Here is a 116,653-nt window from a genome sequence, read left to right on the forward strand (position 1 = left end):
CAGTAATATTTTAGCAATTATTAAAAAATTAAAATTATGAAATATAAATCAAGGTTTACAAAGATTCTGCTTTTAAACCTTATATAATAACTTTGTTCCTATCCAGGTTTGATGTTCAACCTAAGTTACCACGGTGATTTAGCCTGGAAATAAGTTAGCCAGCGTCGTAGCACAGCACACATTGAATAAACCCTGGAAGTTAGAGAAAGAACAGAAAATCCAGTTTCAGAGAACAGGCCCTTGAGTTGAAAAGGAGTACGTAAATAGGTTTATCCGGTGTTAAAATCAAATAAAAGCATGATTATTTTTCAGACACTATTTTTCTGGAATTGTTATACATCTCGTATCGCGACGTGAACCTTATATATATCATCCCAACACTATTAAATTACTACAGACACAAAACGACAACAAAAGCAATAAAAAAAAACAGCAAAAAAATTACAAAACAGAAAAATACACAAAATAAATCCACAGAAACAGTACGAGAACACAGACACAAAGACAATAACCAAAATACAGAAAATGAGCACAGAAGTACACATAAACGTATTGTTCTATCCTGTAGACATCCCTGATAGCACACGTACATCTCGCCGACGTCGGCACAATGAATGAAGTTGGAGAGCATTTGCTCGTTGAGCAGATGTCGCAGAGACATCAGCGTTTGGCCGATGTATTAAAGATGCTCAGCGCAGACTCTCTACAGCTTATGTTTACCTTTATTCAGCTCGGATCATTAAATTAGTATAAATATCTCCATATCTATAGTCGTGTTTTACTTAAATCTGATAGGAATACGGTAATATCACAACAACAATATACAACCACTAAATAGCTTATGTGTGGATAAAATAAACAGAGACACAGTTCATGATCATATATTATGTTTTTTCAGCAGCATTGCCAAAAGAGCCCCAGCACAAAAACAGCTTAATGGAAGAGACATTTTACAGTTCTACTATTTTATATGTCACATCACTGATTTTGGGGGAAAACACACACAATGAGTGCTATCTGGCATGTTCCTAGTGGTCACCATTGTTGTTTGTGGCCCTGGGAATCACAACATGTTTCTGGCCCCAGTTGTCCATCCCTAGTGTCCTATCTATATGTGTCTGTGTATGTACACGAGCGCGTTCGTGTGGCTCCTCCCACTCACTCTCTCTCTGAGTCTGTGACAGTGTCCGTGTCCGTTTCTGTCTGTTCTGCTGTCTCCACCACTGACAGTTGTTCAGCTCTCACACACTTCACTTCATCTCTCTCTTGGACAACTTTCTGAGTCTCCATTGACTCTGTTCCGTCCTCATGGACTCCGTTCAGGTGCGTGACTTCCGACTTTGTGCTAACGTGTTAGCCTGTGGCTAGCAGGCTGTTGCTAAGGGCAGGGCTAGTTAGCAGCAGCAAGGTGACAAACAGGTACAAAAAGTTGTTCTTCTGCTCAGTTTTTTCTACTTTTTACTCGTTGACAGAAAGCAGCCACGGGTTTTTCTCTGGACCTGGGTTTGCTCAAAGAACCGCTGGGATTCATTCGACTCCTAGAGTGGGTAAGTGAGGCAAACGTTTCCAAATACAGTTCATAAGATCCATGTACCTGTGTAACATACTGTGCACGGTTTATGTTAACTAATTATTTGTGATTTATTTGGACTCCATGCAACTGCAAGTTACATGGTGTCCGTTTCTAATCTATTTGTAGAGATTAGAAACGTTTTTTAAGAAAACTTTTAAAATTAGCCTGAAGAAAAATATATTTAAAACAAATAGTAATTTTGAGTTTCACATCTTTTGCATGTGAATCCAAACCACTTTCAGTTTAAAAACATTGCATTGTTTTAAAAAAAAAATAAAAAATTACATTATTGCTGTAAAGCTAAAGTTTCAAACATTGTTACTAATTCCTTTCAGGCAGTGGTTGCCGTATCAATATACTTACATTCTATTCATACGCACCCTAAAAATTGTTGCAATATTGGTCATAACCTAACCCGCTACGTAATTGTACTTCAGTAACCGTACCAATAGCACCACGTCTGTACGCAACCATGCGAATAGACATTTTCTGCCTTTCAGAACTGTGATTTTTTTTTTTTTTTTTTAAGTTGTTTATAGGCAGTGGCTATCCGTACGTATCGCCCCTCATTGGCCAGTTTAGGTCACGTGAGCACCCCTCATTGGCCAGTACTTCTGTTTGCTAATAATACGTAGATTCCTAAACACGTTACGGACTAACTAATCCTAATATAGCACCGGGCGTACAGATGACCACTCCATTGTTGATATCAACTTCTAGCCTTCAAACACATTAGGGCTGCAATAAACAATTTTAAATAGTAGTTGATACATTTTTAAGTGATTAATCCTACGAGAGGAATCATACATTTTGCGTATTCCACAAAAAGATAAAAATAATAGAACAAGCAAACCAAATAAACTCAAAGGGTTTTTAAAATATGCATTATGTCAATAAAGGCCCAATAGTGCATTTAGATTGAAATTGAGGTAAAACAGAACTTTCCCTCCCAAAGTTCAATAATAAACCATAACATTTTATATTTTAGTGTTTAACTTAAAAAGTAAGACAAATTACATTTTTACATTAAATACAATTTAATTAAAGATGAAGCACAATAAGAGACCATTACTGTATTTTGTAAGTAATATTGCTATTTGTTTTGGTTATTCCTATTTATGCAATTTTCTTCAGTTTTACTGTTACGACCCCTTCTAGGATGTGATGTCAAGGCTTGAGGGGCCGCAACATAAATAGGACACCAAACAGAAATCAAAGGTTATCAAAAGTATTTAACAAAATTCTAAAAGTATCAACAGAACAAACTAAAAGGGACTGGAGATCCTGGCCAAACTGAACAAAAGTAGGGAGGACACTGGGCCAACCCTATACAGGGCCGTCGTCCCAGCATCCACCCTCTAAACTACAGAAACATACAAAACACTAAACTACAGGAACACAAAAACAGGACTACCAGAAATCTCCAGTCCAAACTAAAACAACAAACTTACAAAGATGTCCAGTGAGGAGCAGCAGAACTCTCCCCACATGTCTGCTGCTGGTCAGTTGTTGTGCCTACCGCTCTAAGGTCCTCTCAGCCCTTTATCCAGCTCCTCCTCCCTCTCCTACCTGATTACTGATGTGAGCCAGGTGTGTTAGGAGAGAAGAGGAAGGGCAGGCTGAGAGGCCAGGAGGCACCAGCCGTAACATTACATTTTTATTGATTTTGATTGAACATAGGCAACAGAAGGCCCAGGGACCACATGTGGATCTAATTCTGTGCGGCCCCTGAAGTTAATGCACAAAATAAATCCAAAAACACACAAAATGACAGAAAGATGCACAACCACAAAAGTACACAAAATTATTCAAAAATATACAATATGGCGACAAAAAAGGACGGAATGACAGAAAAATCCACAAAAAAACACGAAAATCACTCAAAACTCCTAAAAACATTAAAAGTGACTCATTTGGCAACAAAAACACACAAATGTACACCATTAACACACACAACTACAATCGAAAAGACTCCAAAAAATACATGTTACAGGAAAATACTTAAATTAACAACAAAAATACACAAAACAAGAACAAGAAAAATTCAAAACGAGTACAAAAAAAAAAACAGACCTGCTCCGTTTGGTCATTATTCTAAATGACACGAATGTAAAAGTTGCCCATCTCTGATATAAGGCGTGAACTTTTAAATGTTTCAAATTACAAGATGGTAAATGGGATTTTATGTCTTTACACATGGTCACTTTAGTTTAATATGCAATTAAACTGAAAAACGCATGGTTTTAGACCCATATTTACAATTATATGTGACTTTAATAAGAATAATTGCGTATATATATATATATATATATATATATATATATATATATATATATGCAGGTGTGACATATTACAATATCATTAATGATTAATTTCACCTTTACCAGTACAAAATGGTATGAAATACAATTTATTTATTTTTTTTAACTTCTTTTAACAAATAAATGGTAACTAACTGTTATTCAATCAAAAACAAGTGGTATGATTATCAAACTGTTAAATTTCATTTAGCAAAAAAGTTAAACTTTTGCTTCTACAACAGATTGGGGTTAAGTTCTTAAATTCTAAAATAAAAGTCACCACATACATCTATAGAAGTGGGCACACAGACATTTTCTGTTTCAAACTGAAATTCCGTTTGTGGTTAAAACCATTTCTGCTTCACGTTGCACTTTAAGTTTCGTTTTCCATTTCATCATCTTTCCTTTTTTTTTTAGACACATTTACTGCTGTTAAACTCTCTGAATCTGTACCAAACATGCTAATTAGGGTTAATAGTCATTTACTGTTATTGATTCTGTATTTAATTGCTTCACATGGTTTAAAATAATCAGGATGGTTGAGCTGAAGCGATGTTAGCCACACTGCTAACCATTGGCCTCCAGTTTCACAGGAATAATCCAATAGAAATGTGTGATATGATCCCAAAACATGATTTATTAAACCTTTAATTAATTTAGAATCACGAAATCTTGCACAGCTGTGTGATTGGAGATGCTTCTGCTGTGACGTGTCACCAGGTAAACTTATCACCAGTTCAGCTAATACACCACTTTTCACAATTTAATGCAATCGTACTAATCTGAACCGCTTGTTCATTAAATCACAGTGAGAATGAAGTAAAAACACTTCAATGCGTCCATCTATAGGACTCCACATCCCACAATGCAATGCTCCAAACCTTTTCTGAAATTGTCCAATCAACAAACTTTTGAGCTGCAGTTTTAACCATTTTCATCAAACGATCTTTGATTTTTTTTTTGTTTTTATTTTCATCAATGAGGCCTACACTGTCTTTATCTAATTAAAAAAAAAAAACTGTATTTTCTCGTTTTACTTCTTTTTTTTTTTAGTGGCTTTCTGTGTCGTGTAAATTTGTTAGTCATAGAAAATATATAATAAACCTGCAAAAGATGGGATTTCTTGAATACTTTTATTTTTTATTAACTGTTTAAAGAGTGAATGGTTAGACCAGGGATCTGCAACCTTTACTCTCAAAGGAGCCATTTTGCCTCATCTCACCTGGATTAAAGTCCTCCTGGAGCCGGAAAAAAACCTTACCAATGAAGACAATACAGTGAATGAAATTCTATACAGTTAAAATGACATAGAATAATGTTTGATTTCATGATTTGATTTATATTGATCATGTAAATGGCAACTTAAAAACAGATTAAAATAAAATGAAATAAATTAACATCAAGAAATAACAACTAAACAGTATCTTGCATCTTCAAATTCTTACACATCTCAGTTTACATGAACACAATGTTATATAAAGAAGATTATTTTTAGTTAATTTATTTAAAGGGCCACAAAGAGTAACTTGAAGTTTGATAACACATGATCATGTGATCAACACATGCTAATTTCTTGCCACACATAAAACATGCATATTTAACCTGCACATTGGTGGTTAAATGAATCTGTTCTCACACAATTAAAATCTGTATTTTCTTCCAGAATAGTGTTTTTGTTGGTTTAGTTATTTACCAGGGATTTAAAACTTAAGGTTAGCCACAGGTGCAGGAAAGTTGATGGTCTGTAGATGTTGCAGGAAGTGAAGTAGGAAGGTGCTGAGTCATTGCACAATGTGATTTATTTTTAGGTTAACAAATTGTTATATCTTGATTTTTTTTGTGTCTGTAGCCTCTGTAGGAAAATAACCACTCTTTATTTCAATAGGTTTTTTTTAAAGCTATAGGGAGCCATTGCAAAAGAGTCAAAGAGCCACATGAGGCTCCAGAGCCGCAGGTTGCAGACTCCTGGGTTAGACTCATAAGATGTGTTTCCATTACTGATTTTAGCAAAATAAAAGCAATATTTCTAAATGTCGACAAAGTATAATTGTGCTTTGAACGTGTTTCCATTGAAGGTTGTTTTTGGGAGGAGCCTCGCAACTCCCGTGAAATCTCATCCCGCAAGACTTTGCCGCAGAAAGACGGACGCTCAGAACTTCCTTAGAACACTTCGTATTCCTCCACGTCTAATGTGGCAGTAATCATTTTAAAGTCTAATGCTAAGAAATGTCTCCTTCTGTTTATTGCGTCATGTTTTCTCAGAGATAAGTGGTCATGTGACCAGGTACGTCACGTTCTGTGACGTGTATTTGCGGAAAAAGTGTTTCCATTGTGCTTTTGCGACACATTTCAATATCAAAACGTCTGAAATTGCTCCTAATGAAAGCGTCAAAACTTTTTTTTGCGATATTTGAGTGTTTTCCATGACCAGTTTTAATTGCGCTATTTAGATTTTGCACATTTCAAAGTGTAATAGAAACGCAGCTATAGTTTGTTAAAAGAATTGTTTACTGCAGCCTGTGTCGAGCAATGCCACCAGCTTAGTATTAAATGACTGGTTTAAATGAGCTGGACCTGACCTCACGACAAGCATTCAGGAGGTTACTAAAAAAAGACAAACAGCTGTGGAATGATTGTTAGCATGAAGGCATGGGGGCGGGGGTTCCTTATTCTTCTTCTACTCCACTGCATTATCCTATCGCTTAAAAATTACAAATCTCACGCTACGTGTTAAGTTTCCAGTGGTTATCATGTTATCCTGTAACTGAAAATTAATTCAGAGCTTCATATTTTTTAAATCGGTTGGTTCAGATTATTATGACATTATGCATTCAAATGTGAAAAGACAGGTTTAGCTGATGGTGTGTTAGCTGAACTGGTGATCATGTTACCTGGTGACAGACGCATCACGACAGAAGAATCTCCAATCACACGACCGTAGGGGATTTTCTGCAAAATCTGATGGTGATTCTCCATTTCGAGGTAATTAAATGTTTCATAAATAATGTTTTAGGACCAAATCATACATTTTTATGGGATTTTTCCAATAAAACGGATGGCGGAGAGTTAGCAATGTAGCTGACGGATGTATCCGAGCCCCGACACGTAGTCTTTACTTTAGTGATGCACCAAAATATTGGTCGCAAAAATGGCCCAAAAGTGCATTTTAGGTTTGGAGCTGAAACACTCTTCTCACCAGAACAAGCTGAATATTAGTTTATAGAATTGCAATGTTTTGATTTTAATGGTTAGTACACATTCAGAGCCATAAGTGCAATGGGGATAATAATTAGCATAATTATTTATTTCAGGGTTTCAGTTTTGGAGACGGATTGTTGAGTACGCTCCACGATCTCCTCTGAAACAAGTTACATTACAGATTAGAATTTACTTACATTTGTTGTTCCTTATGAGAGAAAAGGCTCAAAGTGGGTCGAGGGCTGGGCAATATATCGTGATTCAAGATATATCGAGTTTTTTTTTTTTTGGCGATATAGAAAATGACAATATCGCCTTTATCGAGATATATCTATAATTTTTTTTACTTGTTTTTATTCATACAATCAGTGCAAATCACATCATACAAGTATTTGATGTAATTCATAGAGTACAGTCAAACAGTGTCCTTTATATTTTTTATATATTTTTATAGCTTAATTTGTATTTAAATACTCCTTTTAGGAGTCGCTGCTTTCGTTACTTCTCAGAACAGCTTGAAAATCACAGTTAGATGGATTTTCTAATCCAGATCTTCCCCTAAACCAGCCACACTACAGAACTCACTCACACGTGCTGTCCCTTATGTAGGAGATTTATATCTATATATGTTTGTTTTTGTTTGTATGGTTTTTATTAACCCTGAGTCTGAAATAAAGCTATCTATCTATATCGTACATTGGCATTTTGGAAAAAATATTGAGATATGAGTTTTGGTCCATATTGCCCAGCTCTAAGTGGGTTACATGTTTATTGTGCAGCTACATGTAAATAAAAGTTTATCATTGCTGGATGTGACCAAGAATACTCTTTCTGGTGAGACTGTCTTGAGAAAAATATATCATTTTATATTGTGTATCACCATTTTAAGAAAAAAATACCAAGATGTGAAATTTGGTCCACATCGCCCAACCCTAACTATTAATATCTTAGTGTTGAGGGTCTTACATTTGGAGATTTCTGAGCTCAGACTAGGGCTGGGCAATTTTGCCTTAAAACAAAATCCGGTTTTTCTTTTTCTTTTTTTTTTTTTTTTTTTTAATTCAAGTTTTGATTCAATTTAAAAAAAAAATTTCAATGCACTTAAAAATGACTGCAGACATTTGATATATTGTCAGTGCAACTTTATTGCTGTGATTGTCCTCAAGAGTTAAAATGCATAGAATAATTCCAAAATAAAAAGTCAATGATTCTCTGTCATTCAACAATTTCAAGCTTTAACTCAGGTTTAAGCAAAAGTACAACAGCAACTTGACAGTAGTTTAAATATTCTGATTAAGAAATCAGATAATTACATATTCTATAACATTACAATTAAAAAAAAAAGCTCTTCCTTTAGCATCTCAGTATAGTGCGAATACAAAATAATCATGCTTGTGGCACACATATAGTCTACTCAAAGGGTAAACAAATGTAAACAAAGAGGGGGCGGGCTCACATCGTGCTACGGTAACCCACAAGGACGGAACGCGAAAAAGTCCAAACTCGGAATTTGCAAAATAAAAATCGTTTTTATCTACAAATTGGATCAATCGATTAAATTAATTTTTTTTTTGCCCAGCCCTAGCTCAGACTCTTCAGATGTCATTAGGAGCTCCAACTGAACTCTATAAACAGGAATAACAGGCTGGTTTTGTAGAGGAACAACAGACTGTTGAGGTTATCTTGTCTACCTGCTCTCTACAGGCTAAGCTAACCTGGGGCGTTTGTTCATAACCTCTCAGTTGACGGCAGCTGTAGTCTCGTGGCTTTCCTAACTCTGTCCTGAGACGGCCATAAAAGGTTTTAAATAGGTTAAGACTTCACCTGCAGAAGCAAAAGTATAATAATTAACATTTACAGCTCATGGCTTTCAAGTGTCACTGTAGCAAACTGGCCCTGCACAAAATCAAGTAATCAACATTTAATTCATAGACTTTCGTGTATTGGACTTTCTGTTCATAAAAAGGAGTGGATATTTGATTTTCATTTTAACATTTAAAAATATACATTAAAATTTAAGGCATTTTTCTTTATCAGGGATTAAGAAAACTTAAAAAAAACACTTTAAAATGTTCTGTTTCTAAAATTAAAAAATGAAATGTTCGGAGACGCATACTGCGTTGTTTTTTCATATTGTGGGATGGAAAGTTGCTGTTTTCAAAATAAAAGCATGTTTGGGACAATGCTAAATATATATAAAGTTAGGAGTCAATTCATGTTAATTTAACTCTTTTATTGTTATGTTTCAGATATATTACAAAATCAAGATAGTTACGCTGAAATCACAAAAGATTACGTCAAAAGAGCTACATTAGCCCCATTGCTAACCATCAGCCACTCGTTTAACAGGAATAATCCTATAGAAACATGTAATATGGTTCCAAAATATTGTTTATGAAACATTTTATTACCTCCAACCAGAGAACCCAGAAACCCTCACGTTTTGTGTGAAATCCCCCACAGCCGTGTGATTGTAGATGCTACTGCTGTGACGTGACACCAAATAAACTAAACACCAGTTCAGCTAATGCACCTTCAGCTGATCCTGTCTTTGTACCAGAGCCTTTTCACATTTGAACACAGTCATAACAATCCGAACAAATTCAAAATAAAAACACAGCTCAGATGAAGCTCTGCATTCATTTTCAGTCTCAGGATAACATGATCACTACTCCAACTGTAACATGTCGAAACGCAACATTTTCAACAGGATTATGGGCAGAATTGGACATTTTCACACTTTGTAGAGAATTATTCACCTGTTTTCCAGTGGAAAAATAGTGTGTAAATGCGGGATATTGTTCCGAAACATGCATGCAAGAAAAAAAAAGAAATTATTTGCTAACACTGTCTGTTGTCACTGCAGTCATGTTGGTTGATTTTTGATATTTGATCTAATGTTGCCAAATATTTACTCAAGTCATTATTACACTTTAAGTTTCCTAGTGTCACATAATAAGAATAACAGCATGGCTGTGTTGTAAATGTCACACGACTATCCACTACAAACTCAATGAGTATATACTGTCAAATGTATACTATAAGTATGAGTTAAACACATTTCATTCACACATTTCAGTGACCCTCCATTGTGCTACTGACTAAACTTTCTGTTAACTTCAAAACAAGAGCCCTATTTACAAAAGAGTAAAAAAAACTAATGGAAGACGAGAAGATAAGCTTTTAAAACCGTGTACCCTTCGTACTTTGGTTATTCCGTTTTAAAACCAAATCAAAATAACAAATAAGTCTGGTTTTTGTATTTCTGTTTTGGTTTTAAGTCAGTAAAACAAAATAATCACACTGTTTATTTGATATTTTGATTTGGTTTTAAAATGGAATAACCAAAAAAAAAAAAAAGTACACGGATTATTTTATTTTGGAAAGGGGTTGTTTAATTTTTGGGTTGAAGCTGGTCCCAGGACCATTTTACATTCTGCTCGCAATGCATCATGGGATAGTTGAGTAATACTTTAAAAAATGTCCCCATATAGTATACATGCAGGTATTTCTCACGTAATTAATCTCAATACTCATTTAGACGTCACACTTAGGATGAGTAGTACGTTGGTATGGGTAGTAGTACGTTGGTATGAGTAGTAGTACGTTGGTATGAGTAGTAGTACGTTGGTATGGGCAGTAGTAGTACGTTGGTATGGGTAGTAGTAGTACATTGGTATGGGTAGTGGTACGTTGGTATGGGTGGTAGTACGAGTAGTATAGGTGGTAGTACGAGTCGTATAGGTGGTAGTACGAGTCGTATAGGTGGTAGTACGAGTCGTATAGGTGGTAGTACGAGTAGTATAGGTGGTAGTACGAGTAGTATAGGTGGTAGTACGAGTAGTATAGGTGGTAGTACGAGTCGTATGAGTAGTACATTAGGATGACATTTACTACACAAACCATGTCTTTTTGCTCTCATCCAGAAGTGGTTCATAGTGATATTTCTGTCTTCACTAATGAAAGACAAAAAAAGAATCTATTAAATGATCATTTAAGGTTCTCACACTTTGAGCTTTAGTGATTGTTTTACTAAATCTCTTTTTTTTTTGCTGTTGCTGTGACCTGCTGTATGTCCACTGACCTGCCAGTAATAATGCAACAGGAAGTCAGCGTTTCCACTCACTGACGTTAGAAGTGTGTGTGTGTGCGTGTGCGTGTGTGTGTGTGCGTGTGCGGTGGGGGTCAGGGTGGAGTCTCTGGATCCTGGTCAGGGAATTCTTGCCCTGCTTGGAGAGTTTATTTAGAGTAGGATGGGATTGGCTTGCAGGGGTTCAAACAGGGATAAGATGAAAGCTGAGAATTATTCTAGAGTTTCAGAGACACTCAAAGATTATCAGCCCCATTCTAGAAAATCATCACAGAACCTAAAGTGTGTTCTAAAGTGTTCTCGAAACGTGTGTTTGTGTGGTTCATCCTCAAGGTCCTGTACTATGAAGCTGGATTTCCAAGTGACAGAATATTTAGACATTGACGCAATCCTTTCATTTACAGATGACATCCTATAGGACAGGGGTTCTCAACCTTGGGGTCAGGACCCCATTTGTGGTCAGGAGACACTGGAAGGAGGTTCCCCTGAAGCCTTTAAGAAACTAAGAATGTTTTTTGAACAATTTGAGCCCATTTTTGCTCTTTTTTTTCCCGTTTTAGACCTGGCTACCGGACTGAAAACGCCACTCACTTTGTTCTTCTTCTTGTTCTTCTTCTTGTTGTGTACATGAGTTAAAATCACTACTCCTCTGTTGTTTTTGAATGGATCGGGCTGAAATTTGGTAGCTATAATCTATGGATTTAGAGCCCAGGAAAAAAAAAAGAAAAGAAAATCGATTTCTCATTTATTTGCGTGTCAAATATTACGACGGTTGGCGATACCGAATCATTGGCACATACCAATATATAAATGGGGCCCGTTACCCCGTACGTGTCACGGGACGCCAGGGGGCCCCCTTTAATAATGATTACTCCTCCGTTAATGCTTGTTGAATAGGGCTGTAATTTCACATTTTTATTCTAGGAGCAGATGTCAAGAGTTTCTTGGAGATCTTTTTTTACTCGGTGGAACCGAGTCATTTGACTGAATTATCGTGAACGTGGTACGTGCTATTTGGCGTGGAGACGTTTTGCGGGCCCGGCCGTAGTTCAACCAGACCAAACTTGTCATGTTTTAACCTATTTTCATCAATTTTTCTTGCCATATTTTTGCTCCCTTTAACGCGTTTTTGCTACATTACTCCCATTTCTGCAACTTCATTGCCTTTTCTGCACATTTTTTCCACTTTTAAACCCTTTCCACCAATTTTCCACCTGTCATATATGTTGACCCATTATTCTCACTTTTAACCTCTTTTCACCATATTTCATACTTATTTTTTTTCAATTTATCCACATTAACGATTTGCCATACCCATTATTTGTCAGTTTAAATCATAGACTGGAAAAAGAATGATAACGGATGGGATGTTGCTCAAATTGTAAAGTTAAAATATTTTTTTTCAAACTCTGCTGTGATCATTAGTTATCACCCTACATTGTGTTTAAGTGCACATTTTTCTGTGAAGTTTGTTTTAAATAAGTTATTTGAGGTTGAAATACGGGATTTGACGTCATATATGATGATGATTGACAGCCGCAGGTTTTGCGTAGCTCTCTTTGTGAATAGCAGTTACGTTGTAAAGGAAAGCCGAGACGCCATTAAACTTTTCCGGTCAGTTTTTGTCTCTTTTGAGCTACCAGTTCCAGTACTAACTTCTATGATCTGGTCATCTGAACAAGACGTTGGTAGAATTTCCAGTGGAAAAGATACTTAATTCTTGACGAAGCTGGGCTGCGTAAGTCATCAGGGCAGTACGCTAAATGGGCGGGGCGTGTTACCAGGGCTCCTCCTACCGGACCCTACTGCACAAACTCTGGCTACAAATGACATCAAATTTGAAAGATGGCAGCACCCCGAAGCGCCGTATTTTGGCTTCAAGAACGCTGAGTGAGAACAGCTACAGTGCACGCCCACTGGTTTAAACTAATTTTTCCTACTTTTTTTGCCACTTTAATATTGACCATATTGACCCTTTTCACCACTTCTTCTGTCCATTTTTTTGGCCACTCTAATTTTAAACTTTCTGTGGTTTTTAAAATCCCATTTCACCACCTTTTCCACCATTTTTGGTCACTTTTAACCCATTTTATATCTGATTAAATCAAGGATTTACATCTTTAAGATGACTATATACTTTGACCCAAATAATAGTAAACTTCCTGGATAACAATTGATATATTAATTAATTACACGGTTCTTGCCAGCGTAGTTAAGCGTAGAGGCCCCTATGCTGCTTTTCTGTTTTTTCCTTTTTTAATTCGTTCCGTCATAATACCTAATTTAATTTTGAAAAAATGTAAATCATCTTTGATCTTGACGTAAGGAGCACCTCAGAGAATAGAGAACAATGTAATTAACGCCCTTTTTTTTTCTTTAGCTTTACTTCACAAAATTTGGCCTCGAAATGCAGGAAATAGTTTTTCAGAGGGTTATGAATTACAAAATCCTGGTGAGAAGCCTGCATTCATGTATGAAATACAACACTAATCAATACCATCCTGTCTAATTCTTCTGTCCTCACAGATCTTCACCATTTTTGCCTTTGCCACGGCGGGAGGGTACTCAGGGACCACCCAGTTTCGAGTAAAATGTAATGATTCGACGGAACTACAGAACGTCTCTACTAAGTTTTACTACCCATTCAGGTAATGAATATCACTGGTTTTCATCACTCGCTCATTATTAATTCATTGAGTGCCATTCCCGTCTATAGACGTGAATTGTGTCTTTCGGCTGGGGTTGCGAGGAGACAGTGTGACGAAGCTCTCCGGTGAATATCTAACTTGTACAATAATGTAGTAAACACTGGTGACATGTAGGTGGCAGCAGCGCACCTTTGAATAAGAGATCACCTGTGATGGGCAGAGCTCAGAGGGAGAGAAAAGGAGTTTACAAGACAGAAAATGGCGCTTCGAGAGTTGATGCTGAAGTTCCCAGCAGCTCACAGCAGCGCACACTCGACCAGAGTATGTGTGGAACTTAAGTGGGCTATTGAGAGTGTGGTGATGGTGAGAGAAAACGATCAAAAAAACAGGGCAAGCGCTGACACTCAGCATGTCCGGGTGAAGGAGGAAGTTGCGTGTGTGGAGAATGACGAGGAGAGAGACTTGGAGGAATGCCAAAATACAAACCATTCAACTCTGACCCAGATTACAAAATAATAATAATGTTGCCATCAAAAGCCTGGTCTCAGTGTTGTTTTTGTAGTTTTATTGAAGGAAACCAATGTTGAGGTGTCACTAAAGCAAAAAAAAATGCTTCAAAGTCACTAATAGGATTTTTCAGAAAAAGTCGTTTTTCTCAGCGTTTTGTCACAAACTGGCAATTTGTGTGAAACTTGCCTCTATTCAACTGCTGATTACGGAAGACCGTAACAAAAAAAATTCTGATGAAAGTAGAAAGTATAATCTTTCAGAATATGGTTTCAGATGTCAGATTGTCATAGGACAAAATATTCTGTGGGTCTTTAGAAATGAGTCAAAATGCTCTGAAACGGCTGGCACTGAGTGGGTAGAAATTGTGAAAATGGCTGGCACTGAATGAGTTAACAGCTGGTCATTAATAACAGTTCTATCAGGTCAATATAATTCTCTTTCATTGTAGTGGAAGAGTTTATTTGATATTACCAGTTTACTTTCTTAAGTTTCTAGTTTGTTTCATTATAGTCAGGTGACGAAGACCAGTTCAGATGTGATATATATTTAGTGCTGACTGATGTTTCATTGATCTATAGCAGATGTGGTCAATGCGTGGCCCCCGAAGTAAATAAACAAAAAGATTCCAAAAACACGCAAAACAGAAAAAAAACAAACACAAAAATGACAGAAACGTAAATAAAACAAACAAAAAGACTCCAAAACACAAAACGACAACAAAAATACACAAAAAAATACAGACTAAGGGCTTATGTTACAAAGCCAGATTAGCTCTTATTGCGCTAACTTCCAGGATTTAATCAGTGTGTGCTGGACTTCGAGCTGGCTAACGTCTTACGGAGCTAAATCACCATGGTAGCTTAGGCTGAACGACTAGCCTGGTCGGGAGCAGGTTTTTCTCTGGCTCGGATCTGAGCGAGTCCTAAAGTCCCGCCTCCTGACAAATCAGTTCTCTTAGAAAATGAGCTGTCCAATAAAAGGTGATGTGTGAACATGTCACTGGGTGGATTTGATCTGACAGGAGAGAGAATATTTATCCTTTCATTTACCGATGACATCATTTAGGAAAGATATAGATTTATGTCTGATAGACTGATCTATAGTCAGCTGATGAAGCCTGTGTCTCCGTATGCACAGACGGGTGAAGTCATTAAATATTTTATTCATTCATACGCTATAGTGAAGCTGACATCAACAGGAACATACTACCGACTGTGAAACACTGTGTTCTCATCCCAGTGTGTGTGATAAATAGATCTACTTAAATAGAAACACGTGTGTGCTGTAATAAAGTTTAACTGCAGAGCGCTGTCTGTTTATCATCCAATGGATTAATATGTGTTATTTTGGTCTGAATTATGGATTTTAATCATCATTTTAAATTTAAGCAACACCTAACCTGGTCGGTACCAAGTTATGAAGTGGATCAGATCTGAGAGCGTATAAAAGCTCCGCCTCTTGGCGCGCTGCACGAACACTGTTGCTTTTCGCTGTCATCATGGATTTAAATAATGATATTGTCTAAGATCATAAGCCGTTCCTCCTGTGACGACGCTCACTCTGCCAGGTTCTCCATTGATTGGTCAGACACTGGAAGCTCCACCCATTTTATGTGAACGCGCACGTACTCAGGCTGAAATCACTTGGCTCAAATTAGCGTGTTATCGACCATCGTAAGACAGCTTCTCTCTGACAGGGAATGTTTGGTTAGTTGAAGCCAGCTAACGGAGATTAATCCAGGATATAATTAACTAGATTCATAGTAAAGGGCTCAACATGACTCCAAAAACACGCAGATCAGAAAAAAATACACAAAGCAAAACACGCAAGACGGCTTCAAATTTACACAGACATAAAAAACATAAATAAAACAACAAAAATACACAAAATGGCAAAAAAAACACACAAAGCAAACACAAAAAATTAGATCTAATTTTTTTTATATAAAAAAACAACAAAACAATATATTAATTCTAAATGCTGACATGAATGTTGTTAATAATACATCACATTTCTGTGGCCCCAATCATATCTAGTATTATTATAGCCTACACTGTATTATTCTATCTTCACCTATTTAATCTACATAAACCTGCTGTCAGATGATGAGCTCAGTCAGACTTGTTGGAAGCTAAATCCATTATTAGCTACAATAAATTGTTCTAAAATTTTCATATAAAAAGTCTGACATGTCGTAATTATTTTCCTGGTGTTGAAAACATGTATTTCACCCTATAAAAATAATGTAAATAAGAGGAAATGTACAAAGCTGATTATAAATCTGCTGATAGGTAGACCCCAGCTACACTTTTTGAGGTAAACTTTAATTGGGTTTTTACCGCCACCTACAGGAAGGAACCAAAAAGGGAAATATTAATCATCTATTTAATAAATTTAAAAAAAAATGTTTGTTATTAGCTCATGGACTGAATGCTTCTACATATTTATTATAAATATAAATATTTTCTTTTGGTTATTAAATAAATCGTGCCAGCCCATTTCTTTGATTATTTTAATTTAAATCCACATGTTGGAATTTACAGTAAAAACACCAAATCAAATGTACGGTTTTCAACATAAAGTTAAGTTTGTGCTTTCACCAAACCAGGACACATTTATTAATTCAGTTTTTGTCATGGTTCAGCATATTTGTTCTTCTACTAAAAGCATTGCTTGTTAAAATAAAAAATACCCAACTAATAAATCAGTTAGAATGAATATCCTAAAGTTTCTCATGAAGTACCATAAATTACTCACTTAACTCGTGAAACAATAAGAAATAACACTGTAACTATTATAATTACTTCAATCTTTGGCTGATGAGATCATTTTGTGTTTAGTTTTTTGCATTTGATTTGTTTTGTTCCTTTTTTAAGATTTAAACAAAAATAAGAAACGTTATCCCTCTAATGTAACCAAGCTAAGTTGCCCATCATTCATAAGGTTAGCATTAGCAGTCATATTAAGCATTATTTGTCTTGTTTGATTTGTTGTGCAAAATAAAAAGTATCTTAGATTAGATCATTGTTTTGCAACCTTGAGATTGTAACTTTCACTTTTTCAAATGTAAATCTAGGTAAAATAAATGCACTATGAAATTAAATAATATTAAAAAATTTTAATATATTTTTGTATTTTTTAATTTATTATTCCTTTTCAAATCAAAACACCACACACAATCTGAAACAACGGTTTTGTATACATTCACTTTCTCAGTTATTAACCTAGTAAAAAACTATTTAAAAATTTGAAAGTTAATTAAATAATTATTACAATTAAAATAAAGATTATTCTTTTTCACACACAATCTCAAGCAACTGTATTCTATACTTTAAATTCCTCAAATATAAATCTAGTTAAAAAAAAGTACAAAAATTAAATAATTGAATAGTTAATTCAATAATAAATAAAATGAAAAAATATTTTTGTAATTTTTTTAATGTATTCCTTTTTAAATTAAAACACTGCAAATAATCTGAAACAACTGTATTCTACAGTATACTTAAAATTCCTCAAATATAAACCTATGATAGTTTAAAAAAATACAGTATAAAAATTTAATAATTTAATTGTTCATCAAATTAAAATAAAATTGTAAGTATATTTTTCTAATTAAAAAAAAAAAAAAAAAAATTAAAGCGCCACAAACAATCTGAAACAACTGTTTCCTGTACTTCCTCAAAAATTCAATTCAATTCAACTTTATTTATATAGCGCAAATTACAACAAAGTCATCTCAAAGCGCTGAACAAAATACAGTCCATAGTAAGAAAAATAAATAAAGTAAAAATAAAAAAAACAGTATAAAAATATCTGAGCTGGCACATCTTGTCACTATAGTGCTACTCGTATAACACTATCAAATATGATCAAAAAAACTAAACATAAAATAAAAGTCTCTGGGGTCGCCAGAAATGTGTCATCAAAATAGGGGTCACGACCCAAAAAAGGTTGTGAATCACTGGTTTAGATTCACAGATTAAATCTTTTTCTCGTTGAATAATTCATAGAAAGATCGTATCTTTGTATAAATCAAAATCAATGTGATGATTGTTTCCCTTTGCATTCGTTGGGAGCAGAGTGACAGGTGAGGATGTTTTCTCTGACTACAGCCTACAGTCTTTAAAAAGCCTGTATTAGTGGTCGTGACCTTTGTGACACCCTCTTCCCCCCAGGCTGCCTACTGTCCCCTTCCAAGTTCCGGAATGTAACGGCAGTGTCAGTGAGACTTACCTACAGGGAGATTTCTCCTCCTCTGCTGAGTTCTATGTGTGCGTGGGCGTGTTTGGATTTCTGTTCTGCACCGCCACGCTGATCCTCTACCTGGGGTACCAGACCGTGTACCGTCAGACCAGCCGCGGTCCTCTCATAGTGAGTGTTTCTCTCTCTCTCTTTCTCTCTCTGTGGTGTGTTGAAGGGAAACGTAAGCGTGTGTTTTCTGCTTCCAGGACCTGGCCCTGACTGCAGTCTTTGCCTTCCTGTGGCTGGTTTCCTCCTCAGCCTGGGGCAAAGCTGTCACTGATATCACCTGGGAAACTAGTCCAACTCATCTGGCTCAATTGTGCAAAGCCAACCCGTGTGAACCAGGACAGGGTCCGTCTCTGGGCCGTCTCAACGCGTCTGTGGTAAGTCAATTAACAATGTACAGTCTAAACACTCATAGTCATAAAGTAGGGATGGGCAATAATATCGGCTCTCCATTATATCTAGAGTTCCTGCGGATCCTTCTTAAAAGGCATTAAATTAATTTACCTAAAAAAAAGGCCTCAATTGTCATTGAAATGTCTTAAATCAATGTTTCAATTTTAACACATAGTGTGATTTGATGATTGTAATTAGTCTCACGTTTCAAAATAAATGGTAAAGTGTTTTTAATAAACTAGTACAGCGCCCGTCAGAAATGTGCATTCATATAGTGGGAGGAGCTTAAGTAGGTTGTGAAGGTTGGATGTACAAAGAGGTGTACAGACTCTGTACTCTGAAGTGTTATAAAGGGGTATATTTGCAAAGTGAGTGTGGTTTCAAACAACAATTTTAAATAACCATGAAACGTATAAAATAACTTTTAGCAGTACAAAAACCTTTTTAATATGGGCCTTTTTTTTTTTTAAACCTGCAAACAAACTGCGACACAGTAATAATAAGTTACCAGAACCGGAAGTACCGCGCGGTCGAAACCGGGAGCCGTAATCTCAAAATAAAATGAAAATGCACGTTTTGAAACGTAACCAAAAAAGTCCAAAGTAATGGATGCATGATCATAGGCCCATGCGCACGCTGTTCAAAAAGTTTCAGGTCGATCAGACACACACAGACGATCTTTGTCGAGGTGGGAGAAAAAATTGATTCTTAGATGCATCGAGATTCGGAGGTGGATGATTCTGAATCGATTCTTTAATTTCCACTGATCGATAAGCTAAATTTTAGAGTCTGTTTAAAAGTCTGAAAAAAAGGCGGAACAAAAAGGCTGCGGAACTGTGGCGTGAAGCGTGTTTCCAGAGGGACACTTTAAAGAGAGCACCACAAGGAAGCATGAATGTGTGGGAGTTAAGACCAGCCCTGTGCAGCTTAAAATCTGATGTTTCTTTAATGTCCATGGTGGAAATGAACTAGACAAGAGCCATGTTGTATGTAAGCTCTGTTACACTAACATTAAGTACTTTGGGAACACAACAAACATGAGAAGCCCCATAGCACGCTTTTACCTGGAGGAAGTCGGCTGCTGCTGTGGCTAAAAGTTCCTCTGCTAACCAGAGAACAATCAAACAAGTCACAACAAAGCTTCCAACCTCTTCGGAAAAGGTAAAGTGGATTAACAAGTTGACTGAAACATTTATTGCTAAGGATTTACGTCCTTACTCGGTCGTGGAAAACCAGGGCTTTGGTTCGCTGCTGCATACTTGGAGCCTAGATATACCATCTCTTCTCTACGGTACGTTACTGATACGACCATCCTGAAGCTTTACAACCAACCAAAACAGAAGTCATAGCATCACTGCAGAAAGCAGGTAGAATAGCAGTGACATGTGACGAGTGGACATCTTATAACCACGCATTTTATCTCTAATGACTGGAAGCTAATGTCATACGTCATTTTTTTTTTTTTTTAATTGAAGTTTTGTTACAAGGAAGGCTGCTACTACCTTTGTTTCAAAAACTTGTACATTTTCAGTTCACATACTTCTTTCATTAGTGTAATAAAGAATAATGAATGGTAATGTATCTCTTTTTTTCTAACCACAAATAATATATATTTTTATACAGTGTGTGGACACAGTGAATACAACAGATATTTTGTGAATAAAACATGCATCAAAATACATTAATAATCGATTTAAAATCGAATCGAAGCCCCTTGAATCGTAATTGAATCGAATCGTGAGGTGCCTAAAGATTCCCACCCCTAGTTCTTTGCGCAATGTTGCAGTAAATTATATCTATCTATAAATACAATCACGACATCAGAACCAACTACAAAACATTAACGTGGTTGCAGAGGGACTTGCTTGTGGCAACTTTCAACAAGATGGGAAAATGTAAATTTCACATAAATTGCCTTTCCAACGAAGATTTTTCCGTATGGTTTTTATTTTTTTCTATTTTTGTTTCATAGATTTTTGGCTATTTTTGTAGTCATCTTGTGTGTTTTTGGAGTTATTTTGATTATTTTAGTCTGATTCTTTTGGTGTATTTTTCTGTCATTTTGTGTGTTTAATTTGGGGACCACCAGTTGCACGTCTGCACTAGACACTAGAAAAAATGTACCCTAACTCGATGTAATAAGCCTTTTTACCCTCTCGCTCTGGTTCAGTACTTCCGCATTAGGTCAAAGGTCAGAGGGATAAACTCGCCATGTCTGACGGTGTAGGAAGTGAGTCTGACAGAGATTTAGATTATTTTACCTGAATGAACGTTGATTCCTTTTTGCGTAAACGTGGTATCGGTCTCCGAGGCAGAAAGACCAAGTTAACTGCTAAAGCTAATGCTGCACATGAGCTGAAAATAGTTTTTTCCTGACTTTTCAAACTGTTTCAGCTGATGGCGTTGCTCCAGTTCACTCATCGACCTGTCCATCTTCTGCACTTCCTTCTAATTTGTAACTTGAATTAAAATAATGGGTCAATACAAATAATCATGGACCTGGTGAGTGACTGTGGACCTCGTTAATTTACCTTTTCAAAGTGAGAACTCATCCTGTCCTTTACAGTCGTTAAAACAACTACACAAGTCAGAAAAAGAAAACAACAATAAAGTAAATACAGAAAATAGAGGCGTAGAAGCAGAGGAAGTCTGTAGCTGTGATAATGTTTCTCACATCGGTTTTACTAAAGTGCTCAGATACGTGCATCAATCCTGGGTAGAGTCCTAATCTGCCCTCTGCAGACCCAGGTAGTCTGTGTTTTCATTCACCAAGGGTGGAAGCGTGGGGACCACCCTCGCTTCCATACTGCTGCTGAGCTGCTTCCATCGTTTTTTAAAAGTGCACGGATCGGCGAAATCGGCATCAGCGGAAACCCCTGGACACCTCCTCGAGTCTGAATATGTGTAATATTAATAACATAAACACTGTTAAAACAATAACGATCTCTGGAATAACATTAAAAACGCTGTTAGGTTGAAAATATCAACAGAGTAGAGGAGCTTGTTTATGTTCATATCCCTCTCGACCTATAACAATGTGCATTTAACTTGACAACCCTTATTAGTATTAAATAATGTTCTGTCTGTTAGTATAGATACAGTAGTTTGTCTCTATTAAAAAATAATCAGCCGTTAAAAGATATATTAATAAATATTAAGTAGAAATAACTCAAAACTGAAATAACTCATAGTTGTGAGTTTTCATTGGTTGTCATGTTTTATTTTGGACTCGGGAGCCAAGAGGAAGTCAGTGAGGAAGTTTCTGCAAAGAGGAGGAAGTTTTCAAACTAGAGGAAGTACATTTGTTAAACTGAAGAGTAAAAATGAGAACCAGTGAAAGGCTTTGAATAAAACCATGGCCGTATTTTATTTTAAAATAGTATGTTGGCTGTTCATTAAAAACTTTGGCTTAATTTAAGTCTACAGAGTTATTTTTTATCTTATCTAATCATTACGGTTTGGAATTATGTCATCAGGATCATTTAAATTAAGTTGATCAATAAACCTGATCAGATTCAGGAAAGCATTGATCCCTGAGGGGAAATATGCTGACATTAATGCTGCTTTCATTCATTTTTATATGACATAAATAATTAAAAAGGAGCAGTCAGAATAATTCAAATCACTACAACTTAGATGTACCTTTAAATTATAGTTTACACATGGTTTTAGATTATACTTTTTATCATACATTTCTGTTTAGTTAGTATGGAAGAGGATTAGGGACACTTTTTGTGTGTTTTGTGTGTGTTTTTTTTTTAAAATCAATCTTTTTTGTCTTCCTTTTTTTCAAATTTGTTTGGTCTAGATTTTAAATTTTTTTATTCTAAAGCTGCCCAGAAAATACCTGTGGTTTGTGTGGGAGGAGCTTGCAGGCATCCCAAAATAGTAACAGATGAAATTGAAAAAATAATTAATAATAAAACGGGTGGAAAAAAAAGAATCAAGACGAGAAAAAAAAACCAGACACTAAAATAAAATAGTGTTCGACAATTGTGAAATTTTTTTTTTCTTTCTTCTATCAATGGATCAGGTTTTTTTTTTTAAATTTATGTTGGTATTTTTATAGTGACCCTAATCCTCTTCTGGAAATTATAGTTTGTTTTTTATTATTATTTATTTTGTTTCCTCACAGGAGTTGGAAACCAATATTTTCTGAAAAAAATGCTAAAATATTTCTTTAAAAAAAAAAAAAAGCGAAATTTAAAAAAAATGTAAATGGAAAAACACAAAATAAAATAAAATGGCTTCTATAGGACCCTACTTGTACTTTCCCATGAGCTCAATCCTCCACGTTTAACATTAAATACATCCTACACCAGTTTCTAAACAATGTTTTGTTTCTTTTTGTAGATTTTCGGCTTTTTGAACTTGATCCTGTGGGCTGGAAACTGCTGGTTCATCTACAAGGAAACTGAGTTTCACAAGGAGCCCAATCCACCCGTGGAAGAAGGCGGGGCCCCCGGGCCCTAAGTGTGGATCCCTGTCGAAAACACCCAACAACAGCCTCGCTTCTTAACCAAAGGAAGAGCAAAAGAAAAGGAAAGAAAAGCAATGTTAGAAGTTTTAAGTTCAACAGTCAACGTTTTTCTGAACAGCAGGATTTTATTATTATTATTCTAAAGTGTTCATAATTACTGTTTAATCCAAAATCTGATTGGCTTTATTTGTGCCTTTAATAGCAGCGAAACACACTGACGTGTGTTAAATGTGTCCACCAGGCGATGAATGTCGAGCTAAAAAAGGCTAAAACTCAAACTTTAATTTACTTACTGATTAAATCAAACACGCTAACTCTGATGTTCTCCTATGCACACGCACACGCACCATCAGCTTATTGCATCACTTTTAAAATGTTGAGCACTAAAAGATAACGAAAGCCAAGCACACTCGATTCTGTTGTACTTTTATTTTACGATAAATAAGTTTACAGACTTTGGTTTAAGTTCAGATTCCTGCTGAGAACGCTGTGATTAACTGCAGTGCTGATTTTCCCCACTTTTATTCACGTTTCTGACCTCGGAGTGAACATATATGATGCTTTTCATTCTGACCTTTACATTTAGGCCATTAAGTTTAAAACCACAACAAAAAAAGGAATAACATGCAGTAAGAATTCGGGATGTTATTTTAACTGTTCAGAACTGTCCCAGGAGGAAAAAAGTATATATTAAACCCTCTTTATATATAGTTCTAGTTTTTCAGCTGTTATTATATTTTAAATCTTCCCTCAACGGATGCAGAAATAAATGTGCCAACTACTGAAATGTCTTTGTTAACCGACTCTAAAGGGCAGCTACATTACAGGTGATCTTTGGTTGCTGCTCAGTCTTTTATTTTGAAGTCAACATAAAAAAAACACCCAAATATCCCACTTCTAATATAATAATACACTTCAACCACAAGAAATTTTAGATTTTGACCAGGAAATGGCAAAATAATGACAGAAATACAGGAAATTAAACCTATTTTATGCACCTTAAACCAAATCTAGAGATGTTTCCATCTTTTTATGTCACATTAATGAGTCTGAAGCAGTGAATTCTACCAACACTAGGCCAATAAACCAAGTTCTTCGTGTACAGTTTACACAGTTCAGTGAGTTTTTATTTTATCTGCTCGTGGGAACGATTCATTCTGCAGCTTCTCTTTGATTCATTGTAACACACAGTATCTTCACTTATATACAGTGCTTAAGAGATTTATGAGACCACCACCGTGCTTTTGTTTTGTAAGCTTTTGGATGTTTAATTATTTAACAGAATTAAAGAATTTCAAATGTTTGCCCACCTCTTTTTTTTATATACTGTATGACTTTGTATATATATATCCAAAGCTGGTTCTAGTTGAGATCAGGGGTTCTCAACCTTGGAGTCACGACCCCATTTGGAGACGTGAGACACGCCTAATTGTTCTTACTTTTTTCTACCACATTTAATCCAATATTGACACTTTGAACCCTTTTTACCACTTTTTCTGTCCATTTTATTTCTGATTAAAACAATGATATACTGTAAGTCTTTAAGATGACTCTATACTATGGCCCAAATAATAATAAACATTCCTGGATAACAGTGGATATTATTCAGATGAATGAATAAATGTGGTTATCACAGATTCATAGAATAATGGACCATCATTTTACTGACTTTATGGATGGACCCCAAAAATCTCTCCCCTTTATTCCCCCTCATAGATGACTAACTTTTCCCAAGTGCTTCCCTGTATGCCTTTGTATCTACAACACATTTTGAGAAGCTTTTATCTGGTTTCGGACATTTATTCATCGCAGTGTTTACCTCCAAGCGCCTCCAATATGGCCGCACATCCAAGTTACTGCCCAGAACGTGAGGTAGGTGAAAACCTTCTATTGGATTATCCTTTAGTTTTGTTTTCTCTCCTGTGGGCACTGACTGCTGCGGTTTCAACAAAGAGCGACCTGTCTGTCAGTGCTGTCATTACCCCAACCCAACCTTTATTTTGGGGGTTGAAAAGGTTGAGAACCACTCTTTATTGTGTTAGATGTGACCTCAGTCATAGATATCTATAATAAAGTATAGATATCTAATGACCACAGACAGTAGTTTATTGAACAAGTACAGATACAAACAAAAAGTCACCGTTCACATTAATACAGATTATAGACAAAGTTGAAAGACAAAAAAAAAAAAAAAACAACCAAGGGCCTAAACAATTTACTGACAATAAAACAAATGAAATAAGGCTAAAGGTATTTCTGCCATTAAGAAGAGATAAAGAATTGGCAAAAAGTTTAAGCTCGTTCCTCCAGTGGCTTAGATTTAAAGAAACAACATTTATGGATATCGTATTTACCTAACAAAACAATATTATTCACATCAAAATTAATCATCTTATAATTAACAAACAAGCCAAATTTCACATTGGATACAGTGAACGTATTAAATTGAATCCCTTTAAATAGAAAACAATTATGAACATCGCTCCAAGAACTCTGCACTATGTCACACAAAAAGAAAAGATCATCCTCAGTCCCGACTTTACAAAATACACAGTAACAAACATCCAAATGAAATATGTACTTTTGTAGATTAAACATTAATTATCTTAAGCTGAATTTATTTCACTTTGGGCAAAACTGAACAAACTACGTATTTGCATCTCATCGTCTCCCTTTCGTCCATTTTTAAATATTTGAGGATCTTTTTGGCAGAGTGTGACTACAGTAGTGAACTCTTCTTCCTGAACGCGCACACAGGAAGTTCCTCCAGTGTCGGGAGCGAGCGAAGTGACGTCATTGTCTTGCCGCGCAGTGATGATGGCGGTGTGTGAACGCGCAGCAAAAGTAATGGCTGCTCTGGATCGGCGGGTGCCTAGCCTCGATGACTTCGTGGGCCAAAGCTGGACTAGCTGGGCCGACTGGGCCACTGTGGCTCCAGCAGACGGTAAGGGGGACCCCCCGTGGCCACACGCCCAGCGCCGGGCTCTTTCATCACAAACACCGGGCTTTAATTCGGTGGAAACGGAGGACGGAGCTAACCGTGTTACCCAAACAAAGACCCTACCGGGTCCTAGCGCTGGGTGGGTAACAGGTTGCCTTCTCCGCTGCTCTCTCGGTACACACTGTCTTTAACATATAAACTGGGACTTTATTCCAACACCGGTTTGTTAACGTGTTTTTGGGGTCAGAGGCTCCGCCGGCGGCTGCCAGCGACGACCCGAGTTCTCCTTCCCCCGGTGTGAGGGGAGGCAGCCGGGCGGCGATGGTACCGTAGCGGAAGCAGGTTAGAGAGGCTGATTGGATGAGTTACTTCTTACCGTAAAGAGCTAAAGAGCTAAGCTATCAGGCTAACTGAGCTGTAGACCGGCTCTTTAAAGACCAAGCACCGGTGCAGCGGGAGGCGGGGATAGAGCAGCGGTGAGCGGCGTGATGCTGCTCCTGGTCCGGCCTGTGGACTCACACCTCCATAGCTGCCATACATCCTCAATTTAGCCTCTTTTTATTCTCCACACATCCTCCATACAGCTGTCATACATCCTCAGTTTATCCTCCATACATCATCTCTCTCTCACCCTTGATCCTAGACCTGATCACTTTCACACAAAGCTTACAGCTGACCTGTCACTCTGTTGGTTGTGTCTTTACTTTATGACATGCTGATGCATCTGATGTTCCAGGGTCAGATGTGGACGACTACAGTAAGAATGGAAAGAAGGCTGCAGAGGCCATGTCGCTCAGTAAAGAAGGTGAGTGTGTGCACGTGGAGCACAACCACAGCTGCTCACCATCAACACTGACCAATGACGGTCCGTGCTGTGGGTCCATGTTTGTGGGTTGGGTTTCCATGAATCTGACGATACAATTTGCATGTCACAATTCTATATATATCGATACTAAGCACTACGATATGCATCGCCATATCAATAATTACAAGTTTAACCTTTACATGAGGTATGAAATACCAGAGTTCTCACCAGGAATTTTTCACAGCGTAGAGGGATCGCAAGGTGTGGGAACAAATTCAGATTTTTTTTGTCTTTGTTTTAATAATAAATCAATACTCAAACACTGTATAAACAATCATTAATTTCATATTTTTCTACTGTTTTATTTAGTTGAACTGTCAAATTACATCTTTCAAAAAAGTTTAACTTTAGTTTCTGCAACAGAATCTGATTCTGTTAAGTTCTTAAATTCTTTAAAAAGTAACCACATATGAAAATAAAGTGCAATCAACTTCCAGCTAAAATACATTGAGTCGTGAGGTAGTTTAACAAAGGCTGATGGTGCGTTCACTGACATCTAGTGACCTAGAGTTTATGTGTTGGCAGCATTGAATGTTTTGTTTTTTCATTAACAAACAAAAATTAATTTGGACATTTTTCAGATCGATACGATAATCACGTGGTGAAATATCGGCATATATCACTGAATCGAGTTTTTTTCTTACACCTTTATTATTAACCAGTGGGTTACGTACAGTTAACCTTAAACATAAGAACATTCTAAAACTACAATAGATTTTAGAAGCAGACCCCCCCCATACACACACACACACACACACACGCACACACCCACACACACACACACACACACACACACACACACACACACACACACACACACACTCTTCTTACTGCATGCTGATGCGTGACTATCTCCTGCTCTCTCCTTCCTCTTCCACTGCAGACATGTCCATCTTCGGCCTCTACCCCGGCCATGATGACTTCTACCTGGTCGTCTGTAGCCACTGTGGTCAGGTGGTGAAGCCTCAGGCGTTTGAGAAGCACTGTGAGCGCCGCCATGGGCCCCTGGCCAAGCTGTACGCACGGCTACGCTCCTCGGCGTCGGCCCCTCAGCCCCAGCAGAGATCGGCCCCTCAGCCTCAATCCCAGCAGAGATCGGCCCCTCAGCTCCAGCAGAAATCAGCCCCCCAGCCCCAACTCCAGCAGAGATCGGCCCCCCAGCCCCAACTCCAGCAGAGATCGGCCCCCCAGCCCCAACTCCAGCAGAGATCGGCCCCCCAGCCCCAACTCCAGCAGAGATCGGCCCCCCAGACTCAACCCCAGCAGAGATCAACCCCCCAGCCTCAACCCCAGCCCCAGCAGAGATCGGCCCCCCAGCCCCAGCAGAGATCGGCCTCTCATCCCCATCCCCAGCAAAGATCGGCCACCCAGCCCCAGCAAAGATCGGCCCCCCAGCCCCAACTCCAGCAGAGATCGGCCCCTCAGCCCCAGCAGAGATCAGCCCCACAACCACATCCCCAGCCAAGATTGGCCCCCCAGCCTCAAACCCAGCCCCAGCAGAGATCCCACCACGGCCACTCTCCCTCTCACGGGACCACCACGTCGTCCTCCTCCATGTGGGAGACGTGTCGAGGTCAGGGGGCCACACAGACCAGAACCACTCCATCCTCCCCCTCCACCCCTCCCCAGCACAGACACTCTAAGAACTCCAAGGATGGGATACGGTACATGAAACGTGTTTACTTTACGTTCCTCTGTGACACTTTGTCTGAAGCTGTTTTCTTTGTTCTAGACCCTCCAACCAGGAGAAGTCATCCAATAGCAGCCTCTCAGAGATGGGGGTGTTTAAACCGCCGCCTCCCCTGGAGCCTCCAATAAGTTCCCCACCTCCATCACTCAGAGACCCCCCGTGGCCTCACGGAGGAACGCCGCCGGGACGAAACTCACCCGCAGACAGCAGGAACCTGCCTCAGAGAAAGGAATCCACATCACCCTCCGCCATGTCAGCCCACCGGGTCCCCAGGCCCTACAACAAGATGGCATCCAGTGAGTACAGGGGGAGATGGTTTGGGTCGTCTATGGGAGAGTTTTGCTTTTTCCAGGAGAACCAAATTATAAACTGACCAACACAACATCAAGTATTTGTTAGAAAATCATTTCAAATCATATAATCGTTGTCTCCAAACATCCACAGAAGACGATCAGTGTTTGTATGACGATGCGGACCCATTAATGCTGTTAGTATCCCTTTTAGAAGCAGCTTAACAACGTAATTGGACATTGGTAACTGGCGGCTCGGGAGCCACAGTCTAATTTTGTGTGGCCCCCAAATTAAATGCACAAAATGTCTCCAGACATGCACAAAATGACAGAAAGAAAATACACAAGAGACAACAAATATGCACAAATTACTCCAAAAACACAAAGAATGATATACAAATGATATGAAAATACACAAAGCTCCAGCAAAAAAACACAAAATGACCACAAAAATAAAAAAAAACACTAACAAAAATAGAGAAAATTACCACAAAAATACAAAAAATGACACAAATAAAGAAATAAAAAAACAGAAATGCACCAAACAACAGCAAATATAGCCGCAAGCAGTGATAAACAGCCCTCGCCTTCATTGCACCTCCTTCGCCGCACCGCCTTCCCCAAATTGCACCGCCTTCCCCAAATTGCACCGCCTTCAGCAATCTGCGCCACTTCTGCCGTGCCACTTCTGCCGTGCCACTTTTGCCGTGCCACTTTTGCCGTGCCACTTTTGCCGTGTTTTACTGTTGAGATACAATCTTGATTTTTGCATACATCCAAGAACATTGCTGAAGTTGTGATGGAAGTCATTAAGAATATAGCTATCATATTTTGGTCAAGAAGAAGATGACATTTGCCTTTAGACTCGCTCCGATAACACGACCTTGGCTACAGCTGGCTACAGCTACAGCTGAACAGCCTGAAAAATTGGGCCCAAGACAAAAAGAAAAATGGTTAAGAAACTGCATGGAGGCCCTCCAGAACCTGATCCGGGTTTGGAAGAGGTCATGGAGATGATACGCAAGGGTCTACAAAACCTCAAAGACAGTCTATCTGCCGAGATAAAGTCGTTGGAAAAGACGCTGGAAAAATCACTGGAAAACCTTCAAAGTGAAGCAAAGGTACTGAAACAAGAGAATGAGAGGAATGCTGAAGAGATAAAACTGTTGAACACGAGGGTTGAAGAGCTGGAACAAAAGGAAAAAGAGAAAGATGTCATCATCACAGGCCTAAAGATAATACCCAGGAGTTACGCGAGTGACAAAGAAGCAAAATCGGTTGAACAACAGGTCATTGACTACTTGGAGTCGAAGGACATTGTCCTGAACCCTGACAACATCAACTCCTGCCATCTCCTGCCAAAGAGAAATGATAACAGAGCTGTAAAAATCACCTTCACGAATGTGAAATTTAAAGGAGAACTACTGAAGCAAGGCAAAAAACTGAAGGAAACGAAGGTATTTATTAATGAAAACTTGACAAAACGAAACGCATGCATTGCGTGGAAGACACGCCAAATAAAAAAAGGAGGAAAGATTCTAAAGACGTGGACAAGAAACTGCAGGATTTATATCACACCACTGAAGAAGAAAACGGAAAACCAATATTCATCAAAACGATGGAAGACTTGGGAAAGTACGAATGATCCACCTAAACAACATTACTGATGGTAATTTCGGACATGGACCCAAATCTATATTAACACTGGAAACAAGACTCAGACTGTGATTATTTTACTGACACTGAATTCAATGTGGAAACCAAGAGTAAAAAAGGTCTGTCACTTATTCATTTCAATTGCTAGGTGGTGGGGTGATTAAGGATTACATTACTACCGTGCTTATGAACTAAGACATAGTAATGTGTTTATACAAGAAAAGGTTAAATCTAACAGTAGAAAATACAACACTGCCAATAGAACTAACAGCTGGAATAACCTTGATGTAGAGACAAAACAAGCTGCAAACTTGTGTGTCCAAAAGAGACATTCCCGAGTGGTGACGTCATGGATGGAAAGGGAAAAACCTTTTGAACAACTTCGAAAGAAAATGAACTTTTCTTGAACTGGAGGAATGCAAACAACGTCTGGCAGGAAACAAGGCAGACACAAACAACGATAGAGAGGAGGAGGAATAATAAAAATAAAAGACAACACTGACTACAGATGAGAATAAATCCTACACAAAAAAGGACTGTTCAGAACAACCTAAGAATGTTTGACCAGAGAGACAAGCTTTGATGTAAATTTTTGGTGTACAAAACAGGGGACGGGACCTAGATAAGCAAACTGCTTCTCTCGCCTCCTTTTTCGGCATGTACAAAAAAAAAAAAATGTAAATAAAAGTGAATGTAACCATGTCGGAAATAAACTGAATAAATAAAAATAAAATAACACTATCATCCAATCATTATTTTTTCAGTTGCGTTACAATTCGGCCCAAACCCACTACACTGAAGCCCTTTACAAACAACATATATGTACAAACATGCACCCAAGTCCGCAAGTCTTCATTTAGTACAAATATTCATAATATGTATAATTTTCTGTAGTTTTGCTTCATCCTCTGCATCTAACACAATATCATTGGTGTACAATAATATGCAGAGAATATAATCATCCATAGTTAAACCCAAATTGGCATTATGAATTTCTTGAGCGATGATCTCCAGCAACTTAGAGCCCTGTCAGTGAAACGCCCTAGGAGGAGTGTGTTAAAATAGGACATTTGTCCCATATTAAATTCTCTTCATTCTGTAGGGGACGCTAACGCGCCAATGTCTGTTTCTCCACATTGAGCTGGTTTAGGGCCGAGAGTTTAACAACTGAGTCACATTTGACACAAATCGGAGTTTGCATGTACAAAAAATGAGTATTTTGTAATTAATGGCCAAAATTCACGGCTCCGCCCTGCAAACACAGTAAAAGTTATCAAAAATCCATGGATAATTTTAGGTGTCCCACTTCTCTAGATGATCTCCAGCGATTTTGAACCCCGTCACCCTAGGAGAAATGCGTTAAAATACAACGTGAAAGAAAATAGCAATTTTGCAATTTTCAGATGAAGATTCTGGACATCCTGTATGTTTTTTGGCGTGGCCGTAATAATATTTTGTACTTGTCTTGTCATGTCTACTTCTGTGTAAATTTTCATGATTTTACGATGACTACATTTTTTTTGCAATTGAAATAGCTAGAAATTAGAGAAGCTCGTGGCGTTCGCATAGGCTCCGCCCCTTCCCTCGTAGTGTGGCCACTACGAGAGCAAGAGGCCCTTCGCCATCTCGTGGCGCTTGGGCCTAATAATCCACAAAATGCCTCTTATAATACACTAAGTTGAAGCTCATGAAAAATAACATAAAATCATTCAGCAAAATTGATAAAAACTCAGATTTACCACATAAAAACAGGCAAACCCTTTGTTGATTCCTGTGTTAATGCTCTGATTGGTCATGATTTTAAATGCTGACATGAATGTTGATCATGTGACCTCACTTTTTTGTGGCGCGTTTCTGAACTACAGGAACAGACAAAGCTCCTGTAAATCAACATTCAATATAAATATAAGTCATTCTTAATGTGCAGAGTGATGGTTGTGTTGACGTTGGAGTAGATTTCAGACACGTTGCATTGTGTGAAACTGTTCCTTCACTTAATATGATTGTGTGCGTGTGCGTGTGCGTGTGTGTTTGTGTTTTCTCAGAGCGTGAATGTGACCTGGACAAACACTGCGGCGTGCTCGACCCTGACAGGAAGAAAGTTTGCACTCGTCTCCTGACCTGTAATGTAAGTCGCACACATGATGTTTTCTTTCTGCAGCTCGTGATCTTTCTCAAGTTTTCTTTCTCTCTCTCTTTGTCTCACTGGTTTTCTATGTCTGGATTCTATGACTTTATTAAAGCCACTTGAATTACTCTTAATCAACTTGATTACAATTATTTGGTGACAAATATAAATTGAGGTTTTGACAGTTATTTTACAACTAGGGATGTAACAATTCACTCAACTCCTGATACGATTCGATTCACGACACTGGGCTCACAATATGATTCTCTCACGATTTATTTTACAAAATGGGACTGTAGACAAATGATGAAAAATATTCCTTTATTTTATTTGGGAAAAAAACTAGAAAATACTATACTATTTTCCTTTTATTTTTCATTGTCAAAATAATCCCTTGATAAACTATTCAAAACAATGCACTTTAACTAAAAATAAATCTTGAATGAAATAACTAAAGGAATAATACAAATGAAGAAGAAGCCTATTAATTTAAATTCTGGTTCTATAGTAAACAATGCAAAACTGCATAATAGTTCTTTTTCTTTTTAAAAGTGCAACTGAAAATGTATTTTGTGCCTTAACAATTGGAATTAAAAAAAAAAAGACTCATTGCACTGTATTTCCGTCAGATATTTGTTTGGACCAGCAGAGGGCGCTGGTAACCCAGTAGTCGGTTGGCATGCAGCTATTCTTGCAGTGAAGAAGAGATGCTATGAGGTAGCAGACAGAGCTAATAGAAAAACGTGACTTTTACAGATATTCGCGTAATATTACAGATATTCTTTCGGTGCTAAAGGGGTAAGGAATCATTTATGAACATGTTTAAGAGTAGAAGGCGGCCAGAAAGAAAGTAGTAGAAGATTCCGCCCGCCACCTACGCTTCTGGACAAGAGAAGGATAAATATATAGCACCCTCTGCTGTTTAAAAAAAGTACTGCGATTCAATTTTCAGAGCATCGATGTGAACCATGATACCTATGAATCGATTTTTAACTGCCTTATGATTAATCGTTACATCCCTATTTACAACACATAATATGGTAGATTGACTGTAAGCTGAATCATTTCATAGGTTACCTTTGCCAATGCGTTTGTGTTTTAGCCTGCGTTATTATTTAGTTATTTATTTATTTGTCTGTGAACAGTCCAATTGATAATCGGATTTTGTTGAAATTTTCAGGAAACATCAACAATGGTATAAAGAACAAGTGATCGGATTTTGGGAATGATCAGGGTCATTATATTGACTGGATCAGTTTGAAAAAAATTGATAAATCCCTATGTTCAGCTCTTTAAGTTGGTTCAACACCACCTCCTGCTGGTGACTTTTCATATTACATGCTCTCGTCATAAGTTTTGTTTCGATGCACTTCCACTTTTAAAGTGTGAATGATCAATTATCTTATTACTGCGATCAGGATCATTGATCCAGATTACTTGGCAAAGGTTTGTGTTCTGATCATTTCTGTTAAAGGGATCCTCGACTTTGTCCAAAAATCTTTGAAATGTACTTAGTAGATCTATGTTTAACAAAAAAAATGGGACGACTTTGCAGTTTTAGAGCCTGTGTTCCTCTATCTTGAAATCACGTGATTGATGATGTCACAGGGCCCAACTGCCTGTAAAAATTAGGGATGTCCCGATCAGGTTTTTTGTCCCTGAGTCCGAGTCCTTTGATTTTGAGAATTAGCTGATACCGAGTCCTGATTTGATACTTCTATAATAAATTAAAAAGATAAAGAGCAAAAAACAGATCCAGGATGTCCCTTATTTATTTTATTCACCTTATTTTAACATTCAAACCTAAAAAGAACACTTCTGTGACGTAGCTTGATCAATCAAGCAATACATTAAAAAAAAAACTTACTTTAGACTTTAGTGCAAGATTAAATAATATTAAATACAAATGTGTAATATAAAAATGAATAGTGCCTCATCTTAAAATACCCAACAGGCATGTTAACAAATAAGAAAATTAAAGTGTCACAGTGCTGTAAAGTAAGGCCAGTAATGTGCTTTTAGGAACTGCTCTCTTAATGTTTACTCTCCTCATTTAGTTTCACAGATTGAAATGTATGTGTTTCTTGTTGAAAAGTATGACAACTTCATTTTGTTAAGAAAAAAGGTCCGCACAACTGCGTGGTTAGCTCACAATTTTAATTTTAATTTTACACCAAAAACGTGACGTTTCGGTCTGACCGCCCTTCATCAGACAAGGTGATGAAGTGTACACACACACTAGCATCAGGCTAGTTAGCAAAGAGGCTAACGATATGTTTGGTCTCTTCCAAACAGAACAAATGTTGTAGTGATTTACCTGATGTTGAACTCCTTTATTCACCAACGTCTGAGAACTTGTCTAACTTTCCACCTCCGCTCTGCATCCAACTTGTTCTGATGACCAAACAACAGACATGGCTCCTCCTCTTTTTGACACAACTTCTTCTGTCATCATGCTCTACTAGTTCTGGAGCTTCAGAGCTTTCTTATCCATTTACACTGTAACCATGGTAACCAGAGCGCTACTGTTTACCATCACAGTGCAACATTCGGTCTGACGCGGCGCAGTGTAGCGTTCCGAGCGTTGTGTAATCAATATACCGGTACGGCTGTATATTAAATATGTATATCATAACGGTATTTAGTATAAACTGGTATACCGCCCGCCTCTATAATGATATTAAAAATACATATATATCCGAGTCCTGATCGGGAAATAACGTCCAATTCCGATCGAGTCTGAAACTACGTGATCGGGCCCGATTGGGATCATTTAGCAGCTTTTTAGATCATTTAGCAGATTTTTCAGTCAAAATAACAACTTGTGCTGCTTTTGTTTGATCTAAAACAACCAGGAAAAGTTAAAGATGTCGATGTAAACTCCTTTTGTTTACTGAAAATTTTGATCCCTATTTTACCGCGGTATACAGTATTACCGTGACTAATTAAAAAATATGGCGTAAGGCTCAGGGTGCGTTCACACACAGACTGTCTGTCTGTGGAGTTGAGTGACAGGAGAGAGAGAAGACTGATCGCTTCTTTTCCTTCTTCTCTAGCCGTTTACAGCACTTATCATATCACCGCTTTTACGGTTTAAATGATCAACTTACTAAGGAACTAAAGGATGAGTTCACTCAGAATGTAGGCTTATTCAAGGAGTTAACAGCTTTAATTTTCTACCGGTAAGTTGAGGAAGCCTCCGCTGCAGCCATCTCACTATAGCGGGAAGGAAGGGATTTGTTGCTTGAAAAGTTCACATTTTTTAAACTTTGAGCAAGGTCGCGCTTGACCTAGTCGCTCAAATTATGCAAGTCACGTCGCTTGAAGGGAGATAACTTGAGGTCACGTCATTGCTTCAGCTCGCCTTCGCGCTCTCACTTAACGACAACCCATTCAACACATAAGTGCTCTTTGACATAGAATTATGTTTAGGCATTAAATAAATCATATTTAATCCTCCTCTTCTGTATAAATGCATTGCAAGTATTGAAAGTGATACCGTTGCTATTTTTATGACCCTGTGGTATACAGTATTACTGTATTACCGTCCATGCCTATTAGAGAGTAATCACAGACTGTTGAAGAACTACCACCCAAAAGGACTTCTGTTCTCAGGGTTTGTGTGTCTTCAACAGTCTGTGATTTGCTCTCTAACTCCAGCCACCAGTGTCAGCGCACTGTTTAAGGGAGAGTAAAGGTCCCTTAGGAGAGCTCTTCTTCTCTGCTTCATTGTCTACTACCAAACCTCAGAGTTGGAACTGTTGTCCGTTGCGGTCACAGATTTTTTTCATTCTTTTTCTGTAAACAAAAGAGGTTTACATCGACATCTTTCACTTTTTCTGATTTTTTTAGAGCAACAAAAAGCAGCACAAGTTGTCATTTTGACTGAAGAAGCTGCTAAATGATCTAAAAATCAGGCTGAATGTTTCACTCCAATAGAAAACAATGGTATGTTTACAGGCAGTGGGGCCGTGTGACATCATCAATCATACGATTTCAAGATGGAGGAACACAGGCTCTAAAACAAGTTAAAAACAAATATGGTGCATAATGTGTTTTCGTGAAATCGTTTAGAACACTATTTCCAAATCTAGTTCAATTTTTAAAAGTTAATAAAACAAAAATGGTGAATAATAATGTATTTTGCTAGACATAGATCTACATTTCTGAGATTTTAGACCAAACTTGTTGAGGATCCCTTTAATGAATTAAGTGTTCACATTTCTTTAATGCGTCTACTGATTTGTTTTCCTTTGGTCTTGGAATCACAAAGATGGGAATAAAATAAATATTTGTTTGTGAAACCACTGTATCTCTTGTTAACTGTGTTCTTCTTCTTCTGTGGTGTTTAGATCCACTCCATCCACCAGCGTAGGAAGGTCGTCGGCCGCAGTAGGAACTTCGATCAGCTCGTTGCAGAACTTAAAACCAGGGTTCGGGAGAAGGGGATCCAAGCCCTGGATGGAGGGCCTCCTGTTGGACGTTCCCCCAGCCCTGAGGCCCCCCGGGAGCAGGCTGGGGCCCCCCACTGTAGGAAACCACTGGCCAGCCTTCCTGCTTTCAGGTGTGATTCACTTCTCTTCTAAATACTGAATCTGCAGCAATTCCACAAGCTGTGACATTTTGACAGATTTTAGAGGAGAGTTCAGCCTTTCCTTTGTTTTTAATGTTTGTTTTTTTTCCTCAGTCGGTCCACGGCTCCTTCAGAGAGCGTCTCAGACGAGGAGAATCAGAGTAAAGAGGAAGCCAGTCCACGAGCTCCTTCACCCATCACCCACGGGAGAATCTCTAGTGATGAAAGCGACGCAGAGGGACCAGAGGAGCCTGCAGACTACTCCGTCTCCTCCTCACATCCCAGACCAGCAGCGGTGAGAAATTCCTCATCGGCTTTTTCTCTTTCCAACACAGTTAGAAAACTATTTGCTTGTTTTTCTCACGCCTGCAACATTCGTAGAGTCTCAGATTTTCCCTTTCAGAGTTTCTTCATTTACATTTAGTTTCTGTTTCATCAGATTTCATTACTGACTATTAAATGTCTCTTAATCGTGCCCGACATGTTTAATCCAGGTAGTAGAGGTATCTATTGGTAGTATTTTAGTTTTTCTCAGCTGTAGAAGTTTGCTGATAGCATGCGCTGAAATAAGGCACTATTTTCCCTTTCAAAATGTCCCTAATTCCATTTCAGGGTTTATCCATTTCCTGACATATCTGTGTCGCTTTACACTTTTTGCTTTCCTGAAATCATACCAAACATGATTAAAAAAAAAAGGGTTAATAGTCAACGACTTTTATTATTTTAGATGCTTCAGATTATTTATGTACATAACCCACATTGCTGTTTAACAGGAAAATCCAATATAAATGTGGGATTTGGTCCCAAAACATTATTTGTTCAACCTTTAATTTCCTCCACTGTCACATTTTGCACAAACTCCTCCTCATCTTTTAACTGGAGATACTTCTGCTCTGACGTGTCACCAGGTAAACTGATCACCAGTTCAGCTAATACACCATCTGATGAAGCTCTGCATTCATTTTCAGTCACAGGATAATATGATCACTAGAAGAACCGGAACACATAGCACTACAATTTAAATGGTTTTACAGGTGGAATTAGACATATACTTTGTAAACATTCAAACACTTGTTTTCTGGTGGGGAAAAAACAAGTAAATGCATGTGATGGTGTATTCCGTGTCTTATTGCAATTCCTGCTTGATAATTATATTTAAAATTAAACAGTATCGCTTTTATCGTTTCAGGAAGTGAATTGTGTAATTCCCTTTACATGAATTCTTTTCATTATCATTATCAAGTTATTCTGTCTTTCTTTGGAAAGTTCGTAAGATAAAGAGGATTTCAGTAGCTTTTTTGTGCAAATGAAGTCATGCATACGGTCTGAGACGAGGAGGAGGTCGACAACGAATGATGCACGTGTAGATGCTAAGAATAAAAAGTTTAGAAACGCAGGGAAGGAGAATGTTTGTGTGGAAGATAGAAAAATAAACACGGATGGAAGCAGACAGATTGTTGGGCATCAACACACACACACACACACACACACACACACACACACACACAGAGCAGTAATTGAAGGCTTGTTTCTTTCCCGTAGGTGTGTTCCTTCGGCAGCCATGCGCTGAGTCATGGTATCTACACGTTTGACAGAAGACTTCACCACCTGAGGTCAGCCCTCAGCAGCATGTTGGAGCAGCACATCAGCGCCCACCTGTGGAAGTAAGAAGCACCTGCACACCTTTGTTTTTATTCTTGTAATGATCCGTGATCATATCAGTGCAGTAATAATAAAACACACACACACAGGTGTGGGAATGCATTGGGAATAATGTCACGCTGTGACACCGTATTGATCTTTCTAAGCAGATGTATTGATCTCTAAAATGTCTCAATTTCTGTTTTTTTTTTTTTTTTTTTGGGATAAAATCACAATTTTCTTAAAGTGCCTCCTTGACCTGTTTCATAGTTTAAATTGTTTTTTTTTTCTTTTAAATCAAATGTTCTTTTTAGATCCAGGGACTCTTTACAGGTGAAAAACATCAACTAAACACAATTTACTGCCATTTTTAGCCCTGAACGCTAAAGGGATGATCTGTTCAACTTCAATATTTAAGGTCTTTAAAGTGACTTTGAGTGATGCTGTGTCGCAACATCCAATCAAGTTTCTCCCCACATCACTACCCTGGTTGTCACGACATTGATAGATAGATACATATCTTTTTATTGTCATTGTACTAGTCATACAACGAAATTGTAGCAGCTTGGGAAAAAAATTGTATAACAATAAATATTTTAATAAATTAAAAGCACAAAAATATCAACTTAAGAAGAGATTAAAGGCATATATATCACTGAAGTTGCGTTTGGCGTGAACTAAGGCTGAACGATTAACCTTAATCTCATCGATATTAAGGTTTTCACTACTGCGATAACGTAACCGCTGATGTTGGAGTTTTTTTTCTGTCTTCATCATTTGAGTGATATGTATGTTCACCAATCAGAAATGCTGAGAACCGCCTTCCTGGGCTGCTGGCCAATCAGAGGTGGTTACAGGACACAGGCCTGTATGTGCTACAGCGGGTCTCTGAGTGCGCTAACAACTACACTAGGGTCTATAAAATCCATGTTAATGGAATCACGGAGTCGACCAATGAAAACGTAATCTACCGTTTGAAAGCGGAAATGGACAGAATGAGGTTTAAATGTCGTCACCAAGTTTTAGTCAGCATTAATCAGCTTCACCTGCTCAGAGCGTTTAAACATCTAATCAGAGCTACAGAACCATCGGTACCAGAGATTGTAGAGCCTGAAACATCATAGATTATTGATAACGTCTGATACTTTAAATTATTCTAGCTCCTAGTGGTGAAATAACACATTTATTTTAGTTTAAACATTATGGTCTGGAATTATGTCATCAGGATCATTTAAATGAGGTTAATTTAAATTAAGTTGCTCAAAACCTAATCAATAAACTTGATCAGATTCAGTAAACCATTGATCCCTGAGGGGGAAGATGGGTGATATTAATGCTGTTCTTATACATCTTTATATAACATGAATAATTAAAAAGGAACAGTCAGAATAATCCATGTCACTACAACTTATATATACATTTTATTGTACCTTACTCAGGTGTTTTGTTTAGTGTTATTCATCTCAGAAAGGCATTTGGCATGAAATTAAAGAGTTTGTGTCCCACCTGTCATACCTCTATTCCCCACCAGGGGGCACGCCACACGCTTTGAGAAGCACTGTTCGAAGGTGTCTTAAAGGTTGATTATCAATTTTAGTTCATCTCTTCAGCAGATTAAAAGGACGTGTAATGTTAGTGCTACATAATTTGATGACCATGATTTGTTAAACGTGACGAGCAGGATGAACTTGAGGAACTCTATCACAGGAGTTTCTAAGAATTCTTTGTTTTTCTTTCTTTCTTTAGGAAAATACCTCAAGCTGCAGACCTCCATCATCCTCCTCCTTCAACAAAGAACATCTTCTCCTCGTCTCACGCCTCCATTGCCTCAGCACCTTCCTCCTCCTCCTCTTCGCTACATTCCAGGATCCGTACAGGAAGTCACATCAGCTCGTCTGTAAAAACATCATCCGTCTCCTCCTGTGGTCGTTCTTTAGACAGAAATGCATCATCAGAGAATGCTAACGCTAACGCTGCTCACTCAGCGTCTCCCACTAAGTTCACCTCGGTGCGTCCGGCCAGCGCGGGGGGGCAATCTAAGAATCCCGTTGGTCGTCCCACCAAACAGATGCTGAGGCTGAGGGAGGAGGCGGTCACGGCTGCAACTCAGCGTAAACGTAAAGCCCCTGCCCAGGAGGGGGAGCACTCCGGCCCAGACAGGAACTGCATCCCCCCTCCCCCTGCTCCCCCCCTCCCTCACGCACAGACCAATGGCACCCTCTCCCCCAGCGGTAAACCCCGACACCCGCCCCCCTCCCTGGAGTCACACTCTCTGCCTAACAAGTCGCTCTGGACTTACAAACGAACACACCCCCCACTGGGACGCTCCTCCCCCCCTGAGTCGGCTGTTACCAACTCTCACAGCAGGGCGGGGGGCGGGGACTCAGGACTACACGGACCCAGCAGTGGGAGGGGCTTAGAACACCAGGGACTGCTAAAGAAACGTAAGGCTGGTGCTATGGAAGAACACTTGTCTTCATCCAAACTTTCGTCACACCGTACAGCCTCGACCTCCTCCTTGTCCTCGTCCTCTGGCTCGGGCTCAGGAAGCTCCTCCTCCCCACGCTCAAACTTTTACACCTGGAAGGACGGGAAAGGGGGGGGTCTAGCTGGAGGGGTGGAGAAGAGACTAGGCACGCCAAAGGTAGGTGTTTGTACGGAACGATCAAACGTTTAATCATTTAATCAGATAAAGACACAGTGTGAGCCTCACAGATCAATAGATCAGTGATCATTGTCTCGAAAAACTAAAGAAAAAATGTTAAAGGTTGTAAAATTGGTGTTCGAAACCTTAAACAAACTAAGAATATTCTCTGAACAAATTGAGCCCATTTTTCCATATTTTTACACTTTTTCTACAACTACACCAAACTTGTCATATTTTAACCTATTTTCATCACTTTTTATTGCCATATTTTTGCTCCTTTTAATGTATTTTTGCCATATGTTGACCCATTATTGTCACTTTTAACCTCTTTTTACCATATTTCATGCTTACATTTTGCCGATTTAACCATATTTACCATATGACTTACAGTGAAAACATCAGAAATGGGTTGGGAAGTGACAAGTTATCACTGTAAGAATGAATTAAAAACACTTCTATGGGATTCCACATCCCACAATGCAATGCACCAAACTTTTTCAACAATGTCAATGAGTGTTTACAGTGGAGATTAAAACAAACATTTGAACAGCAATTTCAACCTTTTACAATTTTTTTTTTCTTCTCTCAAGCAAATGATCTTTGATTTATGGATTTCAAACCAATATTGATGAGACACCCTAGCTGCTTTTAAGTGGAATTATTTAGTTTTTCTTCAAAAATCACTGACATCTTTCTAAAAACAAGTGTTTATTAAAGTAATTATTTTAAAATGTGATATTGATATAATTGGACTGACTCTCCTGAGGATTAGTGAACAGAAACATATGTTTTTCTAACATCTCTGACATATTTTTCCTAATGAATTAATTCCTCTTGAGTTGGTCATGTGTCCCGTAGATGTAACTTAACTTCTTTTGTGTGTGTGTGTGTGTGTGTGTGTGTGTGTGTGTGTGTGTGTGTGTGTGTGTGTGTGTGTGTGTGTGTGTGTGTGTGTGTGTGTGTGTGTGTGTGTGTGTGTGTGTGTGTGTGTGTGTGTGTGTGTGTGTGTGTGTGTGTGTGTGTGTGTGTGTGTGTGTGTGTGTGTGTGTGTGTGTGTGTGTGAGAGACTTAAAATGGAGTGAAAACAAATGACAATTTTAAAAATAATTTAAACATTAAAAACAGTTTTGGATAAAAGTTGATAAAATTGACTTGAGATCAGTGTGTGTCTTCAGACATCAAGGTGTTTTTCCTCTGAATGCGTTCTACATAAACATTAACCAACTTAGTTTGATGTGATAGTAAAATATTGAGAATATAGTGATAAAGATTTAGGGTCGAAAACCCAATATTTCATGTATTTTGGTCAATGACGTGACACTTAAATTATCTGTACTACTGCATTTTTTTGAGTTAAAAGAGATTTAAATGCATAAAAAATCACCCTAAAAACAAAAACTGAAGGTCTTTAGTCATATTTTAGCCATTTTCAGTTTTTATTCCTAACGCATGGATTTTTATATTTATATATATATAATTATATATAATTTTTTTCATTTTTTTTGTTTTAGCTTTTTTATTTAAGATTTTTTTATTTTAGATATCTTAATTAAGATTTTTTTAATTTTAATCTTTTTATATTTTTTAATTCAAATTTTTTTTTTAAATTAAAAAATATTTATTAATTATTAAAATATTTAATTATTATTTTTTAATTTTCCATTTTTCAATTATTATTTATTGCATTTTTGAAATTGTTTTTTCATTTAGACCATGTAAAGTTCTATATATATAAAAATGTTTAATTGATATACTTTTTAAATTTCTTGAATTAAAATGTTCTTATTTTACATGTTTAAATTAATATATTTTTTTAAATTTTAGTAAAATTTTTTTAATATTTTTGTTTTACATTTTTAAATAAATATTTTTTATTAAAAATTCCTGAATTAAAATGTTTTGAATTTTTGATTACATTTTTTTTAATTTTAATTTTAAAATTAATTAAAAATATAATACATTAAGAAAGAAATACATGACTCAATCATAAAATCTCAAAATGACTCGAGCACTTTTGTTATGAAAAATGTAAAAAATATAAGTGAAAACGTGTTGTGATGAACACAGTTTCCTCCTGTTCTGTTTCTGACATTTTTATCATTAAAATAATAATTTTCTGACTTTGTTTCCACAGCCAAAACTTCACCACTGAGTGTCTGAGTCTGCCTTACAAACATCAGGATCTGCTGTGTGTGGGGTGTGTGTGTGTGTGTGTGTGTGTGTGTGTGGGGGTGTGTGTGTGTGTGTGTGTGTGTGTGTGTGTGTGTGTGTGTGTGTGTGTGTGTGTGTGTGTGTGTGTGTGTGTGTGTGTGTGTGTGTGTGTGTGTGTGTGTGTGTGTGTGTGGAGGGACTTCTGACAATTAAGGAAATACCTCAAAACCATCTGATTATGCTGCTAAATAAAAAAAAAAAGTCATTTTCAAATAGTCGACGTGGTCTGAGTTTCATTTCAACATTTTCTTGCTTTTAAAACTTTATTACAGGAAAAAATAAAGTGATTTTTCAATTATTCGTAGTCGTTGTTTGTGTGTTGGAATTATTTTGTGTATTTTTGCTCTTTCTTATTTTGGGGAATGTTTTAATGCGTTTAGCTTGAGGTGTGGAAGCTGAAACATGTTGAAGTGTTGGAATAACTGGAAAAAGCAGGAGTCAGAAAATGTTGGAAAAAGTGAATATTTGAAAATGTTCAAAAAGGTCAGAATATTGTCAGAAAGTTGATTTGGTGAAAAAAGCTGATAGAAATGGAAACAAGTGAAAGAAAAGCCACGATATCTTCACTATTATTAGTATTATTGTAATTATTACTATTGTTATTCCTATTATTACTTTGTTTGTCCTGCTTTATCTCCTCCCACAGTAACTATTTATTACTATTAATAATGCTGTTGCTCCTCCCACAGTAATTATAAATATTATCATTGTTATTGTTAATATTTATTATTAATGATTCATCCACCTGTAACTCTTCCCACAATAATTATTAATAGTATCGTTATTACTAATATTATTAATGCTCCATCCTGCTGTAGCTCCTCCCACAGTAATTATTATAAATATTGTCATTGTTAGTGTTAATATTAATAATGATCTGTCTACCTGTAACTCTTCCCACAGTAATTATATCATTAATAAGAATAATGCTCCGTCCTGCTGTAGCTCCTCCCTCATAGTAATTATTAATAGTATAATTATTACTATTTTTATTAATGCTCCATCCTGCTGTAGCTCCTCCCCCACAGTAATTATTATTGGTATTATTAATGCTCCGCCCACAGTAAATTATTTCCCGGTAAAAGCTTCTCTAGTCACGCCTTCAGAGCCAATCAGAGCGGCTCTCCGTGCGCGTGAGTGTAAAGCAGGAAGTACAGGTGAAGCACAGGTGAGGGAGTTTGTCGGTAGTTGTTATTGTTTGGGATTCGACCTCAGACCGTTTACAGACCGACTACAGACCGAGATCAGAGCTCCTTTTCTGGGCAGCGGAGGCTCTGATCGTCGGTATCCGGACACCGGAGCTCTGCCTGCGGCCTCAGAGCGACTCCTAGCGGGGGAGGAGGAACCTTCAGCTGGACTATACAACCATGACACTGGTGGCGGTGTGAAAGGTGCGGGATGCGGTCCGACGTAGAGTACAGCCCCGTGGGTCCTGGTCCTCGGGACCATCGTGTGTACGTGTGGTTGAGGAGAGCTGCGGTGCTGGGGGCTCATGTTACCGGTCTGGGTCTCACCGTCTTCTTCTCTGTGCTGTCCAGACCCGGGACCAGTGAGTAGATACCGCGATACTGGAATAACATCTTTTTATTTAGAACTCATCCAACCACATTTAATTTTAAAATATATCTGTGGAAAACACATATATATCATCTTTTTTTAAAACATAAATCTAAATATTTTCCTGTGCAACATGCATTACACATTATGCCTGCCAATAGAAAAGTTTCTTTCAAAATAAAAGAAGTCCAACATAAGAGACATTAAGTATTTATTTTTTAAGCAGCTGTCCTCGACCCACTTTTGGGTCCCGACCCACCATTTGAGAATAGCTGATCTACATCATATGTATGAAACTCAAAACATGAATCATTGTGTAAATAACCAAATAGATAATAAATAAATAGATAAATCTTAGCCCCTTTAATTACACTAATCCTTTGAAACTTCACAATATGTATATATTTCATCACATCAGTCATTTTAATCTGAAATTGTATTTTCATTGTGAATGGGGTTTTTGCTTTAATTTTGTGTAATGTTCTCCTTTTGTGTCTATATGTATAATTAATTAATTAAACACACTTAAACTGGGGTTAAAATGCAGTAAGGCATGAAAATGAGAAAAATTTGAAAAATACCCAAAATCAGAGGTAAGGCTATAGTAAGGCATAATAATGGAAAGCCTATCATAAGCGAGGTGATTCCAGTCTGGCTACGTGCGCGCTCTTATGACAGAAGAGGAGATTACAGCGTCAGACCAATTAGTTTTTTTTTAACCAAAATGATGAAGAAATTCACTGATTGTGATTATTTACTGTAGGAGGAGCTCTTTAACTCACTGGTGTGTGTGTGTGTGTTTCAGGTCTGTTTTCATGGCATCCCGTCTGCATGTCTGCTGCTGTAAGTCACAGGAAACCATGTTTTATTTTATTTACTGTTGGTTTGATTTTGTTAATCTCAATCAATATCTGATCAATAAGTCATTTGTTCACTGTTTTGTGTTTGTTAAATTGTGGCTTTTTGGAGTGATTGTGTGTATTTTTTTGTGTGTGTGTGTATTGTTTCTCGTTTTGTCTGTTTTTTGTTTTGTACATTGCTTTTAATCATTTGTTTATTGTTTTATCATTTTGTTTGTTGTTTTGTGTGTTCAGTATTTTTTAATGTTTTTTCCCAGTTTTGTGTAATTTATTGTAATTTTGATTATTTTATTTGTCTTTTTGTGTGTTTACTTTGGAAGCTGCACAAAAACACACACACACACACACAGTTGTTTGCTGCGTCTTGTGTTTAGCAGCTACGTAAATGTGCTTTTCCTGCTTCTGATGATGTCATAGAAGCAGATGTTTACTGTTCGTTCCATGTGATGGTGTGTGTGACTGATCTCTGAGTCGGACTGTGGGCGTGGCCTCTGTCCAAACTGAGCCTTTATTCCACTGTGAATAATTGATGGCGTCTTTTGTTACAGACACGCACGCACACATGCACACACATCTATAAAATTTACAGCAAACATCATCCACTCAGTCACACGTAACTCACTAATATTTATAGAGGGTTTTCACCAACGTCACGTTCTGGGCAGTGACCTGGATGTGCGGCCATGTTGGAGGCACTCGGAGGTAAACACTGCGATGGATAAACCACAAAAAAGATCCTGCAAATATATATATATATATATATATATATATATATATATATATATATTCTGCATGTCTTTGAAACTCCAAATGTTTTCACGGTCTAACTGATGGTACAGCCAAAAACACGGCAATAATTCACCATTTTCTCTCTAAATTCAGGATTTGCTCGTGTGCGTGCAGTTTGTATCTCCAATATGGCGACTCCCAGGATGATGACACGCTGTGAAAACCCTCTATGATTAGCTCTTATCTGTAAACGTCAGAAAGTTTTGAGTTGAGATTTTTTTTTTTTCTATAATTGTCGGCCTCACAAATAATAAATCAGAGATCATTTAATGTAAAAAAGTTGTAGAATGATGTCCACTGTAAACATTGTTTCATTGACGTTGTTGGAAAAGTTTGGTGCATTTGGTGTCGTGAGACCAGATGTCTTCAAGAGACTAAGAATATTTTCTTCACAATTTGAGCCCATTTTTACCGTTTTTCTGTAACTACACCAAACTCACCATATTTTAACATATTTTCATCACTTTTTCTTGCCATATTTTTGTTCCTTTTAATGTATTTTTACTACATTATTCCCATTTCTGACACTTCTACATCACATTTTAATGTCTTTTCTACACATTTGTTTCACTTTCCAGACATGTTCGTCACTTAGAAACAATTTCCACCACTTTTACACCTAATGTCACATATGTTGACCCATTATCGTCACTTTTAACCTCTTTCATCATATTTCATGCTAGGGGACTCCATATCCCACAATGCAATGCACCAAACTTCATCTTCCTCTTGTGTTAGCATTCTGTTAGCACTTCTAATGCTAAATCAGCTGTGAAATACATCATTTAATTTATTTCCTATCTATTGATTACTTTGTGTGGCTTCCTAATCAATGATTATATAGGTTTTAATATTTTTGGTGTGGGCGTCTGAGCCTTTTTTTCCTGTCAGTAAATCCTATAGATTCATATATTTTTAAACTGTAAAATGATCCTGAATATTTACTGACAGTAAAGTTGATATGAAACGTATTTGAATAATTATTAACTACGTATGTGTAAGACATCGAACATTTTTCATCAAATTTTCATGGGAATTACAATTACAAAGTAAATTATCTAAACTCAATTACAATTTAATTACGACTCAGCAACAGATTGTTTACTATTACACCATAATTGTAATTAATTATCAATTACGTGATTCCTGATTTAATTGAGCCCAAACTTTTCACATCTTTTTTTCTTTAATAAATGATTTTTTTATTTATTATCTGATAAAGGAAGTTGTAAGTGTATAAAATGCTGAGTCATGTGTGTTTGTCATGCAGTACTGCCTGTGCCTGACAGAGGGCGTCCTCCTGGTGTCCCCTGATGCTCCTCTGGTCTGTTTTAAGTCCCGTACTATGAAGCTGCTTCTCCACTGGTTCTTCCAGGCTCTGGTTCTCATCGCTGGTTCCACTGGGCTGTGCTTCATGGTGGCCAGTAAGAATGTGTCGGAGCACCCCCACCTGACCTCGTGGCACAGCGTGATGGGCGTGGCCACGCTGGCGGTCAACGTGCTGCAGGCGCTGTGCGGGGTTGGCGTGGCCTTCTCCACGCCGCTACGTCTGTCGGCGTCGCTGCCCAAACTCAAGCTGTACCACGCCACGTGTGGCCTGGTGCTGCACCTGCTGGCCACCGTCACCGTGACGACGGCCATGTTCTCAGACTGGTTCCAAGCTATAGTCAGGGGCCCCGTGTGGTGGCTCCTCCTCTTCCTGCCCCTGTTCCCCGGCCTGGTGGTGATGAATCAGATCACCAGCGCCTTCCTGTCCAGGAAGAGGACTAGCCTCTAGGGCAGATATAGGCAACTGGTGGCTCGGGGGCTACATGTGGTCCTCAGTAGGGATGTAACGATTCACTCAACTCCCAATACGATTCGATTCACAATACTGGGTTCACGATACGATTCTCTCACGACTTATTTTATAAAATGGGAATGCAGACAAATGATGACTGAAAAATATTCCTTTCCTTTATTTTAGAAAATACTGTACTTATTTCCTTTTATTTTTCATTGTCAAAAGAATCCCTTGATAAACTATTCAAAACAATACAATTTAACTAAAAATAAATCTTGAATGATATACATAAAGGAATAATACAAATGAGGAAGAAGCCTATTAATTTAAATTCTGGTTCTATAGTAAACAAAGCAAAACTACATAATAGTTCTTTTTAAAAGTGCAACTGTAAATGTATTTTGTGTCTTAACAATTTGGACTTAAAAAAAAAACCTGTCATTTCACTATATTTACATCAGATATTTGTTTGGACCAGCAGAGGGCGCTGGTAACCCAGTGGTCGGTTGGCATGCAGTTATTCTAGCAGTGAAGAAGAGATGCTATGCTAGCAGACAGAGCTAATAGAAAAACGTGACTTTTACAGATATTCACGTAATATTACAGATATTATTTCGGTGCTAAAGGGGTAATGAATCAATTATGAACATGTTTAAGAGTAGAAGGCGGCCAGAAAGAAAGTATTAGCAGATTCCGCCCGCCGTCTACACTTCTGGACAAGAGAAGGATAAATATATAGCGCCCTCTGCTGTTTAAAAAAAGTACTGCGATTAAATTTTCAGAGCATTGATATGAACCGTGATACCTATGAATTTATTTTTAACTGCCTTATGATTAATCGTTACATCCCTAGCCCTCAGTTTAATTTTGTGTGGCCCTCAAAGCAAATCCCACCAAAACTATAATTCATGAAGCTGGAAGGAATATGACACGCAACATAATACACAAAATCCCCCCCCCCCCCCCCGTATTTATGCTCTGATTGTTGACATGAATGTTGATAAGGTGGGTAATGAGATTACTTACAACAAATGTGATATAAATGTGGAGAAAAAAATGTGCAATTTCATATAATTTGTGTATTTGGAGGCACTGACATATCTATAACTGAATTAGTTAATGATTTACACGATGAGTGCAGAATCCTCAGGTGTCAGGAAAACCTGTCATTGGTCAGAACAAAAACGCCGTCAAATGAAATTACCTCAGGCTTCAAAATAAAAGTCATCAGACTCAAACACATATTTTGTGAAAAAATCAAAAATAAACATGACGTCATCAATATGTGCTTCTTCGGATATAAGAGTAAAGTTAAAAGCTGTTATCTTCTATTTAGATTTAAAGGTTAATAATATATCAACGTTTCATTTAACTATTTATTACTCAAACAATACGTTGATATATCTTAACCTTTAAAAAATAAAGGATAAGAACGGCTTTTTAACGTACTTCATGTGTACTTCCTGCTCCTTCAAAATAAAATGTCATGTTGTGTTTTGAGTCTGATGACTTTTATTTTGAGCCTGAGGCTGTCATTTGATGGATGTTTTGCTGAGTCATGAGTCAGTTAATGACTCAGGTCTCAGAGAGGAATCAGGAAAACCTCTGATGATGTCCTAAAATGTTTACCGTACAAGGGCCGAATCGGGAACTTCAAAAGGCCGGTTTTGGCCCCCGGGCCTTGAGTTTCATCTTTGTTTCCTGTTCAGAGATTCCGGATCCATCTCAGACGGAGTTACTGCATCGTTCAGTATCAGTGCGTCTCTCTCTACCAGACCAGATTAATCGCTGCGTCTCTGATCAATCGTTAATCCAAAGTTTATCCTCAGGAAAGACTGGATTTGATCCCAGGTTTAAGACGTCCTACAGTGTGGCAGCAGCAAAGCATGCTGGGAATTCTTCTTCAAACACACGAGCACTGTTTTTTTTAATTTATTTTCATCTCATTTCCTTGAATATTTATTGTGTTCATTGACTTTTTCGGAGTCTGTCGCTTACGTGAGTTTCTAAAAGGGAAAATGATGAAAACTGTGCAACGTCGTACACGTGGGTGTTACAAACTGTTCACTAACGCTGCGTTCAAACGCACTCGGAACTCAGATAAATCCGACGGAACGAATCAGAAAAGTACAGTAACTCTGGCAGGATCCAATCAGCTGAGTCGTCAGAATAACGTCGGTGCACAACGTTAAATGTAAACAAACACTTTCTCCGCAACTTTTACTTTTATGTGGCCTTTGTGTTATTAAAAGTGTAGAATGGTTGAATGTAGGATTCCACTCGCTCAAGTCCTACCTACAGTATAGGAGCTAATATATACATAATATATATTTACCTAGCAGGCGTTTATGTACCTCATTAAATATGAAAACAATACTCATCGAGCATAATGAATGAAACACATTTACCTCAGAGGTGGAAATGGCTGAAGCGGATCTTTCCGGGTTCCGAATGCAACCGAACGCAGCATAAACATGGACTGACTGAGTGAGATAAAGTGTAAGTACACCATGGGTTAAGATATGAAGTAATATAGTTTATTGATCCTCATCCCAAACTTCACATTTTAGTTAAAGTATTAAAATTAATCATTTTTAGTTGTAAAATGTCAGTTACTGCCCTCTATGGGTTGAACACTGCTATTACAATAGAATCTTTCCATTGGCTGAGATTAGATCAGTCACTGTTGGCCCCGCCCCTTCTATAAAACATGGTAGGAGGGACTGGTTGCTTCAGTGAGCATTGATTGACAACTCCACGTGGAACTGTGCAGCGCTGTGAGGGCGGGGCTGCTGTGACTGGGCGTGTCTTAACTGGGCGTGTACTTACACTTTAAAGGTTACTTTAAAAATCAAAGGATGTTCTGTGTGTGAACGAAACAATGCAATGAAGACTTGGTTTTTACTATTATGTAAAGACAATAAAAAAAGAGTGTTTGAGTGTATTTTGCAACAGTGAAATGATTTAATGAAGGGGTGTTTATATATAAATATAGACCACTTTGATCTGAAGTGACCCACAGATTATTGGTAGAAAAAAAGAATTATCAACATTAATATTGCCCAAGTTCGCATTTCTACACATAAATGATATTTAAATAATAAAGTACATGGGACAATAATATTATATATAATATAAACTAAGAGTATATTTTTTTTTAACAATTTGAGCCCATTTTTTGCTTATTTTTACCGTTTTTCTACAACTACACCAAACTCATCATATTTTAACCTATTTTCATCACTTTTTTTTGCCACATTTTTGCTCCTTTTAATGTATTGTTTGCTACATAACTCCCATTTCTGACACTTCTTCATCACATTTCAATGCCTTTTCTACAAATATATTTCCATTTCCACCACTTTTCCACCTAATGTCACATATATTGACCCATTATTGTCACCATTAACCTCTTTTCACCATATTTCATTCTTATTTTTGCCAATTTAACCACATTTACGTTTTGTCATGCCCATTATTTGCCAGTTTAAACTAATTGTTCCAAATATTGACACATTGAACCCTTTTTTTAACCACTCTTTCTGTTCATTTTTGTCCACTCTAATTTGTAACTTTTAACCAATTTCTGTGGTTTTTAAAATCCCATTTTATAACCTTTTCCACCATCTTTGTCATGTGGAGACAGGACCATCTATAGGGGGAATAAAGGGGAGAGATTTTTGGGGTCCATCCATAAAGTCAGTAAAATGATGGTCCATTGTTCTATGAATCTGTGATAACCACATTTATTTATTCATCTGAATAATATCCACTGTTATCCAGGAACGTTTATTATTATTATAGTCATCTTAAAGATGGAAATCCTGGTTTTAATCAAAAATAGAATGGGTTCAAAGTTGCAATTTAGAGTGGCCCGAAAACAGAAGACATGGCTCAACATGTGACATTAGGTGTAAAAATGGTAGAAAGTGTTTATAAGTGATGAAAAAACATTGAAATGTGATGTAGAAGTGTCAGAAATGGGAGAAATGTAGCAAAAATACATAAAAAAAACAAAACAAAAATATGGCAAGAAACAATGTGTTAAAATATATAAATTTGGTGTATTTTCAGAAAAAGGGTAAAAATAAGCATAAATGGGCTCAAATTGTTAAAAAAATATATTCTTAATTTCTTAAAGGCATCTGGCGACGCCCTCCCAATGTCTCACGGCCCTAAGGTTGAGAACCCCTGCTCTGTAAGGCCGGTATTAGCCTCCAGGCCTCGAGTTTGACACATGACTTGATGTATTAGTGGAGTTAAGCTTTTCTTCTCGTACGACGGATTAATTCAGACGTTTTATTTCCATGTGTGTCACCTGATCAGATTAATCTAAACTTCTTAGTTGATCGATCAAAGATCAATAACCAAGAGTCAAACATTGATGTTGATCATAGTTCATGAGGAGGGGGCGTGTCTATCCTCACATATGAAAGTAACAGAGTTATTGAGCAGCTCGTACATATTAACCTCCACTAGCTCAGCAGGCCCCGCCTCCTCTGTCCCCCCCGACAACGCCACCAGCACACGCTGCCTCTGCTCCTCAGGCAGCACCACAGGCCCCGCCCCTTCACATCCGTTCCTCGCCGCCTCAGCAGACACCACCTGATTGGACAGAAGAGATCAGCAGCAGTGATGTCACTAAAGGGGAGGAGTCAGCATCAATCTGTTTTACATTTGAAAATTCATAACAAATCAACCACGTGTGCTAAAGATTTACAACTTCCACCAAAGTGTCGCATCAATACTGAAGAAACTTTGATACATTTAAAGTTATAAAGTTCATCACTCTGTATTATCAAAAACTAAAACTATTAAACTTATATCCTCTTTATTTCAAATTATATTTCAAATTCCTGCTTAATACATGTTAAATGTTCATAAAAAAAGAAGACACATTTTGGAGTCATTTTAAATGAAGTTTGAAAAATAAAAATATGAGAATTTTCAGAATTTAATCTAAAAAAAAAAAAAAACAACCCTGAATTTTTTTACAGCATTTTGAATTTTTTTCATTTCAACAATCGGAGTCAAAACAAGTTTATCACTTACTGTATAAAGCCAATAAATCATTGTTAAATATAAATGACCAACATCTCCATGCTGTCTGGATGCAATATGTGTGTATTTACATTTTTTGTGTTTGTTTAAAATATGCCTTTAAATGCTAATGGCTGCTGTCCTGTTTTGCCTGGCCCCGACCATCGCTGCGCAGTAGCTATGATTAATTAAAGGGTATGTGTACTATTGTCAAGTATACAACATAAATTCTGTTTAATGTGTTACTAATAACAAGGTCACAAACAGAAGAAATCACATCAGATCGTATCTTTTTCTCAATTCTAATATCTACATTTATGATGTTCGCTAACTACTTGCTAGCAGATTTGGTTCTTTTTGTGCTTGTGTGGATTTGATGGCAGTGTTGTGTTCATTTATTTGAACATTAAAGACCGTGTAAAGCATTTTCTTTTAAACACATCAAATAGGTCATAAATGTTTTCCTTAAAACATGTAAAAAGCCATTAAACCATTTATAATGTAATTATGGAGCAAGGATTCACAAACTGTGTTTCTGATGTCTGTGTTCAGGATTTAATGGGCGGGTCAGAAATCATAGCCACGTTACGTAACGTAGCCATCATTAGCATAAACCCGACCCTGCTGCTGAAGCACACCAAACTTCTGCGTCCTCCAGCAGACGCAATTCGGCCCCTAGCTGAAGACAAACCTCATATTGAGACTCAGGGAATAAAACGCGTCCGCTGGTGCTACATTTTCAATGAAATGAGCACTTTTTTTTTGTTCCTCCTCTAGTGGGCACAGTTCTGACTCTACCCAGGAGAGATGCACATATTTAGTCCTTTCTGCTGACACATCATTTGGTCCAATCTGAGCACTTTTGGAAAACCAATGGGAGAAGCAGTATCAACACTGGAGCCCCTTTCACACTGCTCTCTCCCATAGACACAGTACACGGAGGCGGTGCCCTTCCCGCACGTGGGCGTGGTACCAGCGCCTCTAAATGACACGCCCCCAGCGTTTCAGAGCAAAGAGAAGTGCTTGTTTTTTTATGATTTTGAGACGTATTTTTATATACTTAACGTTTTTTTCATCTTTCACATGTGTCTCAGTGTCAGTGACACGTTTCTGTGGTGTGAAAAACTCATAACACATTTATTTCTGCTTTACACAGACTTTAAAGTTTTAAACAAAAGTAAGAATGCTTTAGTAACTGCACAAAATGGAACAATGATCAATTTTCTCATAAAAACTGAATGTAAATGTATTTCCTGTGTGTGTGTGTGTGTGTGTGTGTGTGTGTGTGTGTGTGTGTGTGTGTGTGTGGTGGTACCGTGTATGAGATGGAGGCCTGCTCCCCCTCCTTGTTCTCCTGCTGCTGCTGCTGCTGGTTCTCTAAGTGACAGGTCACTAGATGTTCCTGTAGATCCATCTGAGAGGAACAGACCAAGGAACAGAGAAGGCAGCTGAACACCTCTCCTCCCTGACTCACGTGCTGACTGCTGATGTGCTCCTGCAGCTCCTCGTCTCCCCCCAGCACCGCTGGACAGAAGGGACAGTGACCCACCGACACCTTAGAGCCTGAGGGACAAACGAGGAGAGATGATTAATGATCTCTAAGTAGAATTATTCACTCAAATTATTGATTTCCAAACATTTTGATGTTTTTGTCATACATATCTATGACCCAGAATGATTGGATCTGATAAAAATACTTTCTGTTTTTGGCTGCGTGCTATTCTCCCAGTTATGCATTGTGGGCGGAGCAGCCCTGAAATGTGGGTGTTCACATTCAAATCTGGCATTACGTGCATTCTCCGGTGTGTGTAAGTCCTTTTCCTCTTACGTTCTTCTAACCCTGGAATAAGTGCAGCGCCCCCATAAGGTGAAACATTATATTACACTAAAAATATGTTACATTAGTTACATTTGAAGCCACACAGACTCGTGCGTCACACAGCAGCAGCTGTGATCACTCAGCTGCTGCTGTGTGATGAATTAAAACTCTGACAGACACAGACTTCTGTCCACGTTGGTCACAGTGATTCAACTATTTTCATACTATGTCCAACGTAAAGTCACAGTTTGATCCACTACAGAGTGAAACAAGCTGTCAGAGGACCAGGGAATACGCGTAGGAGAGAAACGCGTAACTGCAGGCGCGCAAAATTGCGCTTAAATCGAGACAGGAGAATAGAGCCATAAGTGTTTTAATTACGTAAGTTGAAGCATTTTTCTTATTTTGCACTACAGAAACTAGATAATCACTGCATTTGAATGTGGGGACTGAAATATCAATATTAGTTATCAGCAAAACAAGTTGTAAAATAGCAACATATTGAATATCAGTCATATATAGTTATATATACACACAGATGTACATACGGTAGATACCTTGGTGCTCAGCATACTGTGTATATATATATATATAGACGTATATACAGTAGATACCTTGGTGCTCAGCATACTGTGTGTATATATATATATATATATATATATATATATATATATATATATATAGACGTATATACGGTAGATACCTTGGTGCTCAGCATACTGTGTATATATATATATATATATATATATAGACGTATATACGGTAGATACCTTGGTGCTCAGCAGCCTGTGTATATATATATATATATATATATAGACGTATATACAGTAGATACCTTGGTGCTCAGCAGCCTGGTGTTGTACTAAACTAGCAGCACTGGGGAAGAACTTGAAGCAGACGTCACACTGGACCAGAGTCTTCAGCTGTCGGGTGTGGCTGGCAAACACGTCTGGGTGGTTTGTCCGGTTATGGTACCACAGGCCAGACAGTTGCTATGACAACGATGACATCAATAAAAGGTAGAGAGGGGCAGACGTGAGTCAGATGTAAATGTAACCATGCTGCACAGCTGGACAGAGACAAAACCCAAAGTGAGAAAAACAATATTTGAATAAATACCAATCAGAGCATTAACAGAAGACAAAAAAGTTTGTGTGTGTTTGTTGTCATTGTGTATATTATTTCTCATTTTGTTTGTTTTGCATGTTTTTGGAGTCATTTTTGTGTATTTTTTGTTGTTGCCAATTTGTATATTTTTTCTGTTAGATTTGTGTATTTATATATTCCTCTTGTGTGTTTTTGGAGTGAAAACCTCTCGGTTCATAATTGACCAATCTTTATGAAATTTGACTCAGTTATGTCCGGTTGGTTTATTAATTATTCCACTGAGTTTCCTCTGGATCCGATCTGGATTGCACATTTATTCATGATTTTCCCCATAAATGCGGGTCCATACATTTTGACCTACAGTATGCTTATTAATGGCATATAAATGTCTTCCAAAGTGTGTTACTTCTCCTTTTGTGTTATTGTTGTTGTATTGTGTGTTTCAGGAGTCATTTTGTGTATTTTGTAGCAGTTTTGTAAAAACAAAAAATAGTTTTCTGCAGTTTTGTATAATTTTCTGTTGTTTTTGTGTATTTTTTTTGCACTTTTGTATATTTTTCTGCTATTTTTCTGTAAGTTTTGCAGTTTTTTTTTCTGTTATCTTTGTGTATTTTTTGTATATTTTTCAGTATTTTTGTTGCAGTTTAGTTTTGTATCTTATTTTGTTATTTTTATGTTTTTTGCAGTTTTGTATATTTTTCTGCTATTTTTGTTGCAGTTCTGTAAATGTTTTTTATTTTTGCATTTTTGTATATTTTTCTGTAGCCATCTTGTGTGTTTCTGGAGTAATTTTGAATATTGCAGTTTTTTGTCTTTTGTACACGTACTTTGGGGGGCCACACAAAATGAGTTAAATTAGCATTATGTGACATACAGTAAGTGTATTTTTTCTCCTTCCTGTTTCCTGAGAGCTAATGTCTTGTTGCTTTAGCTTTATCACAGCTAGATGTGAAGAATAGTTTGTTTTTGTCCCTAAGTAGAGCTGGAGGATTACTCAGTACAACATGCAGCGCTGCTTTAAAAGTTTCAGTAACATGAGACAAACAGCTCTGATTAAAAAAGACTGTCTGTAACAAACCTGGTAGGACTTGTTGCAAAGCTCACAGCGGAAAGGTTTGGTTCCAGTGTGTGTCATCTTGTGTTTCTCCAGCAGGGCAGCGCTGGTGAACACTTTGCTGCAGGTGGGACATTTGTGGAAGTCCTTGGAGTGAAACTCCTCGATGTGTTTTTGATGCTCCTCCAGCGTCAGGAAGCTCAGACTGCACTTCTGACAGTCGCTGGGGTCGGACATTTCTGACAAAAAGAAACACACACAACAGCATGAGAAACACTAGACACACACATACACAACATGAGAAACACTAGACACACACATACACAGCATGAGAAACACTAGATATACACAACACAACATGAGAAACACTAGACACACATATACACAGCATGAGAAACACTAGATATACACAACACAACATGAGAAACACTAGACACACATATACACAGCATGAGAAACACTAGACACACACATACACAACATGAGAAACACTAGACACACACATACACAACATGAGAAACACTAGACACACACATACACAGCATGAGAAACACTAGATATACACAACACAACATGAGAAACACTAGATATACACAACACAACATGAGAAACACTAGACACACACGCAACAGCATGAGAAACACTAAACACACACATACACAGCATGAGAAACACTAGATATACACAACACAACATGAGAAACACTAGATATACACAACACAACATGAGAAACACTAGACACACACATACACAGCATGAGAAACACTAGACACACACATACACAGCATGAGAAACGCTAGACACACACATACACAGCATGAGAGTTAATCAAACATAAAGCTCTTTTGTCATTAGGTCATTCCATGTCAGTTTAACAAATACCCAAACACTTCGGTCTCAAAAAACTACAATAACCTCATGTAAAGGATTTTAAATACCCGTGAGTTGTGAAATAACCCAAAGTTGGGATCTCAAATAAAAATGAATAAGACTTATAAAGAAAAATTGTTTTATAGCCCAACAAAAAGTAACATTTATACTATAAATTAAAACAGATGAGATGTTTTCTTACATTCCCACATGCAGTTATGGACAAATGAAAATAACAAAAAGTGTATTTTCATATTTCCATAGCGTGCGAGTCTAGAACCAATGCATATCTGTGATTAATCATTAGTGATGTAAACAGTCTATGTTCATAGCTCTAAGCTGATCACATTACAGGGAGCTGAGACATATATATAAGTAGTTTACTGAAGACCCAAACATGTTCCAGACCCAAACATGTTCCAGACCCAAACACACACTGACTTTGTCACTATTTAGAGGAGCTGACATGTCCACCAGATAGGATGTATAGCAGATCTATTTCTATATTCTGAGAGAGTGGGTGGAGCTTATTACTCTACCATATTTACCTTTATATGTGATGGAGTTCTTGACATATTGGAAGATGAAAATGGAAAAAAAATAAAGACACACCCCCCTACTTAATTGTCCAGATCTCAAAAAGTATTAATCAGATCAAGCTAAATAATTACATTGTAACTATTGAATAGTCACAGAACAATTGGTAAAATTTTCAGAATCTTTTGAGACTGAAGTGCCTTGGACATTTATTGAACCGACCCAGTAACAAACTCAGCCTTCCTAATAGATGAAGATCAGGTTCTTACTGTGGAACGTGTGCAGGTGGATGGTGAGCCCACTGGCCTGGCTGTATCCTTTCCCACACTCCCGACACACGTACGGTCGGTCCCCGGTGTGTTTACGCACATGACGAGTCAGCTCGATGGACTGGGCAAACACCGCCTTACAATACTGACATGAATACATTTTCCCTGTTAAACAAACAAACAAACAAACAAAAGGTCAGTCAGGGCTTATAGGGAGAAACATTCCTCCGTACAGTAACCACATCATTCCCATCTTTTTAACAAAAAACATAGGTTGAAGTCGCATCATAAAAACTGGCATGTAAGAAAAAAACTAAGGGTTTTGTCTACTTAGATTTTCGTTGTCGTTTTGAGTTTTTGTTGCAATTTTTTTTATTTTTCTCTTATTCCTACACAGTTCTGTGTGTTTTTTAAGTAATTTTGTGAGTTGTAGTTGTAACTTTTCCAGTATTTTAGTCATGATCTTTTGTGTCTTTAGATTAATTTTGTGTTTTAGTAGTTGTTCTTTAGTGTTTTTGTTGTCATTTTTATTTTCCTCTCATTTTGTCATGGTCTTGTGTGTTTTTGAAATTTTTGTTGTTATTTTTCTTGTATTTTAGTCATAATCTTTTGTGTTTTCGATAAATGTGTTTTTAGTTGTCGTTTTGTGTTTTTCTTTTATTTCTACACGGTTTTGTGTGTTTTTTGTAAATTTCAGTTGTTATTTTTTTTAGTATTTTAGTCATGATCTTTTGCGTTTTTGTCATTTTTTATTTTTCTCTCATTTTGTCATGGTTTTGAGTAATTTTTAAGGAATTTTGTGAATTTTAGTTATTTTTTTAGTATTTTAGTCATGATCTTTTGTATTTTTCGATTCATTTTGTGTTTTTAGATTCATTTTGTGTTTTTTTAGATTACTTTTGTGTGTTATTAGATTAATTTTGTGTGTTTTAGTTGACGTTTTGTGTTTTTGTTGTCATTTTGTGTATGTATATTATTTTATTATTCTCGTCTATTTCTGTAGTGATATTGTGTGATTTTTGCTGTTTTTTGTGTATCTTTCTGTCACCTTTCATGTTTGGAGTCATTTTGTGCGTTTACTTGTTCACATGGCACCCAGACCGCCAATTGCCAATGTCTGCTTTAAAGTTTAATTTTTAATATGTATGGTTAGTGTAAAGTGCAGCTGGTAGTCATGGTAACGGTGCTCTGAAAGCATGCTGCAAGTCCTTTTCTTTACCCTCAGAGTGCTTCTTCTTGGTGTGGTAGGCTAAAGCAGCGGCCACGGTGAAGCTCATGTCACAGTGTTTGCAGTGGAATGGTTTCTCTCCGGTGTGCAGACGCATGTGGTTCTTCAGAGACGAGTTGGCTCCAAACTTGGCGCCGCATTTATCGCAGATGAACGGCTTTTCCTCGTAGTGCTCCGTGCGTTTGTGGTAAATCATTCCTGAAGAACGTAAAACACATTCCATCAGACGAAAGGATTAAAAAGCACGTGTTTCAGGACTTAACGGGGCTCACCTGAGGGGTGGGCGAAAGAGCGCCCACACAAGTCACAGTCCGCCCTCTTTTTGGCCCGTGTCCCCCGGCGCAGTAGAGCTTTGCGATTGGCCGTGGAGCTGTCAGAGGGCGGGGCCTCTTTAGCCTTGGGGCAGCGCTTGGCGTGGGCCAGTAGGCGACACTTGTAGTTAAACGTCTTCTTACAGAGGCGACAGACGTAGGGAGAGGAGAGGGAGGAGGGAGGAGAGGAAGACGACTCCTCTTCCTCAGCGCTATCTTTACTCTTCTCTTCCTCTCCATCCTCTTTTGGCGATTCTTCTATTTTTATGTTTGTTTCTGTCTCTGAGTTCACTTCAAGATGGAGAAATAAACATCTTATCATCTCATTTTCTACAAAAAACTCACAAACTGATTTAAAAGAGACCCTCGACTGTTTTTACTGTTTTAGATCATTTAGCAGCTTTTTCAGTCAAAATAACAACTCAACTTGTGCTGCTTTTGGTTGCTCTAAATCTGACCTAAAAATCAGGCTGAATGAGTAGAAAACAATGGGATGTTTACAGGCAGTGGGGCCGTGTGACATCATCAATCACGTGATTTCAAGATGGAGGAACACAGGCTCTAAAACTGTAAAGTAATCCGATTTTTAAAAGGCAATTAAATGAATATGGTGCATAATAATGTGTTTAGTTAGACATAGATCTACTAATAAGGACATTTAAAAGATTTTAGGCCAAACTTGTAAAAACAGTGGAGGATCTTTTTAACAGAGAGGCCCTGAACCACGAGGAGCAGCTAATGTTTACCTGCAGGTTGGTCTCCTGCTGGCTGAGGTCCGTCCTTCTCCCCCTCAGAGGGTGAGGTGGACGGGGCTTTCTGCTCCACCGTGCGGAGCAGCTTTAGTAGTGAGTCCTCACTCATCTGTCCCTCCTCCGTCAGACTGAAGAGTTTCTCCAACACGGAGCGAGGCTCTGACTCCTCACAGCACTGACAGACGATCTGAGAGAGACAAACGAGGGTCTATTCACGTAGGAAGTATAAGGATAATCCATGTTTTTGTGCAGAAAAGGAATTGTATCAACAGTGGATGCTTCAAGCCTCTCCCTGTCTGATCCATGGTGATCAGAGGACAGTTCACAGCTCTCACAGCTCCTACAGCTGTTAATAATGACATCAACGTATCCAACGTGCATTAAATCCGCTTTGGTCATTAATAAATGTGACCTGGCCACTCGCACTGCAGTCACATGGCAAAAGATTGCATACGTATTGGATTTATGACCTGGGTTGCATTAGAAAAAAAATCGTATTTGAGTCATTCAGACTGCAATAAGAAGATCAGATACAGGTCGCATAGGGGCAAAAACAATTGTATTTGCAGTGTGAACGTAGCCATCCTTGCAGGGATCTACACTAACTTTTTCAGTGGTGGCACTGGTACTACTAACTTTCTCAGTTGGTCGCACCAGCACAGAATTTGGTCGCACCTTTTTTTTTTTCCAAGCCATGCATCCTGATGAATAGTTGACTTAACTGGCTGTACTTAAATTAAGTTAACAGTAGCATAACAAACTTATCATTTGCATTGCTTTACCCCTTGGAATTCAATTCATATGGTTCAGATCTTATAGTGGGGTCTCCTAACCCTCTCCCCTGTCTGGGAAAACCACAGCTGAACATCTGGCCTGGCATCATAGTCCATCAGTTCTGGCACCTCCATGCTGATTCTGATGAGGTCATCCTCTTTGGTGTGAAAACGTGTACACTCTCCGCCCCACATGCACTCCGTCACTATACCCGGTGAGCTCAGCTCGCTCTCCCACCCCTCCACCCCCCCATCGCCTGCCAGCCCGCCCCACGAGCGCTCATCCCCTTTCTTCTTTTTGCATCTTGAAAATCTACTTAGAACCTTCTTAAAACCCAAGAGTGAAAAATTTAAATTCTTGTAATTTGTCAACTGGTCTCAAGATTTTGATCAGGAGTATATATATATATATATATATATATATATATATATATATATATATATATATATTACTGTGATAGCCCTGCCACAATTGAAAATTTTCACATTTATGTCATGTTGTAGATTTCAAAATGAATTGGTTTCATAGGTATCCAAAGGAATTTTATTGCAGATGACAAAAGAAAAATAGGGTTCCCAATAGGTCTTTGTGAATCCTGAAAGACCCTCAATCAATCCCTACAAGAGTTAAGAAATGTATGGGAATCCATTAGTATTTTATTGAATGAAAAGTGATTTCCATTAGACTGTAAAAATCCTAAATTAATCAAATATATGTTATGTGGAATCATTAGCATTCTATTTCCAGTGAGTCAGACACTTTACAAAATTGCAAGGAAATGAAAATTACACACACTGTAAATGTTTTCTTAATTGCCAGAAAGATGTCATGATTCTAGATTCTGTTCTTTTTGATTTGTACTTACTTGTAATGTAAACATCTTAATGGGGCGGATGTGGCTCAGGCGACAAGGCAGTTTGATTCGATTGACAATCTGATATATAGTATGCAATATACCTACACTATATCCTGTGAATCTATAAACATGTTCTGCAACTGGGACTGCCCCGGGAATTTTTTGATGCATTCGTGATTGATGTCACCTCTATAGCCGATTGCCCCTTTCTGATAAAATAACTTTAATAATTTGCAATAAAATACACAAAGTCAAAAGACATTGACTTGTGATCCTTTATTATCAACAGGAAAATTCACAACACACATCAACGCCTGACATTTCCAGATCTCGTTAGATCTCTGAAGCTCACCAGGTCTGGGCCTGGTTAGTAGATGGATGGAGACCACTGAGAATTCCAGCTTCCACAGTGGGGGACAGTCGGTCCAGTGGTATCTGTCATTGTGTCCTTGGGCAAGGCACTTCCCCCACATTGCCGAGTATGAATGTAGTGTGTGAGTGAGTGGTCGGAGGGGCCGATGGCGTACTATGGCAGCCTCGCTTCTGTCAGTCTGCCCAGAGCACCTGTGGCTACAATAGTAGATTACCACCACTAAGTGTGGAGTTAAAGGACAACGCTTTAATTCTGTAAAGTGCTTTGAGTGTCTATGATAAAGCACTATATAAAATCCAATGCATTATTATTACTATTATCATCATCATCCAGGGTCACAACGTCAGTGGTGACCACATCATCTTGGGCTGCAAGACCTGGGGCCATCCTGATATTTTCCTTCATCAAGACACACAAAGACATGAATGAGAGCACAGCTTTAAACACTGGATGTGTTCTGATGCTAAACATCTTCAATCACACTGACTTTGTCTTTGGGAGGAAAGCTGTAAGGCCTCTTGCTGTACATGTGGTCAGGCTTACTGTCCTGTGGATAGTGATTTGCTGTGATGTCTTTTGATGAGTGTTGTCTCTGAATGTGCACTTTCAGGTTCTTTTTTTGCAGTACCAAGTTGCAAAAACATCTGGTTTTTCTGCGCTTTGACAGCAATATTTTGGGGGCTGTCACTGCTGCTGCTGGAGCTATTGGACAAGTTTCAGAAACTACCGTCTCTGCAGGCAACGTTGGTGGACCCATGGTCTCCGATGGGAACGTTGGTGGACCCATGGTCTCTGATGGCAACGTTGGTGGACCCATGGTCTCTGCAGGCAACGTTGGTGGACCCATGGTCTCTGCAGGCAACGTTGGTGGACCCATGGTCTCCGATGGAAACGTTGGTGGACCCATGGTCTCTGATGGCAACATTGGTGGACCCATGGTCTCTGATGGCAACGTTGGTGGACCCATGGTCTCTGATGGCAACGTTGGTGGACCCATGGTCTCTGATGGCAACGTTGGTGGACCCATGGTCTCTGATGGCAACGTTGGTGGACCCATGGTCTCTGATGGCAACGTTGGTGGACCCATGGTCTCTGATGGCAACGTTGGTGGACCCATGGTCTCTGATGGCAACGTTGGTGGACCCATGGTCTCTGATGGCAACGTTGGTGGAACAGTCACTGCCATTGCTTGGTGTAGACATAAGCACTTCTTAAAATGATTGAAGAACATCTCCTTTCTAATAATAATTCTGGGGCAAAAGCCACAATGATAATGACTGCTGGCCACACAACCCAGGTGGCATTTGTAGACGTTATATCCTTAAAGAATGACAGGAAAAATCTATTCAGAAAACACGAAAGATGTATTTCAAAAACAGTTTTGCACATACATGCATTGATAAACAACATTTTCAGAGGAATAACTATGTCAGAACATATCCGATTTTATTGATATCAATGCCATTATCAATTCTACTTCTTGGTCCAATTCCTTATCAATTTTCTGTGTGGAAGAAAAGTAGGTCTACACATTGCTCAACAACATAAAAGTCTGTGTAAAGCAATAATGAATGTGTGTTCAGAGTTTGTCATGGAAACATGTGTTATTAATTAATTTGAATGATTAAAAACATTGCCAAATATATGAAATTAGGTCTCAAAATCACTGTTTTCTCTGCTCTGAGAGCAGGAGGCATGTCTATGGTGATGAGCTTCGGGGCATATGAGACTTCTAATTATGACGCTGCATATTAATCGCTAATTATCATGCAGAACGACAATTAGAGATGGGAAATCAAGACAATATGGAACCAATATATGTATTGGAGCTTATCAATACCCAGGCATGTCATGCACTTGCCTAACTCGGAGTCATGAATTGATAAAGAATCAGATCAATAAGGGGAATCGATAATGGCATTGGTGTCATTAAAATCTTATTAATTCCAATCTCTAGTGATTATTTAGATGGACATACCTCCATATTTAACACACACGCTCTTGTGGCCTTGTAAATGAGGCACCAGGTTGTGGTATGGCCCAACCTTCTGGCAAAATGGGCACTGGTAAGTGTCCAGTCCCAGTCCCTTAAGCTCCGGGTTTGTGCCTTCGCGAAAGGTTGTGATGTTGGTCTGTAGGACAATAAAATATCATTAAAACTCATTCTTTCTAGCTTTAGAAGTTGTAAATAGAAATAAATGATGACATAGGTATCATTTCCTAGACTCAACCCAAACATAATTTCAAACAAAGGCCGTGTCCTGCTTACTTACTGTATATAGACCTTTCTCACAACTTCCGTATTTTGTAACGGAAATACCTGTTAACGGTGAAGCTAGACCACAATGGGTTCTGGCTATTTGGCGGGATGAAGGACCAACGTTTACGATTAAAAAGGGGAGTACTTTATGTCTGCAGCAGACACTTCACACCAGAAGACTACGTCTTGGGGATCACTGTTCGCCACTTGAAACCAGAGTGTGTCCCTGGCCTTTTTTCTGGAATGATAACACCTCTAAAGGAAAAAGGGAGTCTGTGTATGAGCAAACACGGCAGCCGTTAACGTCGGTAGGAGTCAAGGTAAAAGACATTGCAAAGAAAGCTTTGAAACTGGACCATTATTACACAGGTAAGAAATTCCACCTCCTTTAAAGTTAAAGGTCTCATATCATGCTATTTTTCACCATCATCTCCATTTGTTCTAAGAATCCCAAAAACATAGAATTTTAGGTTTATTTTCCCAAACTCACCTGTTTTCCAGAGTTTTAACATCTGAAAAGTAATTTTCTGATCAACTCTACACAAACAGGCTGAATTACGTCCTACTTACGCATATTCATGAGTGGGCGTGTCTATAGACGAGACACTGACTTTCTCCTCTTCGTATGGTGACGTAGGGCCAGAGGACGACCCACCCTCCTCCCACCCACTCTGTAGCTGAGCTCATACTGCTTTATAAACACAGAGCGTGGGGGCGGGGCATTCACCGGTACATACATAGACTGCAGAAAATACATACATAGCACTGCGCGAAGGACACTGAAATGCTCACCTTCGTGGGCGTGTCTGTTTACCTGTCAATCACGGCAGAGAGCTTCCTGGAGGCGCGGCTTCTCCAGCTCAGTGCCGCGTCAAATTTGTCATCAAAGTTGGAACGAGTCATTAAATTGCAGCGAGGTGTTTGTGCTCACCCTGTAGTAAGAAAGGAGTAAATCACCCTATGACTAATGATTGATGGAATCAATGAAAAAAACACTTTGGGCATGTGTATGAAGCCATAATAGACCTTTATCATGTTTAAAGCACAGAAAAGTCCATTTAGCTAAACATGGGACCTTTAACGTGATGTGTTAATGGTAAAGTGGTGTGTTTTCTTCAATCACTGTACCAGTTTGTCAATATTTTTCCACAGCTAAATTAAAGGCGTAAACAGCATTAATTGCCTCATATCACTGTGCCTAATTCCCTAGCTATGTTGTTTTGTAGCGGACACACTAATGATTTGTCATTCTAGTTCACAGTTCAGTAACAGTTAGACTGATTGCTCTCTAACGTTACTTACCTTGATACTTATGGACAAACTTTTCGTGGAAAATTTTTTATCCTTTATCCGGTTTCTTTTTCTTGGTGACAGAGTTTTCTTCCACAACTCTTGCCGCGTCGACAAAGCTAATTTTGGCAAATCCGTGAAGGAAAGTTTTGTAGAATCTGATTCATTTCTGATCCCGGCTTTCTGCTGTGTTGACATTTTACCGGAAATCACAGCCCTCAGTGAGCATTGATTGACAGGCAATGAGGAAGTCCACTGTGTTCCGTGTGCGGTGATGTTTGTGACTCTGTGCTTCTATAAAGATCAGATTCTGGTCTAATCAGAGGGTTCAACGTGCTGTGTGTGTATTTACAGACACATCATGCTATGAGCGTATTCCTGCCTGTCTTGCATGTGCGCGGACGTGTATGTCCGTCTAATCGCTATGTGTGTGAGAGCAGGGTTGTTTGTCCCTCAGTGATGTCTGTAAGGCTGTGTGTGAGCTTCACATTGTGTTTGTGTGTGTGTGTGTGGTAGTAGTGACAAACTTCAGCTTATAAACACAATCATCACATCATTGTGTGTATTACTGTCTGTCTCTGCGCACAGAGTGGGCGTGTCTTACTGCTACAGAAGGAACGCCCATAATCAAGACATTTTTTTGAATTTCTCTCCTAGTGACAGCTCAGCAGAAAGCAGGAGTTTAGTTACTCTTTAAGCATCCTCAGGTTTCCTCCCATCATACCTGCCGGCTCTGGTCATCTAGGTCGTTCTCTGCTGCCTCCTTCAGAAGCTCCACCACACTGGGCAGCTCCGTCAGACTCTCCACCAGCTGAGAATACCGAGTCAGCAGATTGGAAGGGGCTTCACTGGACTCACAGACGTCTTTATCCGTCTTCATCTCTGCACTCTTTGAAGGTTTGGATCCTTCAGGTTCTGTGTATACATTACACACACGCACACGCACACGCACACGCACACGCACACGCACACGCACACGCACACGCACACGCACACGCACACGCACACACACACACACACACACACACACACACACACACACGGGCATTATAGTGCAGTGGTTCTCAAATGGGGTGATGGCACTACACAAAGAGAAAAAAACACCAGCAACTCACAAAACGACAACAAAGATGCACGAAATGAGAGAAAAACACATCACTACAAAATACAGACAAAAAAAAGACAGAAACGTACAAAACGACGCACACACACACACACAGAGAGTAATTTAAATAATACCAACAACACACAGACACAACAACTAAAACAAACATATATATATATATATATATATATATATATATATATATATATATATATATATATATATATATATATATATATATATATATATATTGAATAGTAAAACAAACAAAATACACAAAATGACACCAAAAAGAGAGTCCATCCATCCATCCATCCATCCATCTTCTCCCGCTTAGCCGTTTCCGGGTCGCGGGGGCAGCATCCTCAGTAGAGAGGCCCAGACTTCCCTCTCCCCGGCCACTTCCTCCAGCTCGTCCGGGGGGACCCCGAGACGTTCCCAGGCCAGCCGAGAGACATAGTCTCTCCAGCGTGTCCTGGGTCTTCCCCGGGGCCTCCTTCCGGAGGGACGTGCCCTGAACGCCGCACTAGGGAGGCGTTCAGGGGGCATCCTAATTAGGTGCCCGAGCCACCTCATCTGGCTCCTCTCGATGCAGAGGAGCAGCGACTCTACTTTGAGCCCCTCCCGAATGACTGAGCTTCTCACCCTATCTCTAAGGGAGAGCCCAGCCACCCTACGGAGGAAACTCATTTCGGCCGCTTGTACCCGTGATCTTGTTCTTTCGGTCATGACCCAAAGTTCATGACCATAGGTCAAAAAGAGAGTAACAGAGAAAAATACTATTACCAGCAACACGACAACAAAATGAGAGAAAAATACACAAGATCACTACAAAGTACACAAAATAACAGATAAACATACAAAACGACATAAGAAACAACCAAACGATACCAAAAACACACACTGACAGAATAATAATTCAAATAATACCAACAACACACAAAAACGATAACAAAATAAGAAAAAAATATACTGAATAATGAAAAGAACAGACAAACAACAACAAGATACACAAAATTACCCCAAAAAACTACAAAATGACACAAAAACACACAAAATGTTGATAGAAATGATCTTGATTAGAACATGATTAGATGAACAGAAAATACAAAGGTCAGTGTTGGTTCCACATCAGGAGGGAGATGACCATAAATGATAAAAACTACATAAATAAATCTATTTGGGAGCCATTAAATACTTTAAATACCATTTCTTTTCACTTATTTCCAAAATGAGATTGTTTAAAATGTGTGCTATCACTCATTCATTCCATCATTATGATCTATAATTGTTTTTCTTTACAGTATTCTGAGTAAAATGAGCTAAAACTGTTATCGTGGATGATTTTGGACTCAACTGGACACTGACCTGAGGTCTCAGAAAGCTGCTCCACACGTGATCTTTTACAGGATGGCTCCTCCTCCTCCTCCTCGTCCTGCTCTTTCTGGATCTCACCACTTGTCTCCGTCTCCTCCCTGTCTGTTGATGTTGTTTCCTTAGTGGGCGGAGCTTCTGACGTCTGAGGGCTGTCACTCTGGGCTCTGTTGATGAGGCTGTGGTTGGGGGTAGGTGTGGAGAGCACCTGGACTGTGGGGGGCTGCTGCTGCGTCACCAGGCTGCTGAGGACCTTCTTAAAGCCCACGGCCACGTCAAACATCTGCAGGCTGTCGGCAGCAGACACGATGCGGCTCACGTTGTGTTTACCCAGAGGAAGTTTACCCGTGTACACCATGTCCAGCAGGGAGCTGAACTCCTGGGGGGAGGCCACCGCCGTGTCGATAGAGATGGTGTCAGAGCCTTCCAGGAGAGACCTGATGGACCACAGTCAGAGTTACATTAGGTTTCTGTTACACCAGAGCTGTTAAACACATTTACATTCAGGGACAATTTAATCTCACATGGGATTAGCCAAGAAAGAAACAACAAATATCAGTCCCTGCAGGATCTAAACTTTAAAATGCCTCAATTTTATGACAATTTTTGTTGGCATTTAGAGCAATGACAACTAAAAAAAACAAAACAAAAAAATGCACGACGACAAAAACATGCAAAATGACAACAAAACTAAACAAATCACTACAAAAACACAACAATAACTCTAAAATGAGAAATATCAGTCCCTACAGGATCTAAACTTAAAGTTTTCTGAACTTAGTGACAAATTTGACAACAAAAATGAGCAAAACGACTGAAAAACACACAAACAAAATGCAAAAACACACACAATGACAACAAAATCACAAGAACATCACTTCAAAAATAACTAAAAAAGAGACAAAACTACACAAATCACTATAAAAACACACAAAAACAACTCTAAAATGACAAATATCAGTCCCTGCAGGATCTAAACTTCAAAATTTCTTAATTTTGTGACAATGATTTGTGGCATTTAGAGCAATGACAAAAACAAACAAAACAAAAAAATACACGACTGTAAAACATGCAAAATCACAACAAAACGACACAAATCAATACAAACATGCAAAATCACAACAAAACTACACAAATCAATACAAACACACAAAATCACAACAAAATTACACAAATCAATACAAACACACAAAATCACAACAAAAATAAACTATGTGACTGAAAAACACAAAAACAAAATGAAAAAAACCAAACAAAAAAAAAACACCAAAATAACTCTTAAATAAAAAATGTCATCATTTATATACAAAAGAGCCACAAGAAACAAAAACACACAAAATATCAACAAAACTAAACAAATCACTACAAAAGTAACTCTAAAATGACAACTATAAGTCTCTGCAGAATCTAAACTTAAAAATGTCTTCATTTTGTGAGTCATTTGGAGCAATTTTGTCAGAATTTGCTCAATTTTACATAAATGTAGTTTTCTGTGACTGCAGTCGAGTGATAAAAGCACGAGAAAACTGTGAGGTCTGCAAATGATCTCAAGTTTTATTGAATTAATTCATTTGGAACGACTGAGGTATCTACAACTGAATTATTTGGTCATTTACAACAAGGATTTTCAACCTTGGGGTCAGGAGCACATTTGGGGTCGCGAGGCACTTGGACAGTTGGTCGCCAGATGGCTTCAAGAAACTAAGAACATATTTATTTAACAATTCAAGCCCATTTTTGCTTATTTTTATTATTTTTCTGCAACTACACCAAACAAACCATATTTTAACATATTTTCATCACTTTTTCTTGCCATATTTTTGCTCCTTTAAATGGATTTTTTCTACATTACTCCCATTTCTGACACTTCTATATCACATTTCAATGTCTTTTCTGCACAATTTTTCCACCACTTTTCCACCTAATGTCACATATGTTATTGTCACTTTTAAACTCTTTTCACCATATTTCATGCCTATTTTTGCCAATTTAAACACATTCATGATTTGTCATGTCCATTATTTACCAATTTAAACTAATTGTTCCAATATTGACACTTTGAACCCTTTTTACCACTTTTCCCATCCATGTTTGGCCACTCTAATTTGCAACTTTTAACCAATTTCTATGGTTTTTAAAATCCCATTACACCACCTTTTCCACACACACGGTGGTCTAAAAAAAAACCTAAAGTCCTGGTTGTGATGTGCACAGTTAGTGGTTCTCATAAAGCTGGAGTCACCTGAAGAGCATGCTGGAGGCAGCCAACACGAGCTTGTGGGCCTGGTGTCGACTGTCACCAACCAGGATGGTGCAGTCACAGAAATGTCCCTCTTTCCTCAGGGTCCACAGCTGCTGCATCAGCTGACTGCTGTAGTTAGGAAGCTCCATCATGGTAATTCAGCTGTAAATTATAAGATGTAGAATGGTCCTCTGCTTCCTATGGAGAGAGAGAAGGGGGGGGGGGGGTAATAGTAATGTTACAGAAAGGCGTTAAGAATAAAATATATTAATTCACCCAATGCAGACAAGAGCAACTGACAGCCCTCGATGCACAAAATGACTAAAAACACTCTCGTAAAAGAAAAACAAGCAAAATGACAGCAAGACAAAACAATACGACTTAAAAGACACAAACAAAATGCAAAAACACAAAAAAGGACAGCGAAATACACAAAATCACTCCAAAAAACACACACAAATAATTCTAAAATCACAAAATGTCAAAAATTATACACCAAAACAGCCATAAGAAACTAAATTAAAAAATATATATATATATATATATATATATATATACGATTCCAAAAACAAGCAAAATAACAACAAAAACAAACATTTCGACTCAAAAACACATCAATGAAATGCAAAAACACAGAGGACAGAAAAGATAAATAAAATGACAACAAAACTACACAAAATCACTCCTAAAACACACAAAAATAAATCACAAAATGTCAATGATTACAGACAAAAACAGCCGTATGACACAAAATGACAACAAAAATAGACAAAAGAAGAAAAAAAAACCAAGTAACTTCAAAAACACACAAAATTACAACACAAATCTTGAGAAAAATGACTCTTAAATCACAAAATGTCAATAATCATACAAATACAATTACAAACAGCCATAAGACAAAAAATAAACAATACGACTCAAAAACACACAAATAAAATGCAAAAACAAAAAAAGGACAGAAAAATACACAAAAATAACAACAAAACTACACAAAATTACTCTTAAAAAAAAAAAAATCACAAAATGTCATTAATTTTACACAAAAACAACCATAAGACAAAAAATTACAAGTCTTGTTTCCCAAGACACATAAAAATCAATAGAAAATCAGATTAAACTCTTTGATGTGTCCTGTATTAATGCTCTGGTTGGTCAATATCAGAAATGCTGACAAATATTGATCATGTGACCCTCAGCTCAGATACTTTGTCATCAAATTTGCGCATCTCTCACCTAATGCATATTCACATTTTTTTACGTGACATTGTTTGTGTGAATCTAATGTTTCATTGGATGAAGGAAGCACGCGCACTCAGAGGATAATCTAAAATCCTATGGACGTTCTTAGCCGTAGGCTAAAGCTAGCTTACGTCCCTAAATCCTCCACAAAATCCCAGTTATATTTAACACAGAGACTAATACATGTGCCTGACTTTATTGGAAGGGAAACAACCCTGGTAGCTTCTGGTTTGAGTGAAATAAAACGCACCACAGGTCTTTTTGGAGCAGAATGCAGAAGGTGTTTGGAGACACTGTTAGCTAACATGCTAATGTGGAAAAATGGATTAGCAACGAAAGAAACACGGAGCCGAACCAGGCCGTGTAGAGTCGGGTTGGACCCAGAGCTCAGTGTGATTTACCTTCTTCAGTCATTCAAATGGTCCGGTTCTTTATTTAAAACGACTCCGTGAACAACTTCGCTGCGCAATAAAGCTTGGAAAATTTGAAAATGGCGACGACAGACATATCCGGCTTAAAAAAATAAGACGTTTCCGGTAAAGGAGACTGCATTTTTCTTTTCTTTAATCTAACAAATGAGAACCGCATTTTGTTTTATACATTTATTATAATCATTAGTAATCATTTATTTAATTTTCCTATTAATAAAAAACAACCACACTAACAAAGTATACAAAGACAAACACAATACACCACACTTTGACAATCAAGAACTAAACAGAAAACTGAATAAAAAACCAAATAATCAGAGGTCACTCAAAAAAAAATAAAAATAAAATAAAATAAAAAATTCTGCTGTTAAGATTGGACCAACTTAATTAAAAAAACAAAACAAAAATAATAATTAACTAATTACAAAAAAGGTTGAAAAACATGGCTCCATTTTTAAATATTTACATAGTTGTTGTACATAAAAAATATTTACTTTTATTTAATTTTCTTAACCAAACTTAACCTGACCAAACTCAAACAATGTAAAACCATAATCCTGACAAAATACAGAAAAAAACAAAGCTCAATTGTCTCACAATGAATATCACAAAAATATATATTAAACTTTTAATATACAACTTTTAATATGTAAAAAAAGACAACCACATTACCACTTCACTAAACCCAGAGAAACCAAGCTTTCCTACAAATTTCTTACTTTATACATTTAGTTTATGATCAAATTTCTTGGATACGTCAATAATCCAAAAATACACAAAACTAAGAAAATACAGAAATTACAGCGCAACAAAAATACACTAAATGATAGAAAAAAATATATACAACATAAACATATACAACACAACATAACAATTACGACAAAAAACACACTAAATGAGAGATAAACACACAAAACGACAAAGTGATTGTCTAAACTGAGGCCCGAACTTTCTATCTATCTAATCTCTAACACAGGAAAAAATAGTTTGTGTATATTTTATATCAATTTGTGTATTTTGGCTATCAATGTGTGTAGTCATTTTGTATATTTTGCTGTCACTTTGCATATTTTTGTTTTGTGTATTTTTGCAGCTATTTTTTTTCTTAGTGTTGTTTGGAGTCATTCTGTGTTTTTTTCTGTCATTTTGTGTGTTTTTGGAGTCAGTTTGTGCATTTATTCTGGGAGGCCATTTCCTCATTTCTGTTCTTTATTTTGGGAATTTCTTGAAAAGAAAAATGTAAATAATGAACAAATACTGTTCAAAATAACACATACAATACATCCATATATATATTTTTAACTTCCTGTAAAAACATCTACATGTATTTCTTTAAACATGTATTTTTAAATTGTTTTTAATATCCAAAACTTCATCTTTTTCTAGTCGTGTAACCAAACGCATCGACTAGTGCAGAAAAAGCTCCTTTTAGTTATTTCAAAAAAACATTGTAGTCAGTCAAACTGATGAGCTTTGGAGCAGAACAGATTAGAACAACATGATGATGTGGTGCTTTGAAAATAACTTTATTGTTCATAGGAAATAACAGTGAAAAAGAAGACATCTTACTGCTTGCTTCTTGTAACTTGAAGTGCCGCATTAGGCAGAGCGTACAGAGTAGCTGTAGAAGTAACAGGAGCAGTTATAGCTGTAATATTTAAACAGTTCTACAAGTGCATTTGTCCGACAAAATCCTGAAAATTAAAAAAAATAAGAGCTTGGAAAGAAACAAACTGGAGTTTAATTTAAAAAACAAAAAAACACGCTCCAACGAGACAGAAAACTGAAGACGAGTGTCAGAGAGTAGATGATATCAGGCTCCTCTGGACATAAAGCACAGTCAGTGTCCTTCAGTATGAATAAAGCACTCGTTTAAATCCTTTACACACAGCTACATCACAGTTTTCCTCAGTGACCCAGAAGTCCAGTGCCTGCAGAGTGACAAAAAGACCACACAAGTACAAAAACATGTTAGAAACATTCTGTAAAAGCTCTGCTTCTCTCTTATTATCAGACACACTGTACGTGCAACGTTACACTTTTTATCAGTAGATCTAATTTTGTGCAACAGGCAAAGTAAAACTTCCAGCAAGTTCATTTTGTCTTCTTTTTGAAGAGGCAATGTATGAGCACATATTTGTAGAAAAAAAATGTAAACAGCAAAATTACAAACATGATTACAAAATAAAAAAAATACATATAGAGAAAAATACACAGAATGACGACAAAAATACACAAAAAGACACAAAATGACAACAAAAAGACACAAAATGACAACAAAAATACACAAAATGACAACAAAAAGACACAGAATGACAACAAAAAGACACAAAATTACTCCAAAACACACAACAATTACAAAAACACAGAAAAAAATGAAACCACAACAAAAATACACAAAAAAATGACTCATAACTCACAAAAACCCTTTGTTGGTGTCCTGTATCAAAGCTCATAATACTAAATATTATAAATGTTGACATGAATATTGGATCATGTGACCCTCAGATCAGATACAATCAATGTTATTTCATGGCCTCTGTTGTGATCTCACGTTTTTATGTTTGGAAGAATGTCTAAAAACGATCACTGATGATGATTATTTGGACATTGTTGAAGAAATTAACATTTATGATCACGTTTTGTTGACTTTTATTTAGTTTTGTCAGTGACTAACATGTATTTCTTTTTCTTTAATGGAAAGATATCAATAAATCCATCCTGGTCTTTGTCCAAGACATTTAGTCTCATCACATTCTCATCAAACTGCGCAGCCAACGACTCATAAAGAAAAGTCATAAAATCACACTTGCCTTTAAATCCCTCCTCAGGCATCCCCACTGTGGAAACAGGAGATCAAAATATGAGTATTAACACTGTTTCTATTGATGTGAATAATAAAAAGTGTGAGATGCTACATTACCCTGATATACATCATCCATGGCAGCGTAATCTGCAATTGGCTCGTCAGCCTGAGGCACACAAGAGGGGAAAAGACACTTTATTTTTTATTCATGTACAGAATCCGATTACAATTACACACTATTAGTTCTTAAAAATGAAGCCAAACCATTCATTTATCCCTTTTTAATCATTTAATCATGTCAGAGAAATGCAACGTGTAACAGTCTTTTAGGGATGCACCGAATATATTCGGCTGAATATTGCAAAAAAGCAACAATCGGCCTTCGGTTTAGTGAGTTAAAAGCAAGGCTGAATAGTAGCGTTTAACGCAATCAAACAACAAGCTGTGATTTTAATCGACACAAAAATCCTTTTAAGCTTTTCTATTGCAAAAAACAGATAAACATAGCTCTAAATCAAAGTAAAATGTCATTTTCAACAATAAAAAAACCGTAAATAAATTTCTTTGGCTGTAATAATCTCCAATAATTGTGTCTGTTTTAACACTAATATCTGTTAGTGGGCGTGTCCAAACACAAAATAATCCACTAACAAACAGCTTCCTTTAAACATTAAGCAAACATAACTTGATATTATTTATAAGTAATCAATGATATTGATTTCTTAGCATTTATTCAATATTATTGACGCAATAAAGTTAAATTTGTATGTTACAATTAAGATATATTAAAAACAGTTATTAGTAAACTCAAAATATGTCACTAGTAGTACAAGTAGAGTGTTTTTAGTCTAATAGTACTAGTAGAACAAATGTAAATTAAGTAGGAGGACTTATTTTCCCCGCCCCCTTATTAGCATATGACGCTAACTAGTGACACTTACTTCACTAGTAAAGTTTACACGTGCACTAATAAGTGAGCACTAGTAGAGATGAATAATGGCTGATATCACATTTATGATCAAACGACTTTCCATAGGTTTCCTTTTTATTTCCATTCAGTGGATTATATTTCTTGTAAAATAGATATTAAGATGCTAGCATTGAGCATATATAGCACGTGTCAAACTCATGGCCCGGGGACCAAATCCGGCCCTTTAGATCATCCAATTTGGCCCACAGGAAAAAGTGAAAATGTCAGAGAAAACATAAATCATTGCATAGATTATCAATTATTTAAGTTATAGCTATCTTTGTCACTCCTAATACACACATTTAATAAATAAGACACAATATTTGCAGGGGCGTTTGTGCCTACATCACACAACTTCAGTCTTATTTTATTAGAAATTGTGGAAATAACTAAATTTTTCTGGATTTTAAGCATTTTCCCACAAAACTCTTAAATTACAAAAAATTGGAGACAAAATCAAAAAAATTTAAAGTGTTGATCTTGTAGGAACTGAAATCCTTCACTTATTGATTGGATATAGTTGTCTGTATGTATCAGTTATATGTGGAAGTGAAAACTAGGGCACATTAGTGTTAAAATTGCACTTTATTTCTAACTAATGTGTGGCCTACTTGAGCTCAAACTGTCATGTATTTGACAGCCCTGATCTATGTAGGGTGGTTGACTCTGGTACCTTTAGACAGATGATGCTCTCTGGAATGACCCCCAGGCTTCCCAGCGTGGCCGCGTCGTCGCTCAGAATCTTTCCATCAATGGAAAGGTTCTGATCAAACGGAGCCACGGAGAAGGCGTGCATGATCTACGACAGAGAGGATCACTCAGAGACGACGGATTCATGGACAGCTTCTATTCAGAGAGAACTCTTCCTCACCTGTATCTTCAGCTCCTTCAGTGTCTGATTGGCTGAAACGATGAGGGCTTTCTCCCCCCGTAGTTTACGGTGTCGAGTGCTCCTCCTGATGCCGTCTAGTTTACTCATGTACGTCTCAGGCTCAGCAGCAGCTGATTCTTCACCGTCGTTGCTCAGCTTCAGACGCTTAGTGCCGTCCTCGGACTGAAAGAGGAAGAAATATTATAATCACAACATGGTTTAATGATCTATGACAGAGGGGAGCAATCTTTACCACAGCAATGTGATTTTATGATCTGAGGGCCAGATTATTAATTACTACTCTGAGCATTAATACAGGGAAGAATAATAGTTGGTGTTGTCATTTCATGTGTTTTTGGTGTAATTTATTGTTTTGTTTAGTTTTTTTATGGTCGTTTTGTGTATTTTTCTTAGTTTTTGTTGTTGTTTGTGTGTTATTAGTCAATTTGTGTATTTTTGTTGTCATTTTGTGATTTTGGAGACATTTCTTGTGTATTTTTCTTCTCTGTGTTTTTGTTGTTATTTTTTTAATTTTATAATTTTTTACCTAATTCTGTGTTTCTGTTTTTTGTTTTGTTGCCATTTTGTGTGTTTTTGGAGTCATTTTGTGTATTTTCGGAGTCATTTAATAATGTTGGAGAATTTATTTCGGTGTTTTTGTTGTAGTTTTTTATTATTGTAACTTTTATCTAATTGTGTGTGTTACGGCAAATTTACGGTTGTCCTCGTTTGAAACTATGATTTGTGTTCTGTGTTGAATGACGAGGTCCAAACAAAAGTGTGATGATTTGATAAAAAAAGGATTAAAATGAAACTGAATGAAAAGGAGTACAAAAAGTGTGTCCTTCCTGAGGAGTGAGGAAGGCAGGCGTCACTGTTATCCAGCCTTGGAGGAAAGCTAGACGTGTGTTGTTACTGTCGTTTGTGTGTGAAAGTGTGCGAGTCTGTTATCTTACTCATCTACAGAGATGAAGAAGTAAAACACATAGAAGAATCACATCTTATTATAAGCAGGAACACAAATTATTAATATGATATATTATTAATGAATATGATATATTCAATTTGCCATATCGTGTTTCTGTTTTTTTTTTTGTTTTCTTGCTGTTTTGTGTGTTTTTGGAGTCATTTTGTGTATTTATGTTGTCTAGTCTATATCTCTGTAATTTTGTATGTTTTTTGAAGTAATTTGGTGCATTTACTTTAGGGGCCGTTCAGAATTGCCTATGAGCCGCCAGTTGCCTATTTCTGATCTATGACATCACGTGTTACCTGACAGAAATAAGGATCCTTCAGTCCTTCCACCTTCGGAGGCTCTTCTCTCTCCTCCTCTGCCTCTGAGCTGCTGGCCGTCAGCTCTGGAGCTGCTTCTTTAACCACCTACACATGTCAACATGTATTATGAAGCGTCTTCACACACACACACACACAGAGGTTGATATTCTCTGAAGCGTCAGTGTTGGGCTCCTACCCTCTTGTCCTCGATGACCTTACGGATGTAAATAGTGGCTTGTGTGTACTCTCTGAGGTCCTTCTGCTGCTGAAACAGGTAGCTCTCCCTGCACTCCCAACACAAATCTGAACACACAAAGACACACCAAGACACACACACACACGCGTGTATTAAGTGTGTGGCCACATTCACACAACTCACTAACTTGTTTGAATGTGACCGTAAGTAGCAGAACTTAAACGGATCCTCCACTGTTTTTACAAATGTTGCCTAAAATCTTTGAAATGTACTATAATCTCCAAAATATAAATACACTACAGAAAAATACAATAAAAGACAAGAAAAGCAGAAAATACTTCTGAAACACACGAAAGTACTACAAAAACGAACAAAAAGACAACAGTAAGACACAAAATGACTCTATATAATACAAAATGATTACAAGAATACACGAAAAACTTCAAATAACAAAACAACAACAGAAATATACAAAATGACTCAGAAAAAGAATGTCATTGGTAAATGAAAGGATTGCATTTAATTAATAATCTTCTTTCCTAACCTTAGCTGTCAGAGCTGCACCAACCAGGGTCATCTAACAATGGGCAGGTCGTTTTCTAAGATAACTGATTGGTCAGGAGGCGGGGCTTTAGGACTCGCTAAGATTCTAGCCAGAGCAAAACCTGCTGCCGAGCACGTTAGCTGTTCAGCATTAGTTGCCATAGTGATTAAGCTCCAGCGAGCTTCGTAGTCCAGCACACACTGATTAGTTAGCGTCATAAGAAGTAATCTAGATCCGTAGTATTGGCCCCAAAAGATACACACTTTACCGGAAAATACACAAAAGGACAACAGAAATGCACAAAACCAACTCATAACAAGCAAAACAAACACAAAAAAAAACACAGAATGACAGAAAAACACACAAAACGACTCTAAAACTCTTTGTTCCTTCCTGTATTAATGTTCAGATTGGTCTGTATTGTAAATGATGACATGAATGTACATAATTTAGCCTTTTGATCAAACAATCACACTTCTTAAAAATTCAAACAAGCCCACCTCTACTTTATAGTCCTTATATTGACAGTGTTATTAATTAGTCCCTTATTTTAATATATAGCCGTGTTCTGCTTCTTTGTCTTAAATCACATTATGGGTATTTTAGGAATTTGTGTTCATGTACAGTTTATATCCTCTCTGTATCAATGTTATTATTTCATATATTAGACTTAACCTTGGTTATCAGATGTGTAAATACTAAATCATTACCGTGTGTGACTCTGAGCTCTAACTGTGTAGATTGGTTGAACTCTTACCAGGTGTGGTGGTGTATTGGGGCGTGTCCTGCTTCAGGCAGTGGATGGAGATGGGCTGGTCCACTATAAACAGTCTACTGACCACCTCCCATTCACTGGGCCACAGCAGCGCTATACTGTGGAGCACAAACACACACAGTGTTCAACACACTTTTACATTCTATAACTAAATACCACAAATCTAAAAAGTCTGACAGAGAAAAGTCAGCACTGGTCAGGACTCACTGTTGAGCGTCTCCACTAATGAGGGACTCGTAGGTGAACATGAATCCTCCATGAGGACACAGCAGCAGAGTGTTGCCCACGTTGGACACTGGAGAAGACTTTGTGGGCCTCCTTAAAAACACACATACTCAAAGTAGTTCATCAGTGAAGATGCAACGATTAGTCGACACTGTCGACAAAAATCGATAACAGAATTACTCACTGACGAATGTATTTGTCAACAATTGTCGGTTATGTCATCACCGTCTTTTTCAAGCTGTGAACGGAGCTGAACATGGTTTTTCATGAGGAGTGGCTCATCTCACCTTCCATATATCTTTGCTCAGAGCTGTATGTACATTACGCCCTCAATGTAGCCAAGAATGGCCCTAAAAACCTTGTTCCACACACGGGCCAAAAATGCCTCCAAGTCTTTTGTCAACAACGTATTCTCTGGAGTGGAGCGCTGTTACCGGGAGCTCCAAGGTATATTTAGGCGGGGCTACCGGACTCAAAACGCCCACACTTTGTTCTTCTTCTTGTTGTTGTGTACACTAGTTAAAAATCACTACTCCTCTGTTATTCATGAACAGATGAAGCTGAATTTTGGTAGATATAACCTATGGATGTGTCAATCATTGACACATACCAACATATGAATGGGGACCATTACTCCGTATGTGCCACAGGGGCTCCCGGGGGCCCCATTTTTGAAACGACTCCTCCTCCGTTACTGCTCGTAGAATCGGGCTGTAATCTGACATGGATATTCTATGAGCGGATGTCTAGAGCCTCTATGAGACCTTTTTTTACTCGGTGGAACCGAGTCATTTGACTGAATTCTAGGGAATGTGGTACGTGCTATTCGGCGCGGAGATGTTCCACGGGCCCGGCCGTAGTTCATCAGAACTTGTTTTCATGTGTAAATGATATTACTGAAGCACATTCTAGTGTTGATGTATTCAATTTAATTTGTGTTAGTAAAGAACCTGTTTACACTTTAAGTTGGGAATAGCTGAATTTATTGTTTTTATTTATCGTAAGTTTTATCATTACCTTGATAATTACCAGAAAATATTGGGATACATTTTTAGTCTACTGTGTGTCTCCCATCCCTAGTCTGGGAGCATTTCACCCATGACACAATAAAAAAAGCTTACCTGCCCTAAGCCACATTTAAAAAACTGTAGCAACATTGAACAAATAATTGTTTGATTTATCATCCGATTGGTCAAATAATCGTTTCAATAATCGATGACTGGTAGACTATTAAAACAGTCGTTAGTTGCAGCCCTATAATTATCATTTGTAATAATGACGAGATGACTTACCGAATGAACTTTCTCCACTCCTCCACAAAAAACAGAGGGACCACGTAAAGTACATCGATGCCCTGTGAGAACCATCCACAAAGGAAGGATGATGTCATTAATTCAGCTTGTACGCATTCAATTTCAGTAGCTTTTTGTTTTTTTAATCAAAAGAACTCTGAAGACTTGGTTATTTATTAAAATTACACTGCAGACACACAGGATTTTTGTCTCTCACTTATGGAGGAGGATGAGGGCCACTGAAAAACAGGATAATTTTTTTTTTAAATCATTTTTGTTTTTAGTCTTCTTTATTCATATTTTTTTTTGTTACTGCTTTACGACGCCTGCAAGCTCCTCCCACACTGGCTACAGGTAGATGCAGTCGTTACAGCCCGAAATGTAACAAGACCTGAATTATTGTACTTTTTAAAACATTTTTTTTATAAAACCCGAAATGTAATAACTGATCAAAAATGTAACAAAAGTGCTGAGCCCAAAACACAAAAACCTTTGCATTATTACGTATATTAAAGCCTTTTGGAGAACCTTGACATTTCTGCTAAGTTTTTTTTTCTTACTTTAATATACTGTATATATTTACATATATACATACATATACAGTAGGGATGTAACGATTGACTCAACTCCCGATACTGGGTTCACGATACGATTCTCTCACGATTTATTTTACAAAATGGGACTGTACATAAATGACTGAAAAATATTCCTTTATTTTTTTTGGGAAAAAAAAACTATAAAATACTGTACTATTTTCATTTTATTTTTCATTGTCAAAAGAATCCCTTGATAAACTATTCAAAACAATGCAATTTAACTAAAAATAAATCTTGAATGAAATAAATAAAGGAATAATACAAATGAAGAAGAAGCCTATTAATTTAAATTCTGGTTCTATAGTAAACAATGCAAAACTGCATAATAGTTCTTTTTCTTTTTAAAAGTGCAACTGAAAATGTATTTTGTGCCTTAACAATTGGACTTAAAAAAAAAAAAACACTCATTGCACTGTATTTGCGTCAGATATTTGTTTGGACCAGCAGAGGGCGCTGGTAACCCAGTGGTCGGTTGACATGCAGATATCTTGCAGTGAAGAAGAGATGCTATGCTAGCAGACAGAGCTAATAGAAAAATGTGACTTTTACAGATATTCACGTAATATTACAGATATTCTTTCAGTGCTAAAGGGGTAAGGAAATATTTATAAACATGTTTAAGAGTAGAAGGCGGCCAGAAAGAAAGTAGTAGCAGATTCCACCCGCCGCCTCCACTTCTGGATAGCGCCCTCTGCTGGTTAAAAAAGTACTGCGATTCAATTTTCACAGCATCGATGTGAACCGTGATACCTATGAATCAATTTTTAACTGCCTTACGATTAATCGTTACATCCCTAATATACAGTATATAACAAAGTTTTTAAATATAAAAATGGCTAAAAGTTTTGGGCTCAGCCTCTTGTTACATTATTGACCAGTTATTACATTTCTTGATTCATTATTTTTTTCTTAATAACAATCCGGGTCATATCGGGCTCTAACAAGCCAAGCTCCAAGCGCAGCTGGAAGAAGAAACTTCTATAATTTATAAACATGATAAACCCAAGTTCATCAGCACAATAAATCTGTTATTTTCAGCTTCTTCTGCCCCGCCTTCCTCTATCCGTAGCCAGTATGGGAGGTGCTTGCAGGTGTTTTTTTTACAAAATGTACCGGTACTACAATTTTGACTATAAAGTTAGATTAATATCTGATTTTTTTTCACTGCCTCATGGCTCAGATTTTGTATTATTTTTAGTGGCCCTAACTGAATTTTAATCCAGCAAATTTAAAAAATAATTTTAAGTTCAACACTAATTTATGATATTTATTTTTTGTTCTTGATTTTTTTTAAAAAGTACCGTTCAGTAAAAGTTAGCAAAATTTAACAAATGGCACAACCTGCACCATTTTTGGAGCAAAAACAAATGATTTTCCCAGACCATCTTCATGTCGGAATGACAAATAAATAAACTAAAGCGGTTTGTGTATTTACCTGAGGCCACTTAGTGAGCGTAGGACGGTTCTTTTCATTGAAAAGGTTGAGCAGCTGGTTCTTCTGGTCGAGGGCCATCATCTTACTGACTGCTTCATTGTCTTTCACTTCCTGCTCTAGAGCCTGGAAACATCAAAATAAGAGATTTACCATCACTACAAACCATCACCTGTACCTGGGCTGCGTTTTTTTTTAACTGATTTTGTGTTAAACTCAAAGAGCGACCAACAAACAATGGCTAAACAACTTTAAATATGGATCAAAAAGCCTCAACTATCTCTAAAACTCCTTGCTCCACAACTCTTTAATAGTAAAACAGAAAAAGTCTTCAGTCCCAGTTCTGATATCAGGAGAGAAAAGAAACCTTAAAGCTGCCGACGATGATCCCCAACAGTTTTTAAACACTACCTGTATTTAATTCAAATGTTGTTCTTCTTCATTAAAACTCTGTAGAAAGTTGTGGCAAAATAATGGTGGAAAAACAGAATACGCTGAAATTTAATGTCTTGCAGATGGACGTCATCACACTGAACACGATAAACAACGCAGGCGAAGAAATGCAAGAAATCAATAATATGTTAAGGTTTAATTTATTCAGACAACTTTTTTCAGGAAATGTACTTTGATCCCCTGACAGAAGATCAAAGGTCAGGAGATCAAAGTAGATCAAAGGTAGGTTTCCTGAAAAAAGTTGACAGAATAAATTAGCATATTTATGTTAACCTCTTATATTTAAAAAAAGAACAACATGAACTTGATGGAATTATTTCAAGAAATCAGTGTACGAACGAAGTAAAAACACATATACAGTACCTTTAAACCTCGCAGTCTAACCTCGTATTGTACATTTAGCGTGATAACATCATGTGAGGCATCAAGTTGTGGTGAAAAGAGGAAAAGTAACTCTACTTCCTGCGTGTCTTCACAGATTTAGCCCATCCTCTGAGAATCTGCCTTGGAACTTTTACGCTTCGGCGCCATCTTTGAATTATTCTACAGGATCCTCAATCCCACAGTGCAATGCAGGAAACTTTTATAAAGTTACATGAGAATTTGTCAACAAATCGAGTGAAAAACTAACTTGCGAGCAGCAATTTCAACCTTCTACCTTTGTTTGTGTGTAAATTCTCCTGTTTTTACATAAGAATTGCCTTTGATTTATTGATCTGTGAGGCACACACTCATAATAAAGTCTTTATCTGTGCTAAAAAAGAAAATCAGAGCAGATCAATCAAAGTATGGTATGATGAGACCCTCACCAGGCACTGCTGACAGGCCTCGTGGGTGGGGGTGAACTCTGGGGCTTTAGGGAAGTATTCCCTCAGCTTAGTCCAGACTTCAGCAGACACCAACTTTCTCTCTGTCTCCAGAATACTCAGAGCACCTGTAAGCAGCACAAAGCATCATTAGTTCATCACACACACACACTGTGTCACTGATTTATCATCTTTTCATCTTCATAATGAGTCATGTGATCATGTGACGCACCGTGACTGCAGACGATGTCCTCGTTGAACGTCTTCATTTCATCTTCGGTGCTCTCTCTCTCTGAAAGTTCAGTCCCCAACTCTGCAAATAAATAATTCACCAAGTGAGTTAAGTATTAGTCCTGCAGCATTTAACCCAGGGTTTCCACTGGATACGTCTACGCTGCGCCACGGCACCGATCCAGTTTTGCCCCGCTGTCCGCCGTCTGGTAATCCCCACCGGTTGCGTTTTGAGTGGGACGCGGTGCACTCCGGTTGGACGACTGTGACGTCACGAGACAGAGCAGTTCTCATGATATTTGTATAATCGCGCGAGAACGCAGTTAAAAGTTGGCGTTCTAAACGCAACAATAAACAGATAAACAGGTCAGTGTTCCTAACGAAGGAGAACAAGAAGGTTGGACCCTGGATTTGTCATAGACACATTTTTTACCAACAGAGAAGAGATAAAACTGCACCACTAAAACATGAACTAAATCAAAGTTGCTGCAGTTTACAGTGAGTTACAGTATGAGAGGAATCAATATAGTGAATGTGAATTTATTTTTACACATTATGACGTTTTGGTGATGTAGTTACTTGAAATATAATCTGAAGTGTTTTATTTTGAAAAGTAACCCGATATTTTATTGCGGAGTACACACTTAACTTCCTGTTTAGCTTCATTTGCTCTGTGCTGATTGATGCTTCGTGCTCCAGTGTCCGCCAGAAATAGAAGTCCTGCGTATATCTGGTGGAGGGCACCGGACTACCACAGCTGGGAAGGAGCAGACACGCATCGCAGCGGACCAGGTGGAAATGAACACATAGATTAAAGTGGAAACTTATCAGCTCCGGTGGCGCAGTGAAGACGTAACGCAGCGGAGCCGCATTCCAGTGGAAATTGGGGTTAAGGGTGTCCCGATATCAGCAAAACACGAGTATTGCATAATATCGGCCTGCACCTACATAATCTAATTTTATTATATTTATTGATGTATTTTTTAGGGTTTTCAAAAATAAATGTATGTATTATTAATGATCATATTATATTTCCTTTGCTGTTTATCCAACGTTTATTTGTTTGCTTTAGTTGCATATTTTTATTACCTTTATATGACGTGTAGCAATAACAGAGCTGTTCTGTACCCTTACTGTGAATTACTTTGAAAAATAAAACAATACTTCTTTAAAAAGGAGCCCCGCCCATAATCAAGGTATTTTCTGAAACTGAAAAGTCCCAGAGAGCTACAGCGCGTCCAATGCGTCGCACCTTTGCTGTTGTCCGTGTGCGGTCCCTTTCCGTTGGTCTGACTGCTGCTGAGTTTGGTCTCATGGTCGTCCTCCTCCAGCTGATCCAAGGCCAGCTGCCTCCAGCTCCTCAGAGATGCTTTACCCACCCAGTAACCTTCACCACTGACACACACACACACACACACACACACGTCACTTTACACCAATCACCCTAAACATTCTAACATCGTCTCCTGTGAGGTCACCTTAGTGTGCGTTTAACCAAACTGGAGATTTCCTTGTAGTCTTCGTTCAGTTGATTCTTTAGCCTCAGCACCCTACAACGTTGGCTCACACACTCTCTGCACAAAGACAAGTCTGAACACACACACACACAAACACACAAGTGAGACTCCTGCAGTAAACCTTATGACGACTGCTTCCAGGTGGTGTCAGACTAACCATCCAGCCTGGGTCCTCCTCCGTAGCGTTCATAGAGGAGATCAGCAGCTTTCAGGGAAACCCTCTTGGAGTCCCCCACCTTGTCTGGGTGGAGTTTACCGTGAGCACAGAGGAAGGAGGAGGAGTCAATTTCTTTGGTGGCGGTGGAGTCGTCCAGCCATTTCTTCAACCAGTTCGTAGGGATGAACTCGTATCGCTCGCCTGTGGGGACGAGGAGAACATGTCACATTCAAAAAGCACTAATGAAAAGCAGATATTAAATATTTATGGAATATTAAAGGATTCAATGACTTTACTGGCAACTAAACTTCCTGAAATCGTACAAAAACATGCTAAACAAGAGTTAAAGCTAGGGTAGGCGATTTTCTCCAGATACACTTTTGAACTTTTTAGTTGAAATTGTCGTTATGTCCAGACATAAATTAAGATCTTATGTGCTCTGAAAAATAAAAGAAGAAAATCCATCATCTGGAGCAGCTGTAAATCTGTAATACTGTAACTTCAACCAATGAAAAAAAACCAACCTTTTTTTTAACCAATCACGTCTCCCTGTCTCCTTGCTCGTTCTAGATCCCTCGCATGCACTGAAAGCACGTCACCGCTGAGTTAAAACAGCGTTTTTAGTCACGTTTTTTAACATATATAATGATAAAGTTTGTTTACTTACTGCTGAATGAGACATGAGACAACAAAGTTTCTACACAATACAAGTGATGAGCTATGCTCCTCTTCTGCAGCAGCTGTGTGCATGCATGTGAGTGAGATGGACCACAGTGGGGAGGGGGAGGGGGGTCAAAGGTGGAGCCGTCTGGGAAGCTACATTCAAAATCATGCTAGCTTTAGAAAATCGCCTACCCTGCCTTTAATAAAGTCAACTATTGTTATTAGGGTTTTGTTTACACTGAAATCACACAAGATTAGAGCTTTACATGTCCTAAGTGAAGCATTTAACGTGAATAATCGCATAGAAATGTGTGATCTGTTCCCAAAACATTTTAATTATCACTAACCAGAGAATCACCCTCACACTTTGCAAAAAATCACACAACTGTGTAATTGGAGATCAATAGAACTTTAATTATATAGCACCTTTCTTACAAATGAAATTGTAGTCCAAAGTGCCTCAAAGAATTTTGTTGAAGTGATTGACAATAATTTAATGAAATAATTAAAAAGATGCCAAATAAGAAAAGAGCCAGAGATAAAAACAAAGCAGAGAAGGGAAGAATTTTTTAAATATAAACAATAAAATTAGCATAAAAACGGTAAAAGACATTAATATATATATATATATATATATATATATATATATATATATATATATATATATATATATATATATATATATATATATATATATATATTTTTTTTTTTTTAACATATCAGATAATTCAAAGAATAGAATTATAAATAGGCTTTTAGCTTGCGTTAAAAAATCCTAATATTTTCAGCTGCTCTCAGATGCCCCGACAGGCTGTTCCACCTTTTTGAAGCAGAAAAACGCAAGCAAAAGTCTCCAAAAGATGTTTCTGCTGTGACGTGTCACTAGGTAAACTGATCACCAGATCAGCTATTACACCATCAGCTAAATCTGTGTTTGTACCAGAGCTTTTTCACATTTGAATGCAGACAGTCATAATTATCAAAACCAACACATTAAAAACACACTTCAGATGAAGCTCTGCATTCATTTTCAGTCACAGGATAACATGATCACTATTCTCACCGTAACACGTAGGGTAATATTTTGAACGAGGTAAGTGGAATTGGACAGATTTGTCCATTTTTTCAACTTTCTAGAGATTCAATCACCCGTTTTCCAGTGAAAAATAATGTGGAAATGAGTGATAGTGTTTCTGGAAATCAGAGGCCGTAAATTCTGTATATGACCAAGTTATTGGCAACACTTGGCGAGATCAATCACCCAAGCAAAGAATTCTCAAAAAAAAAGCTCATGCATCAACATTGGATCCATTTACTGTGTTTAAACTGTGTTAAAGTGATCAAATGTTATTCCATTCAAAGCCTGCATGGCATGTTTAGAAATGCAACCACATAAAAAAGCAGAAAGGAAGCGAACATTGAACCTAAAATCAAATCAAACTGTTTGATATCGATAAATATTGATATTGTGTAAAAGGATGAATATTTTCCTGCAGAGACTGAGACTAGTTACATGTACAGATGATTAGTTTTCACACGTGTAAACATATGTTGACAGTTGACCTCTGGCCAGCACCAATGTTTCCACCCACCATCTTTTGCCGGTAAAAGCTCGTAGAGTTCCTTCACCTCCTCATGCTTGGCCTTGCCTTTATCCACACTCAGTTTTCTCATGTCGACCATCTCACTGCACCACTCCTCAAATTTGTGGTTGTCTTGGTCGACCAGCCTCTGAAGAAAGGCTGTGAGAGAGAAGAGGAAAAACAACAATAGCACGTCAAATTAAAGGCACAGAGTCTGTCATTTCTCGTGTGGAGGCAGGGGTGGACTGGCCATCTGGCATATCGAGTAACAGGTGGCATAAAATGGTCATGAAGTGGCAAAAACAAGGCTAGAAAAGAGTGAAAATTGACTAAAATGGGCCAAAAGCAGTCAAGAGTGGCAAAAAAAAGAAGAAATGGGTGGTACAGTATGTAATGGCAAAAGGTAGCTTAAATGAGCAAATTGTGGCAAACAATAGTGAAAGAAGTAGGGATGTCCTGATACAACTTTTTCACTTCCGATACGATGCTGATATTGCAGCCTTGAGTACTGACCGATACCGATATCAATATCAGCACAAACCATACATACTTTTATTACTTTTTTGTGGAATGTTAGAAAAGGATTGATCAAGTGATGTAACAGAGAACAATAGTCAACAATTCAAGTTCACTTCAGTTATTTTTACTGTCAGTATAAGGTGGGAACAACTGAGAGCGGGGACAAAAACAACAAAAACTCATCGGAGCGCTTATATCAGAGATATAGATTCAGTCCGATAAAATCCGATATTCGTTTTCTGGCTGATATCGGACCGATATCTGATATCAACAAGGGCAAAAAAGTGGAACAAAAAGAGGCAAAATGTAGGGAAAAAAGGAAACATTGTATTTAATGGGCAAAAGGTAGCTTATTAGGATGAAAAGTGTCAGAAAATGGTTAAAGAAAGGACAAAAAATGAATAAAAGCGTCAAAAAGAACTTGCAAAAATGGACCAAAAATAGGAAATAAGGATATTTATAGGCAAAAGGAGCTAAAATGTGAAAAAAGTGTCAATATGTTTTTGAAAAGGGGCCAAAATGGGACAAAGTAGGAAAATAGCCAAATAAATAGGTAAAAATGGCTTTAAAAGTTTCCCCCTTTTCAGGTTTTCTGGAAGAATAAAAACTAAAATGAAGTGCATCACTGACCTAATAACAGTTTTGTCATGGTTTTAGTAAATACTTAGAATATTTTGTCCCAGTCCAGCCCTGGCTGGAGGTTGTAATGCATTAGAGACCACTGACCTGGTACCTCAACGTTGGTCCCTGATGGATCAGAACTGGGTTCCTCCTGGACTTTATACACCAGCATGTAGGCATTTCTGGAGCAGTGGTAACCTTTGCTGCACTTTGGCTTCCGTGCCTGTGATTTCACCGTCTCGGCTGAGAAAAGAGGACAGAAAGAGGAGAAATCAGCTGACAGGATGATGACAAACTAACCTGAAATATTATCTGTAACTCACCAATGTCCTCCTCAATGCCCAGCTGCAGCTTCTTCCCCTCCATCTTTTCTATTTCCTCGTCATTGAACTTGTACCAGTCGCCCGTACGAGCGTCCTTCACGTGGGCGATGTAATGTCCAGAGTAGGCGCTGATGCCCCGGTGAATCAGCACCGCACTGAGCTCATACACAGACGTCTGATCTGAGGACACAAACAGTCAGGAACAAACCATGTCAGCTGATAGATTTAAGGCACAGGTTCTCAAACTTTTTGAAGTGTTCCCCACTTTGAACAAAGGTAAACTTTCAAGCCCCCCTGCACCCATCACCCCCAAATAATCCCGACAAATGACACATTTTTAAATTGATTGAACTAATAGAGAACAAGTAACTGTATTTCATAATAAATCAAAAATGTAATTAAACTAATCACCTGCAATAAAAACAAATATAAAAGTGTAGTCGTCAAAAATACAGGAAGTAACCAAACATTATTTGCGATCTGTGACAAAAAGTTTAAGAAAACAGAAAAGGAAAATAAGTATATACTGACGTAAATCATTATTTTGCACTTTAGTTCCACGTTACATTTTGTTCCCCTTCGCATATATAATGCCGTTAATAATTTAATGTTCTTTTAATTTTTAATATTTTTGTTAATCGTTAATATCTTTGTTGTCAATTAAAAAAGGCATAGAATTAAAAAGTTTGTCACGCCCCACCTGTCTTATCTCCAGGGGGGGGCGCCACACACTTTGAGAAGTGCTGGTTTTGAGAGTGACTGCCCTATGGCTTAAAAAACTAACCAGTTGAATTTTGCTATTGGCTGAGAATAAGATTCTGTGATGTCATTGGACCATCTTGCATCACAAACGAGCACCGTTAGCCCCGCCCCTTTTATAAAAAACTACCACCTGTGTACTCTACAAGTTAGTTAGCATAGCATAAATTATTCTTTGGAGATTTTAAAGTATAGAGTGGGCGTGTCTTAACTGCTCCAGGAGCCCCGCCCATAATCAAGGCATTTTTTTAATTCCCTCTCATGGCAGGTCAGACACTATGAAAGATGACATCAGAGTTTCATGCAGCTTTTACCCTGTTGTTGTCCCTCCAGGAAAAGCCCCATGTCCAGCTGCTCTGGGAAACTGATGAAGGTGTTCAGCTTCTTCTTGTGTCCCGTTTGTCTGAAGGAGAACCACAGCTGCTTTTACAACCAATGACAAGAATATAGAATAGGGATTGTTTTTCCAAAGTGAGCCGGTCTGTTTTACTCTCATTCAGCGTTAATTCAAAGTGTGTGCGGACCTGTCAAAGACAAAGCGCATCAGCTGCAGGTTGAGCGTCGGAGGAAGGCTGTGCAGTCGGATGCGTCGGGTGGCGTTCTGTTTGCTCTGGCAGCTCTCACAGAAGTAACGGTTCTCACCGTCCAGCTTCTCCTCCTGCAACGAGATCATCACCACACCAACACACACAAAATCACTCTTGAAAAAAATGTATACTAAATCACAAAATGAAAAAAAATTATATACAGTATATATATCCAGACAAACTGATATGGAAGTTTGATGCTGTATTAATTGTGATAAAGTAAAGCTGTCGATTTGCTATCATGTGACTGTACTCTGAAGTAAAAAAATATTAAATAATATTGTATATAAGAAATTCACAACAGTGGAATCCCCGATGCCTACTTATGGCCATGAAACTCTTTCTTCTCTTTGTACAAAAATAATTTCTTCAGTTTTTTTCCCCAAACATTTCTGTAGGTTACAACTCTTGCTTTTATCCAAAATATGAATTAATGTTTCCTTCTGTACAAAATAAAAGACTGAATGACCAGACGTGGAGTTACCTCTAGGAACTCTGTGACGCACTCCGTGAGGTTCTTGTGGCCCTGGATGTTGAGCTCCAGCTCATAAAAGCGTGACGGTAGCGCAGAGGACCGCCCACATTGGTTACACCTGAAGAGCAATAAAAACAGAGCATTGAAGACACACAAACCCTGAGAAAAGAAGTCCTTTATGGTGGGAGTCCTTCAACAGTGTATGATTGAATCGCTGACTTAAGCCACCAGAGCGCATCAGCAACGCACTGTCTCAGGGAGAGTTAAGGTTGGAACTGTCGCCCCCTGTGGTCACAGATTATTTTCAGCTCACAACTGTTTTTATCCTCTTTCTGTAAACATAAACGATTTACATCGACATCTTTAACTTTTCCGGGTTTTTTTTTAGAGCAACCAAAAGCAGCACAAGTTGTTATTTTGACTGAAAAAGCTGCTAAATGATGTCAAAAGCCACTAAATAATGTAAAAATCAGGTTGAATGTTTCACTCTAATAGAAAATAATGGGATGTTTACAGGCAGTGAGGCCGTGTGACATCATCAATCACGTGATTTCAAAATGGAGGAACACAGGCTCTAAAACTGGAATGTAGTCCTATTTTTAAAAGGAAATTAAAAAAATATGGAGCAGAATAATGTGTTTTGTTAGACATAAATCTACTAATAAGGACATTTAAAAGATTTAAGGCCATTGCAACCTGGACTTAAAATGTGTCTAAAGCAGTGGTTCCCAACCTTTATTGGGTCGTTGACAGTTGGCTTTTGATGTTTGTTTACAATACAGTTGCTTAAGATTGTGTGTGGTGTTTCAATTTGAGAAAGAAAAATTACTAGACACATACGGTCATGACTCCAAGATTGAAAAATACTGGTGTAAAGTGTCCATTCTTTAAAATAGGTGGATAATCACTGATGGTCGTCACTCACATGGTGGCGTAGGAGAACTGTCCACAGAACTGCTGCTGGATGACGTTCTGCAGGTTGGGGCTCTTTTGCTTGGTCAGCGTGTCCTCCAGCAGAGACAGGAAGAGCTTTGAAAACTCCTGAGCATCCTGAAAAACATGAAAATATGTGACTAAACAACATTAAATCATGTTGAATTTGTGCATATGTTTCAGGTTGTTTCTGTGTTGAACTGCAGCAGAGTAACGTTGAGAAGTCAATCAGTATTTGTGAGCAGAGGTTTAAAGTGGGACGTTACCTGCTGCTGTCCCGTGTCCAGGCCCAGTGCTTTGACAAGCGACGAGGGGTCGATGTACTTTCTATTGCTGTTCTGCAGAAGTGCAAACAGGTACTGTAGATGCTCACAGATGGACTGAGGAACGTACTCTGGAAAATAGGCAAAAGATCAGTGAAATAATTAAACACATTTTACCCTCAAAAGCATTTCATTTTTTTTTTTTTTTTTTGCAGTATTAGCAAAAACAAACTCAGTAATAATGTCTAAAGGGTATTGATATCATTTTGATTGTTTCATTAGTTGTTTGGCTTTATTCAGCACATGGCAAGTTATTTCAAATATGAAAAATCCAAAACGTGGCTTCATTGCCACAAATTAATAAAAAAGAAAAAAAAACTCAAATGCAATAAGAATAAAAACAACAACAGTTTAACACTAGTACATGACAATGCACTAGGCCTAGGCAATATATCGAAAGTATGTATGTATCAAAATTTGTTTTTCGGTGATGTTGAAAATTACAAAATATTGCTTATAACGAATCGATATATTTATATTTTATAGCTTATTTTGTATTGTTTGTGGAACTTGTCGATATAAATTAGACAGATAAAACAATGCAAGGGGAGCATCTACAGAAAGTTTCATCATGAAAATGACGTCAACGATCGGAATGGCAAATTAACACATTACAGCTAATTACAATAATTGCATGAAATGCAAAATATCGGTCAATCCGATCGGTGTAAAGCCTAGTTCTAACCCAGACCTTCATCTAAACAAGCCACACTACAGAACTCACTCACACATGCTGTCCCTTAGAGGAGAAAAAGCCAAGTGTCACATATTGTGCACATTGTATATCGTCATTTTGAGATATAAATGTTAGTGCATATTGTCCAGTTCTAAACAAAAAATTAAGGCAGATGTGAAAACACGTTTTGATCTAAGAAATGAAAACTAAATATCATTGATTTTAACACATTCTCTCTTTTGTTGTCAGACTTTGCATTTAGTAAACTTATAAAGTGAAGCGCTTGAGAATTTTTTTCTACGTACTTAAACTTTGCACAGTGCTGCACATAATCGATTACAGATAAAGCCACCAACGCTAACTGAATTCCCATAAGCAAGCATGTTTGCCAAGTACCAGATTCCGAGTTGTGCTCCTCAGCTCTAGAGTTGTGGCACTGGTAGAGGCTCCGACGCAGCTCCAGGTTGTGGAACCACACCTGCAGGAATGTGTTGACGTAACACGTCGCACCGAGGTTCGTCAGGCCAACAAATGTGTTCTAGAATAAAAAACATGACAATTTATCCACTAAGTGAGCCTTTAGATGGTGTAAAAATCTCCAACAACCACCCACAGCAATAAAATAACGACGTACTTTGTCACGACGTTCTGAATTTGGGTCATCTATGTTGTGGAACGTGTTTTCATCGATCTCTCCGAGCCAAGCCTGTTCTCCAATACCAACCAAACAGTTAGGATTTCCTTTGCAGTTTCTCCTGTGAAACATTAAAAAAACAAGAGCATTCAGAGAGAGAAAACCTCAGCCATGAACCAAATCCAATCTTTACCAGATATTAGTAGTTAACCGGATCATTGATCATGGTACCATGATCATTCACACACTCAAATCTTGGAAATGTCCTTATTAGTAGTAAGGCTGGACTTAACTAAAATCAATCAATCAATTTGAATCGATTCTCCTTTGTATAAAACCCTTGAATCGAACCTTTTAATACGTCTTGCTGCCTGTAGATTAGTAGCGTACCGTCTCGCGCTGCTAAGAGGGAGGGGGTGGGGAGGGCATGCACCGCAGCTCTACCCAAAAAGGTTTTGTAAGGATGTGATTCAAGCTATTATCACAGTTTTACAGGCTTTAATGAACATTGTAGTAACCTGTAGACAATAGCCGATGCTAAATATACACAATCAAACACACAAAGAACCTATGTGTGCCCGGGACCAGTGTTCCATCCAAAACAGTGTTCTCAGCTGCTGGAGATATTGTTACAGCAAAAAGGAACTGCCTCAATTTGCAACATCAGCTACTTTTCTGGCAGAAGAATCTACAAATCGACATTTAAGTGAAAAAACACACATGGACAGTTTGAGTTTCAAGCCCCAAGGTTTCCAAGTTTTTCATAAATATATTTCAAAAATATGATTTATCATTATATTGCCATATGCTATTCCAGAGCCTTTTTTAAATATTTTTTGCACAATGTCTGTTTTTTTCTGTAAATGCAGTGACCAAAATAAGACACAAGGGGGAGTTTAGGATGAAAATGCTTCAAAAACAAAACAGAATTTTATTTAAACATTTTGTTGAGGGCTTAAAGGGATAGTTCGCCTATTTAAGACATGACGTTGTATGCAATCCTCACCATCACTATAGTGCATACACATTGTTTCACTCAGTGGTCACCTCCCTGGTCCGAGTTCTGGCCGTTTGAAGTTGGTCAAGAAAGTAGTCCCGGTTAGTTTCCGGGGCCACAAAACTGTGCGTTTTTAATAGAAAAAAAGGTATGCGTTTGAAAGCTTGATTCATTTACATCACAAAACCGCCCACAAAAACCAGCCAGAGGGTTGCCATCGGCGGAGTCAGACATGTTGTCCGCGAGTCGCGCTATCAACAGCTGATGGGATTAGGCGCACCGATGATGTTGACGGCAGCGCGGATTGATGGAAACGGAAGAGAAATATAGTGCCGATTAAAACTGGAGGTATGAATTTTTTTTGTGGGCGGTTTTGTGATGTAAATGAATCAAGCTTTCAAACGCATATCTTTTTTTCTATTAAAAACGCACAGTTTTGTGGCCCCGGAAACTAACCGGGACTACTTTCTTGACCAACTTCAAACGGCCAGAACTCGGACCAGGGAGGTGACCACTGAGTGAAACAATGTGTATGCACTATAGTGCTGGTGAGGATTGCATACAACGTCATGTCTTAAATAGGCGAACTATCCCTTTAAAGGCTTTTTTCTGCATCTTGATGTTTTCTTGAAGTTTACTGTTCACAGGAATTTAAAAGTATTTCTTACATTTACCAAAGACCTGACTTATTGCACTTTAAGACAATTTAGAATCGTTTTAATTTCTGGATGTTTGCTTTTATTTCCAATTATTTATTTATTTTTATGGTTGTGTCTCTTATTATACAGTTAGATTTGTTGTGCAGCCACTGGACCATTAGCAATGAATGGTCATGTTAAATAAAACATACATGATTAATGTAACTGCATGAGGTTCAATTATTAATGTAAATATTCATATTTTTACTAATGCACCAAGATAAAGCTGTAGTTTCTACTATTAGCATCATTAGTTCTAATGAGAATGTCTTCCATATCCAAGTGAAATTGCTACTGTGAGACATCCTTAACTGAATCAAAAGTGAATCGTAAATCGAATTGAGAATCGAATGCCTTTGTGAATCGAATGCATTTGGGAAATTCGAATTGATACCCAGCCCTAATTAGTAGATCTATGTCAAACAAGACATTATTTTGCACAAAATTTTATTGCCTTTTAAAAATGGGAATATTTACAGTTTTAGAGCCTGTGTTCCTCCATCTTGAAATCATGCGATTGATGATGTCACACGGCCCCACTGCCTGTAAACATCCCATTGTTTTTTTTTTTTTTTTTTAGAGTGAAGCATTCTGTCTGCTTTTTAGATAATTTAGCAGCTTTTTCAGTCAAAATGACAACTTGTGCAGCTTTTGGTTGCTCTAAAAAAAAAAAAAAACAACAGGAAAAGTTAATGATGCCAATGTAAACCTCTTTTGTTTACCGACAGTTCCAACTCTGTGGTTTGTTAGTAGACAATGAAGCAGAGAAGAAGAGCTCAGAGGGGTATTCCATAAAGCGGGTTATGTTCAAACTCTGAGTATGTTCAGGCTCAAATGAGGGAAACTGAGTATCCCATTCCTAAACGCGAGGTATGTTCTTCTCTGAGTCTGTAACCAAGGCAACATTGTCCGTGAACTAAACCTGGTCGCTGGCAGGTTTTATCGAAGGAACCCTGGGTTTCTACCTGGCTCCGCCCACCTGAACACCATTTCTTAAGGAACACTTTTTTTTTTTTACTTTAACTTAACACTTTTCTCTGAAACACATTAGTAACATCACACACGTGTTCACAACATTACTAATGTTGTGTTGCGTTACATTTTTGTTTTTTAAACAGCAGTTTTCTTTACAACATTGTGGATGTAGAGCATTAAGTGAAAGACGCTGAGAGGTTGATCTGCATTAAAACATCTACTGACGTCAAAGTAAATTTCCCTGAATACAAACCTGTGGCAAATGTAAAGGAGGAGATGACAATTTAAATGAATCCACTTTGAATGACCTTTATGGAAAACACCCTGGTGGCTGAAGTTAGAGAGTAATCATGGACCAAACTTGTAAAAATAGTGGAGGATCCCTTTAAGATAGTGGTTCCCCAATGTTTTTGGCTCAAGTACCCCGTTCTCCTATTTCTAAATCCATGTACCACAAAAATACACACACACACACAAAAAACACACACACAAATTAACAGAGAAATACACAAAATACACACAAAAAGAAAAAAATGCAACACAAGACAACAAAAATATGTAAAAGAACAACAAAAAATACACAAAGAAAACCTACAAAAACTTACAAACAGAGAAATATGCAAAAGAACAACAATACTACACAAAGGGACACAAAAATAGGAAAAAAATGCACAATGGGATGGTAGATATACATAAATGAACAAAAACAAAAAAGGACAACAGAAGACACAAAAGAAAAAAAAATACACAACAGGACAACAAAAGTCCATGAACGACTCCTAAATCAAGTATTTTAATAGAAAATAAGCTATGGGGAAATACATTATATATATATTGTGATTTTATATATCAAAAAAATAGAAAACGCGATACATCTTGAATCTCGATATATCACTCAGCCCTAGCAGCTACTTTATTCCGTATTTCTCTGTTGTGCAGCAAAAATAATAGTGTTTTTACTCTTACCTGCAGGTTCCTCTCTTGCAGGCCTGCAGATTGATCCGATATGCCAACTCGATGTGTTCCAGCCTGATTTCTTCTGGTCTCACCGTTTGCACCCATAGCCAGGCCGCTTTCTCCAGCTGTATGCGGGGAGCCATGGTCCTGCGATGGGACGAAAACCGGTCAGACATGGCCTATATACATATATAAAGGACAAGGCGGAAGAAAAACGGTTGAATTCAAGGTGTGTTTGAGAGCTAACACGGATTAGCAATAATTGCTGATACAACGTAGCCGGTTTGTGTTACACAAAAGCATGAATAGCTGTATAATAAGTGGCCACAGACCATATTAATATCTATTTTTACATAATCAGCACACAATAAGACAGCAGTGTCGCCCTGAGAACAGGAATCGTGATACTAGTCTCGGCTAATTGGCTAAAAGGTGGCTAGCAAGTGTTAGCCAGTCATTGCCCTGTGCTTGTCCTTTAACGCGACTTGCCCTCACAGAACGAGTTGATTGGTTAAATGTATTCGCACCTCTCATTCGTGCAGCTGCTTCACCAAGGTATGGATGAATTTTCACATTTTATTCGCGCTTTATTTCAGATTTAGCGCCCTTGTGTCAGTGAAAATCAGCTCCGCTCAAAATCAACACAACGTCAGAGAAGGACGCGTGTGATGTCATCAGGCTGAGACTCGGGACGCGGAAGCGTCAAGCCCCGCCCATCGATCAATTTTCATTCACTTGATATTATTATTTTATTGCTGTTTTAAGTACTTATTTATTTAGTTCATATTGAATTTTATGGAAGCTAGTTTCTGCCACTAAAAATATTTTTAAAAATCACTACAGTAAGTCATGATTATGAGTTAAGTCATAATTATAAAAACATTTTTAATATAAATTAGCAACGACGGATTTTGTTGCAGTAGTGACGTATTTATGAACTTCCACTATGTTCTACACTATGTACCATATGTTGTGTTCTAAGATCTGAATAAACAGCCAAAATACGTGTTGTGATTCTGATTCTGAATGAATTATTATTCAAAGTGTAATTAAGAACGATAACAGTCAGTGTTGATAGACTGCTGCAAATGCATTTGTATCTCGTAATTATGAATTTCTTTCTCACAATCATGACTTTTTATCTTTTATTATGACTTTCTATCTCGTAATTATGACTTTCTATCTCATATTTATGAATTTATTTCTCGTAATTATGACTTTACTAAGTCATAATTACATACATACATATGCACATACACATGACATGTACAAGATATTCATATTTTACTATTTAATAATTACTATACACATTTCATCAATTAAATACAAAATATAGTGGCAATATTCCAATTCATATACCTTTTATTATGTAAAAGGTATGTGTAAATAATATACTATACTATATACTAGTATATTATAATATACTACTATTATATATCATAGTGATTTTTATGTGTATATATATATATATATATATAAAATATTTTCTCATTGTGATAAAATACACTGCTGTTTGTGTTCATTTTTTAAATAAAAATTAAATCAAATCACATGATGTTAAGTCAAATCAATTATGTTGACTGAGTAAGTATTAATATATTAATATATTATTGCTGTCCTGGGTAAAATTGTTGCTCTTTTTTACGCGCCTGGTGCCGCTGCTTAACTGACATGTGCGTGACGTCATGTGAGCGGTAAATGAACGTATGTACGTGGCTCCGCCCCCTGCTGTAACCCTGCAGCCTGAGAACCTGTGAGAAAGAAAGAGCAGCAGGGCTCCACACCGTTTACCGGTAAGAAACAATTACATTTATGACTTCACTTTGTTGTTGTTTTTATTTCTAAAACTGTCTTTTTTTAATATATTGCAAAATAAATCTGTAAGTTTCCACATGTAGAAAAGTATGCTCTAAGAAATTTAGATTCTGGATGTCAGATTAAATCCTCCTTTTTGTTGTTTACTGTTTTCTTCTGTTGTTTTCAATTTATCCTAAATAAATAAATAAATTAAGTGAGGAGTTTTTTTCTTTTGAAGAAAATGTCAACTATCTTGCAAATAACTTTTTGTTTCATTTGTTTGTTTTTAAGCAAAAATATTCAGCATTACATAAACTTGTATAGTTTTTACTATTACATTTATATGGTTTTACGTAAACTAATATGCATGGTTTCATTTTTAGACCTGACTGATGTTAAATTGGGGAAATACAGATCAACCTAATTCTTGTCCAGTCAGGGAATCATCTGATAATCTGTTCCCACGGATACTGGGATGCAGTGAGATTACCTCACTGCTGCTATTTAGCTCCTTAATCCTGAGCTTTCTGAGGACCTTTGTTACTGATAGGTACAAAAAAGCTTTTCCTCAGTTAGAACTCACTGCAGTCATGGACATGTAAGTCTTTTTATATAACCACAGCACATGGAATATACAGGCTCATGTCTTAGAAGAACATCATGTGTCAAACTCAAAGCACGGAGGCCAAGAGTAAGTAAAAGTGACAGTGAAAGCATGAATCATCGTGTAAATTAAACTCAACAATAATTGCCGGGGGTTTCACAGTTTTCCATTAATTTTTAAGGTTAAATAGTTAAAAAAACTCAAAATTCTCAAAAATTCCTTAAATTTTCCTCAAATGTGACATAAAATTTTCCTTAATGAAATAGAAATTGTTCACAAAATCTGGGAAATTTAAAGTGTAGATCTTGTTGGGACTGATATTTATCACTTATTGCTTTGACATTGTCAGTTTCTTACATATTTTGTATTTTATGTTTACGTAGAAGTGTAAACTAGAGAACAATAATGTTGAAATTAATCGTTTTCATGCATAAAATCTGTGAACCACTTGAGATCAAAGTGTATTTAGTGCCTGAACTAAAATGAGTTTGACACACCTGCCTTAGAGCATCATGTGTCAAATTCAAGGACCGGGGTCCAAATCCGGCCTTTTAGAGCATCCAATTCGGCCCGCAGCAGAAAGCAATCAAGTCAGTGAAACTGTGAGTTATTGTGTAAATGACCAACTTATTTAGTTTTAGTTACAGTGTCTCCAAAATAATACACAAATTCAGTGAAAATCCACAATATTAGCAGGGCTCACATTTTCCCCATCCTTATATCACATGATGGAAGTCATTTTTAATCACAAATTGTCAAAAGAACTCTACATTTTTCTAAAAGCCTACAATTTTCTTTAAATTACTCAGCAAAGTTCCCTCAAATTACAAAAATATGGGTCACAAAATCAAAAAACATGAAAGTGAAGTAAATGTGCAGCCCACTTAAGATAAACTGCTCTGTATTTGGTTCCTTAACTAAAATAAGTCTATATGTCTTAGAGCATCATAATTTAATCATTTTTCAGGCCAATTTCAAACAAGCTCAAAGTAAATTCCGTAATTTTTTCAGAAATACAAAATATTCTGGTGTAACTCTGATGATATATTAAACAATAAAGTCTGAAGCAAAAAAGGCCCTAAATACATGAGAACAAATTGCTCCAATTTTGAATCACTTATATGTAACTAAACCAAATCCAGCCCTTTAAAGGATTAAATTTGGCCCGCACGATTAAGTTGAAGTTACAAAAAACATGAATCATTGTGTAGAAATACCAAATAATTTAGTTGTAGATATCTCAGCCCTTCCAAATACGTATAATCTAATGAAAGTCCACAATATTTGCCCAGGATGCATAGATTTCTCACACTTTTATCACATGATGGCAGTCATTTCTAATCGCAAATTGTTGAAAATAAATCTTTATCTTTTCCAAAATCCTGCGATCTCATATTGAAATTATTCCACACATTTTTCCCAAATTAAATAAAAAATTGTCACAAACGCAAGGAAACTTCCATGACTTTACATATATTTATGGGTCAAAATAATATTGAAATTACTTGTTTTCCCGCCTAAAGGTTGAGGCCCACTTGAGATCAAAGTGGTCCGTGTTTGGCTCTTGAACTTGAATATGTTTGACGCCATGGATCAACAAGGGACAGTGAAGGGTTAAGGGATTTGATGGAGTTTGCATGTTCTCCATATGCTTGCCTCTCACCTGATGCAGGCCGATAGGAATCAAATATGTACGTGCATGGTGTTTGTTTTTAACTGTACATAAAAAGACACATGGAATAAACACGTGTCCTGTGTTCTTCTTCAGCAGAGCCAACATGGGGCGTAAGGACATCATCTGCAGCTGGAAGAAAAACACCAACAACATCAAGGAGGTGTTTGACTTCAAGGGCAAGATGGGATCGTAAGTATAGCACATAGTACATGTGTCAAACTCAAGGCCCGGGGGCCACAACTGGCCCATTAGAGCATCCAATTTGGCCCACAGGAGAAAGTAAATATGAATTTGCCACTAGTTCAGTTGTACGTTTCTCCAAAAACTAAAATTCAGTGGAACTCACATTTTCCCCATGCTTATATCACACGATGGCAGTTCATTTTAATTTGAAATTGTTGAAAAATCTCTCAATCTTTGGAGTTGGAAGGAAAAAGAAATTCAAACATAATACACATAATAACTCCTGGTCAGTGTGTTTGTGGGTGTATGTGTGTGTGTGTGTGTGTGTGTGTGTGTGTGTGTGTGTGTGTGTGTGTGTGTGTGTGTGTGTGTGTGTGTGTGTGTGTGTGTGTGTCTGTTTGTGTACACGATCGTACACTGATGACATCACTGTTGATGACATCATCAGTGTTCTAAAACAATGTGCACCAGGAGTTCCACAGTGTGGATGGGAAAATGAATGGGATATATAGCTGTATAATTTCTTTTGGTTGCCAGAACATCACCAAAATATCATGTGTTTCTATCGCTGACAAAATTTGTCTGGATCTGTCAAAGTCGACATTTTTATAGAGGTCACGACCGGACATCAATCCACCAAATTTGAATGAAACCAAAACTTATTGAAACTGTAAAGGAATTTTTGAAAGTTGTCAATGGGCTTTCCAATGTTAATTTCCAAAAATCGCTGAGTCAGCAATCTGTTTGGTCAGATGTTGCATCATAGCCTTACATCATCCTGCAAAATGTTGAACGAATCGATGAAGATCTGACGGAGACATGAGTTTAAGAAATTTTGCCCCTCGCTAAAGATCGGGAGTTTTGCAATTTTTTACTTCTTTTTTGTGACCTTGGTCTTTAACTTACCTTCACCAAAATGTTATTGTCTCATCTGTGGCCAAAAACCAAATAACAGGAACAAATTGAAGTGGATTGGTCAAAAATTGAGGACACTATTGTGTACACAAACAGACACACAAACATGACGACCAATATACTTTCGAAAGTAATAAACGTTGATGGAAATATTCCCACCTTGGCGTACAGTATGTAACTATAGTATCGTCCTACTAGAGCCAGGACGGCATCTATAATTGGATTACTTCTTTAATGACACATTTGGCATCTATTCATTAACTTGCCCTTAATTCCAAAGTCGCTGCTCAAGCGTGGTCTTTATTTTCCTGGCAACACATTTTATGTAGTTACGTATACATCTCCGAGGAGATCAAAGGTCACTTCAAAGTAAACTTCAAAGTAAATTTCCTGAAAAAAAAGTTGTCTTAATAAATGAAACATATTATAACAGGGATCTGTTGTAGTGCTTTACTGTAGTATCTGCTATATGTATAAATATATTTCACTCTTTTATTCTCCACCTATAAATAGAGTAATAGAAGATCCATCCATATGAATGGTTTTGTTCAAACTAAAACTGCTTTATTTGCCCCCAAAGTTAGGTTAATATTATACGTTTTTATTTTTAACACATATTCATAAAGTCATTGTCAGTTAATTTATCACAATTTATTTCCAGATAGTTTCTTTAGCCTAATAATAGATAAGTTAGAATTTTAAAAATGTGGGATCAAAGGCATGTGAATGATTTGTGCGCTTGTGTGTGCGTGTGCATGTGTGTGTGTATGTGTGCGTGAGTGTGTGCGTTGACGTCAGAGCAGCTGAGCAGGAACATCCTAGCACCACTTACTTATAAGATTTGGGATTAGGAGTGTGTTTAGGAGTGTGTGTTAGTGCATGAGGCTGTGTGTAGTAATTAGGGCTGGGACTTTAACGCGTTAATTGTGATTAAGTACATAAAGATAATGCACCAAAAAAGAATAATGCAGTTTATGGCTTTTTTTTTCAGTTCAGATATTTGACTTTTTATTTGTTGTCATGGAGATTCTAAAGACTATTACAATTTGATTAAACACAAACGTGTGGAACCATGTTACAGTTCTACTGTATGTCTTACACATACATATAGTTAATCAATATTAGAATATGTTTCATATCAAGTTTACTGCTCAGTTTTCTTGAGGATAATTTTTATCATTAAAGCTATTAAACAAATAAATAAATCAAGGGGTATAGTGATGGAAAAAATGCTCAGACGCCCACACCAAAAATATTAATACCAATATTATCATTGATTAGGAAGTGTAGCAATGTAACCAAGAGAAACTAATTAGATGACAGATAATATGTTTTAGTGTATTTTACAGCTGATTTAAGACATAAAACTGACCTGTTATCAATAGAGATGCTAACAGAAAGCTAGACAAAGGTTACCCTATATATAGGGTTATTTATTATTATTATTATTTTTTTTTCACTTGTCTGCACATGCTGTCATAGGTCAACACTACAAGAACTGTAATCATTTTGGGACAGCAATACATGTTTTGTTGTATTTAAATAAATTAGCCCTAAGGCTAATTTATTTAAGGAAGGGTAAGAAACATTTTATTATAGGGAGGATATAAAAAGGGAGAGCAGTGTTACACCTAGGTGAGGGGGTGGGGGGGAGGACCTGGAACAGAAGCAGCACCGGGAGCAGCCCGCCCAGGGACAACAATCACATCCATAGCCGCCTAGGGCACCAAGGGAACGCCGCAAGTCGCCCCCCCAGAACGCGTGAAATCACCTTTTCTGGATGCTGCCCACGCGATGAGACTTAGTTATTGCCACGGTCAGCCCCCCCCCCCCAAAAGAGCCCACCTCGACAGCCACACCTGCATGCGGCGCGCACAGCCCCGAGGCCGCAGAACCTGGCCTCGCAGGGCGCCGCCCAAGCAGGGGCCACCCAGCGCGCAGCCTGCACCACCCGCCCCGGAAGACCCCCAACAGGACCGGCCCGGCCAGCCGGCCAGGCCCGCCGGACCCCAAGAGCACCCCCACGGGACAGGGAACCCCCAAGGGCGAGCCCCCGGGCCAATCCCCCGTGGGGGGCGCTCCCTTACTCCAGCCCACGAACCGGCCCAGCAGGACCGCACAGCCCCAGCCGGCGGAAGGACAGCAGCCCAGGCCCCGCCCCCCACCGGACTGCACAAGCCACAGGGCAATGCCCCCCACCGGTGAGCGAGCGACCGGCGGGCCGCCACCGCGGGCCACCCCCCATCCCCCACGTGCCAACACGAGACACCCAGCCCGCCCAAGGCAGCGCGTCCCCACACTGAGGGTTATTTATTAAAGGCTCAGTAATTGTGATTAATTGTAACTGAACTTTAGTAATTGACTCAAACTCTGACTAATGACCTAAATCCGTCCCTGCTCACACTGAATACAGCTCTCTGGTTCTCCGTTAAACTGTTCCTCTGTCCTGCTTTTCTTCTTCAGTGGTTCCTTTTCTGAAGTCTACATGGTGAGGGAGAAGAAAACCGGGAACCTTTACGCCATGAAATGTCTGAAGAAGAAACATCTGGCTCACAGTAACCTGGAGAATGAAATCAACGTTCTGAGGAGGTCAAATCACTACAATCACTGAGTGTGTGACGGCACAGACAGTAAATCTTTAACATCATTACATTTCTCACTGTTTTCAGGATAAACCATGAGAACGTGGTGGGCCTGGAGGATTTCTACGAGAGTCGGACACATTATTACCTGGTCATGCAGTTGTAAGTCAAATAAAACCTTCATGATTCACTACTTTATCAATCTGTAAATTGTGCCCTAAGATCACACATGGGATTCTAAAAAATATACAATTATACAGAAGAATACACACAATGACAACATAAATACACAGAATTACTCGAAAAACAAACAAAAACACTTACAAGAATAAGTGAAAAATGAGCAAAAAGACACAAAAAATTACTCAACAAAAAAACTCAAGACAACAATATGAATTCAAAGAATGACAGAACTATGTTAAAAGAAAAATATAAAAAATGACATGAAAATAGAAAAGATGACAAGAAAAATATAAACAACAACAAGAATAATATAAAAAATGGCAACTACAATAAAGAAAATGACAATTAAAACATTTTAAATGACAAGAAAATTTTAGAAAATTACATGTAAAATATAAAAAATACAGGAAAAATACTAAAAATGACATCAAAAATATCGAAAATGACATAAAAATACTTAAAATGACAAGAAAAATTGTAAAAAAAAAAATTACATGAAAAATGCTAAAAATGAATATAATACACAAAATGACTCAAAGTACAAAAATAATTATATATAATGATATCAGATTGGTCAATATTCTAAATTAAGCTTAAAAACTAGCTTGATTTTAATTTTGCTCTGTATGTTCTTTAGTTAATGTTGACTAAAGTGTGTGTTTTTCTTGGTGTGTGTGTGTGTGTGTGTGTGTGTGTGTGCAGGGTGTCAGGTGGAGAGCTGTTTGACCGTATTCTAGACAAAGGCGTTTACAGTGAGAAAGACGCCAGTAAAGTGATTAAACAGGTGCTCCAGGCGGTCGCATACCTGCACGAGAACAGCATCGTTCACAGAGACCTGAAGGTAACACACACACACACAGTCTGAACTATATATTTTATATATTATATTATTGTTTAACCCTGGCTGTGTTTCCTGTTGTGTGTGATCAGCCAGAGAACCTTCTGTACTACAGTATGGACGAGAACGCTAAGATCATGGTCAGTGACTTTGGTTTGTCTAAAACTGTGGAACACGGAGTGATGTCCACGGCCTGTGGAACGCCAGGATATGTTGGTGAGCCTCAACCATCACACTTTCAACACAATTGTTAGGGATTTTGTTGGAATTTTTGTAAGAAATTGTAAGATATTAGAAAAATATGATAAAATGTTGGGTTATTTCCACAATTTGAGATTAAAAATCATGCATTACTGCAATAAAAGTACAGAAAAATTGTGGCGTTTCATTACATTTGTAAATTTGAATAGACTGAGATATTTAAAATTGAATTATTTGATCATTTATGGATTTATCTGTCATTTTAACTTTCTCCTCGGGTCCTGAGTTTGACACGTGGCCTAAAGCAAAAGTAATTAAAAGTTGGAGCCATCTACTGTATGTGCCTTTTTTGCATTTAAATTTGATCTTTTAATATATCGTCAAAGTATTTTGTATTTATGGAAAAATGATTTACATGGACCTTGTTTAAAATCGGCCTGAAAAAGAATTAAATTATTGTCTCCTGCAGCGTTAAATACAAATAATAAAAAGAGAGTGAATTAAATAATTCATTAGAGGTTTATTTTACTTAATCTGTTGTGTGTTTTTCTGCAGCTCCTGAAGTTTTGGCTCAGAAACCCTACAGCAAAGCAGTGGACTGCTGGTCCATTGGAGTCATCACATACATTCTGTGAGTAATTCTTTCTTCATAACCACCTTATCCAGCAAAAACAAATCCCCCCAAAATTGTAACTCAACATTATACACGAAAAAACTCCAAAAACACACAAAACAACTCAAAAATGCACAAAATGTCAAAAGAAGTTCACAAAATGGCTCTAGAGACTCACAAAACACCAAAATTATTATACAAAGTGACGGAATATTACAGAAATATACATAATACAAAAAATGACTTCCAAAATGCAAAAATAAAGAATTCTGAAAATGACAAGAAGAAGAAACCAAATTTCAAAAAACAAAAATTCCCAAAAGGACAGAAAAATGCACAAAACAACAAACTTTTCAAAAGTGACAGAAAAACACACAAAACGATGAGAAGAACTCACAAAATAAGAACAAAAAACCACACATAATGATTTAAAAACACATTAAATGGCAACAAAAATTCCCCAAATGACAGAAAAATATACAAAACAGCAAAAAAATTATAAAATGACAGAAAAGTACACAAAATGATAACAAAAATTCAGAAAAAGACATAATAATACATAAAATGATGACAAGAAGACACAAAATAATAATAAAAAAAAAATTACACATACTGAATCAAAAACACATAAAATGACAAAAAAAAAAATTCCGAAAAGCACAGAATAATAAATAACGGGGGTATAGGTACTATGAATCTAGATGAGCTCTTATTGCGTTAACTTCCGGGATTTAATCAGTGTGTGCTGAACTACAAAGCTAGCTAGAGCTTCATCACTATGGCAACTAAAGCTAACAGCTAACCTGGTCACGACCGGGTTTTTCTCTGGCTTAGATGTTAGCGAGTCCTAAAGCCCCGCCTCCTGACCAATCAGATCTCTTAGAAAACGACTCTTCACTGTCATCATGGATTTATATTTATTATATTTATTTAAGATCATAAACTGTTCCTCCATTCATTGTAAAGACGCTCAGTCTGACAGTTCTCTCTATTGATTGGTCAGACGCTGCAAGCTCCACCCCTTTAATGTGCACGCACACGTAGTGAGGCTGTAATTAGCATGTTTTGATTGACATTCGTGGTACAGCTCCTGTCTGACAGGGAATGTTTGGTTAGTTGAAGCAGCTAACGGAGATTAATCTAATCTAGATTACTAACATAGGCCCAAAATGATAACAAGAACACACAAAATAATAGCAAAAACCACACAAATGACAAAATTCCCCAAATGAGAGAACAGAATAATACACAAAATTGTGACAAAAACATACAAAATAATAACAAAAACACATAATGACTAAAAACAAGAAGAAGATGATAAACAAAGCCAAACCCTCTGTTCTGTCTTGTGTTAATGCTCAGATTGGTCATTATTCTTAATGCTGACATGAATGTTGATAATGTGACCCTCAGATCAGAGAGTGTAGAGTGTGATTAAAACGTTGTGTTTGTTTCTTCAGACTCAGTGGATATCCTCCGTTCTTTGAGGAGAACGAGAGTCATCTGTTCTCAAAGATCATGAGGGCCGACTACGCCTTTCATTCTCCGTTCTGGGACGACATCTCTGAGTCAGGTAGAAAAAAAACATCTGGACTCTGTCTGTCACCTCTGCACGCCCTTCAAAATAAAGCTCCACACATGGACACACTCTAATATAGTCACTGTGTGTTTCCACAGCCAAAGATTTTATCAGGAACATGATGGAGAAGAACCCAAGCAAACGTTTCACCACAGAACAAGCCCTGAGACACCCCTGGTTAGTCTGATTCTAGACTGTAGGAACACATCTACTATTTAACTCTATAGTTTATTTATCTATTTAACTCTAGACTGTAGGAACAGCTCTACTATTTAACTCTATAGTTTATTTATCTATTTAACTCTAGACTGTAGGAAGAGCTCTACTATTCAACTCTATAGTTTATTTATCTATTTAACTGTAACTGTAGGAACAGCTCTACTATTTAACTCTATAGTTTATTTATCTATTTAACTCTAGACTGTAGGGACAGCTCTACTATTTAACTCTATAGTTTATTTATCTATTTAACTCTAGACTGTAGGAAGAGCTCTACTATTCAACTCTATAGTTTATTTATCTATTTAACTGTAACTGTAGGAACAGCTCTACTATTTAACTCTATAGTTTATTTATCTATTTAACTCTAGACTGTAGGAACAGATCTACTATTTAACTCTATAGTTTATTTATCTATTTAACTCTAGACTGTAGGAAGAGCTCTACTATTCAACTCTATAGTTTATTTATCTATTTAACTGTAGACTGTAGGAACACATCTACTATTCAACTCTATAGTTTATTTATCTATTTAACTGTAACTGTAGGAACAGCTCTACTATTTAACTCTATAGTTTATTTATCTATTTAACTCTAGACTGTAGGAACAGATCTACTATTTAACTCTATAGTTTATTTATCTATTTAACTCTAGACTGTAGGAACAGCTCTACTATTCAACTCTATAGTTTATTTATCTATTTAACTGTGACTGTAGGAACAGATCTACTATTTAACTCTATAGTTTATTTATCTATTTAACTCTAGACTGTAGGAAGAGCTCTACTATTTAACTCTATAGTTTATTTATCTATTTAACTCTAGACTGTAGGAACAGATCTACTATTTAACTCTATAGTTTATTTATCTATTTAACTCTCGACTGTTTCTCTGAATCACTGCAGGATCGATGGAAGCACAGCCAGTGACGTGGACATTTACCAGTCAGTGTGTGAGCAGATGGAGAAAAGCTTCGCCAAAGCCAAATGGAAAGTAAGTACATAAGGCCTAATTTTGTGCAGCCCCCCCAAAATAAACACAAAAATGACTCCAGAAAAATTCAAAATGACAGTAAAATAAAAAAAAAAAACAGCAAAAATACGCAAAAGACAACCAAAATGCACAAAATAACTCCAAAAACACACAAAACGACTAAAACAAATGCACAAAATTAACTAGAAAAGTTTATAAAACAAAAAAGTGGACAAAAATTACACCAAAATACAATCTGACAACAAAATACACAAAAGTCTGCAAAAATAAGGACAACCAAAAACACAAGAAATGACAGAAAGAAAAAAAATTCACAAAAATAACTGAAAAAAATATAGAAAACCACAAAAGTGGATAAAGATTACTCAAAAAAAAAAACGACAACAAAAATGACAGAAAAATACAAAAAAATGACTATAAAAATACGTGAAATGACTCAGAAAACACAATCTAACAATAAAAATACTCCAGAAAGACACAAGATAACTATCAAAATACACAAAAATAACTGGAAAATACATCAAATGACTCCAAAAATACACAAAATGACAGAACACACAAAAAAACACCAAAAATAGTCAAAAGGACAATCAAATACACAAAAAAGTCCAAAAAGACAAGAAAGTACACATAATGACAGAAAAATATGTAAAATGACTACGAAATTACATGAAATAACTCAGAAAATACAATTTCACAACCAAAATACCAAAATAACAGGAAATATAGATAAAACAACAACCAAAAAAGACAAAATTACTCCAAAAAAACACACAATTATAGAAAGAAACACAAAACAGCATCAAGGATACACAAAATTAGTACAAAAACACAAGAAATGACAAAAGTAAATGCACAAAAATAACTGGAAAAATGTAGAAAACAACAAAAGTGGACAAAAATGTCTCAAAAAAATACATTCTTATAACAAATAATGACAGAAAATGAACAGGAAATACATATAAAACAATCAAAATAGACATGTAGTGATAATGTTTTTAATTCCACAGGCTGTGATTGGTCGGTGACATCAGTGTGGTTATTTTTTACAGCAAGCGTTTAACGCAGCCTCGGTGGTCAACCACATGAAGAAACTGTCCCACAGTGGGGAGGCGTCGCCCCTGTCTGTGCCTGATCCCACCCCATGTGAAGGTTCCCAAGGCGTACCCGGAGGTTCCAAGGGTGAATGTGAAGGTTCCCAAGGCGTACGTGGAGGTTCCCAGGGTGTATGTGAAGGTTCCCAAGGCGTACGTGGAGGTTCCCAGGGCGTACATGGAAGTTCCCAGGGTGTACGTGAAGTTTCCCATGGCGACACAGAGGAGGATCCACTGGATCCCAACGGGAATCCTGTCCTCACCGTCCCAGATTCACACACAGACTCTCATCACAGCTACCAATCAGAATGCTCACAGCTGTTCAGGACGTCACAGAGGTGAGAGCGACAGCCAATAGGAAACAAAGAAACTAGGAAATCATATGTGGACAATAATATACAATAGCAAAATAAAATAAAAAAGTACAAGTACAACTTTAAAAATGACTGCTTATATTTACAAATTTACAAAAGAGTCAAACAGATTATGTCATATTTCTGACTCATATATTTGACTTGTTTTTGCTTTTGAGTTTTATTTATTTTTTGCATTTTTCAAGAATAAATTCTAAATTTATGAAAAAAAAATAGTAGAATTATTAGGATAAAATACTACTTTCACTCACAAAAAAGTTAATACGAGAATTAAGTCATAATTTTACAAGAATAAACTTGTAATATTATGACTGCATTCTTATAATATTACAACTTTATTCTTTTGATATTATAACTTTATTGTTGTAATATTATGACTTCATTCTTGTTAATATTTAAAGTTCATTTTGTAATATTATGACTTTATTCTTGTAATATTACAGTTTTATTTTGTAACGTTATAACTTTATTTGTGTAATATTTTTACTTTATTCTTGTAATATTACAACTTTATTCTTTTATTTATTCATGCATTATTGTTTGTAATATAACAGGTTTTTGTCCCGTCTTTTTTATTAGCAAAAATAATATTACAGTTTTATTTCCATAATATTATGCCTTTTTTTTGTAATATTACAAGTTTATTCTTGTTAATATTACATACTCATTATCCTACTATTTCAACTTTATTGGCGTAGTTCTAGTACTATTTCAAAATTTTTATTGTAATAATAAATTACTATAATTATTACAACTTTATCCTTATAATATTATGAATATTCTTATAATTGTGCGTTATTCTTCATTAACATTATAGTGTGTGTTTCCTGGTTGTGTGTTTCCTGATTGTGTGTTTCCTGATTGTGTGTTTCCTGGTTGTGTGTTTCCTGGTTGTGTGTTTCCTGATTGTGTGTTTCCTGATTGTGTGTTTCCTGGTTGCGTGTTTCTTGGTTGCGTGTTTCCTGGTTGCGTGTTTCTTGGTTGCGTGTTTCTTGGTTGCGTGTTTCTTGGTTGCGTGTTTCCTGGTTGCGTGTTTCTTGGTTGCGTGTTTCTTGGTTGCGTGTTTCCTGGTTGCGTGTTTCCTGGTTGCGTGTTTCCTGGTTGCGTGTTTCCTGGTTGCGTGTTTCCTGGTTGCGTGTTTCCTGGTTGCGTGTTTCCTGGTTGCGTGTTTCTTGGTTGCGTGTTTCCTGGTTGCGTGTTTCCTGGTTGCGTGTTTCCTGGTTGCGTGTTTCCTGGTTGCGTGTTTCCTGGTTGCGTGTTTCCTGGTTGCGTGTTTCCTGGTTGCGTGTTTCTGGTTGCGTGTTTCTTGGTTGCGTGTTTCCTGGTTGCGTGTTTCCTGGTTGCGTGTTTCCTGGTTGCGTGTTTCCTGGTTGCGTGTTTCCTGGTTGCGTGTTTCCTGGTTGCGTGTTTCTTGGTTGCGTGTTTCCTGGTTGCGTGTTTCTTGGTTGCGTGTTTCCTGGTTGCGTGTTTCCTGGTTGCGTGTTTCCTGGTTGCGTGTTTCCTGGTTGCGTGTTTCCTGGTTGCGTGTTTCTTGGTTGCGTGTTTCTTGGTTGCGTGTTTCTTGGTTGCGTGTTTCCTGGTTGCGTGTTTCCTGGTTGCGTGTTTCCTGGTTGCGTGTTTCCTGGTTGCGTGTTTCCTGGTTGCGTGTTTCCTGGTTGCGTGTTTCTTGGTTGCGTGTTTCCTGGTTGCGTGTTTCCTGGTTGCGTGTTTCCCGGTTGTGTTTCCTGGTTGCGTGTTTCTTGGTTGTGTGTTTCCTGGTTGCGTGTTTCCTGGTTGCGTGTTTCCTGGTTGCGTGTTTCCTGGTTGCGTGTTTCCTGGTTGCGTGTTTCCTGGTTGTGTGTTTCCTGGTTGCGTGTTTCCTGGTTGCGTGTTTCCTGGTTGTGTGTTTCCTGGTTGCGTGTTTCCTCTCTAACTGTGTCTGTCTGTTTTTTCCCGTTGTTTTTATCTGATGAATTCCTGGACGTGTGCTGTTCTGCAGCGTGGATGCTGGAGCTCAGCTGAAGGACCGACACGTTCATTCTGGAGTTTGTTCCGTCATGTGATCGATCGACTAAAGGTGATCACATTGTTCAATAATTCATATTGATGTTTTTTTAAATTCCTTTTGTGAACTTTAGAGTTGATGATAGAAACATTTTCTTTTTAGATGTTCCTGATCTCAACCTAATGTGGAAAGGACCGACACACACACACATCAACACACACATATATATCAACACACACACATTCCACACACCTACACCTGCAGTAATAACCATGTACGCACCATCTTTACTGTATTTATTCCTTGAAAATGTATATTTTGATTATTTTTGTCTATTATTTCATGTCACTAAGCTCAATAAAGTGTTTTTCTTTTGTCTTTGTGTGTGAATTGTTTTATGTTTAATAATCTAATAGTAAATAGAAATGATTTTCATGGGCCAAGTTAGTTTTTTTTTTTTTGTATTTATTCTTTAACTTTTATTTATTTATTTAATTTATTCCTTCTTTTAAGACATCATTGAAGATGAAAAAATGAAAAAAGAAATACATTTTATTTTAATGGGGAAAAAAGGAGAAAAAAATTGATTAAAAATAAATGATTTAAAAATTATATTTTGAATGGGAAAAAGGAGGGAAAAAAATGTGAAAAAAAAGAAAGACACAAAAAAACTAAAATATTTTGAATAAATATTCATATTTATTCACCCAAAAATGGATTCACCCATTGGTATCGTTTAGGGGTTTCTTTGTTTTTACCTAAATGACTCAGATCAATAAATAGATGTTTTTCCACTTTCCAGACATGTTCAGCACTTATAAACCCTTTCCACCACTTTTCCACCTAATGTCACATATGTTGACCATTATTATCACTTTTAACCTCTTTTCATCATATTTCATGATTATTTTTGACAATTTAGCCAAATTCACCATTTATCATGCCTGT

At 37.5% G+C, this 116,653-nt stretch overlaps 7 protein-coding genes and 1 long non-coding RNA gene across 12 annotated transcripts; 4 read left to right on the forward strand and 4 right to left on the reverse strand.

Annotated features, from left to right (window-relative positions):
* Positions 1-1,137: 1,137 nt before the first annotated feature.
* On the forward strand, positions 1,138-24,743 carry sypl2a (synaptophysin-like 2a). The gene is made up of 6 exons (XM_028447525.1): positions 1,138-1,323; positions 1,473-1,547; positions 13,688-13,809; positions 18,495-18,690; positions 18,768-18,944; positions 23,314-24,743. Exons 1-6 carry the CDS (start codon positions 1,309-1,311, stop codon positions 23,431-23,433), a joined length of 705 nt encoding a protein of 234 aa, XP_028303326.1. The 5' UTR covers positions 1,138-1,308; the 3' UTR covers positions 23,434-24,743.
* Positions 15,858-38,688, reverse strand: LOC114463752 (uncharacterized). Its single transcript, XR_003674117.1, has 3 exons — positions 38,678-38,688; positions 21,085-21,089; positions 15,858-16,089 (listed from the first exon to the last, which is right to left on the reverse strand). It is a non-coding gene; the product is annotated as an uncharacterized LOC114463752 (long non-coding RNA).
* Positions 26,234-44,297, forward strand: atxn7l2a (ataxin 7-like 2a). Its single transcript, XM_028447524.1, has 10 exons — positions 26,234-26,384; positions 27,118-27,186; positions 28,130-28,910; positions 28,979-29,232; positions 32,928-33,010; positions 37,363-37,574; positions 37,698-37,878; positions 39,126-39,247; positions 40,971-41,868; positions 44,006-44,297. The coding sequence occupies exons 1-10, from the start codon at positions 26,255-26,257 to the stop codon at positions 44,021-44,023; spliced, it is 2,748 nt and encodes a 915-aa protein (XP_028303325.1). The 5' UTR covers positions 26,234-26,254; the 3' UTR covers positions 44,024-44,297.
* An 860-nt stretch (positions 44,298-45,157) lies between these two features.
* Positions 45,158-49,187, forward strand: cyb561d1 (cytochrome b561 family, member D1). Its single transcript, XM_028447528.1, has 3 exons — positions 45,158-45,631; positions 46,445-46,482; positions 48,559-49,187. The coding sequence occupies exons 1-3, from the start codon at positions 45,481-45,483 to the stop codon at positions 49,063-49,065; spliced, it is 696 nt and encodes a 231-aa protein (XP_028303329.1). The 5' UTR covers positions 45,158-45,480; the 3' UTR covers positions 49,066-49,187.
* A 3,918-nt stretch (positions 49,188-53,105) lies between these two features.
* On the reverse strand, positions 53,106-74,077 carry zbtb40 (zinc finger and BTB domain containing 40). 4 transcript variants are annotated; one of them, XM_028446625.1, is made up of 12 exons: positions 73,973-74,077; positions 72,333-72,530; positions 70,085-70,527; positions 68,336-68,526; positions 62,053-62,245; positions 61,268-61,597; positions 60,987-61,193; positions 59,768-59,932; positions 58,116-58,330; positions 56,766-56,922; positions 55,427-55,674; positions 53,106-53,676 (listed from the first exon to the last, which is right to left on the reverse strand). In XM_028446625.1, the coding sequence occupies exons 2-12, from the start codon at positions 72,482-72,484 to the stop codon at positions 53,470-53,472; spliced, it is 2,508 nt and encodes an 835-aa protein (XP_028302426.1). In that variant the 5' UTR covers positions 72,485-72,530; positions 73,973-74,077; the 3' UTR covers positions 53,106-53,469. The 4 variants fall into 4 exon arrangements, with proteins under 4 accessions (XP_028302426.1, XP_028302427.1, XP_028302428.1 ...); XM_028446626.1 differs by having other exon boundaries at positions 72,333-72,494; positions 73,973-74,062; XM_028446627.1 differs by lacking the exon at positions 73,973-74,077 and adding an exon at positions 73,822-73,963.
* On the reverse strand, positions 64,291-66,845 carry LOC114463229 (proline-rich protein 1-like). The gene is made up of 2 exons (XM_028446629.1): positions 66,040-66,845; positions 64,291-65,381 (listed from the first exon to the last, which is right to left on the reverse strand). Exon 2 carries the CDS (start codon positions 65,290-65,292, stop codon positions 64,525-64,527), a length of 768 nt encoding a protein of 255 aa, XP_028302430.1. The 5' UTR covers positions 65,293-65,381; positions 66,040-66,845; the 3' UTR covers positions 64,291-64,524.
* Positions 74,078-75,504: 1,427 nt separating the features above from the next.
* On the reverse strand, positions 75,505-100,551 carry usp48 (ubiquitin specific peptidase 48). Of its 2 annotated transcripts, none has more exons than XM_028446623.1 (28): positions 100,399-100,551; positions 99,881-100,050; positions 96,245-96,365; positions 96,007-96,148; positions 94,878-95,005; positions 94,604-94,728; positions 93,688-93,796; positions 93,141-93,274; positions 92,931-93,019; positions 91,858-92,037; positions 91,640-91,777; positions 90,404-90,553; positions 88,149-88,349; positions 87,953-88,064; positions 87,727-87,869; positions 86,476-86,556; positions 86,247-86,371; positions 84,988-85,110; positions 82,957-83,018; positions 81,647-81,757; positions 81,422-81,537; positions 80,121-80,227; positions 79,922-80,029; positions 78,650-78,832; positions 78,452-78,577; positions 76,926-76,974; positions 76,816-76,842; positions 75,505-75,933 (listed from the first exon to the last, which is right to left on the reverse strand). In XM_028446623.1, the coding sequence occupies exons 2-28, from the start codon at positions 100,045-100,047 to the stop codon at positions 75,911-75,913; spliced, it is 3,180 nt and encodes a 1,059-aa protein (XP_028302424.1). In that variant the 5' UTR covers positions 100,048-100,050; positions 100,399-100,551; the 3' UTR covers positions 75,505-75,910. The 2 variants fall into 2 exon arrangements, with proteins under 2 accessions (XP_028302424.1, XP_028302425.1); XM_028446624.1 differs by having other exon boundaries at positions 75,911-75,933; positions 99,881-100,018.
* A 1,077-nt stretch (positions 100,552-101,628) lies between these two features.
* Positions 101,629-113,689, forward strand: LOC114463438 (calcium/calmodulin-dependent protein kinase type 1D-like). The gene is made up of 11 exons (XM_028446983.1): positions 101,629-101,664; positions 104,041-104,136; positions 107,509-107,634; positions 107,715-107,789; positions 108,513-108,651; positions 108,741-108,864; positions 109,405-109,480; positions 110,923-111,035; positions 111,140-111,218; positions 112,166-112,253; positions 113,306-113,689. Exons 2-11 carry the CDS (start codon positions 104,051-104,053, stop codon positions 113,687-113,689), a joined length of 1,290 nt encoding a protein of 429 aa, XP_028302784.1. The 5' UTR covers positions 101,629-101,664; positions 104,041-104,050.
* The last annotated feature ends 2,964 nt before the right edge of the window (positions 113,690-116,653 follow it).

Source organism: Gouania willdenowi, chromosome 5, assembly GCF_900634775.1.
Source record: "Gouania willdenowi chromosome 5, fGouWil2.1, whole genome shotgun sequence".
Taxonomy (NCBI): Eukaryota; Metazoa; Chordata; class Actinopteri; order Blenniiformes; family Gobiesocidae; genus Gouania; species Gouania willdenowi.

Bases quoted from the DNA above. Each gene is read 5' to 3' on its own strand.
- sypl2a (XM_028447525.1), top strand. The intron at 18,691-18,767 runs GTGAGTGTTTCT...TTCTGCTTCCAG, and splicing joins CCAGCCGCGGTCCTCTCATA to GACCTGGCCCTGACTGCAGT. The intron at 18,945-23,313 runs GTAAGTCAATTA...TTCTTTTTGTAG, and splicing joins GCCGTCTCAACGCGTCTGTG to ATTTTCGGCTTTTTGAACTT.
- usp48 (XM_028446623.1), bottom strand. From the start codon at position 100,047: ATGTCTGACCGGTTTTCGTCCCATCGCAGGACCATGGCTCCCCGCATA. The intron at 92,038-92,930 runs GTAAAAGCTGCA...TTGTGTCCTCAG, and splicing joins CCTGGAGGGACAACAACAGG to ATCAGACGTCTGTGTATGAG. The intron at 87,870-87,952 runs GTGACCTCACAG...TGTGTGTGTCAG, and splicing joins TTGGTTAAACGCACACTAAG to TGGTGAAGGTTACTGGGTGG.
- zbtb40 (XM_028446625.1), bottom strand. From the start codon at position 72,484: ATGATGGAGCTTCCTAACTACAGCAGTCAGCTGATGCAGCAGCTGTGG. The intron at 70,528-72,332 runs GTGACTCCAGCT...GTGGTCCATCAG, and splicing joins GCCTCCAGCATGCTCTTCAG to GTCTCTCCTGGAAGGCTCTG. The intron at 61,194-61,267 runs GTGAGCCCCGTT...TACGTTCTTCAG, and splicing joins CTCTTTCGCCCACCCCTCAG to GAATGATTTACCACAAACGC.
- atxn7l2a (XM_028447524.1), top strand. From the start codon at position 26,255: ATGATGGCGGTGTGTGAACGCGCAGCAAAAGTAATGGCTGCTCTGGAT. The intron at 27,187-28,129 runs GTGAGTGTGTGC...CTTCCACTGCAG, and splicing joins CATGTCGCTCAGTAAAGAAG to ACATGTCCATCTTCGGCCTC. The intron at 39,248-40,970 runs GTAAGAAGCACC...TTCTTTCTTTAG, and splicing joins ATCAGCGCCCACCTGTGGAA to GAAAATACCTCAAGCTGCAG.
- LOC114463438 (XM_028446983.1), top strand. From the start codon at position 104,051: ATGGGGCGTAAGGACATCATCTGCAGCTGGAAGAAAAACACCAACAAC. The intron at 108,652-108,740 runs GTAACACACACA...GTGTGTGATCAG, and splicing joins TCGTTCACAGAGACCTGAAG to CCAGAGAACCTTCTGTACTA. The intron at 112,254-113,305 runs GTAAGTACATAA...TATTTTTTACAG, and splicing joins TCGCCAAAGCCAAATGGAAA to CAAGCGTTTAACGCAGCCTC.
- LOC114463229 (XM_028446629.1), bottom strand. From the start codon at position 65,292: ATGTTCTTCAATCATTTTAAGAAGTGCTTATGTCTACACCAAGCAATG.
- cyb561d1 (XM_028447528.1), top strand. From the start codon at position 45,481: ATGCGGTCCGACGTAGAGTACAGCCCCGTGGGTCCTGGTCCTCGGGAC. The intron at 45,632-46,444 runs GTGAGTAGATAC...TGTGTGTTTCAG, and splicing joins GCTGTCCAGACCCGGGACCA to GTCTGTTTTCATGGCATCCC. The intron at 46,483-48,558 runs GTAAGTCACAGG...TTTGTCATGCAG, and splicing joins CCGTCTGCATGTCTGCTGCT to TACTGCCTGTGCCTGACAGA.